General features: G+C 34.5%; 19 protein-coding genes across 33 annotated transcripts; 6 read left to right on the top strand and 13 right to left on the bottom strand.

Annotated features, from left to right (window-relative positions):
• Positions 1-5,201: 5,201 nt before the first annotated feature.
• On the bottom strand, positions 5,202-11,989 carry LOC18050693 (calcium permeable stress-gated cation channel 1). The gene is given in 12 exon segments (XM_006449724.2): positions 5,202-5,803; positions 5,920-6,083; positions 6,086-6,152; positions 6,829-7,153; positions 7,345-7,590; positions 7,680-8,020; positions 8,869-8,949; positions 9,029-9,148; positions 9,539-9,640; positions 10,278-10,413; positions 10,528-11,031; positions 11,499-11,989. Coding segments are annotated over 11 exon segments (2,313 nt in total). The 5' UTR covers positions 11,001-11,031; positions 11,499-11,989; the 3' UTR covers positions 5,202-5,545.
• Positions 11,990-15,792: 3,803 nt separating this feature from the next.
• Positions 15,793-19,952, bottom strand: LOC18050694 (chitin elicitor receptor kinase 1). Of its 2 annotated transcripts, none has more exons than XM_024192042.1 (12): positions 19,233-19,952; positions 18,954-18,987; positions 18,826-18,833; positions 18,560-18,706; positions 18,074-18,282; positions 17,811-17,900; positions 17,227-17,320; positions 16,989-17,140; positions 16,821-16,915; positions 16,566-16,701; positions 16,354-16,452; positions 15,793-16,236 (listed from the first exon to the last, which is right to left on the bottom strand). In XM_024192042.1, exons 1-12 carry the CDS (start codon positions 19,840-19,842, stop codon positions 16,072-16,074), a joined length of 1,839 nt encoding a protein of 612 aa, XP_024047810.1. In that variant the 5' UTR covers positions 19,843-19,952; the 3' UTR covers positions 15,793-16,071. The 2 variants fall into 2 exon arrangements, with proteins under 2 accessions (XP_024047810.1, XP_024047811.1); XM_024192043.1 differs by having other exon boundaries at positions 16,093-16,236; positions 16,846-16,915.
• A 168-nt stretch (positions 19,953-20,120) lies between these two features.
• On the bottom strand, positions 20,121-23,856 carry LOC18050695 (chitin elicitor receptor kinase 1). Its single transcript, XM_024190565.1, has 12 exons — positions 23,211-23,856; positions 22,986-23,019; positions 22,835-22,839; positions 22,537-22,704; positions 22,016-22,212; positions 21,776-21,865; positions 21,450-21,543; positions 21,200-21,351; positions 20,995-21,086; positions 20,782-20,920; positions 20,592-20,690; positions 20,121-20,502 (listed from the first exon to the last, which is right to left on the bottom strand). The coding sequence occupies exons 1-12, from the start codon at positions 23,839-23,841 to the stop codon at positions 20,338-20,340; spliced, it is 1,866 nt and encodes a 621-aa protein (XP_024046333.1). The 5' UTR covers positions 23,842-23,856; the 3' UTR covers positions 20,121-20,337.
• Positions 23,857-26,358: 2,502 nt separating this feature from the next.
• On the top strand, positions 26,359-27,912 carry LOC18050696 (chaperonin-like RBCX protein 1, chloroplastic). Of its 3 annotated transcripts, none has more exons than XM_024190564.1 (7): positions 26,359-26,468; positions 26,567-26,658; positions 26,748-26,842; positions 27,046-27,163; positions 27,271-27,287; positions 27,370-27,432; positions 27,516-27,798. In XM_024190564.1, the coding sequence occupies exons 2-7, from the start codon at positions 26,646-26,648 to the stop codon at positions 27,588-27,590; spliced, it is 381 nt and encodes a 126-aa protein (XP_024046332.1). In that variant the 5' UTR covers positions 26,359-26,468; positions 26,567-26,645; the 3' UTR covers positions 27,591-27,798. The 3 variants fall into 3 exon arrangements, 2 of the variants coding, with proteins under 2 accessions (XP_024046332.1, XP_006449790.1); XR_002907100.1 differs by lacking the exon at positions 26,359-26,468 and adding an exon at positions 27,839-27,912 and having other exon boundaries at positions 26,476-26,658; positions 27,516-27,704; XM_006449727.2 differs by lacking the exon at positions 26,359-26,468 and having other exon boundaries at positions 26,476-26,658.
• Positions 27,903-33,042, bottom strand: LOC18050697 (malonyl-CoA decarboxylase, mitochondrial). Of its 3 annotated transcripts, none has more exons than XM_024190562.1 (16): positions 32,732-33,042; positions 32,581-32,639; positions 32,403-32,493; positions 32,197-32,308; positions 31,925-32,114; positions 31,460-31,604; positions 31,277-31,367; positions 30,912-30,970; positions 30,736-30,813; positions 30,375-30,458; positions 29,795-29,976; positions 29,493-29,621; positions 29,235-29,307; positions 28,832-28,917; positions 28,429-28,495; positions 27,903-28,288 (listed from the first exon to the last, which is right to left on the bottom strand). In XM_024190562.1, the coding sequence occupies exons 1-16, from the start codon at positions 32,813-32,815 to the stop codon at positions 28,247-28,249; spliced, it is 1,572 nt and encodes a 523-aa protein (XP_024046330.1). In that variant the 5' UTR covers positions 32,816-33,042; the 3' UTR covers positions 27,903-28,246. The 3 variants fall into 3 exon arrangements, with proteins under 3 accessions (XP_024046330.1, XP_006449791.2, XP_024046331.1); XM_006449728.2 differs by having other exon boundaries at positions 28,402-28,495; positions 32,732-33,040; XM_024190563.1 differs by lacking the exon at positions 29,493-29,621 and having other exon boundaries at positions 28,402-28,495; positions 32,732-33,041.
• Positions 33,043-37,951: 4,909 nt separating this feature from the next.
• LOC18050698 (protein STRUBBELIG-RECEPTOR FAMILY 8) lies at positions 37,952-43,683 on the top strand. Of its 2 annotated transcripts, XM_006449731.2 has the most exons (16): positions 37,952-38,413; positions 38,842-38,974; positions 39,094-39,165; positions 39,282-39,347; positions 39,439-39,510; positions 39,606-39,677; positions 39,980-40,051; positions 40,145-40,210; positions 40,288-40,353; positions 40,478-40,779; positions 41,162-41,415; positions 41,956-42,227; positions 42,361-42,496; positions 42,604-42,743; positions 42,864-43,020; positions 43,174-43,683. In XM_006449731.2, the coding sequence occupies exons 1-16, from the start codon at positions 38,284-38,286 to the stop codon at positions 43,324-43,326; spliced, it is 2,163 nt and encodes a 720-aa protein (XP_006449794.1). In that variant the 5' UTR covers positions 37,952-38,283; the 3' UTR covers positions 43,327-43,683. The 2 variants fall into 2 exon arrangements, with proteins under 2 accessions (XP_006449794.1, XP_024047092.1); XM_024191324.1 differs by lacking the exon at positions 39,980-40,051.
• A 2,777-nt stretch (positions 43,684-46,460) lies between these two features.
• Positions 46,461-50,681, top strand: LOC18050699 (O-fucosyltransferase 15). Of its 6 annotated transcripts, XM_024190622.1 has the most exons (11): positions 46,461-47,035; positions 47,315-47,404; positions 47,508-47,607; positions 47,743-47,804; positions 47,976-48,064; positions 48,617-48,737; positions 48,834-48,977; positions 49,131-49,465; positions 49,609-49,849; positions 50,043-50,331; positions 50,598-50,681. In XM_024190622.1, the coding sequence occupies exons 1-11, from the start codon at positions 46,712-46,714 to the stop codon at positions 50,600-50,602; spliced, it is 1,800 nt and encodes a 599-aa protein (XP_024046390.1). In that variant the 5' UTR covers positions 46,461-46,711; the 3' UTR covers positions 50,603-50,681. The 6 variants fall into 6 exon arrangements, with proteins under 6 accessions (XP_024046390.1, XP_006449798.1, XP_024046389.1 ...); XM_006449735.2 differs by lacking the exon at positions 50,598-50,681 and having other exon boundaries at positions 50,043-50,404; XM_024190621.1 differs by lacking the exon at positions 50,598-50,681 and having other exon boundaries at positions 48,626-48,737; positions 50,043-50,404.
• Positions 50,480-54,476, bottom strand: LOC18050701 (subtilisin-like protease SBT2.4). Its single transcript, XM_006449732.2, has 9 exons — positions 54,299-54,476; positions 54,043-54,187; positions 53,226-53,617; positions 52,946-53,041; positions 52,691-52,760; positions 51,834-52,460; positions 51,452-51,719; positions 51,065-51,337; positions 50,480-50,966 (listed from the first exon to the last, which is right to left on the bottom strand). Exons 1-9 carry the CDS (start codon positions 54,472-54,474, stop codon positions 50,554-50,556), a joined length of 2,460 nt encoding a protein of 819 aa, XP_006449795.1. The 5' UTR covers positions 54,475-54,476; the 3' UTR covers positions 50,480-50,553.
• A 531-nt stretch (positions 54,477-55,007) lies between these two features.
• Positions 55,008-58,601, bottom strand: LOC18050700 (chromatin remodeling protein EBS). The gene is made up of 5 exons (XM_006449742.2): positions 58,184-58,601; positions 57,449-57,791; positions 57,293-57,361; positions 56,686-56,824; positions 55,008-55,335 (listed from the first exon to the last, which is right to left on the bottom strand). Exons 1-5 carry the CDS (start codon positions 58,278-58,280, stop codon positions 55,309-55,311), a joined length of 675 nt encoding a protein of 224 aa, XP_006449805.1. The 5' UTR covers positions 58,281-58,601; the 3' UTR covers positions 55,008-55,308.
• Positions 58,602-59,450: 849 nt separating this feature from the next.
• Positions 59,451-63,743, bottom strand: LOC18050944 (50S ribosomal protein L4). The gene is made up of 8 exons (XM_024191767.1): positions 63,466-63,743; positions 63,331-63,374; positions 62,927-63,053; positions 62,623-62,771; positions 62,273-62,380; positions 62,039-62,158; positions 60,605-60,778; positions 59,451-59,811 (listed from the first exon to the last, which is right to left on the bottom strand). Exons 1-8 carry the CDS (start codon positions 63,572-63,574, stop codon positions 59,710-59,712), a joined length of 933 nt encoding a protein of 310 aa, XP_024047535.1. The 5' UTR covers positions 63,575-63,743; the 3' UTR covers positions 59,451-59,709.
• A 4,290-nt stretch (positions 63,744-68,033) lies between these two features.
• Positions 68,034-73,133, bottom strand: LOC18050945 (homeobox protein SHOOT MERISTEMLESS). Of its 2 annotated transcripts, none has more exons than XM_006449746.2 (4): positions 71,931-73,133; positions 71,365-71,608; positions 68,889-69,133; positions 68,034-68,425 (listed from the first exon to the last, which is right to left on the bottom strand). In XM_006449746.2, exons 1-4 carry the CDS (start codon positions 72,381-72,383, stop codon positions 68,213-68,215), a joined length of 1,155 nt encoding a protein of 384 aa, XP_006449809.1. In that variant the 5' UTR covers positions 72,384-73,133; the 3' UTR covers positions 68,034-68,212. The 2 variants fall into 2 exon arrangements, with proteins under 2 accessions (XP_006449809.1, XP_006449808.1); XM_006449745.2 differs by having other exon boundaries at positions 68,067-68,422; positions 71,931-73,132.
• A 9,479-nt stretch (positions 73,134-82,612) lies between these two features.
• Positions 82,613-85,046, bottom strand: LOC18050946 (plant UBX domain-containing protein 4). The gene is made up of 4 exons (XM_006449747.2): positions 84,729-85,046; positions 83,628-83,919; positions 83,288-83,383; positions 82,613-83,153 (listed from the first exon to the last, which is right to left on the bottom strand). The coding sequence occupies exons 1-4, from the start codon at positions 84,875-84,877 to the stop codon at positions 82,776-82,778; spliced, it is 915 nt and encodes a 304-aa protein (XP_006449810.1). The 5' UTR covers positions 84,878-85,046; the 3' UTR covers positions 82,613-82,775.
• Positions 85,047-87,787: 2,741 nt separating this feature from the next.
• On the top strand, positions 87,788-92,770 carry LOC18050947 (nuclear valosin-containing protein-like). Its single transcript, XM_006449748.2, has 14 exons — positions 87,788-87,968; positions 88,394-88,548; positions 88,656-88,823; positions 89,160-89,290; positions 89,409-89,553; positions 89,689-89,960; positions 90,367-90,491; positions 90,735-90,778; positions 91,071-91,202; positions 91,334-91,411; positions 91,681-91,763; positions 91,857-91,979; positions 92,105-92,165; positions 92,244-92,770. Exons 1-14 carry the CDS (start codon positions 87,878-87,880, stop codon positions 92,412-92,414), a joined length of 1,779 nt encoding a protein of 592 aa, XP_006449811.1. The 5' UTR covers positions 87,788-87,877; the 3' UTR covers positions 92,415-92,770.
• A 221-nt stretch (positions 92,771-92,991) lies between these two features.
• Positions 92,992-93,950, bottom strand: LOC18050948 (uncharacterized protein At4g22160). Its single transcript, XM_006449751.2, has 2 exons — positions 93,282-93,950; positions 92,992-93,179 (listed from the first exon to the last, which is right to left on the bottom strand). Exons 1-2 carry the CDS (start codon positions 93,704-93,706, stop codon positions 93,131-93,133), a joined length of 474 nt encoding a protein of 157 aa, XP_006449814.1. The 5' UTR covers positions 93,707-93,950; the 3' UTR covers positions 92,992-93,130.
• Positions 93,951-95,533: 1,583 nt separating this feature from the next.
• On the bottom strand, positions 95,534-97,096 carry LOC18050949. The gene has a single exon (XM_006449752.2). The coding sequence runs from the start codon at positions 96,791-96,793 to the stop codon at positions 95,744-95,746; it is 1,050 nt and encodes a 349-aa protein (XP_006449815.1). The 5' UTR covers positions 96,794-97,096; the 3' UTR covers positions 95,534-95,743.
• Positions 97,097-107,230: 10,134 nt separating this feature from the next.
• LOC18050950 (pyrophosphate--fructose 6-phosphate 1-phosphotransferase subunit beta) lies at positions 107,231-112,937 on the bottom strand. Its single transcript, XM_006449753.2, has 16 exons — positions 112,276-112,937; positions 112,027-112,188; positions 111,818-111,939; positions 111,580-111,633; positions 111,361-111,467; positions 111,153-111,258; positions 110,801-110,864; positions 110,136-110,224; positions 109,609-109,740; positions 109,307-109,477; positions 109,094-109,209; positions 108,793-108,904; positions 108,600-108,684; positions 108,463-108,507; positions 108,244-108,312; positions 107,231-107,441 (listed from the first exon to the last, which is right to left on the bottom strand). Exons 1-16 carry the CDS (start codon positions 112,463-112,465, stop codon positions 107,365-107,367), a joined length of 1,701 nt encoding a protein of 566 aa, XP_006449816.1. The 5' UTR covers positions 112,466-112,937; the 3' UTR covers positions 107,231-107,364.
• Positions 112,938-116,285: 3,348 nt separating this feature from the next.
• Positions 116,286-116,774, top strand: LOC18050951 (probable transcription repressor OFP9). The gene has a single exon (XM_006449754.1). It carries the CDS (start codon positions 116,286-116,288, stop codon positions 116,772-116,774), a length of 489 nt encoding a protein of 162 aa, XP_006449817.1.
• A 1,872-nt stretch (positions 116,775-118,646) lies between these two features.
• LOC18050952 (plastid-lipid-associated protein, chloroplastic) lies at positions 118,647-122,121 on the bottom strand. Of its 3 annotated transcripts, none has more exons than XM_024191313.1 (4): positions 121,532-122,121; positions 120,068-120,263; positions 119,433-119,774; positions 118,647-118,846 (listed from the first exon to the last, which is right to left on the bottom strand). In XM_024191313.1, the coding sequence occupies exons 1-3, from the start codon at positions 121,990-121,992 to the stop codon at positions 119,460-119,462; spliced, it is 972 nt and encodes a 323-aa protein (XP_024047081.1). In that variant the 5' UTR covers positions 121,993-122,121; the 3' UTR covers positions 118,647-118,846; positions 119,433-119,459. The 3 variants fall into 3 exon arrangements, with proteins under 3 accessions (XP_024047081.1, XP_024047080.1, XP_006449818.1); XM_024191312.1 differs by lacking the exon at positions 118,647-118,846 and adding an exon at positions 118,873-119,159; XM_006449755.2 differs by lacking the exon at positions 118,647-118,846 and having other exon boundaries at positions 119,214-119,774.
• Positions 122,122-124,400: 2,279 nt separating this feature from the next.
• Positions 124,401-125,194, top strand: LOC18050953. The gene has a single exon (XM_006449756.2). The coding sequence runs from the start codon at positions 124,401-124,403 to the stop codon at positions 125,097-125,099; it is 699 nt and encodes a 232-aa protein (XP_006449819.1). The 3' UTR covers positions 125,100-125,194.
• The last annotated feature ends 13,768 nt before the right edge of the window (positions 125,195-138,962 follow it).

Raw genomic sequence — 138,962 nt, forward strand, 5'->3', positions numbered from 1 at the left:
TATTTATAAAGTGCTCACGCCACCATTGAAAAAGTTAATTTTAAATCTAAATTCGATTTTATTTGTAACAATTTTGTATTAGACTATTAATTTGTTCATGATAGTTTGTAAAAGAAGTTTGTATCTCTTGCATGTTGTATTACTTACTAATTTAATGTATGTGACTTTTGTAATGGATATTAATGTAAGATATATTTCGAACTTTACTTTTATTTAAATTTTTTATTTTAATATGATTAACTCAAAATCGAAAACAAAAAAAATATATTAGTTATTCGGGGATCGGGGACTCTCGGGAATCCCCTGTTATTATTCAGGGAGAGGATGATAATTCTCTCAAATAATTCTGACGGGAACGGGAAGGGGACAACGACATACGTAAAATATCAAGAATAAATACAAAAAGATTGGTCCCCTCCCCTCTCCATTGTCATCCCTGTATAAAATTGACAATAATTGACTTTGTGCCCTTATCCTTTTCTTTCTATTCTTGACTTGTTAGTCAATGTGCAGAAATTTATAAAAATAGCCCCAAATTTTTTGAGTTTTTGAAAATTGACCTTCCTAACTTTTTTTTTCTTAGTTATTCAAATACAAAGTTTTTTTTTGGATTAAAACATTACACACATTTTAGGGTAAAAGCCTATTTAATTTTTATATTTTAAGATTGGTGTCTATTCAGTCATTGTATTTTTTAAAATACCTTGAAACATTCCTGCCGTTAAAGTATTGATATCCTACCGTTACTTTTTATTTCTTTTGGCTTACTTTTACAATATTACCTTTTCATAATAATTTTTTTGGATATTAATAAAAATAAAATAATTAAATTACTAATTTAACCCTAAAAAATTATATTAATTTTTTTGCAAGCACCATTTGCACACTTGATAGTTTGCATACAATTTTTGACAATTAAAAATTAATATAATTTTTTTTTATTTTTTAGGATTAAATTGGTAATTTAATTATTTTCTTTTATTAATGTCCAAATAAAAAAATTATTATAAAAGGGTAATATTGTAAAAGTAATCTAAAAGAAATAAAAAATAACGGTAGGGGTATCAATACTTTAACGGTATAAATGTTTCAAGGTATTTTTAAAAATGTGATGACTAAATGGATAATAATCTTAAAATACAATGACTAAATGAGCTTTTACCCCACATTTTAAATACATAATTGTGCGACAAGCATCTATTTTTTGTACTTATGTGCAACAGACTAAGGGTGGGCATTGATTCTAATTGACCTAAATTAAACAAAATCTGAAATATATTTTAATTTTTAATTTAATTTGAAATTTAGGATCGGATTATGTTAAAACACTTTAAGATAGAACACATTTTTATAACGATACGATTAAAATTATATTTTAAAAAAATCGTTATTGGATTCAATCGAAATTGGATTGAATTTTACAATTCGATTGGATTAAAATTTATTTCGAGAAAAACCAAAATGAAAATCCGATCAGATTGTTTAAAATTAAAAAAAAAATGAAATCCATGAATTTCTAAATCTAATTCAATAAATATCGATCTCCTTCACCTCTCATTTTTTAATTTTTACAAATGCCTCTCTCTTTCGCTCAAAGTCTCAATGTTAAAATTGAAAAAAAAAATCTCAAAAAATTAAAATAACTCAAACACACACAAAGCAATCGCCACCTAATCTTCCTCCTCCTCCCCTTCACTGTTCTACTCACAAACAAACACATTCTGTAGCCGGCCAACTGCTGTTATCTTCTTCTTCTTCACACAAACACACGCACTGCAACCATTGCCGTCTATCGTCCCTGGCTCGCCGCTGCATGTCAACCAATCGCGACTGCCTCGTTCGTAGAAGGTCAGCTTCTAGTTCCAGTTCAAGGTGTCTCTATTTCATTCAGTTTTGTGGTTCTGTTGTATTACTTTGTTTGGTTGATGGGAAAATGCAGAAAAAAATAAAAATAGAAGTTCTTGCTAACCCTAATTTGTAATCCTAATCAAACCGAACCGAACCAAACCAAATTAAATTCGATTTGATTCAGTTTGGGTTTTAATTTCAAATCTGATTGGGTTGAATTTTTCAACCTAAACGGATTGTAACCAAAACCAAAACCCGGATAACCCGAACTAAAACCCAATTTACCCATCCCTACAATCTACATATCGCATTGCGCCTTTGACCATCGCACATATTTAGGTTTCATCTCCAATACCGTTTTAACTAAAATTTTTATTGTCTTCAATTATTATTTTTATCTATTAATTCAAACTTATTACTTTAAGAATCCACAATATTTTATGAATGCAATAATAACATTCACTATAAAGCCCACAACAATTTCAAAACTAAGATTAAAACATTAAAAAACTCATATTGTGTAAAAACATACGCAAACCTTAACTTCTTACTCTCTGATTGATGATTATATTTTCAGTCATGTATTATTACATTCGTTTGATGAATTTAGTAATTTGTTGATAATGATGTGGTTTAGTAATTGGGTGAGGTGGTGAAGCTTGATGATTTTTTGAGAGCAGTGTTGGTTTGGTAATTTATTAAAAGTGATGTGAGCTATTCGATAAAAAAAAACTTATATATGGCTAAGTTATAATAATAAAATAAAAAATAAAAATAAGGACTCCTTTAATTTTGGTACTATTTTTGTAAATTTTCGTCAACGTAGAGTCTTTGCTCCTACGCTCACTGCCCCTGGTTTTCTTGTTCATTATTTTTTTTTGTGCACCAAATTATTAAGAATAATAATATTTTTAATTGTGGACTGACATACATAATATCTTTATACATTCACTTGTGTTATTATTAAATAATTTTATTTCTTATCATTAATCCACCTCGCAAATGATAACACATCATAAATCTAAAATGTAAGTTACGCAAGAGGGGAGTGAATTGAGATTTTATAATTTATGCTAAACAATCTTTGCAACAATTCAATCTAATGCCCTAACGGAATTAAAAACAATAAATTCAATATAGTACAATAATAAAAGAGTAAGAGAAGATAAAACAAACACAAGGATTTTTACGTGGTTCGGCAATTCCTGCCTATGTTCACGCCTCCAAGCCAACCAAGTTCGAGAATTTCACTATCCAAACCTCTCAAGGCTTCAAGTTCTTACAATTGACTTTCAATGTGTCAATGAACCTTTATAATCAAGAGATTATCTCCCCAATCTCTTTACCTCAAGTGTTTTTCACACTTATACACTCACAGTTTGATAAGAAATGAAAATTACAATAAAAACTCTCTTTAAGAGTGAATATGCAAATAATAGCACAAAAACGATTCAATAAATGATGATTTTGCGATGTGGAAGCTCAATATATGTTATATGATCTTGTTTATGTTTGCATTAGTCCTTAAAATGAAGTTAGAGTTGAATTTTATAGTTAAAGCCTGAAAACTAGTCATTATAGATAAATTCCCGAAACCAAGCGGTTAGCAGCTTGATTTCTCCAGCTAGCCGCTCATAACATTGATATTATTGTTAAATTTGAATTGCTACAGTAATACTGTTCACTAAAATAATACTTTGACCTAAAATTTTTTTATAATTATATTATGACCCAAAACGTCATAAAACTTTATAAATATGTCTAATTTCAGAATTTTTAAATAATGATTGTCATTCTAAAACTTTATGAAATTATGATATGGTTCTAAATATATTATTATTTTTCAAATAAGTCCTCTTTCAAAATTTAATATAATACCCATATTTTTTAAAATTTTCAAAATCTTTCACTTTAGTCCAAAATTTGAAAAGTTCTCAAGCCGCTAGCCTCATGCGGTTAGGCGCTCACTCTAGGTTCAATTTTGGATTTCAAATGTTTGGATTATATTTGGATCCTCAAACTTTTATAAATTATGATATGACCCAAAACATTTTAAATATTTTCAAAAAAGTCCAACTCCGGAATTCAAAATAATGCTTATTAAATTCAAAGATTGCAAAACTTTTCATTTAAGTGCAAATTACTCAAATCCACAAAATACTCTATCTTATAAATATAAAACTTTTTAGCTTATGAAAAATAATTATTTAAATTAATCTTTTGAGCTTCTCAAATGCTAAATCATGCATCAATTAAATCATACTGACTTTACAAGAATTTATCACAATAATTTATCCGTTGAGGTCTAAACTTTATTCTTGATTTCGCCGTTATCCATTGAATGTCTTGAACTTGATTTCACTTGCATAAATATTAGCCTTTAAAATCTAGTGAAAATATGAAATACAATATTTATTAAATTTACTGAAGGCACATATTTGTTATCATCAAAATTACATTATGTATAGCCATTTAGGCTAACAAAATCGTATCATTTGAGACGTCGATTATGTATTCTTAACTATATATGTGTTGTATTACTCAATTATTAATCATGATCTATCTTAGGGCAAGTTTGTAATACTGTTAGTTTTTAAAATAATTGTCGTTGGCTATACTATATAAATACTCAGTTGTGAAGAAAATCAATTAAATGTTTGGTAATTTTTATTATTTTTAAAAGTGCTATGACTTACGAGTTTTAAGAGTAGTCAAATTTATTTGGTTAATAATAACCCTTTGGTAAAAACTTACTATTAACAGTTGTAAAAAAATAAATGATTGAAGTGGACATAATGTTAAATAAAATTTATTTACACATTTATAAACACGTATGTAAAATATTTTAATTGTTTATGCATAAAAATTATATTTAAAATAAATATTTTATATTAATCATTTTATTTTATTATAATAATCTATTTAAAATTAATGATTTTTTTGTCTAATTAATAAAGATAATTTCAGATTTTTATAATATATTTAAAGATATATATATAGTGATTCTTATAATCAAACCCTTTCTTTTTTTTTTTGTAAAAATTTGTTGTAGTATAAAATTATTGTCAAAAACAATTTTAAAAAATTAACAAATACCAAAATTAACTTTTAATTTTTTAAAATCACTTTTAAACCTCCCAAAAATAATTTCAAAATGACCCGTAATCGTTCGTGATTAATGCAATATAACTGTGTATTTGTATTAACAATCACCAAAGCAAATTAATTTCAACATTTACGGGCAAGGTTATTCTATACAGATTTTCAAGTTATCCGCACTATAAAACTGGGGATTACACTATAATTATAATAATTTAGACTCTATTTGGAATAAAATGCTTAAAAAGAAAAAAAGAAAAAACAGCAATTGAATAACTTACAAAGATATATGAAATTGGAAAGGATTCTTTGAGCGCAGTGTTAAGCATGCATGCCCTTTCATATACAAACAAATCAAAATAATTGCCCAGCTCACAACATTAACACAATCTACTTTTCTAACATTTTCCCCGTCTGCTGCAAAATCCAGAAGTTGCTTCTTGGTTGAAGTTATGTAGACCGAGTTCAACTGGCGCTCGGCCTCTCTGTCTATACAACAATATAAACTGCAATCTTCTCGCTCAAATAATTTACAGCCACCACCCTTCATTAACACTATGTGCAGAGACTGAGATGCGAGTACAAGTCTTATACCTAGTCAAGGCTCTGGATCTTCCTGAACAACCTCAGGCAAGGACGGTGAGGATGCACCACTCATTTTGCTGGGCACTGGTGTGTTTCTTCGTGATTGGCGTTTCGTGAGGACTAACACATTTTCATTTTCCTCCTTTTCGAAAAGCGCATCATCATCATCTTCACCTTTAAAGACGGGATGAATATATGCATTTCGAAGATAACCTTTCAAGTTAAGGTTTGGTTCCCTAGCACGCTCCAAGGTGTCTTTCATCATTGCTTCCTGAAAATCATAACAGAAGAAAACCAAGTCAGGAACAGTTGTCTAGGTAATCTTGGTCAGTCATCAACAGAAACAAATGTGGAGAGAAATTTTCAAGATGTCAAGCACTAACAAACCTGTAATGGGTATTTAACAAATGCAGATTCATAGCGGTCTTTTGAGAAATAATGGAACCAAATTGTCAGCACAGGAAGAGCAATGAGAAATGGTGTTGACAGAGCAGCTTTCTTTGTACTCAACAACCCCATAAGAAGCAACTGTGATATAATCAATGAGCTATAATACGTCTATGGACATCCGGCCAAAATGCTGCTGCACTCTCATACCGTTGGTTGTAAACGTTTATAATCTACATTTTTAATACAATAAATAAAATAAAAAAGATTAACATACACAACCAAATATCAGGAAGAAAAAGCACACAGTTAAGAGAAAAACATACAGTTGAGTCAACAAAAAGAAATCTTTCTAAAAATAATGCTTTACTCATACAGTTGGTTGTAAACGTTTATAATCTCCATTTTTAATACAATAAATAATATAAAAAAGATTAACATACACAACCAAATATCAGGAAGAAAAAGCACACAGTTAAGAGAAAAACATACAGTTGAGTCAACAAAAAGAAATCTTTCTAAAAATAATGCTTTACTCATACCGTTGGTTGTAAACGTTTATAATCTCCATTTTTAATACAATAAATAAAATAAAAAAGATTAACATACACAACCAAATATCAGGAAGAAAAAGCACACAGTTAAGAGAAAAACATACAGTTGAGTCAACAAAAAGAAATCTTTCTAAAAATAATGCTTTACTGCCTGCAAGAAAATTCTAAAATCATGACATTGGCATGTCCCAACAGTATTTGCAATAAAGATTGAAACTTTTGGCCTTCATCTACTAGGTTGAACCGAACTAAAATATTGGGTTTTCCTAATTTGATTGGCAAGGCCCTTCCTACATGCACATTTTAAATTATCAATTAGATTGAACATTGTATAATCAAAGAATTGACTCTTTACCTGATGACGGAAAACAACGTAAGCCAGCGCAAAGAAAACTATTATGAAAGGAAGCAAGAGGGGTGTCACTGTGGCATACACAAGGCCTAGAAGAAAGTAAAACTGTATTCGAGGTTCTCCAATGTTAAAACCAAGACTTCCTGGATCCATTGCTTCCTCTCTGTCCTTTTCAGTCTTCACCAAGAAGAAATTCTTAAGGTGGAAGATTATGAGTGGTTTCAACATCAAAATCTCTGCAGCTATACCAGCCCATCCATCGACCATTATATAAGTTATGAAGAAAGTTGCTTTCTTTGGTATAGCTATACCAATTGTCTTGGGAATACTGTCATAAGAGAGAGAAAAGTTAAATGTCAAGAAAACTAAAGATAACAAAATTGGATGAGGAATACAAAATCCAATCACATCTCAGAAAGAAGTAATGCCACCCTTACTGGACAAAGGGCCTATAAGTTTGCTGAAAATAATTAAACAATGCTGAAATGAGAAGCTGATGATCAGTCAGGTACAACATACTCATTTGCCGACTGCTTAAGAAAGGAATTCAGCTGTTCAAATGCAGATCCAGCGATTATGCTCCCAAGGAACACGTTCACGAAATTGAAAAGATAATATCTAGTAGCTGCTCTCCGTTCAAGAGAAGATAGAGATATAAAGCCTTCAAATTTAGACATGATCATCAATATCGTTGGAAGAAAGATGAGAAATAGCTTCAAAGCAATTCCAGGTAGAAAACCTTGGATGACCGACTTGATAAATTTGCTGAGTTACAAGTAAAATTTAAATCAGTAAGCTATGGTTATGCAATTTGGATGCCAACTGAAGAGGGTTTGAGGATAACAGAAACTTACGCTTCGATTACAGGTCTCAGAAATGGTACTGCTTTCTCGATTCCCTCAATGCTTGCAAAAGATTGTACAATTGCAATAGGAATCATGAAAAAGAAGGTAAGAAAAAAGAAAGCAACACCCATGATTAGCCTCCGAACTGAAAGTGAAACATATGGGATTGCTAGGTTTTGCCAATAAACATCACGCGGCTCAGAAGCCCACTCAGTCAACCACAAAGTAGGATTTCTGGTTTGTTGAGTTTGTGCACAAACAGCAGCACCCCATCTAGAATTGAAGGAAACAAATGCCGCTGGCATGATTGCCTTAGGATCACTGACAACCCTTTCTCGCTCTTCAGCTATCTGAACACCATCAAATTGATGCATTTCTTCTTAGAAATAACTTATAATGGCAAAATAATATACATATAAATAGAATTGTGTTAAAAAAAAAAAAAAAAGAGAGGGAAATATATGGCTTATTTAAGTAAAGCAAAGCATACAAATTTTCAAATCACTTTATCAACTCCCTTACATAACATGCATGAAGCCTTCAAATATCAGTCACAATGAACGTCCCAGACAATGTCTTTAGTATTAAATAAACATTTTCCCCTTCTAATTATTACAAATGAGAAATATAGTTATACACCAAACTAAATTCATATATCCATCACTATTCTTAGACTACAGAAAGACTATCCTACAGTTAAAAAACTACAAGAAATGTCAGAGTTTAACCCAAAACATTCCCGACACCACAGAAAGGGAGAAAAACGATATATCTATTCACTCAAATGTTTACCAGCAAACAGTTTTATAGATGATGGAGAACGAGCCAAGCAGCGAGAAACACAATGCTATACGGCTCAGCCAGTTATTCAAATGACACAAAAAAATATGTTCAGCAGTTTAACCAAAATTTTCAGGATCGTCAATCCTTCCAATTAGTTGTGTAAGTGCTATATTTAAAGGCAAATATACTTTCTTTTAAAGTACAATACAATTAAACATTGAAACAGCTTAAAATGATGTGTTACAGACAAAAGTTACAAATGCTAAAGAGAATACAATTTATATGTTTCCAAACAAGCTACCATGACTAGGCTTGAGAATAATGCCGCTACGCCAGTCACATCAAAGCTGTTTACAAATTAAGAAAACATCACCTACAAAAGCAATATAGAAAACAATGCAGCAAGGATACTCACTTCTTTTGACAATTTTTCAATTTCAGATATGTGATAATCAATACCGTCCACTTTTTCTCCCCAAAGCCCAAGAAAACCAGTCTGGCAAAGAAAAATTACAAAGTTATTAATGACAATCACAAAATTAAAAGATTACAAAATGACATATCAAGTTCATTACCTTCATCATCGGCCTCTTAGAATTATTTCTAGAGTGTTTAAGTTGGTAGTAGTCAAGCCAATTCTGCAATTTTTTCTTCTTCTTCACCAATTTTGCAAGTTTGTTTGCATTGACAACCACCTGCAAAAAGTTTTTTCAACAAACTCAATATTGAACAACAATAATGGAATGATTCCCTAAAATATATATCACTTGTAAAACATGTGCCTTACTATATCAAACAATCAAAATGCAGAATATCTTTCAAATATGTGGTCGAGGTAGCTGGACCATGTTAAATTTTAAGTAATTGCACAACAGATTTGGATCAAATACTTCTCACACTAGGAGGAAGCGCAATGAACTACATCCCATTTTGTAGCCATAAACTCAATATGGACCTCTAATGTCAACAATAAATTCTTTTACGTTAATGAATTTCTTGAAATAATCAGATTCCATGACATTAAAAACCAACCCTCTCCAACCAAGGAATATTAATATAAAGAGTCAGATTTAACAGAAATCAACCTGATGCGTTAGATAGTGATTAGGGTGGTTCACCAAAAAGAAATGCTCCACAAGCTCACTAACAGATTCATCTGGATCTGGAGGAACATTCCTAACAAGGACCTGTAGAACAATAAGATTCCATCATACAACATTGGTATTGAAGTATGATATATAAAAAGCATCTTAAATAAAATGCAAGTACGGTCCAATTCTTTTACCACAGACAACATAGATGTTATTAATTATTATGGTATGCCACAAGACTTTCAGTTTTGGCTACAAAGACATAGAATCATATTCCCTGATGCAGATGGTTTGCAGATTGACACATGCTTTCTAGCACAATAAAGAAAACTTGTACGGTAGAAAGTCCGTTACTAACATTTTCAAGTTTATGTCATCATGTTACCAATGTAACTAGTTCCAAGTGTATACTAGTAAGTAAAGTCATATAATCAAATTGCCTGATGCAGATGGTATGTGTGTTGACAGATTCTTTCTAGAACAACAAAGAAAACTTGAAGGACAGAAAGACCAACACTTCCATTTTCTCAAATTTTCTTTATCATGTTACCAACTTAACTAGTTCCAAATTGGCAACAAGTAAGAATTATCCACCAGTATAAAACTTGAGCCTCACTTTGAACAATTATTTAAAAGCCTCATTTTTCATTAACAAATACATAATAAAATTCTCAAAGATATTTGGAAAAAGAATTACAAATCAAACTAATTTAAAGCAAAGAAAAGAACTTACTGTAAATTGATCTGGGCGACGTTTTTCTGAAGCAACAAATTGCAACCGCAAATTAGCAACTTTCTCATACTCCTTTAGCAACACATAACATGTCCAAAAGGTAAAGGCATAAGCCATCACAACATGAGTCCAAAACCTGCAGTCCAGGAACAAAATGTCATGGCAAAGGCCTGGGTTCATTGTCATTTAAAGACAATAAGTCAAGAGCCAAAAAATAAAAAAAAATAAAAAAGTGACTAAGGTCTCATACCTTTGTGATTTAAGTGGGACATTTGAAATCGAGAGCTTATCAATGTCACTCGCAGTTACATTCGATATCTTGATGGCTACATCTAATGTGTCATTTGTCCAGTTAACGGGTACCAAAACAGACCATGCAACCAATGCTATAGGAACAAAAATCTTAAGTCCTATCAAGTAAATGCGCAAGTAGACAGCAGAATCCAATCCTGCATGCTCAATAAGCTCTGGTTCCGGCATTTTCAATGCCTCAGGCATCCAATTCAAGAACCTTATATATGATCTAAAGTCCAAATTGACAAACTTCCGCACAAAAGCTCCTCCATGAGTAGGACTATCTCTTAAACCCTTAAGGTACCATTTCGGAAAGTATACCCTATCATTGAATGGTTGAAGTCTTAATATTGCAAATGCTATTAAGAAAACAAAGGCACCGAGAATATTAAGAGCTGCTGAAACCCCGATGTCCGCAAGCGTCGCCATTTATAAATCTCCGACAACAATTGCTTTCTCCCTAAAAAATTGATCAAGAAGAAAAATATCCTTTAAGAGAAAGAAGGAAAATCTTAACCAAATGAAAATTACAAGTAGTATTCAAAATCAAACTGAAAAAAAAAATTACTAAAAATAAAAACTTCAACTATATTAACCAATACAATCTTAATCAAATTAAGAACAAGACAGATTTATCTTTAGGGCGCAAAACTTAAACTTAAATCGGCCGAAATATTAGTGAAAGTAGAAAGTTTTGAATAAAAACAGCACAAATCCTCTACCAGAGACTTGTGTTACACTATAACTAAAGCAATTTCCAAATTTTTTTTGTTTCCTAAAATACCACTTAATATTCTCAAAACTAGTCTTTTGCTTACTAAGCTTCAATCATACGAACAATAATAAATAGAAAAAAATAACAATAATAAAGGAGGACAAACCAAAAATAAAACCAGCCGCTGCTCCAAGAAAAAGAAAAGTTCATACCTTCTATGCGAAATTGTGTATCTATCTTCAAAGCGAATCACCAATCCTCAAAAACAGAAACAAGTAGAGTACCGATTCATTAGCGCGAGAGGAAGAAAAGCAAACGCAAAACCTATAAGATTTATTGGATCTGAAGTTGAATTATTAAGGAGTGTTTGGATTGCTTAGAAACTCAATCCAAGCTAAGAACATTCTTGAACCTGCTTCCGAGGGTAAGTAAAATGTACAAGGCAAGCTTCCACAAAACTCAAGTGATGAAAATAAGTGAACAAATCAAACACAAGCCTCAACAAACCAGAATTTCTAGTCGTTGTGTCAAATAAATTTGGAAAGTGAATTTACAGAGCGAAATAAGAGAGAAGATTTTCTGGTGGATATCATTAAAATTATCAAGAGAAAGCAGAGGCTACTCACTACTGTCGTGTCTGGGGTCATTCGGTTTCGGATTTTATTTAATAAGCCTTGATTTTTACGTTTCATTTTTCGCTTCGGGGCTCGGGCATTTATAATTATACACACACATACATCCGCGCATTCCACAGGCAAAAATCATAAGTAAAGATATTATTTGCCTAATCTCACACAGAAGTCCCTGCTGTTACTCGTTATGTTCTATTTCTATGAATAACCAGTTTTTTTTAATAAACGTTCTTTTAACGCCGTGAAATAAAAATTTATTTCATATCCTAACCTATTACCTATCCCATATTGGTGAATTAAGGATGTTATTTATCTTTCTTTTTTTTTTTTATACAAAAGTGCCAAATTTGTCTTACGGATTACAATAAAAAGTACAAAGATTTCTATGTTTTTCTTAAGATTATGATGAAATGTACAAATACTTCTATGTTTTTCTTTTATTTTCATATAATTCTTCAAATTCTTTAATTTTTTTTCACACAAATCTCTTACTTATAATTTTGTTATTTAAACTAATGAAGCCCCAAAAGGTTTTGATCAAATAAGAAAAAGGGCTAAACTGTTTACGTCTTCTTGTTGATACTTATTTATTTTTCCATATATATTCATTATATATATGGATAGATCTCGCCATTATTTGATTAGATTTTTAAATTATATTTCTTAATGAATATTTGGATTATGTTGTAATTGAAAATACTTGATAAACCTCTAGACCATATTTGGATGCTAGAATTATAGGTAAGATTGGACTACTTTTTTGGGACAAAACAAATAAATCCAATTGTGGCACATGTTTGGCTGTCAACAATAACTAATTAATCCAAATCCTAGTTCAAAAGTAGTGGGACTATAAATCCTCATTTCAATTTGGGTGCAGGTAGATAAGATTCTTCTTATCACTGTTTTTCTTTTTATTTAAATCATTATTCACATAAATTAAATTAAAAAATTAATTTCATAATTTACTTAAACTATAATTTTGTATTACATTAAATATCAAAATTTTAATTGGAAATTTATTTACAACAGTATTTCAAGAATTGCAATATAATTTACAATAATTATACTATTTAAGCGGTTATTTATCTTCATTAAATTAAAATTATTTATTTATAATAATATCTATTATTAAATTCAATGATTAATAATATAATTTAAAATAATTATACTATTTTAATGGTTATTTATCTTTATTAAGTTACGTTTAACATAGTCATGTTCTATATTATACCAATTACTAAAAAAATAAATAAAACTATACGTAATCTAATCTAATCCGTTTTAATTCAATTTAATCTAATACTAAATGTTATTCCAGTAAAATCATACCTTTCAAACTAGGTTAAAATTATATAAATTTAGACTTTTGATAAACCTTCAAGTGTAATATAATTTATAAAAGAAAGAAAAGTAATGGCTGTATGCTGCAATAGAAGGATGTCAAATGAAGGTAATCACTGTATTAGAAAATTAGAAAATTGGTATTTTTTGTAATATCTATAAAAATAAGGGATCTAGATGTTATTACGCTTTAACATGCCGTGTCGTTTTCGTGGCTGAACACAACGAATTGAAAGGTTCGTCAATTTGGTTCCTTTTGGTGTAAATTAAGCGACGAGCCATTTAGATAATAGTAGCCTGCCTGCTGTGTCGGCAAGCGTCCACGTGGGAATCCGGACTCGCAACGGCTACTTTTCTTGGGTTTTCTGGATTTGGCCGTTAGAGATAAACTTCTATCATACGCAAAGTAAGAGAGCGTGTACTACACGAGCAGATTTTATTGCATGATGTGAGGGTGTGGAAGGTCGTCATTGATGGAAAAAGTGAGGATTTGACGCACCGCGTGGATACAGCGTTGGCTGCGCGGATGAATTGGGATATGACAGCACGGACCCAGTTGGACCGGACCGGCCCTGATTTTTTTATTTTAGATATAATTGATGGACTAAATTGGACTATAAGCTAGCATTGGTACGGTTGATGTAACAGAGGCTTCACAAATGGATTATGCCTATAATTGATACTCAATAAATAATTATTAGTAAAATATTGTCATTATTGTCATTTGCTAAAATCTACTGTCATTCTGACCATTCATTCATCGGCTAGTGTGTAACTTTTCCTTATTCATAAAAGTAATTTTTTTTTATCCCTAATTATTTGACAAGCAATAATTGAATTATAAAAAAATAAAATATATTTTAAATTAATATAAGTTACGGATGTAATTAACTATCAAATCCACAACTCAAAATCCGAAACAAATAGTATTTAAGCAACTTTTTTTTTTAAAAGGACTGCGCAACATGTTTCAATGTTTTATCATCTATTTGTGCAATAACTTGGTGTTTTATGCTAAAACGATGTGCTCCGTGACAAATTGAATGTGTTAGCCATTTTATTATTATTATTATTTTTTTTTTTTGAAGAATGGACCCTTGAATTTCAATTGCTTGAGTAGTTGGCAATATAAATTACCATGCACCTTTAGATTTCTTTGCTTCTCATCTATGGTCCAAATTGCGCGTGTATTGATCGACTCTTTAAGTACCACATTTAATCAAAGCCAGATATGAAAGCATGGGCAAATATTGGATTTTAATGGTTTCACACGATGATGTGCTCATGCCAAGAGTCGATTGGCTCGCCTTCACAAGTTTGTTCTTCTCCACCGGCCACCAACATATTAAAAGAAGATGATCATGTATTAATTCAAAGATTAGACAGAATCCATTACCAAAATCTTATCTTCTCAATTCCAATATCCAACTTCTAGTTCAAAGAACTGACTCTTAGAATTTAATTGGATAAATGGCAACTTTTTGTTGACTTTGTGAAGATTTTTAGGGCCTGTGGCAATTATGACCATTTCCATTTTTGATCCTATTGCATAAGTAGGTAGTGGCGTTTTTGTCCGCGAATGCGTTTAAATGCTGAAGTCTCTTGACATATTCACAAAAGTGCAATTAGACCCCCAATTAAATATTCAGTCACAATCAAAATAAAATGATATATTAAACTAGTAATCACATGCTGCCCCCGAGTCCCCGACTGGACCTGTTTCGAATTTGTTATACTAGGAGATAACCCATCTTCAACATGCTATGAAAATTTCATTTTTCATGACAAAAATGTTTTAAAAAAACAAGAGTGGTGGACTGGTGGTTATGGTTTTAGATATACGATATTGAGTTAATATAGGAAAAGGTTGCTATGGATAACTATTTGGGAAAAAAATGTTATTTGTGGATTGGCATAAATTATTATAATTGTTTTTTATATTTTACCGAATTAATAGGTGACTAATGTAAAATATTAAAGAGTAATTTTGACAAGCTTATTTATTAAGTTATCAAATATTATGTTAATAAGTTTGATTTCGTCATACCTTATATATAGTAGTATATTATAGACAAGTATAATCCTTAATTGAGTTATTTTAGCTTATAATGAGATAAGTAATTTTGTATTAACACATGAGAGGCCCCTACACTCAGCCACAATATTTAAGTGACTTCAACCCATTAGAAGTTCACTGTTTACAGATTTGTGGCATGAGTATAGTGCACTTCTCTCTCTTTTCTCTCCCACGTGTAAGTGTGCAATGAATTTGAGTAAAAGCTAAATCTTGAGCTGAGGTGAAGGAAGCAAGATTCAGAAGTTAGATCAAGGCAATAGCAACTCCGTAGAAGCTCCATAACAAGCTTACAAGTTTAGATTTATGACTAATCTTAAAATTTTACCTAATGCATGTGTTTACTTAAAAATATAAAATTAAGGACATAAAGTTCGTATTTATTTTAGCAAAAAGCTCTGTAGAAACAGCTTATTCAGTGCTACACTATTTTAGCAACAAAACATTGCAGACTGTTCCTTTTTTATTTTTTATTTCTTCCCGTGGCTGGCCAGCATAATGTATGAGTATGGCCTCCAGCATTATCATGATGTAACATGAAATTTGTTCTTGTTCACCTACCGTTCTAGTTTCTTCTATAATTACCCACCTAACATCGATTAAATCAACTTATTATCTATGGGAGGATATATATATATATAATGTCATACAAATTGGAGGCATGCAACCACGCTCTTTTTTTGCTTATAGTAGCAGTTGTGAAGGCATCAGTTGTACACACTGCAGCTGAAAATGCTACCTTCCCGACATTAGATTGACCAGAGTGGGGTTTTCATACAATGAGCCAATATCCCAATCCTCGGTTGAAGATGAAAGTGTTGTTAGAGCAACCACAACTTTTCTCATGCTTGGCCTTAGTTGAGGATCTTCTTCTGTACAGGCTCTGGCAAGCTGAGCCATCTGTAACCAAAACAGCAATTAATGCAGCTTATGAGTGATCAAGAGCGATATTAATCCTCTAAGTCCATATTCCATAGATGCGTATATTTTGTTATGAAAATGTTAATATGTTGTTACCTTGATGACCGAGTCCAGTGGGCAATTATCACCAAGCCTAGGATCAACAAGTTTGTGAAGATTTTCTCTTGGAGCCGGCTGTCTGAGAACTTCTTCAAACTGGAACAAAGCAGCATGTGCAACCTAATTAGTTATAGATGAAATAATTTCAGGAATGCATGTGTGTATCATATACAGTGAAGGGCAAAAAAAAAAAAAAAAAAAAAAACAACCAAAGCAACAAGTCCTTTAGACTGAGTGATTGTTTCATTTGTTGTAACAATAGCTTGCTTGGCGGATATAAGTTCGTAGAGGACAACTCCAAATGCAAATACATCTGTCTTGGGGGAAACATTACCAGAAACAGCCCTGCACACAGGAAGTGCTCATGAGCAAGGTTTTTGTATAGGTTTAAGTAAAATAAGAAAACAACTTTTGAAAAAAAATAAAAAAAAATATTGCCAAGGAAAATGGAAAAAGGATCTTACTCTGGCGGCAAGTACCCAAATGTACCTCGAAGACCACTAGTGTAGAATGAAGCATTTCCAAATTCAGTCAGTTTAGTTAACCCAAAATCTGCAACCTGTAAAAGTATTAGTCAATAAAATAGAAGAACTTAAGAGATCAGTATATTCACAGCATGAACTCTTTTCTACCTTTGCGCGGAAGTTTTTGTCTATTAAAATGTTTGCTGATTTAATATCACGATGGATGTAAACAGGAACTGTATGCTCATGGATATACTCGAGTCCTCTTGCTGAATCTAAGGCAATTTGCAAACGAGTTGACCATGCTAAGGGGTCCCTTCCTGAAAACAGAACACAATATACAAACATAAGGTTTAATTGATAGAAGTGCATGTAGGATGCCTAATGAATCAGCTTTAATTCTCACCAGATCCACGCAAATGTTGGCTCAGATTGCCGTTCTCAATGAACTCATATACCACACACAGTGAACCTTCAAAACAGTATCCTATTAAGCGAACCTGCATTATGCATATTACATATGAGAACTATAAACTCAGCGATTAGCGAGCAGCATATGCATTATAAGGATCATCTCTGCAATCATAAACTTGAAAGTTATACAACCAGAGTAAAGCAGATGGAAAGAATCCCAACCAAATTGTTATAACGGTGTCATAAGTTCCAAGCCATTTTCCACCTAGCAAGTTTATTTATTACAAAAAAAAAAAAAAGCCATCCGGAGAAGCTTTAGGCAAAGAGGTCAAGAAACAACTGTTGTTAGCTCTTGACAACTGAAGATGTTCAGTTTATACAGTGATTGAGGGATCTAAATTTCTGTAGGCAAGTATTTTGTAACTTGACCGATTGAGAGCATTTCTCCATGAAACAGCCATACATTGATAAACTTACTAATGAGTTTATATCTCTGAGAGCAATTGCACCAATAATTCTGTCATATCAGGAAAGCAAGTTTTCAACTAGAAGTCTACAGTAAGGAAAGTATGATACCAGGTTCAAGTGGTGAACATGTGTTAAAACCTTCAGTTCAGCACGAAATTCTTTTGATGCTTGCATATCCATCTTCTTGATTGCAGCTTTCTGAATGGCAGTGGAGGCAAAGAGAGAGTCAAGTCATCATCAAGACTCGTTTTGGTGGCAAAAACATCGAAACTAAGAATACGGCTACTTTAAAATAACCCTGGTATATCGGGAGTTGAGACCAATATTGTATCAGATACGAACTAAATTCAAATTGACCTCAAACTACAAACCTCATCCCTTAGTTCTGCATAGTACACAGCTCCAAAGCCACCTTGTCCTATCTTATTAGCCATGCTGAAATCATTGGTAGCCCTGGCAAGCTCCTCATATGAGAATTCCACTGATTTGTCTACACTAATAGTTGCAAGCCCAGGAGAAGCAACTAGAGCAACTGATTCTGAAGTTCTACTTTTTCCCGAAGTACTTACCGGACCTAAAGCTACAAGATGAGCCAAAATTAATCATTGGGGTGAGGAATTACATATTTCAAATTAGCAATTTAGAAATTCCCGTAGATTGCTGTCAACCAAACATACCCTTAGTTGTTAACAACTCTTCATGTTGGCATTAAAGACAGCATAACATTAATTGCAGATGTAACCAAAAAATCATTTGTGTCCTATAACACCGAATTAATTAACAGAACCAATGAATCAGCAATAGACGCCTCTACCTTGACAAATAATTGCATCTATTCATCAAACCAAAAGAATTACCACGGTGATTTTCTGTTGCTTCAGGGAGAAATGAGTCCTTCCCCTTCTTTTTCTTTTTACAAAACCCAGTATATAGGAAAAATGCCAGAAATAGAACCCCAGCAACTGGTCCTACTACCACGCCAGCAAGAACTGCTCTCGACATTCCTGCTTATAATAATGTGAACTAATGATATCATCTATATCAAATTGACATTTCATCTTTTCACTTCATATACAGAAAATTCAGATAAGAAGCAGTGAGGCATACTCAAAGAAGTCCGTACCATCTCTGCTGCAAAAACAGAAGATGTATCATACATATTGAAACGAGCATTTTTTAAAGATTTTTTCTCTTTTATTAAAATTTTACTATTCAACATGGTTTGAGAGCATAACAAAGTGCAGATCTTACCTCAACTGTAACGGCGGATACTTTCCACTTTGATCTGCAAATTTGAATGGTAAAAATACAATGAGAATGACCGGTTCAAACGCATAAGGGTCTAATTAATTCAACAAACCATCTGCTCTAAATTCCAATTCAAGAATCTCCGGGAAACGTAATTTAATGCTTAAACACATCAAAGAATGCAATTTGCAAACAGATGATCGTCAAACAAAAGATGGCTACAAACTAATCAAGAATAAATGGGTAGCTAAAACTTTACATTAAATGAATAAAATTAATTACCTTTCTCAGGGATGAAAACCAAGCCACTGCTAAAATCCGAACCCCTGTTGTAACTTTGCAATAACTGTGGACTAAGGCCGGACATGTTAGCAACGGTACTCAAATTCTCACCAAGCTCAATCGGATACGTCAAAAACAGCCCATAATCCTTTGAAACTTTCTTATCTCCACAAGAACAATTCACAACAACATTTATGGTTGTATTAACATCAGGTATATTATTGTCAGGAAATATATTATTAGCTCGCAGCCAATCAACCGTGGTAAGGTTGGCATAGTATGTCTCGGCAACCTTTGCGTATGTATCATGAGATATTATCTTGTAAGAGAAATTGTTAGCAAGAAACTGACCATTAATGCAATTGCATTTGAAGGGAACTTTGATTCTTGAACCAACTGAAAGTATATCTTTGTCAGGGACTTGAGGATTGAAGCTGAGAATATTATCTATGGAAGTATCAAACATTTCTGATATGAATGTCATATTTGTTCCATTCCACACGTTGTATGAAGCAAAGGAATCACAACTTTTGCTGCACTTTGATTCTGCTCTATTTATCCACAAGAAAATAGGCACCAAAACTGCAAATTTTAGTTGAAAATTTCTCATTTTTCTTCTTATTTTAGCAGATTGCAAGGGAGCCAGAAACCCAAGAATGTTTAGGCATTAGCAATCGACGAGGGGGGTTTTGGAGACGAGTCATAGAAGACTTGAGAGTCTGAGAGACGTGTTAATGGGGCTTACTCATTTGACACGGGAGTCTTTGTGAGATGAATAGTCTTAAAGAGGACCAAAAGAATTAACGGTCATAAAAAGAATTAGCGGTCGTAAACGCCGTTGGATAATATTATTACAAATGTAATGCAGTGCACGTAAAAATCTTATTCTGTCTTTATGTAAGGTCTCGATATAATTCTTTATCATATTAACTAGGAATCACGGATTTTAAAAGAATTGTCAGATAGATTTGAACTAACAACATGCAAAGAAAGATCAACTATCCTATAACAGTTCTTCGTGAGGTACAAGTATATCTACATTTGAGAGACGAATCCGGTGCTAAATAACTATTAAAGGACTTCATCTCCATGGGAGAGCAATGTGCTACCTGCCTGACATTAGACTGTCTAGACCTTGATTTTCATAGAATGAGCCAATATCCCAATCCTCAGTTGAAGATGACAGTGTCATAAGAGCAACAACAATTGCCCTCATGCTTGGCCTTAGTTGAGGATTTTCTTGGGTACAAGCTCTGGCAAGCCGAGCCATCTGTGATAAAAAAAAATGAATTGCAGCTAGTTAGTACTGTGATTATTAGTCCATATGTACTTACATCCTGGGATCAGATTACACACTACCTTTCTGACTGAGTCGATTGGGTAATCGTCACCAAGCCTTGGATCAACAAGTCTCTGAAGATCTTCTCTCGGATCAGGCTGACGAAGAACTTCTTCAAACTGCAAGAAACCAACATGCACAACTTAGTTCTAATTGAAATAATTTGGCCGATACATGTAATGGTGATCAATGAAGGGCAAGAACAACAACCAAAGCGACAAGGCCTGTAGATTCGGTGATAGTTTCATTTGTCTTTACAACAGCTTCCATAGCGGATATAAGTTCATAGAGGACAACTCCAAAAGCATACACATCTATCTTTGGGGAAACCTCTCCGTATTGTGCATACCTGCATCGCAGATGTTACATCAAGTCTAACCATTTTTTTTGAATCAAAATTAGCCAAAAAGAACGAGGCCTTACTCTGGAGGCATGTAACCAAATGTACCAACGAGACGTGTGTGTACAGAAGCACTTCCAACTTCGGTCAGCTTGGCCAACCCAAAATCAGCAACCTGTCAACACAAATAACTTAGTTCGAGTACATATATATAACGTAATAAGATTGAGAGATGGACGAGACATAGAGAGCAAGAGATAGAGAGAGAAAGAAAGGCATATTTTTTACCTTAGCACGGAAGTTCTTGTCTATTAAGATGTTCGCTGGTTTAATGTCGCGATGAATGTAAACAGGAACAGTATGTTCATGGATATATTCAAGTCCTCTAGCCGAATCCAAGGCGATTTGCATCCTAGCTGACCATGTCAGTGTATCCTTTCCTGCAAGCAGGAACACAATATACAACCATCAGATATAATTGCCACCAAATTGTATTCAACATAGGATGTCTATAGAGCATATGAATCATCTTGCTCACCCGATCCACGCAAATGCTGATTTAGGTTGCCATTCTCAATGTACTCATAGACCAAAAACAAGGAACCCTCGACACAGTATCCTATCAAGCGGACCTGCATAATATATTTAGCGTACGAGTACGAGTACACATAAATTAACACAGTTAGATTGAGGGTTAAGATATCAGCTCAAAGGATCATCTTAACAAGTTGACAATACAAGTTACTTCTACAGTCAGAGAATATATGACCGACCATATTGTCTCATCATAAATTGTCAGAGAGGTCTTTCGACAACGTCACAGTTTTTATGTATAATAAAAGTCTCAATAGAAAAGGAAGATACCAGGTTCAAGTGATGAACATGTGTTAAAACCTTCAGCTCGGCAAGAAATTCTTTTGATGCTTGCATATCCATCTTCTTGATTGCGGCTTTCTGAATAGTCCATTAGGGGAACGGGGAGTCAGCCAAATTCATACACAAGGGTTGACTTTTGGAGTTAGAAATTACAAAAGTTAGATAATTACTAATAGATATTAGAATGATTATCACACCCAAGTACGCAGTAATCAATCAAATACAAACCTCGCCTCTTAGTTCAGCATAGAAAACAGCTCCAAAGCCACCTTGCCCAATCTTGTTAGCCATGCTGAAGTCGTTAGTGGCCTTGGCAAGCTCTTCATATGAGAATTCCACTGATTTGTCCACAGTAATCCCCGTGACCCTAGGAGCAGCAACAAGGGCCGCTGATTCTGAATTTTTCACCAAGGCTATCGCAGGACCTAAATCCACAACAAAGGCAACAATTAATCAATAGACTAAGGAATTACATATCTAGTAACTACTACTCATTAATTCTTCCTCATTGCATGAAAGAACTCTGCCCACAAAATAAGCAAATGCATTTACTTCTTTGGGATAAATTATAAGCGTAGCCATATACTTTGATGTACTTCAGGGAAAATACTCATTACATGGGATAAAATTCTGCTTAGAAATTATAGAGAACAAAAAGAGAAGCATATTGTAAAACACATTTTCCTCTCAACTTATTTACGTTTCTTATGACTGTATCTTAGACAGAAAAGCAGGATAATTCATCCGACCTAAAGAATTACCGTGCTGAATATAGTGATCCTCTGATGCTTCTGGGAGAAATGATGCCTCCACCACCTTTTTTCTTCTATAAACCCCAGCATATACACAGAATGCCAAAAATAGAGCACCGGCAACTCCTCCTATAGATATGCCAGCGATAGCTCTGCTTGATATCCCTGCTTAAAATGCCAAAACAGTGTAAGCTCATGACAGCACCTATTCTGTGGAGATTTTTCATAAGACCTCATTCATACTCAGAAATTTTGAAACAAGAAGCAATAGTCAATAGTGTCAAAACCCTATCACCTGTGCTGCAAAATACAAAGCACATCAGAAGCATATGACCATTAGACATCTCGAAACAAATATTTCAATAACAAAAAGGAGGAAAAAGAAAAAAAAATGCATACCAATTAACATGGTTAATTTGAGAGATTTCAATGGTAACATGTCTTACCTTGTCTTTAATGGCGGATAGTTTCCACTTTGGTCTGCAAAATGAAAAACATAGAGAGATTGATCACAAGCAATTTAAAGCACAAGCCTGAGAGTAAACAATTGCCTTCGTACTTATACAGTGCAGAAACTTAACCACGAATGTCAAACTAACATCAACAAAATAAATTGCATTATGCACATAATTAACTGGGAAGCCTAAAGTCACTAAAGGCATCAAAGTTACCTTTAACAGGAACAAAAGCCAAACCACTCCCACTGATAGAATCCAAAGTGGGATTGTAACTCTGCAACAACTCTGAAGAAAGCTCAAACTCATTGGCAATGCTACTCAAATTCTCACCAGGCCTAAGTGGGTAAGTCAGAAACAACCCATAATCCTTTGAAACACTCTTACTTCCACAAGAACAATTCACTATAACATTCACACTTGAACTAACATCTGGCGTATGATTCTCATCATAAGCATTAGAACTCTTCAGCCAATCAAGAGTTGTAAGGTTGGCATATATTAGCTCAGCGATCCTCTTGTAAGTGTTACCGGACTTTACTTTGTAAGAAAAACTATGACCAAGAAATTTGTTTTGAATGCAGTTGCAACTAAAGGGTACGTTAATTCTTGTACCAGCTAGGATTATGTCTTTGTTAGTTATTTGTGGGTTGAAGCTTAGAATGTCCTTGATGGTAGTATCAAACACTTTTGAAATGAATGTTAAGTTTGCTCCTTTCCATAAATAATACGAAGCTAAAGCGAGATCACAACCTTTGCTACACTCTGCTCCTGCTTCCACTCTTCTACGCGCACAAAAGAAAGCAAGCACCAAAAGCAGCGCCAGTTTCAGTTCAAAAACTCTCATTCTTTCAAATTTGCACTCGAAGAATATCCGTTTAGCTGTTAAATTTCTGGGGACCGCGGAGGGTCTTGAAGCAATAAATGTCGGAGAGTGATAGACGTGTTCATGAGGTTAACTAAGTCATAAAATACAAAGATTAGTGGAGTCGACGTTGAGTCAACGGCTGAAGCAAACATTCTTAATTTAATAATTTCCGAAGCTTCGTCGAGGTTCTCATGACGACTAGCGATACTGACTCAACCGCAGACCAGGTCCTAACTCCCAAATTTCCGGATGTATCATTGTGGACCAAGGAAGAAAGGCCCATAATTGAATCCACAAATATTTGAGGCCGAATTTCCTTTTTGGACTAATACTAATTACACCCCTAACAATTCCGAAAAACATCACGTAATGTTTTTTAGCGGAATTAAAGGCTGTGATAAAGGTGTGTAGAAGTGGAACCCACGTGTGACAACAGCGGTGTCAAACAAGAAACAACAACGTCCTTTGCCAAGGACACATGAAGACGGGGGGGGGTCAATTTGAAAGAGATCATTTTCATGTGCAAGCGTAAATTACAAATAAGAGCGTGTGTTACGGTTGGGAAGGGAATAAGAATTTAAAGACGATATGCTTGAACAACTATCAAGCAACAAATTAATGCTACAAAAGTGACAAATATTCTTGAATCTGTTATCGTACCTTATTTGTTTTATCTCCCAACTTCAGTATAATCATATTTTACTTGTGAAAATCGTTCTGTTTACATTTTTATTCCCATCAATTTTGTTCATATTAGCTAGAGGAATATGCCACTCCTAATTGGATTGATGAAAATTTTCAAGTCATCTAATTATTGGACCGTCCAATCTAAGTCATCTAAACCCTTTTTGCTTCTTGGTCGATGCATTATATCATCTTAATTAGTCAGACTGCTGGTGATCAAAGAACTAAACTAAGCTAGCTCAAAATGTCAAAACGTCTTAAAAAATTAACACTGACCTCTTGCCGGCACAAAAACAAGACCAGTCCCAGCAGAGAAATTGGTTCCGGGATTATACCTCTGCAGCGGCTGAGGTGCAACACCGGCCTCGGCCGCGACGGAGGACAAATTCTGAGCAGGCCGCAGAGGGTAGGTGGTGAACAAGCCATAATCTCTGGAGATGTGTCTATCGCCACAGGAGCAATTAACAGTGACGTTGATGAAAGCATAGTCGGGAATTCTGGTGGGTTCATAAATGTTAACTCGACGCACCCAGTCCTCAGTAGTAAGATTAGCAAAAGCGAAACTAGCAACTTTTTCATAGGTGTCACCGAACTGAGTCTCGTAAGTGAAAGTGTGGCCCAAGAAATCACCGTTTAAGCAGTCGCATGAAAACGGGATGCTGATTCTTGTATCGCTAAGGATGGTGTTTTGGTTTGGAATGTTTGGGTTGTAAAGAAGAATCTGAGCTATCTCTTCGCCGAATATGTTGCTAATATACGTAAGGTTTGAGCCTTCCCATACGTAATATGAAGCTAGGGCAAGTTGACAGCCCGTGTTACACTTGCCTTGGGCTTGGAGAAGCTGCAGATGAAAGGTTAACAAAAACAAAATTATTAGGGTTATTTGTGTTTTCTTTGGTAATATGATGATCATCACGACCATTTTATTTTGTGCTGGATCGGCCGAATGGAGAGAGGTGAGAAAAGGGAACTTATTGGGATCGTATCGATCATCCTTTACGAATAATTAATGTCCATTTGAGGAGGGTGAAAAGAACATAATACTATATATATTAATTAAGAGTAATTGTTGGTATATGGTGTTTGGCATCTTAGGCCCTTTTTTTTTCTTTTAAAATGTTGAGGGAGACAACCATAGTTACCTTTGTCGTCATTCTATGTCTTTGACCCGCTCAAGTTTTGAAGCCTTTTCACCATTTGCATCATATGAGAAGGCATGTAAATATCATCAAGTATTCGTCGTCAAAGAGTAAACAAATGAAGTCTTCGCCGTCAAACTCTAGCCGAGTCTTCGTCATCGTGTGGGTTGGGCCACACGGGTTCCCGGCATCACCTGGCCGGCTGAGTGTGCCAGTTTCTTTTGGTGAAAATTTTAGAAAATACTCCCAAGTCCAAGACTGATAAATTAAATTAGAGTCGGTTATTACGTTTGGCCTGATTTTCTCTTTTTTTGTGAAGGATTATTATTTTAATTTTATGCTATTTAAATTAAATTAATTTGTCGAATTCTAGACGAAACTTAATTAAAAAGCTTTCTGATAATTTATTACTTTTAATGAGGTTTGATGATCTTTTGAAATTATGAATTTTCATTGATTTTAGTATTTGATAGTTTGTGGTACGTATAAATTTTTACGTGAAATTTTGTGATGTGATTAATTATTGTTATTTCAGTAGACACGTGTGCGCTCGCCTCGATCAGTTGATAAAGAAAGAGAATTAAATTTTGACATCGGATTTTTCTTGTAATAGAAACAGTGCAGGGGGTTCCACGCAAGTTGCAAAATTGTTAACAAAACTTGTAGTCACGAAGATATTTTCGGGTGGGAACTGGAGATATTTTTCAATTTTTGGGCTCTAAGTCTCGAGTTGGTATCATCGTCACCACCCCTTTATTAGTTTCCAAACAAACATACTCTGCTGTAATAATCTTTCAGCTCAGTTTCATTCATTTAATATTTTTATCAATGGATACTTCCTCTATCCTCCCACTTCCTCAGCTCTCTTTTCTCTCTCTCAGACTGAACAGAAACAAAGCCTCTTGGCCGTGCAATCTCCAAAGGAGCTCTCGCTCCACTGGTACTATACATTGCCAAAAAATGTATGTCCCTGGTGGGTAGTGGGTAACTCGCTCTTTCTGTACTTATCTGAGAGGGTTTGCGGATAATTGTTATGTTATTACTTAGTTTGCATGTGTGCAGGATTTGGAGAGGCATCACCAGAAGCCAAGGGAGCCAAACACCTCCACAATTTCTTCACTTACATTGCTGTTGGGATCGTCACCGCCCAGCTTCAGGTTCCTATAGCTAAGCTCCTTCCTTTCCCTACCAGATTGTTCTTACAATACATACACTTCCTCTGTCATATGTTAACTTCTCTGGGTAAATGGTAACTGCTCGAGTTTAATTTGCAATTACATGTCACACACATCACACACGATTAATTTGCATGCATTGATTATTTATTATTTCATTATTTAACATTTATTTGCTAGAACAGAGCTATAACCCAGAGGCGTATAAGGAGTTAATGGAATTCTTGGAAAGACACCCCTTGAACGATGGGGACAAGTTCTGCTCCGATTTGATGCGAGAATCTTCAAGGCATAAGGGTTTAGGTAACGAATTATTAAACTCTGAAACCATGATTTAATTTTGAAGATATCTGATTCTATTATACGACTGACATTTGGGTTATACGTATTCATGTTGTCTTGATTTGAAGCTCTGCGAATCTTAGAGGTTAGTAAATTTTACTTGGGCTGGTATCTTACCGGTTAATGTTTATTAGTTAACAAATACTCTGTATGATTCTGTATTGTAGGTGCGATCTGCATATTGTAAACGTGATTTTGAGTGGGATAACTTGAAGCGATTGGCAATTAAGGTCAATATTTCCTTTTCTTGTTGAGTAATTTCCCTCATTCTAATGATTGCTTATCATGCTTATTTATTTTATTTTTGTGGCAGACGGTCGATGAATCCAACACAAGACTTATGCGAGATTATGTCTTGGAAACGAGTCATGTAGAAAAGGAGAAGTAATCTGTTTTTGCTACAGCATTACCTTAGTGTCCGAGGGTGAGCTCCCTTGTTCTGAAACGTAATTCTACATTATACAGAGCAACAAACAGTAGTCCGTTATGCTATACACGACATGTAAGTCTTGTCATTGTGTACTTTTGTATATAAAGTCTCTATGCCTATAATTCTGCCATTGTTGGCATTTTCAAACAATCAAGAGTTCTATGGTTGAATACCTCCGTCGTCACAGCCTTCTGCTTCAACTACAGGCTTTGCAACCACAGAAGCAAATCACGCTGAGTATGAAATTCTGATAACCACATACAACCTTGATGAAGAAAATAAAGGGGAATCAAAATTTATCATATTGTTTCATTTTCCAGTGTATGATTGTACAATATAGCCAACCGATTACCATGTAACGAGCTTGGTGTATCTGTTATAGGCATTTCTTTATTAGAAAATCTCATATTACTAAGACAAAAATATACATAAGAGGAGCATCGCCCCAAATTTCCTCCATCAAATCTTGGACCCATAACAAAGCGTATACTTAATCAAATGAGATTGTTTCCAGCCACCCCCAGGACTGCTTCACATGCTTCAGTCATCAGACACACACACACAGCCCCACACACACAGCCCCACACACACGCACACACCCCCCTCCCTCACATTTATCCTCTTTTATCTGTTGCTGGCTGATGTTCGTACAGAGGCTGGAAACAACCACAATGACAACATCAGAGATGCATTTGCAAGAAAAGAAAGAAAGAAAGAAATAAAATTCCATAAGTCAAGACTTTAGTTTCCTTTTTTCGCAACAAAGTACCTCAACATAGTGACAAACGTCACAAACCTCATCAGATGCATGGATCTGCCCAGTGCTGAAATATGACTGAGCATATTCTTCAATATTTTCCAGCCTGAAGTTCATCATTCAATAGATATCACGTTAAGATTCGAAATTTCTAGCAAACTGAGAACATCCATGCACTTCCAATATGAACAGATGTCATCCAGACATGCACCATCTGCCTCCCCACTCCCCCACCCCCAACAAGGTTTAGAAGGATCACAAGAATTTCTAAGAGTCCCAAGAAATTTTAGGAATTGATTTCACAGAGGTCTTTCGGGTGAAAGCATTAGACCAGTGGTCTAATTCTATTCCAAAGCAACATCTGTGGTCCTTTAGCTTTCCCTGATCATCAGTACACTTTGTTATACCCAAAAAATAGAGTTGGTTTTAAGTGGAATATTACCTGTATGCATAGTTCACCATGATACCTGCGCTTTGATGAAGGCCGTTTTCTGATCGGTCTGCCATCCAATTTATTCTTTCAATCATCTGTTGCACAGAAGAATGATAAACGAAAAGGTTAAAATTATCATAATGTGGATTTTTTCAACTTTGAAACATGCTATCTACCGGTGCCAATCTATTTGCTTTATAAAACTAACGCCAACTTCTTAATGAAAAAATTTATTTGGTTTGGCAAAATATGAAAATAACATATCACGAGGAATATATATAATATCTCACACCTGTGGGAATCAAATCTCTTACAAGACATCAACCCATTTTATTATATGGTATATCCCAAAAACATGACTGCTAAAAAAGATGTGCTTAAGATCTCAACAAATAAAGTTGGCATGACATACAGCTCCATTTTGCAAGTGAAAATTTGCAACAGAATCTAGAGCCTTTCCTCTCTTTTTCTCTTGTAGAAGGTACCTAAATCCAAAAAAAACCAACATCTGTAAAATTTAGTACACTTGAGATCAATTTGACTATTCCTGGTCAAATTTTTGCTGTATTAACAAACTATGAATTTTTTTATCATATTTATAAGTTTTGTGGCCATTATAATTGATTCATGAATTTTACTGAGAAACTACCATTATTGGTATAAAACATACCTAGCGCATAATCGTAACAGAGGGGTTTTTAAAATTGAAAGCAGTGGGGCAGAATTGCTCCACTCATGGTTTTTTGATGTAAGTAAGTTCAACATTCTTTCCATGCCATTTTTACCAGCAACAAACTCCCTGCAACCAGAAACATTATAATGGATGCAAATGCAATCTTATGCCAAAAGTATACAACAGGTAGAAAAATAAAGATGAAAAATAGACCCTGTGAAGCTCACCAGAATTGCCACAGCTTTGTATGCACCATCTAATTTAAACGCATGATAAAGTATTAACTGTACAAGGCTTACTCTGATAAATCCATTAGAGCTTTTTCCTCCTCCGGTTCAAGTATGTTCTCTCGGAAAGCAGAACCAGATCTATCTGCTGATGATTGTGAGATGTCATTTACTTCAGCAAGTTTTGATTGCGATGCCAACTTTGATAAAAGCCACTGGATAAATCCTGGTATTGGGCTAATTGTTGCAAAAGTCTTTATAGAAAAATAAGAAGAAAATGCCAGTCAGAACCAGCAGAAGTAAGGCTTAGATTGATGTATGATAAATGATGCATATGTGAGAGAGCAGCAGCCTACAATACTTGGATAACAAATCTAGTGCCTCTAAATTTCACTAGAACTTGAAGTGCATTCAACTTTTATTTACGGAAAACTAAGAAACTTGTCAAGAAGTTTCTATGTCATGTGAGCCTTGCTCTCTATTGGAACATGACAAAAAAATAACTTCACAGCACAAGGTTCCTCCCCCCTCCCGCCCCGGAATAGGCCAATTAATGCACTACACGATATATGAAGGAATGAATTCCAGAGCTCAAGAGGTATTTTGTTTAAAGTGGGAAGCAGCCTCTTCAAGATCATATATAACAACTTACAGAAATATGTGGCATATCTCTTTTCACCAAGGTGATTACACGTTTAATTAAAAACTTTCCTAGATTGATCCCTGCCAAACCACGCTGCAAAAATTCAGAAGTACGCAGTTAGAATTTCCAAAGTTTGTATCCCAAAATATTAAAAATGGATTTCTGGGTATTATTACCACACAACATATAAAAGAATGCAGAGAGGAACAAGTAACACAATTATGTCAACTAATAAATTAAAACTGAACTAATCTTTAGAATCCAATGGTGCAATTTACAATCGTAAGATCAAGAAGATCTAGATTTGAGAAACACTTTATATTTGATAAGTGATTGTGTCCATCTTAAATGAGAACAGATCTAATTTTACCTGAGTTGAAGATATAGAATAAAATAATGCACATGTTGCCTCACATTCAGGTATGGGAGGATCATCCCATAAAACTTCCTGCCATAAATTACAAAAATGTTAAACAATATATTTTCACCATATACATATATATATATAATGATGATTTAGATTGATGCATGAAAGAAACAATGAACTTGTATTGTCTGAGCCACATTCTTCAACAGCGCAACTTCAATAAAAATAAGGGGTTCACCTGGAAATTCAACCAAAGATAATCAGATGTCTCCACTAAGCAAAAAGATTTACAAGCTCACAAGTTGAAATGCAGACCATTAATAACAACATACATCAATTCCATTGTGGATATACCAATTTGCTATCCAAAATATGCTTTCTAACTATTTAGTATGATAGTTAAAAAAAAAACTGGATTTACTACTAATGAAATAAGCATCATCTATCTCTGATTCTATACTGCTAAGCACTGACCAAATTGATCCAAAGATATTTACAAAAGTTAAATACTATCTCCATGCAAACAATGGAGAGAATAACTAACCAGGAATTGCTGCATGTAAATACCCAAAACAACGACGACCAACTCCCAGCCTTCTCTTTAGATCTAGAAGATTGCTGATTGGATGGACAGCCTACCCAACAAGACTACTATTAGAATATACAAACAAAATTATTATCCAAAACTAAAGTCTACGAACATAGACGGACGGGAAGAGGAAAATACTTCATAAGCCACAATTTTCTCCAGCAAAGAAGCAGGGTCATCCCATGTAATCTGGTGAAGTTCTAATGCAGCAGGACTCAGCCATGTACCAAGTTTCTCCTTTAGATAGGAGTCCAGAGCTCGCAAAGATGCAATATTCTCCTCTCTGAAATGTTACAAGAGAAGCACTTCATGAAACTTTTAACTTCTTCTGAAGATTTTCCAGTAGATGAATTAAGGTACATAATTTGAAAAAATAAAAAGTAATATAAAATAAAAATTAGAAATTTTTTATAAAAACTAAAAATGCAACAATTTTTGAAATCCAAGAGAGCAGCAACCACACTTAAGCCAAAGTCATAAGACTCATAACCATTTTTTACATTTATTTCCTATAGCATTATTTAAGACCCCATAAAATTACAAGAAACCAACTTCCTCAATAACACAAAAAAATTATTTATGCAATAAAGACGATAACCTTACGCGAGAATAGACAAAATATCAGCTCGAAGACTGGTTAAAACCTTCAATCCTCCAGGATGCATATTGAGTCGCTCAAAGAGACCTTCATACATTGGCTTAAGTGCATGTCTCAAGTTTCGCTCAATCCGGTAAAATGAACCTAGCACACCATCCTCTTCATGACCAGCTGACTGCGCCTCCTCGCCCAGCACTAGAAACTTCTAAAAGACTCAATCAATTTCACAAAAAAGCTCAAATATATACATAATATATTTCCCAAAGGAAAGACTCACCTCCAAGATATTGCTTTATCAATTCACAAACTTGAGTTCGATTAAGATCATACTCTTTGGCTAGTACAAGTAATAATCTCCTGCGATTCTCATAACAAAGGCTAAAATATCCCTGCATCACAGATTCACTGTAAATGCTAACAAAAACATATATAATATAGACACCTTAAAAATTAATGAATTATTAAATACAATTTGAATTTCACCTCAGAGAAATCGTTAAGCACAGTATCTATAACTTCAGTTTTATTCATTGATATTGCCGAGTGCATTGAATCGCGCACGTGCTCAAAATCTCTGGAAGATAATGATAAATTAATTTAAAAGACAGAGAGAGAGACTTTCGAAACTAACATAAAACATAAACTGTAAATATCATCAGACTTCTGCGGTTTGTTTGCATTATCAGAAGAAGGCTGCATGGCCCGTGCCCCAGATCGATTCTGCGTAATCAAAGTTTTAATTAATTAAAATAAACAATGATTAATTTGAAAATTAAAAGAAAAAAGGAGAAATTCGGAGTAAAAGCAGTTACAGGAAGAGGAGAGAAAGCAAGTTTGGTAGAATTGTTAGGTCTCATTCTGGCTCGCAGCAGGACCGCTAAGCTTCTCTTGTTCATATTAGTTATACATAGGAACGTTAAATATGCTTCAAAATGAAGTGAAGAAACTGGCAAGTGGCTCTCCAGTTGTCTCTGTCTGCTGACGACGCATCGTTTTCCAGCTTTTTCTCGCGCGGAAGTGTTGAGTAACTGAATTGAACCGCCAGGAAAGCCAAGGAAGGTGTCTGGTTCTGAATTCGATCCTCGTCACGATATTGTTACGCTTCCTTGGTCACCGAAAATGAATCGATCTTCTCGGTCCATCTCAGCCCAATAGGCCCAAGACGAGAGATTTGGCAGATAAAAGAACAATTTTTTTTTTTTTATTTTAAAGAAACGAATACAAAATTTTAAATAGCAACACAATATTCCTAAAAGCTGAGCTTTTAGCGGCCCCCTGAATTCCACTGTAACACGTTCCTTTTGAGTTTTGTCTTCTGAAATACCCCTAGTTTAATATATATAAAATATAAATTAAAATTAACAAACTTTCCGTCAAATTTCACCCTAAAAATACATTTAAATTCTAAAATCTTAAATTATTTTTCTCATAGTTTATATCCCTATAACTCTAAATTTGTTTACTTTTTTTTTAAAAATAAATTATTTTTTAAATTAAATTTAAAAGTATAAATATAAGTTGTGAAGTGGGGTTGGTCTAAAAAGTTTATCAAAAGAGATATCTATATAAGTATTTACTTGAAAATTAAAAAAAAAAAAAAAGAAGAAGAGAGGGTTTCATGAGTAATTTTGAGGGGTGTCAAAAGTCTTGCTTAATTCTACTTGAGGCTTTTTAGAAATGTCCGATTGATGCGCATAATACAATAATAACATACGTCTTTGGGCTGCACGGTTTCTGTTCAGCTTCGGTTCAAATTCTTTGGTTTTACTTCTCTAACTCCTTTTCCATGTTATATCTTCAACATCACAGGACAATTTCTTCGATGGAAATGTTGTTGTTCTTTTTCAATTATTGCAATTCCCATAAACATTTATGCGATTTCTACTGTTTTGATTGCTCTTAAATGTGTATTTTTGGTGGTATAGATGATGACATTTCATTAATTTATTAACTTTTCAGTCCTTAATATTTCTTGCTTCAATACTTATTTTATTTTACAAATCCGTTATGAGAAATTTTATAATATATCAAAAGTATTACATCCATTTAATACATGTATATGTACATTAATTAAATACAACTATTAATTATATAATAATTTCTAAAATAAACACAGATTTCACACAAGTCCGTTTCAATGATCACAAATACTTCATTATACATTTTCTTTTTTCTTTTTCCCCCTCTTCAGTCAACTTTTAGGTATTGAGAAGCAAGTTGCTGAGTCGACAGAAATAATTGGCTTAGTGCATATATTACTTTTAATTCAAGAAAATGACAAAGACAATGTGGGTGTATGACAACTAGACGATTCCTTGCCTCCTTCACTCTCTTAGTAAAAAATTTGAACATCGAAATTCGTTGTTTCCTCGTTCGCCATCCTTGCTGATTCAACACTCCACTTCTCAGTACTCGTCGTGCTTTAGATACTTCCACCCTGAACTTAGAACCAGCACCAGCACCAACACTTGCCACTTTATCTCCTAATTTGGCCAACCTCGAAACCTTGATTCCCTCGATCTAAATCAGATGCTCAAATTAATTGCTAAACCTTTCCAAATAAAATTTTTGAAACTTTGTTAGCCCAATTTGGTAATACTATATCTTTTAAAATAATTATTATTAACTATGTTATAGAAATAATTAACCGGAAAAGAATCAACTAAATGCTTAGTAAAATTTATTTTTAAAAGTAATGTGAGTTTTAAAAACAATTATATATATTTAGTAAATCTAGTTGTTAAACTATTGTAAAAATAAAACTGATTGAATTGGATCTAATATTAAATAAATTTTATTTGACACGTTTATAAACATGAATAGAAATATTTTTTTTATTATGTGTATATAATAATTGATAATCAAAATAAATATTTTACATTGTTTATTTTAGTTTTTGTTTTGTTATCTCAAGTATAATTGGTAATAATAATAATAATAATAATCTCTTTAAAGTTAATGATCTTATTTACTAATTGAAAAGGATAATTTTAGATTTTTATAATAGATAGGAGGATATATATGAAATTATATTACATATAAAAATGATTCTCAAAATTAAATTTTGAAAAGTTATTATTTTCTTATTTTTCAAAATCTGAAGTAAGGTAATGTAACAATAGTAATCAAAATCTGAAGTAAGGTAAGTAATTATCTTTCAAAATCAAAAGTAATCTCTCTTAAATGAACTCTTAGTATAATGTAACAATTTTTTTTTCATTTATTTATGAAGAGAGAACGTCGAAGGTCTCCATGTACATTATTTTAAATTGCCTCTCATTTTCAACATCTTTGACCATCGCAACTTTGGTCCATGTCAACCCATTTACTACTGCTGATACACACAACTGAGCCATGATTCTCCAATTGATTAAACTGCAAATAATATCTAAAACATCCTTCAGCTAGTGAGTCACAATCAAGAAAATCCATTGAAAGCACAAAGCTTCATATAATTATATTAGTCAGAATTCAAGAACACCGTTATTCAAATAAAATAAAAAAAGAACACCGTTATTATTTAGTTTAATTGCGGCCTTAATTTTGAGCAAGAAGATCAAAACACAGTTGCCTCTTGCCTGTCACCACAGGCTGTGGAACTGTGAGTTTAATGCTGATTAAAAAGCATGGTTAACGGACAGATAAGTAGGCCAACGCCATAGATTGGTGACCAAATAATTAACAGAACTGGTCAAATGATGAGACATGAGAGCTGCAACCACCGTACGATTGGGTCCCATCTTTCTTAGTTTCTCGGTTCCCTGATTTATCTTGCTCACCGATCATCATCCCCAATCAGCAGCCTCCTGTTTCAATTCTGTGAATTCATGTCCGTTGTTCGTCAATGGCTACAATATCCCCTTTCCTTTTTAAGATGCACATAGAGAGGAATGATTTTGTAAATCATCATCGAAAATCTAGTATCTACGTACTACTTGCAACGAAAATTCCAATAATTATAAGTTACAATTGGAACCGATACCAATAATATGCTTACTTTGATAATTATAACACGTAATTGAAATTGATTTAAATGTTTTTTTTAATTCTTGTGAATGTGAACGATTAGATGTATGGACGCCAGTAGGCAGTGGCCCGTGGTCAATGATTTTGTTCATTGTATTTTTTATATGGGTTGAAGGAATCTAAGACAGATCACGGGCATAACGATAGCTTTTCCGTCCATGGAAAGGGAGAGGTCATCATCGGTCATCTTAATTTATTTATATACTAATAATATAATGTAACTTTCTTAAATTTGTTGAGCTGAAAAGATACCACTTTATTTAGGGAGACCGCGAGTTTCACTCATATTAAAATAGTGAATAAGTCATTTTATAGTACTGTTTTTATTTTTAAATAAACTTTTATTTATATTTATTATTCGTTAAATAAATCATATACACAGAAATTAAAATAAAATAATTTAAATATTAAAGATAAAAAAATATAAGTTCCAGTGTGAATAAAAAAAGTAATAAAAGTATATTTTTATTATACTTTTTATATTTTTAATTTTTTATAATAAATATATATTTTGTATTCTTAAGATAAAATGCCAAACAAATAACTCATTTATCCTAATTTTTCTTTAAATTTTTTATGTCAAAAAAATTATTGATTGTCATAAAAATAATAATAGGAAGATAAGTAGTTTACATTTATTTACGAGATATTAACAATTTTTCCTTTATTTATTTCCAAAGGTTATTCCTCTTTTTGGGGACATAAATTACATATTATATATATATATTAGGTGTGTGGTATTAAATTCATTAACATATAATGTCATTTTCGGCCGACGAACCGACATGGCAGCGTAAGTCATTTTGACGTTGTGAGAATACACGACCTTTTCTGGTAATATATCTTTTTTGGGGCCATGTGTTTTATAATAACCAAAATAATTTTCTACAAGTACTTTGTAATAAAGCATTTTGTTTTCACTTCCAAAAGTCAAGTTTCAAAGTTGAAGTCCCCACACAGTTCGCAAGTGGACATTTTAGTCATTTTCACAAATTCCATAAATGCTAGTCCCAATCTGTCTGCCAGAGCCCAGAGCTCAGTTTCAGCCTCCGGGCCTCAGATACGGCGCCCCTTTTGATTTCTCCTCGCACCAGCACAAAAGGCGGAGGATCAATGATATCAGCGCAATAATAACCCACTTGGGAGGGTATCTGTGACTTTTCACCAAAATCCGTTGTTGTCAAATGTCAATACTCGCGTAATCGTTTTGTTACACCAAGCAGGTTTCGATCCGCTGCGATAGTTTCGGATGCTGGTAATCGCACTCCTAGTCCTGGTCAAACTCACCTCAGTTAGCCAATCAGAAAATTTAGGCTCACCATGCAACTTCAAAATCAGAAAAATTATTTTACACATTTTAAAACAAGTTATTGATCCTATTGTTGATTTATTATTTGCAATACTAAAATTATTTTGATTTAAAAAATAAATTTTATAATTATAGTGCAAAATACGCTACATAATTCTTTCGTAATATAACATATATACACATTTTAAAATATGAATTTAAGAATAAATAAAATTATTTAATTATTATAATATAATAAAATATAACTAACCAATGTGATATAATTTTATATTCATATTATAGAATACACATACTTTTACACTCTATAAAATCTCATATATTTTTTTTTCATACAAAATTCAACATAATCGTGTACTAACATTTTTTATTAAACAACTCGAATATTTTACATCTATGAAATTATAAGATAAGTTTATTTTGGTTGAAAAGAAATTGAAATCTCTTAATTTACGTTACTATTTATTTTTTAAAAATATCTTATCATCAAACGTACAAGACTACAAGTATTATTAAAAATAAAATGTATGTACGAGAAAAAATTCATAATATAGAGTAGCGACGTGGAGAAAGTGTTAACGAAGTGTAAGAAAAGGAAATGCAATCGAATGTAGGAGATCGCGATAAAGTAAGAAAAAGACCGGGCTGAGTACTGAAAAGTGTCAATTTATACCAACTCCGGGCCAATCTTTCCATTCTACGGTTTGTTTTCTTCCGTCGAAATGTTTTTATTATTTATTTTATAGGATAAAACCTCAATCTCCTGTTTTCGCCGACAACAAAGCAAATGAGCAAGAATCAAACACTCTCTCTTCATTACTACTCTCAAGCTTCGAATCTTTCCTCTTTTTTCTTTAACACCAACGGCCAACAGCAATGCCTCTCAACAACTTCTACTTGCCCCCTATCCCTAACCTCAGCTTCTTCTTCTCTTTCGAATCCACGTTACTCTACCATGTACTTCGCCACGCCTGATCCTCACCTCTCTCAACACTGAACTGAACTCCTCAAACGACCAGAACCATAACCACAATGGCTGTTCAATACACCGCCGTTTTTCCCCTCCCCTTTTCCGCATCTCGTTTGCTCGCTGCCTTCGTGTTGATCCTGTCGATCTTCTTAACTCTGTCTCTTGTTCAATGCACTACTGATTCTTCTGACGGTATTTGATTTTTTTTTTTACTTTTTCTTAAATTATTTGATCGGATTTTTCTTTTAGTCTTTGTTTGCTTCTTTTTTTTTTTGTTTTTGTTTTTGTGTTTCATTGATCGCTTTAGTTATGTGATGGTGATCGGTATGAGCTAAAGCCAAAAAATGAGCTTTGACTTTGGTTAAGTTTTATTTGTCATTTAGATTTCTGTTTAAAGTTTAATCCTTTTATGTTCTGTTTAGTTCCGGCTAAATGTAGGAAACTAAGGTTTAATGAAGTTTGAGCCTTTTTTTCTGTTTAATGTTTTATTTGTTTTTGTGTGTGTGTTTTTTTTCCTTCAGAAAAAAAATCAACTTGGGGTCTTAAAGAATGACGAAAACATATTGAATAACAGTTTTTCTTATAAAATAAATGGTTAGTTTTATTTATTTATTTTGCAGTTCTAGCACTTCAAGTATTGTACACTTCGCTAAACAGTCCTTCAGTGCTAACTAATTGGAAAGGCAATGGAGGTGATCCGTGTGGAGAGTCGTGGAAAGGGGTAGCTTGTGAGGGATCAGCTGTCGTTTCCATGTATGTATGAATAAATTTTAACCAAAAAAAAACGCTGCCTTCTAATTTTTTGAAGTTTCTATTGTGATTTAATAAGCTTTTGATGTGCTAATGATTCTTATTTGTTATTTTTGTAACAGTGACGTTTCTGGGTTAGGACTCAATGGAACAATGGGATACCTGCTTTCAGATCTTCTGTCATTGAGAAAATTGTGAGCTTTTCTTTTTCCTTCCCTTCATTGGCTGTATGGAATGATATTGGTTTTGCTTGCTATTGATTAATAACTTAATAAGTTGCTAATTTTATTTGAGTATTCACTTTTTGTAGTGATTTGAGTGGCAACGGCATTCATGACACGATCCCATATCAATTACCACCAAATCTTACCAGCCTGTAATGTTTCTAATGGTTACTGATATATTTTTATTTTTTGAATTTGTTTTGGACTTGTTTGATGCCCTGATTCTTCTGCATCGTTATGCAGAAATCTTGCAAGCAACAACTTTAGTGGGAATCTTCCTTATTCTATTGCTAGCATGGTCTCACTCTCTTATTTGTAAGTGGGTTTTCTTGAATGATATGAAATTGGTTGGCATTCAGTTGCAGTTTTGAATGTTTCTTATTGCCTAATTGAACAATCCCATGGTTTAGGAATGTTAGCCGTAATTGGCTTACCCAGTCAATCGGAGACATTTTTGGTACTCTTGCTTGCCTCGCAACCTTGTAAGACATCTAACTTCAATACAAATCTGTCGTCATTATTTTTTCAGCCTTGATTTCGATAGCATATTAGGCTATGGCTGTCAAAATAAATCATTGAAGATTGGTTCGATATGCTGTTTGTACATGGAGCATTGTACTTCATGCTCAAAAATGCACGCTTTGACTTATTTCACTTGTAAACACCCACTAAGATAATCTGCAATTTTTTTTCTTTTAATAAATTGCACCTGTTGGTTATTTCTTGCATTTAACGCTTTTCCTAAATGCATTGCACACTTTTTTGGTCTTGCTTCATGATGCAGGGACCTCTCTTTCAACAATTTTTCTGGAGATCTTCCGAATTCATTTATTTCATTGTCCAATATTTCTTCGCTGTGAGTAAAGTTTTCCTTTCTTTCAAGGGGAAAAGTGGCTGCAATATTTTTGAATTTCTACATGAGTGCTAATGATCTCTGAATTTGCGGCAGCTATCTGCAGAACAATCAATTGACTGGTTCTCTTAATGTCTTTTCGGGATTGCCTTTGACTACTCTGTAAGTTATTATTTTACAGTTGAAGTTGGTACTGTATTATCTTTCCATCTTTTCTTATCTCACCCCCCGTCCAACAGAAATGTGGCAAACAATCATTTAAGTGGTTGGATACCTCGGGAACTCATTTCAATCCGGACATTTATGTAAGCTTTTGCTAATTATGTTTCTTTTGCGCTGATTATTTCCTCTCTCTTAGTCTTTCTCTTACATTTAGGAAATATTTACGCTGTAGCATCATGATTAACTTAGTTGTTGAAAATAAATTAGATATGACGGAAATTCTTTCGACAATGGTCCTGCTCCACCACCTCCGCCATCTACTGCACCTCCTTCTGGAAGATCTCACAATAATCGAAGTCATCGACAAGGCTCACATTCACCTTCAGGCAGCCAGTCATCCAGTTCAGACAAGGAATTGTCAGCTGGAGCTATTGTCGGCATAGTTCTGGGTGCTGTGTTTTTGGTTGCGCTGGCGCTACTTGCCCTTTATTTTTGCATTTGGAAGAATAGAACAAAAGTAAGTGGTGCAAGGAGTTCTGCGGGAAGTCTCCCTGTCAGCACAAATAACAGTAGGTTTTCTTTTCCCTATTTTTTGTTTCCCTCTCCTGAAATATTGCCTTCCTTTTTCTAGTTTGATTCTTTGGCTATATATACTTTTTTACAATATCTAGTTATGTATGGTTCAAATATCTATAATTTCTTTATTGGAGTTGTATACAATAATTTGTAAGAGTTTCCTGAGCATGACAAATTTCTTCTTGTATGATTTAAATCGGTGATGTATATTTGTGCAATTTAGTTAGCTGCACTACCTAAATTAATTGCTCTGTAAAATTTATAATTTCTGCTTCATGTGGTTGCTTTGAACTGCAGTTGTTAAGAAATTGGAGCTTGCAGCTCTTTTGCCACAATCCTGACTGTTTGGCTTTGGAATCTACTTTCTTTTTGCAGTGAATACCGAGATGCATGAGCAGCGGGTAAAAAGTGTAGCCGCTGTCACTGATCTGACACCTCCACCTGCAGAAAAGTTGGTGATTGAGAGGGTGGCAAAAAGTGGATCCTTAAAGAAAATAAAGTCACCTATAACTGCTACTTCATATACCGTTGCTTCTCTCCAAACAGCTACAAATAGCTTTAGTCAAGAATTTCTTATTGGTGAAGGTTCACTCGGTCGTGTTTACAGAGCAGAGTTTGCTAATGGGAAGGTAATATATTGCTTGCGAAATTAATTATTTTCCCACGGACCATAATAATTAGACAGGGGTGCAAAAGTTTTTGTTTGTGATTGCAATCTCCACTCAGGAGTTGCTTCTGCAGTGGAAATCGGGTGGTTTCCTTCAACATACACCTCTCGCCTATTATTAGTTTCTGGTGATATTTCATGTGTTTATGATATCTATTTAACAGTTTAGTTAGCATCTGTCATTACCATCAATATACTGTGTGTGAAATTAATTATTTTCCCATGTACCATAATGATTAGACGGGTGCAAAAGTTTTTGTTAGTGATTGAGATCTCCACTCAGGAGTTGCTTCTGCAGTGGGAATCGGGTGGTTTCCTTCAACATATACCTCTCGCCTATTATTAATTTCTGGTGATATATCATGTGATTACAATATCTATTTAACAGTTTAGTTTAGCTTCTGGCAGTACCATCACATCATGTCTTTTGATGATTTCTTACTGTCATGTTCCATATATATTACGGTATTGATCTAGTCATTTTGTGTTTGGCTTGAACTAGATCATGGCAGTTAAGAAGATCGACAATGCAGCATTGTCATTACAGGAGGAAGATAACTTTCTGGAAGCTGTTTCTAATATGTCACGCTTAAGGCACCCAAACATTGTTACACTGGCTGGATATTGTGCAGAGCATGGCCAGCGTCTTCTGGTTTATGAATATGTTGGAAATGGTAGCCTCCATGATATGCTGCACTTTGCTGATGATAGCAGCAAGAACCTGACTTGGAATGCACGTGTTCGAGTGGCACTAGGCACTGCCCGGGCTTTAGAGTATGTTACATGTGTATGACATTTTAAGTCTCTCTCTCTCTCTCTCCCTCTCCCTCTCTCGTTCTGCTACACTAAAGGATCTATGGTTGGTTTGAGGTGCATTTCCTTACTAAACAACAGCTTTGTCTATCAGGTACTTGCATGAAGTGTGCTTGCCTTCTGTTGTACATAGAAATTTCAAGTCGGCAAACATTTTACTTGATGATGAGCTCAATCCCCACTTGTCAGATTGTGGTTTGGCTGCTCTAACACCAAACACTGAGAGACAGGTGATAACTGGAACAAGCTAACAATTTCATATTTTGGGGACTTGCTTTTCCTTTATCTTTTTGCCATAGTTTAGTTTGACAAGCTCCGTTCTCTTCACATTTGACAGGTTTCAACACAGATGGTTGGTGCATTTGGTTACAGTGCTCCTGAATTTGCCTTGTCCGGAATATACACAGTAAAAAGCGATGTGTACAGTTTTGGAGTAGTTATGTTAGAGCTTTTGACTGGTCGGAAGCCACTGGACAGGTAAACAATGTACTATTTTATTTTGTATTTTCGCCCTTTGAATTGTTATAATGCTGTTTGCATTTCTGGAAGTTGGTTTACATGTGTGGTGTTGCGATTCTTGTTTTCCCTGTTGTTTAGTTCAAGGCCAAGATCAGAGCAGTCACTTGTGAGATGGGCTACTCCGCAGCTACATGATATAGATGCGTTGGCCAAAATGGTTGATCCTGCCTTGAACGGCATGTATCCTGCAAAGTCTCTGTCACGTTTTGCCGACATTATTGCTCTCTGTGTTCAGGTGAACCCTTTATTGAGCTTAGCTTTTAAGGCATCAAGCTTTTGGAATAAAATATGTCTTATAGTTGTAACGGAGGAGATATGTAAAACTAAAAAAGAAGAGACTTTTATGCTATTAAGGAATGTTCATCTAAATTTTGTTTATTCTTTGTAGCCGGAACCCGAGTTTCGACCTCCCATGTCTGAAGTTGTGCAAGCACTGGTACGGTTAGTACAAAGGGCAAGTGTAGTGAAAAGGCGGTCCAGCGATGAATCAGGATTTTCCTATAGGACCCCAGATCACGAGGCTATTGACACGCCATTTTAACTGTAGCTACCGTGTTGAAGTTGAAAGCAAACTTTGCAACTTTGAACACACAATGGCAGTGTGTGGAGAGATTTGAAGAACCCAGATTAAGCGGAAAAGATGCTAAAAGGTTTCAGAGGCAGATCGAAAAGATATGTAATTATGCCCCATACATTCAACTACAATTTTCGACTTACAATGCAAATTAAGGTATATAATTATATTTAGCTGGAAAGGCTGCTCGATGTTGTAATTTAAATTTTTCTTCGGATATCTCGATGTAACATTCAAGATGTTTGCGGCATAATAATAAATTTCCATGACTTCCTAATATGTGAAATACGGCAACTTCTTTTGCCTTTCGGCTTGGGGCGAATTCCCCACACTGAATTTTCATTTGCATGCTTTTCTCGAGAAGGCCAAACTTGCAGAACTTGCCCGTTTTTCAGACATTGCCAGCTAACCGGCATGTGTGCACTGTTTGGATTCGGATATTAAAGGTGGACAGCTAGGCAACAACTCCATGAAGACAAAACACGTGTGAAAGTGAGAGAGCCCGGTATGGGACAGATTGTAAAACAAAATGTGAACATTAAGACGTCGGTGACCTGTTCCGCGTGCGCCTATTATTTTTTTTTAATTTATATAAAAAAAATTTGTTCGTTAACTGGGTAAAGAAAGCTGAAATTAGACTGAAAGGAAAATTCTATAATTTTATTGTGGAATTATAAAGCAACAGGCGGTGAGAAATTTTTGATGTTTTTGTTGATTGATGATTTATACTTAGTACCATTTGATATACGATTTATGGTTACTCTTATGTTGAAATATTAATATAAAATTAGATTAAAACATATTGGAAACGTGTGTAAATGTGAGGTCGATTGATCACCTACTCTCTCTCTCTCTCTTTTTTCATAATATAGCAAATAACAAGTATTTTCAAACTGAAGGGATGATAGAGAAATTGATTGTGGGATTTAAATTGAAAGGACTTAAGCGAAATGGGATCTGAAACTATCAACCCATCATTGTGAATTTGTGATGGTGAATATGGAACAATTTTCACAAAGGAAGGGGGTCAATTCAAACAGGAACAGAAGCCCTTTGCAGCGCGGAGTCGAGTTGACTATTCACTCTCCTCAAAACAGCGCTTATCCCATTAAATTTATATAAAAATTGTAAAAGTTTCTTATATATATAACTCCATGAGTTTCAAAAATAACACTAATTCCTTCAATAAATCCCTTAACGTGCTCCTCCTGATCAAGCACAGACACTCTCTCTTCATCTATAATGGGGAAGGATAAGTTGACATGATTTAGATTGAATATATGTGGAAGGTTTTGTATAAACTAAAAGCAAGCATAGAAATCTCCAGGATGAAAAATGCAATGGCAGTTGAGAGCACATAAGACAAAAAAAAAAAAAAAAAAAAAAAAAAACAGGGATACCAACATCTTTTCCTCGTATAATAAGCTTGAGCACATGGCTGAAAGGTGAAAAGTCCGTAAGTGAGATTAAATCTTGAAAGGGAAATTTTAAAACAAAGAGCCAAAAAGAAATAAGTAAAGCACATTGAGAAGCATGTTTCTTAATCCTAGCTAGCGGAAAATACTGATCGAAAGACTAGTGCGATTTAAGACTTGGCGAAAGTTTAAAGTTGTCAATATATATATCTATCTTATGTTATATGTGTGAGTGTAGGGAGTCCTTCGGTGAAAAAGAAAAAAGAGAGAGAGAGAGAAGGTTATCTCTGTTTAATTTGTGGGGTTTATTAAATGTATTTTTGTCTTTTCATATAATTTTATTGAAAATCAAAGTCGTAAAATATCTGGAAGGGTTTTATTACGTATTTGAAGGGGTGTCAGTAATTTTTTTTTTTAATTTTCAATTTTAAATTACAGCAGTTGTCCGTTGATTACATTGGTGCAAGTCGTGAAAATTTACGGCTATTCTGTAAAATTATAAAATTGGTCCTCACTTGATCAACCATATTTGTGTGTGTGTGTATGTGTAATATATCCAAAATATGTAACTAACAATTTTTTTAGAATAAATATCTTACTTGAGTTGGTTGGTACTTCTTATGGTAGAGAATGTGAGTCTATAAACAAATTTTGCGATTGGCTTGTATTTTGTACTATTTTAAATTTATGCATATTGTTATATAATACTTAAAAAAAAAACAACTACTGTTAAATTTGAAATTTATATCAAGATCGTTAAATTGAACCACTAAACTACTCGAACCACATTTTGACGATGAGATGTTTATTTTTTAAAATTTCAAAAATAAAAAGCATATTTTCTATTATTTTTTCCATATATAAAATAAATAAATTTTGTATTTATGTATTTTCTTTTCTAGATTATGTTATGTATATATAAAATTTTAGAAAGGGAATATTATCATTTGATCTACCTAAACATTTTTGACATATTTAATCAATATCAAGGTTTGTTAAAAACTATATTTAATGTTCACATTGTTATCACTTTACCCTAGAAACATTAATGCAATTAAAAATTTACTGATGCCATAAATGGCATTTAAGAAATTTCATGTTGGAGCCAAAATAATAACACAACTTTTGAATGGTGAAGTGTTAAATTTGGAGTATCTGGCTTGCCATTGTAGTGTCTAAAATAGCTTAAGGTTATTGATGTTTAATGATATTATTAAAACTGAAGTTTTTGACTTGCATTACTTGAAATTTGATATTTGAATGTACAACAATATGTTTATAAAATTTTAAAAAAAATATTTAAAAAAAAATATACCGCTACTTTTTTGGGTTTTTTTTTGGAGTAATTTCTTTCTTTTCAAATGAAAAAATTGTCTTTTATAATAAGTATTTAGTTATTTTTAATATGTTAATGGTAAAGTGATAACAACTTAAACATTAAGTGGTAAAATATAGTTTTAAAAAATCTTGATCCCGAATTAATATGTCAAAAAATTTCTAATGGATAAATGATAAATTTTTTTTTATAATTTATTTCCTTTGAAAGATAAAATCATCTTTTATACTCTAATGGTAAAATCAACTTTTTAACCTTTTTGGAATAATATAAACATTAAGTAATAAAATATAATTTTTACTATATATCTTACTACCCACTTGATATCTCAGAAAAAATTAGACGGACAAACGATAATATCCATTTTAGAAATAATCTTTTTTGAATCAACAAGCAAAGACGAACAGTAACATTCAGCTCAAATCCCACTCAACTCAGCTTCTTTGTTCACTTAGCCAAAAACCGCCAATTCAGCAACCGAAATTTACTCAAACATCGGAACCTTGTCGGAACTTCCATTTCCCTCAAATTCGAACGCCAAAAAATTAAAAATAAAAATTTATCTCCGATCGAATCTCAAATTCAAAACGTAAACTAATAAATGTCTTCAAATCATCTGCTTATTGAATCCGACAAAGAGCATGAGACGTTGGATCGGTCAAGCGCCAGCAATTTCTTCTCGGGTTCACTTTGCACGCCCAGTAGCCGTCAGAGCTCGCCGCGGATGGAGCCGAGCCGTTTCTTAAAGAAAATGAAGAGGAAAGGGGAGAAGGCTTGGTATAAAAGAAAGAGAGTGAAGAGCTTAGTGGGTGTGATTGGTTTGATTTGTTTCTTTTTCGTTGTTAATTGGTTTATGCTTGTAAGTTTGCAATATCATGGTCGAAAAACCAATGATTTTGTTAATTCTTCTTCGGTTTCAGTAAAGGTATGCCCCATTGTGTTGGATTAGTTATACTAAATGTTTCAAAGTTAGTTGCTTTTCTTTGAATAGTTCAATATGTTGTAGTGAGGGATCGAAATTGATTCATTTAGCATTTTGTTTATAGTTGTTATGCTTCTGCTTCATTATGAGAGCACAACTGCTCGGGTGTTTTATGCACTCCCAATTTTTTAATAAAAAATAAAGAATCCGGATGGGTGTAGTCTTAGTGGATGAAATAGGAGCCAGTTGTTTATATTCGTTTTATGGTTATGATGTCTGCAGAAAGAATTGAAAAAGTTTGGCAAAGGGAAGAGGTCACAGTATGGTGTTTATGGGAGGATGCTGGCTTTGGCTGCTCATGCGTTGGCAGAGGTGCTTCATATCAATTGTCATCTCTTAAGAGTTTTGCTTTTATTCACTGAACTGCTTAATTAGTTTCTATTGTTTGATGATAGATATGCTGACTGGCATGTAGGGACAGAATAAACGTGAGCCAAAAGATTTGTGGCGAGAGCCCGTGGTTCCTGCTTCAGCTTGGATGCCTTGTGCCGATCAACGTAACTGGGAACCTAGTGGTGAGACTCCATTACGTGTGTGCACACATTTGGACTTGTAGTTATGTGAAAATGTGATTTATGTATATTGGAAGAAAGTATAGATGGATTAGTCGCTGCTGCTGAATTTTGCTCGACAATTTCTGTTATTAACAGGGGGAAATAATGGATATATTTTGGTCACCGCAAATGGTGGAATGAACCAGCAGCGAGTAGCTGTAAGTACTGCTTGTGATGCAAATTTCATCATCTGTTATATCTCTTTTATGTCATAAAAACATTATTTTTTTTCTCTTTTCTCTCATACACAAGTTTTACTTCTGAAGTGGTGACACTTTTTGTTCATGTCATATTCAGTTTGCCTAAAACCATGTTCTTACTGTAAGCAGATTTGCAATGCTGTTGTCCTAGCACGGTTGCTTAATGCAACTCTTGTTGTACCCAAATTTATGTACAGTAGTGTTTGGAGAGATGTGAGGTAACATATCCCTTGCTTTCCTTCCTTTACTTGGTTCTTTAATTAGCACTTCATTGTTTGCAATTTTCTTCCTTCTGGCTAATTTTTTTATTGAAATTGGAGTGGCTGCATCTAATTTCTGGATCAACACATAAGTAGGTTTCTTACATTAATCATTTCAGCTTTATAATTTGCTTCATTTCCTCTTAACCTTAAGCCCTTCCTTACTTCAAATGATTAACATTTTTCTGAGACTTGGTTTGTGGTGATCTGCTTTTTTTGGGCTGGTATTAAGGGCATCCTGTAGAAGTGGCATCTTTAATCATTAATGTGTGGACATTTCAGTTGTCCCTTTGTTGTGAGCTTTCTATTGTAATTTCACTTTAATTAGTCTTGTGCCCTAAATAAACTGATTTTATTTCAGGCAACACATTTGTATCTGCATTTTAAATCACATTTAGCAACTTTGAATTTTTTAGTGGCATTTTGGATGCCTAGCTGATTTCAAATTCTAAGTATTTGTTCTAGATGGAAAGTAAGGAAGTAACAATATTAAATTTCATAATTTCATAGCCAATTCAGCGATATCTATCAGGAGGAGCATTTTATTAACTACCTTACTCCGGATATTCGGATGGTGAAGGAACTTCCGAACAGGCTGCAGTCGTTAGATTTGGAGGCAATTGGTAGTGTTGTGAGTTTCTTACTCAAAACTCATACAATCCTCATTGATGCAATAGTAGCATGAGTAATGTGCTTATTATATAGTGTTGTTCAAATGCTGTTTCAGGTGACAGATGTAGACATCCCAAAAGAGTCCAAGCCAAGTTTTTATTTGAAAAACATTCTTCCTATTCTACTTCGAAATGGAGTTGTCCATCTTCTTGGATTTGGGAATCGTCTGGCCTTCGACCCAATACCTTTCCAGTTGCAGGTAAATTTGTACCCTTTGTTATTCTAGTCAAAATACAAGTTTTATAAGTTGTAAGTATTATTATTAGTTTTTCATCAAAACTTGGTCTTCTGTAGTGTTATTATTCCCTTATTCTTTCTTAGTTTGATCTATCTAATTGGAGACATCATCTAGAGACTTCGATGTAGATGTAACTTCCACGCGCTTCAATTTGCTCCTAAAATACAAGAAACCGGTGCTTTGCTTCTTCGGAGGTTGCTTAAGCATGAAGGTCATTCTGGCCCATTGGATCATTATCTTGTTGGTCCATATGCAGATTCCATCATGAAAGAAAAACGGGGTCAGTCTGCGAAAGCATCTAGATATTTAGCTATACATCTGAGGTTTGAAATTGACATGGTAGCTCATTCTCTATGCGAATTTGGTGGAGGAGAAGAAGAGAGACAAGAATTGGAAAAATATCGTGAAATTCATTTCCCTGCATTGGCACATCTAAAGAAGACAACAAAGTATGCATATTCTTACTTTTACTGTGTTGCTATTTTAGTTTTTATTAAGGTCCATCTGAAGACATATTGTTTTGTTCCTTGTGTTTTTGGAATGAGTGACTACTGTGATTTGCTATGTAAGGAAATTATTCAACTGGTTGCAGGTTACCTTCTCCTGCTGAGATCAGGTCTGAGGGCCTCTGTCCATTGACACCTGAAGAAGCAGTGCTGATGCTTGCTGCTCTTGGTTTCAATCGTAAGACACATGTATTTGTGGCGGGGGCACAGATATATGGAGGGACACGAAGATTGGGTGCTTTGAACAGCTTATATCCTTATCTAGTTACTAAAGAGAACTTGCTTTCAGCAACGGAACTCGAACCATTCAAGAACTTTTCATCTCAGGTAAGATGCCAGGAACCAATTATGTTTATTATTCTAGGTTAATGATTGTTATCCGAGAAAATTAGGACACTCTTAAGGTCAAACCAGCTCCTATGCATTGACAAATTATTTCATGAATCTCGAGATCTTTTCAATATTGATTACTTAGTACTTTGTTCTTGAGTTATTTATGATAAGCTTATGTCTTATACAGCTAGCAGCACTAGATTTTATTGGCTGCACTGCTGCCAATGCATTTGCCATGACAGACTCAGGGAGTCAGTTGTCATCATTGGTATCTGGTTATCGAATATACTATGGTGGAGGAAAGATGCCAACAATACGGCCAAACAAAAGACGACTTGCTGCAATCTTCGTGAAGAATTCTACTATAGAGTGGAAAGTCTTTGAACAGCGAGTTCGGAAGGCAGTTCGACAAACTAAACACATCCAGTCTAGGCCAAAAGGAAGAAGCGTTTACCGGTATCCAAGATGTAAAGAGTGTATGTGTCCTACAGATTAATCAGCTTGCCTAAACGGGCATATTTTTTGCCAATTCCAGCATGTATTTTTATTCATTAATTTTGCTTTTGCTTTCCGTTATTTTTTGATTCAATATCTAGGACAGTACCCATGTCCTAATACAGGTATAGAAAAGATGCAAAGCTTGTTGCTTTTTGAAGCTCTCCTATCATTTTACCAAAACTAATTGTATTGACTTTAATTTAGAATATCGAAACTGGTTTAACTGATAATGGTATTCTTACAGTATGATTCAAACTTCCTGTTAAAACAATCTCACCGAAGCTGAAGTCGCCAATTGCTTGGGTCACATTGAATTGTATGGCCAAATCTTGAGTTCCCTGTGGGGCTATAGTGAACCAAGGTGGATACAAGCTAACTGTTGTCCCGTTTGGATGTACAACTGAGGTTAAGTATGTCTCTGTTTTGTTCCCAACATTCTTCAAACTCCGCTGCAGAATTAGGGATTTTGCCACTGCTGAAACTGTAACTGAAGGGAGGTTCAGGTTCGCTGGGTGGCTAAGTGAATGATTGCACCATATTCCAGTAGCCGCCTTGATTGAAACAGGGTCAGTGTCAGCCAAAGAGCACAAGAAACTGATGTAGTCTTCGAATTCTGTTTCAAAATCATGTAATATCTGCTCATGAGTTACTGAAGCAAACCCAGACAACTATCCCAACTAGTATAAGGAATGCTGCAAGAGGGTTGATTACCTACTGATAAAACAAGGCCTGGATCAAGAGCACGAGTTGCACTGACAAGGCCCGAGCCGAAATCAAAATGAGTGGAGTTGTATGTGCTAGTTATTTCAAATCCTTCTGCCATAATAAGTTGTCCATAGTTATCATACTTGGTGGCAGTGGAGGAGATGGCGGATGCAATCATTGTCGGTGTCCACGAAGGATTATGCTGCTTGATCAGAGCTGCAATTCCCGCAATATGTGGTGTTGCCATGCTTGTACCAGACAACAGTGCAAAATTGCATCCTAACATTAATATAAGCAATCAATTTTGATCAATTTCTGTTTGTAATTTGAAACCTTGGCATCATAAAACAGTTAATGTTATCTCAATTTGTTAATGCTGCTTAATTACCTAACCTGTTAGCATAGGATCTAAGGCGCTAACGGGGCTCCAGGCCGCCCAAATTTGGTGCCCTGGTGCGGTCACATCAGGCTTTAGTACGTCAGTAGGATTCCTGCTAAGGTCTGTAAAATCTGGCCCTCTTGAAGAGAATCTGCTAACAATGGGTGCCCGGCCCTCAAATGAGGCAACTCTACCCTCTCCTATGCCGGCTTGCGCATTGAATTTAATTGCAACTCCCCTCTCATCCCTGTGGGTTTGCTGCTCATAGTACTGCAGAATAATCTGTAAATAAAATATTAATTCTCTAAAATGGTAATCCGGCTGGCATGGGTTGGAAAGCAACAACTAATTAGTGCTTGTAAGAACATTAATATATAGCTTATATAGTATACTTACCTCTGAAGTTGAGACTTTTGGGATCAAAATGCCAGGAACAGCGAAGGGAATTGGCTCCGCTACAAAATCACCATAATGTGAGTTTGCGATTAGAATAAAACCCATGAATCCAAGAGTTATTGCGGTGTTGATGACAGCAGTGAGTGTTGAAGTCTGGTTATAGAAGCCATCCGAGAAAGTGCAAATGACGACGCTGCCTTGCGCAAGACTGGGCTCAAATGCTTCCGGATACTGGCACTCTTCAATGTACTGTGGAGTCCTTGGAAATGTCCCATTTACCCTCAATATTACATCCCTGGCCAATACTAGCTTTGAAAGAAATAGCGGTCTTCCACAAGTTGGCCCTGACAATCCTACACCACCAAGTTTTAGTCCATTCCCGAGGAGGAGGGAACCGGGATAAATTCGGTCAGTAGTGCAAGCAGCAGCAGCTACGGCCCAAGGGCTGTAAGACACTACAGTCGATGGAGCTGGCCCCTGATTTCCAGCAGCTTGCACCACGAAAACTCCAGCTCGTCTTGCAAAGAGCATCAAGACATCGAAAATACCTAACATGGTGATCGTATCTCTTGGTGGCTCATCTGGTCCAATGGACAGTGTTAAGATATCCACTCCATCCATTGTTGCCTGGTTGTTCCCATATTCGTATATATAGACCAAAAATTATAATTAAAAATGCATTCATTTAGATTTTATCATAATAATAGAGACCTGATGAATGCATGGATGAAATTAAAGAAGCAATTTTGTAATTTGCAGTTGCCCGCGGCCACTGGACATGCATGCATATAGGCATAAATTTAACTAGGCTCCCCAAGAAAAAAAAAAAAGATGCAGCCAATTAGCTGTGTCCGTACTTGATCAATAGCCGCAATCACATCTGCAAGAGTTCCCACTGTTGGATACATTGCCTTATAAACAGCAATTCTGACAGCAAAAAAGCGGGGGTTAAAGTTATAGGCACAATCAATTAAGTAGTAGCCATGCAGCATGAATGTGCTTGGTTTGCTGCCTAATAGCTAGGCATGTATATATAAACATATATAGGCATTCATTAATATCGAATTATTTTTAACATTCAAATAAGTTAGAAAAAACATAGAAAGGCTTACCGTGCACATGGCGCCATCCCACTGGCTAGCCCATAAAAGAAGCCATCGACGACCACCGGAACACCAGCGTTTCCAGCAGCAGTTGATGCTACATGGCTAACGTGTACACACACATGTTCATCTCTCAATATCAGTGTATGCAACAAGTGAAAATATCAGTGTATACTTGTGCTTTTAATCTAATTTATATAGCATGTAAGAGGGATGTATCTTACATGCATGTAAGATAATATAAATTAGATTAAAAGCACAAGTAAATAAACATGAATGAATACCTTACCTGCCATGTCCAACAGCATCAAACGGTGAAAGAAAGTCGACAGAAGTGTTAAGAGTAGCAACAGCTTGAGCCCCAGCAGAGAAAAACCTAGCTGAAACAATTTTTCCGTTGCAAGAGCTCAGAGGAAATCGAGGACCAGTCTCACAGTCGCCGGAAAAATGAGAAATATTCGGCTCAAACGGATTGTAATTAGCGAAGCTTGGATGTGAAGGGTTGATGCCTGTGTCAACAAAACCAATCACTATCCCTTCACCTGCATTCTTGTCTCCTCCTCTTTGCGTCCACACTCCCTGTGGTAATCCAAGAAATTGAGGAGTGTAGCTTGTCATCAATTTGGCTCTTCTATCTCTCTCTACCAACTTCACTTGGGGAGCATTTTCAAGTTTCTTGGCCTGAAATTTCATAATTAGATATATATTGCTGTTATATATTTTTGCCAATTATTTTTTGAATATATATACACGGAGAGGTATATATAATAATTTGTTATTGAGGATATCTCATTTTAACGAAGCAAGAATGTTATTAATAAATAAAAAAATATAAAGTTTAATAAATTAACATACAAAAAAAATATAATCTCTAAAAAATTGAAATTTATATTTTTTATTTATTAATTTATTGATATATGTATTTTTATATTTGTTAGAAACATCTTCAATTTAATCAAAAAAGGATACCCTCACGAGAGAATAATTATTATATATACATACACACACATTATATTACAGAAGTAGACAATAAAGCAAGCTAGCATGCAAGCATTGCCATTAATTGGTGTTTTAATTAGAAAGTGTATTTTAAATAAATTAAGAACCTGAGTAGGTGTAAGGTGGACTGCAAACCCATTAACAGTGTATTTAAAGCTGTATAGTTTGTTGTAGCTTCCGATTTCTAAAGTACTTTGTAGAATCCGGTCATGAGAATCCATCAGCCGCTTTGCCTGACCCTTGTAAGCATCACTATTCAGCAATGAAATTGAGTAGTGAACAATGAATATTGCAAATGAAATTAAGCAGTGATCAACCAATTAACCTATTGAATCATATGACACACAGCTAAAGAAATGTTACCTGTTCAGATCGAATCTTCTTTTATCATCACTGCCATGAAATGCAAGTGGTTCCCCTTCTATTAAGACCAAATATATATCTCGCTCTTCCGCAAAGCAACCAATAAAACTGATGGCTAAGACGAGAAGAGCTGCGCAGCTTGATGAATTAGCTGATATATTAGCCTTATTTGCCATGTTTACAGAGGAATTATGCGAGGGGCTTGAATTTGCAAGGTCTGTTTAATTACAAATATTGAAGTTGATTAAGGACCATTCACACACACACACACACACATACGACCATGCGTCATTAAGAAAACATGTGGTGCTTGCCCTCACAGTTAATGTGAATAAAGCTGGTATCATGAGTTGTTTAGGGAAAAATTAGCCTCTGCTCAAGTTGACCGTTACATTTCTTTAATTCTCTTACGCATGGAATGACAATCAGTAACAGTGCATGTTTTCCTTGCCAACTCACGAGTAACAGCCACAACCCCGTAAAAATTTGTTATGCAAGTTCCTTGTAAAAATCTCTATCACATAATCCCATTTGGTAATACTTAATCATTCTTCTTGCATGGTATAGCACCCCCAATCCAGTCTATTTAATATATCCTTCAATATAGGCTTGGAGCAGCAAACGGCACTTAAGACTGCACGCACGGATCATGGTCGCTGTGTGAGAGCATCATAAAAGAACCATATAGTCGAAAACAAATAACTTGGAAAAAAGGCTACGAGCCAGCCAATTCACAGAAAACACTGGAAACTCAAATTTCTGGGTTTAAAAGTTGAATGTCAGCGAGCTACAATTGAATCCTCCCAGGACAGACCGGAAAAGAGAGAACGAACACCTAAACCTAGAATAGGTACATATTGTCTCAAAATAAACACATTACTAACAGAACCCAGTCTGACCAGAGCACAACATAGCGTTCCACACTATACAACTTACACAAAAGCATTCTACAAGCTAAAACTGGAAGATGAGTAGCCTCACTGTTGCACCAGAATTCCCTCAAAATATACTCATCTTTTTCGCCGCTTGGGCTCCACCTGAGGAGAAATATCATAAGGTTTCATTAACCAATAATGTATATATGTAAGACAAGAAAATATCAGAGAGCTTGACATTTCGACTCTCCCTTCTATGTAAAGATACATTATGCCATTTGAATCACTTATCATCTTCATGGCATAATCAAATGAATACTTACCGACTCATGGAGACATAAAAAGGACATTGTTATCACAGATAAATTAGCGAATTGAACTTTTTACAAAGTGAACATGTGCCAACATTCAAACAACTCATTGCCGACGTCATTACCATCAAACTCAAGCACATACACACAGTCTCAGATACTTACACCAAAAGACAGGTAATTAAGTACTACATGCCAGATGTTCCATTATATCTACCAATGTAAAAGCTTACATCCAAATCATTTTAAAATGTTTCAACATCAAAAACAGGAAATAACCAGACATCAGAAGAAACAAAATTAAAGATCAAATAATGTCACCATTGCGGTACAGATAGAATTAAGGCTTTAGTTATGTTACATGATCATGTAAGATACATGATAATGTAACATAACAATCTCCTAGAATGCTTATAACTCATTAAGCTTCAATGAATCACCAAAGAAAAATCTACTCCCATCATCAACAAATGTAATAAGATATCACTGATTTAGTACATCATGGAAAAGTCAACTGCAGAGATAATGGGTAAATATTCAAATGAGAACCATACTTATCACGAAAGACGACCAGCTCCGAAAATGTCCGTCTCTTTCTCCATCTAACATTTACGGTTACACAGGAAACCACTAGTGTTATGGACTACTTAATTTATGGTAACCATCTCCCACTCTATAAACCCCTTGGTGTGAGTAGGATTTGATCCTGGATCTTTAAATTCTTTCCATGTATAGGCAGAGACAACTGTTACACTAATTTTCATCTTAAAACACATCACCAAACAGCTAATAATCACAGCATTTCAGACCCCAGTGAAGAATTTAATAACCATGGTAAACAATACTTTAGACTGGCATCAATTGTTGACACCCTAAATTGCTAACAATTCCATCTACTTGTATTACATTTCTTAAGACCTTTCCTTGATTCCAAATATCCGTAAATACAAAGTGAGCACTTCCTTTATAAGAGAGACCAGAATTTCTTTTAATTTGGTAAATGTGTTAAATTGAATAACAATAAAATCACTCTATATCTAGAGAACCAGCCTCCATTTTTTAAAATTTCTAGAAGTCACCATCCGTTATTTTCCTCAACTTTCAATTTGACACTCAAATAACTGCCCATGAAATAAACTTTGCAAAAAGGATAACTACCCAACTAAGGAAAACAAAGACAACTGCCAGCAACCAGTCTCACCTTGACATCAGCTGCAGGTGAAGAAGAAAATCCGTTCTGGGTTCTTTTGATGTCATCATCAGACGAACATTCAGTACAAACAAAATGTTCGAGCTTTTTTGCTTCTTCAATGGTCATGCCCACACAAGCAGGATGATACCTACAATGGCATACAAACAGTTTTGAGTTATAGACTATATAAGTAAATTGACAGAGACAGACCAGTACAGAGTACAATTTGACGCATTTGTTGGCTGGTTGTTATACAGTAAAAAGTCCACCGTTCATCATCACCCGCAATAATAATAATAGTAATTAATAAATAAATAAATATCACCACATATCTAAATGGTCAGAAAAAATTTACATATTTTAACCTAAACCAAGAGATGGATTTACAAATCAGAATCATGACAAAATAACAAAAGTCCATCTCGCAATCAGAGCATAGAGAACCAATAAAAAATCGAGAAAGCAAAAGCTCAAGCTTCTTTTTCTAATCCGATCTTAGCACTTCTCAGTAAACCAATATTTTAAGTTCTACATTTTCTATGAATTATAAAACAAACTGACACCAAATAACTGTTACCAAAATAATTTTTCACAAACAAGTTGAATATAAAATTACCAGTCCTTGCACCCCTCACACTGTACCATGAGATCATCCGGGTTATAAGGCATCTCACATTTGCAGTACCTTCAAAACAAAATAATAAAACTCCTCAATGACCGCAACTGAAATACGACATCCCACTCAAAAACAATAGTAAAGAAACAAACTCACACAGCAACTCGGTCTGGCGTAAACCCCCCACTAGCAGCCTTATACTCAAATCTACAATAGTAATCTTCAGCACCAACATTCTCTAATTTTGTGTAGTTCTTGAAAGAGTGCACAATACACTTCCCCTCAATTGTGTGAGCACTCTGCACATCATAGTGGTCCGATAAAAAGAGCTCCTTTGCACCATGGAATTGCCTCCTTCCTCCAAGTGATTCCTCTGGGCGATAATACCACCTTACACGTACCTTAACATTGTTTCGAGCATCGGATTCAATCTTCTCAATTCGAGCCACATATGGGGGCTTACCAGTGTCAGATGGTCGCATCAGCACACAATCCCCAACTGAAAAACCCACAAAAACTCATTCATTAATATCTCTGAACATATATACATACACACACGTGACAAGGACCAAAATGCAAAAACACCTCAAATTCACTGGACCATTGAAAAAAATGCCTTTGTTAACGTAAACATGGACATAAGTTTTAACATAGAAAGAACACAGCCCCCGACTGCAAAACCATCAGACATTATCTCCTACACCATTGAAGCAAAATTTCTTAACCTCCATATTACATGCAAACGCACCAACGAGAAATACCCATTTGCAAAACTACCCCAAAATCAAATCTTTTCCAACAAAATCACATTTTTAAACAATAGACATAGAAATAACAAGCAATAATACAAATGCTCAAATAAGTTTAAAAGACAGATTCAAGAATATGTACCTCTAACAATCTTGTTGGTGCCTCTGATTGTATAAGATTCAAGGTCTCTTTTGCCAGTTTTGGTCTTGGTTGGGATTCCTGGTCTAGTTTTTGCCATCAAAGCTAGGTTTTTTTTTTTCTTTTTTCTAAGCTAAACTAACAGCAAAAAGACTTATTTTTTTGGGGGGGAGGCGGGAGGAGATTTTCGAAGATGGGAAATTTTGAATTTACTCAAACGGTGGAAATGCAGGGTGTTAATGGTTAAAACACTAGAATTTGGGAACGAACAGAAACCCTAAATCCTTCTCATTGAGAAAGAGGGAGAAAGCGGGGAGGAGAGTGTCACTCACTATAGAGAGCTGAATTACAGTGTCAGTACTTTATATGTCAGGTTCATTTATTATTTATTTAGCTAATTGCATTATTCATCTCAAATCTATCTGTTTTGTACTTTTCATAGCATTTCTATTTAATATTTGGGCAAACCGATTTTGGGTTTTAGATTTCCACCTTAAAGTTGTCGTTTCCTTTGTCCAATCACATAGTGCCATCTACAACGCTGGATTTTGCCTTACCTCCATATCCGCTTAATGTGGAGTTTTCTTAATTCACATAATCACACTTAAAAATTTCTCTAATTTACCTGTGAAATAAGTTGGGATATCCATTTACCATACTAATATGTCATGTAACACGGAACTGATACAGAAGTACGGCTTTGTGATATGATACAAAATTGACTTTTCCGAGTTTATTATAGTATTTTTTTTATAAAAAAAATTATTATTCATGATATTTATAATCATAATATAAAATTTTTTTAATTCACACAATCACATTTGAAAATTTCTCTAATTGACCTATGAAATAAGTTGGGATATCCATTTACCATACTAACGTGTCATGTAACACAGAACTGATATGACAATACAACTTTGTGATATGATACAAAACTGACTTTTACGAGTTTATCATGATAATTTCTGTTTGATTCTTTTTAGAAAAATTATTGCTCATAATATTTACAACCATAAGAATTACTGAAATCAATTTACATAAACTCTAATATAATATAAATTAAACCGTGAAAAAGAGACTGACTTCACTGAAGCCTAGTGGTTTATTTATCATGGCAATTAAAAGACCTGAAGGTAATAGTTTAGTCATCAATTTTGAGCTGACATGCTGAAAAAGTTAATCATGTTTCAAGTACTTGGGAGGCTAAGCATGTGAAGAAGCATTCTCAAAGCCAACGAACCTTTACACTACAGCAGCACATAGACAGATATGCAGACAAGTAAAGATTTCTCCATTTGCCATATACAACTTATGGTGTCGTGATTGGGCTTCGCCAAAATTCAACTACAAATTCCTAGCTGAAAGCACAAAGCTGATACTAAGAAAAGGGAATCCTGGCATCCATTTGCATATTTTAACACGGAAAAGTACAAATTATTCGGGTTCTTTTTTCCATTTGAAGATAAATTTAAGATTCCTATTCTCGCATTGAAGACTAAAGGAATACAGCCAAAAATATTGATAGTGCTTCAACGATTGATTGGCGTGTGCATTCGGTCAACAATCTTGTTAACAGCATCTCGAGACATCACCAATGTGTCGTGCTGCAGGATGCTGTAGACATTCAAACCCTGCAAAAGCATAATATGGAAAAGCTTAATGTATGGGACAAAAGAAACAGTGTCATAATAACCAATTGATACTCAAAGTACAACACACCATGAGATTTTGGATTCAAGTAGACTTAGGAGCTATCAAAATGAACCCTATGAATTACTGTCAGAAACTTCAAACACTGATGCTTTACTATTTTTTTGGGTATAATTCAAATCTTTTTGAAGTCAAAATTAGGGGTGGGCAAAATCGGGTTCGGGTCGGGTTCGGGTCAACCCGATCGGGTTTCGGGTTGTTCGGGTTAGACAAGGAACAATCCGAACATAACCCGAATTAATGACCCGACCCGAACCGACCCGAACTATATTCGGGTCGGGTCGGGTCGGGTCATTAATTCGGGTTATGTTCGGGTTGGATTTAAAATGGGTAGAATTGAGTTCGGGTCAATTTGGGTTAGTTCGGGTCAATTCGGGTCAGTTTGGGTCAATTCGGGTCAATTCGGGTCGGTTGAAATAGAGTTAGTTCGGGTCAGTTCGGGTCGGTTGAAATTAGGTCAATTCGGGTCAGTACGTTTTTTTTTTTTTTTTAAGAACCCGATCGGGTATTCGGATCGGGTCGGGTTTGACCCGAACCGATCACAACCCGATCGGGTTTGTAAATTTCAAACCGATCGGATTTCGATCCCGACCCGATCCAACCCGAACCCGAAATTTATCGGGTCGGGTCGGGTCGGGTCGGGTAAAATGCCCACCCCTAGTCAAAATCTAAAAAGTAGTAATAAATAAGAAATCTTTGTGTTGTGGATCTTACAACTGAAGGTAGTACATTGACATAATGTAGATTTTGAGCAGCCAGCTTCAGCTTTTCATGTATGCAGCCACCATCACACAGCAAAACTTTCTTCGTATTTTCCATTTGATTGTAATAGTTCACAATGAACTTGGTTTTATGTGAGGGGACCTCCAAATCCTCAAAAACCAAGAGCTGTTCATTTATGCAATTTTTCGGAGTTAGATTTCATGAATCACATCAAGTAGAAAGCAATATATGAAGAGAATATCAAGAGCTGCAGGAAGAAATAAGTATTGGCAGAACACCCAAAGGCAAATAAGAACAAAGAAAAGTGATTCTAGAAAACTGCATAAAATATAACGATGGAAAAGGAATTTTTATCAACCACCATACTATACATAAAACCCAACAATGATGATGATTAAAATAGTCTAAAAACAATCTACCGTTTAATTAAAAGAAAAGGAAAAGAAAAAAAACAATTTTACAGATTACCAACAGAACAGAAAAACATGATGTGATGCATGTGTATAAGATGAGAACTTAAGAAGCTCCAATATGATATTTTTACCATTTAACTGAGAGATAAAAAATGGTGACCAGAGAGAATAAAGTTCCCCACAACCAACCCACTTGTCATGAGAACATAGTATTAAAGTAAAGAAGGAATAAGCAACTTTCTGGAGTACAAACAATTAAACTGACAGGATCAGTAAGAGTTTTATTGTCAGTTAAAGAGGTAAAGAGATTGACCCTGAAAAAGTAAGGGCCTTCCAAGAAATTCCACCTCCAGGAACCGAGAAAAAGACTCGGGGATTTCTCAGTTGCATGCAATACATTAGCCACTATATGACAATTGTACTGAAAGGAGAATTAAGTAACTGCCATAGAGCAAATAAACAAAACTCAATTTTGCAGGATGCCAGCATCCTCACAGAACAAATGAAATGATGGAGTGCAGATGGAAAAAGATAAGAAAAAGATTCACTACTGAAACAGCATCTATTTCACTCTTCAGTCTAAAAGAGATATCAATCTATAAATGCAACGCACACAACAATCCTACTAAGATGGGTTTTAAAGCTGGCTCATATAATCTCAGAAACAACTCTAACTATCCATGAACTCTCAAGGACAAATATAACTTCATACTGGCTAGTGACTCATATATTTATCAGTAAAAAACTACCGTAGAAATCTAATATACATAGATTGATTCCCCATTCTTAAAGAAAACTATCTAAAAGAAATCAAATCTGCGCTGATTATTACTTTACTACATATTCCCAAAATACATTCTCTTGATTATATTTAACTCACAATGTGCACAATACTACCAACCACTATGCTTGATTATATTGAACTCACAATGTGCACGTGTGTGTCTGTGTTTTTGAGAGAGAGAGAGAAAGAAGGACGGAGGGACAGAGAGAGGGAGACAGAGAGACTTACCTTTCCTTCGGCTGCTCGAGCAGATAGAGCAATCTTCAACCCAAGCCGCCGCACCTTCTTGTTCAACTTTATAGCATGGCTTCTGGGCTTTGGACCGTGCATTGTAGCACCACCCCTGAACTGGTCACCCATCCAAAAATATCATCAATGTCCACAGGTAACATCCCAATGATATATTAGCAATGAAAATTCAAAATTAACTAAATAGATTGATAATGCATTACAATGCATTACCTGGGGACCACGCAATGTCCCATGCCTAGCTCGACCAGTACCCTTCTGTCGCCAAGGCTTTTTTCCAGTTCCACTAACCTCACTAATAGTTTTTGTTGAATGTGTTCCCTGTTGACCAGTCAATCAACTAGATAAACTGCCCATGACTTATATTTTCATATGAAGTGATGGGGAAAACCAAAAATGAAAAGTTGTTGGAAAACAAAACAAATAAAATCTGATGAGCTAACTTGCTTATTCTTAATACATAATCTTGAGTTTAGATGATATTGGACAACATTTTTAATTTTCAAACTATCCCGCCCATTGACAGGTGGTTCAGGTATCTCAACATAATGATTAAGCTGTACCTGCTGACGTTTTGCAAGCTGCCATCTTACAACACGATGGATAATGTCCTTCCTAATAGGTACATCAAAAACATCGCCAGCCAAGACCATGAAGCCCTTGTCTTCATTAAAGAAATTTGTTACAGGAATCACCAGATCTTGATGAAGTCCTACATCATGATACAACCCACAAATTAGACGCTTATGCAGAATACATTTAATTTATTTTAGTCATTCAAAGTTTATAACACCATTAACTAAAAATCAAAAGAAAAAAAGAAAATCTGTAAGCAATGACTAAAAAAAAAATACCGCTTCTCCATACCTATAGTAATGTCTGGTGTTAGCACAGTCTTCTTCGACAATAAATCAGAAGGAAAAGCACCTTCACTCGAGTCAGGTGTTAGAATGGTAGTCGAAAACTTTCGAGAAGCAAGGAAAGACAAACCGCTCTGCATTGAATAACAGCACAAAGGGTTTAAATAAGAAAATTACCATCAAAAGACTTGAAAATAAAGAAAAGTTGAAAGACACGCAGCTGGATAAACAAACACGATTCATAATACAATAAAACAATCACATAGAGACTCAACAAAAAGCATTAAAACTGACACGAATACTAACAGCTCTAAAACTCAGTAGCGATGCATAAACATATTTGAAAAAAAAATTATAATCGAAATTAACAAAATGAGAGGAAGTAATGACAGTGGAAAAGCAAAAGCTTACCTTTAATGGAAAGAGGTTATCCCCAGAACAAGCCACATAAAGATCTGTTAAAAGTGTGCTAAATAGAATGTATTAAAAATAAAAATAAAAATAAAGAAACCAAACAGAAAAAGAAAAATAAAACAAATCATTTACCAGGAGGTGAGCGAATTGATCGGCTCGTTAAACTCGGAGACTCATAACGACCAAAGGCAGAAAAAGACCCAAAACGACGTAAAAGCCTTCTAGAGACAGTCAGCGCCATATAAAACTTTGAAGTCTTTAAAGTTCTGAACTGAATGACTGACACCAGGCCGTCGGATGAAGACGGAGAATTGACTGCCACTGATATTCCCGCCGGAAAGATGGGTTTCAGAACAGTGGCAGCGTCAGCGAGGGCGATGAAAGAGGAAAAAAGAATAATAAAAATGAACGATGAATAATCAACCCTGCATCCCCAATCAGGCGAGAGGGCGATGCGATCTTTTTCGGGCTTTTCGGGGTTTTAGGGATTCGGCCCAACCAACGTTGTTGCAAAATGGGCCGATCTGCCCAACGAAGGTCCTCCTTAGCTACTACAACAGTCTCATAGGATCAGGAGCAATCCGAAATGATTGACTGACTGTAAGCACAAAGCATTTCATTGAAGCTCAATTGTCAAGCAATAACGTAACCATTAGGTCGTTTTGATCCGACCCAATGTTCTACTTCCGGGCCCAGACTGGGCTTAGTAAAGAATGTGAAACTAAAGCCCATGCCAACACAGACTCAACCTTTTCCTACTTTGATTACACATGATTCATTGTAATGTAAGTTGACGAAACAGTCGAAAACCTCGCTGTCTGCCCTGCGAGAGAATCATACGTAACATATAACTAATGCTACATATACGTATTTGAGATTCACAACTTTTTTTTTTTTTTTGAGAAGGAAATAAACGATTTCATTAAATCAAAGATGATAACACAGATTCGACTTCTACTGGAATTGGTTCCAGCCATACAACAGTTTCATTGTTCCTTAGAGCTAACTTAGCTAAGGAATAAGCATGAGTATTACATGATCTAGGAGTGTGATAGCAGCTGATATTCTGAAAATCCTTGCTAAGACTTTGAATTTCTAAAATCACCCACATAATCTCTGTCCTACTGCCCTCTTTGTTGTTAATTAACTTCACCACTTCTTGACAATCTGACTCCACCATTATGCATTGAAAAGCTGCACTTTTTGCCACCACTAACCCCCATTCAACAGCTTTAGCTTCTGCAGTCTTTACATCCCCTATAAATAGAGTGGATTTCACAGCAGCCACTTTAACTTTATTGCATGAGTCTCTAATAACAACCCCCAGGCCGGCCTTTTGCCTGTCAAAATTAACAGCAGCATCAACATTAACTTTGAATGTATTATCAGAAGGAGGGCTCCATACTTGCTGATTCTTGGAAGAATATTTTGCCTCTGGATCCAACTTCAGCTGTTTCACTCTTCTATAGGCCTCCACCACAGCCTCAGCTCTTGAAATAGTTAGTAATAGTTCCATTTTTTTCCTTCAAACAGAAACTTATTCCTGCCATACCAGATAGTCCAGCAGATAGCTACCATAACTTCAATGTCTGACTTTGTTAATTTCTTAACCATTTCAACCATAATTTCCAACATGTCTTGGTTAACAGCATCAGGGAAACATGTTTCAAAGGGGGCATACCTCCAGACCTTTTTGGCAGCTTTATATAGTAACAGAGTATGAGCTGTAGTTTCCTTACCTTGCTTGCAAATTTGACATGTAGGCTCCAGCAGTATCTCTCTTCTCCATAAATTATCAGCAGTAGGCAAAAGGTTGTGAGATGCTCGCCACATGAAGATTTTCATTTTTTCCGGCAATTGAAGGGTCCATAAAAAATTCCAGTGGTGCAGACCCTCGGATGAACAGCTCGGCTTATCCGGATTCTTAATCTTAAGCGCCAATTGGAATCCACTTTTTACAGAATAATGCCCTTTTTTTATCAAAGTGCCAGATCACCTCGTCCATTCTTGGTCTTCTCGGCAGCGGAATTCGTAGAATTTCAGCTGCATCCTCATCCATAAACCACTGTCTCACCTTCCTTTGATCCCAATTATTTTCCTGACTAATGAGGTCTGCTACTGAAGCATCTGTTGCCACATTTTGAATTAATATTGGCTTAAACGTTTCTGGCCTTGGAATCCAATTGTCTCTACATATTTGTATCTTTTCTCCATTGCCAATCCTCCATCTGATTCCTTTTTGCAGCACTTGTCTTCCCTACAGAATAGACCGCCATATGTACGAAGGATTAGATCCTGCTCTAGCTTGTAAAAAATCAGTCTCCTTGTAATATCTAGCCTTCAGCACTCTGGTGACCAATAATTCTGGGTATTGCAGCAATCTCCACCCTTGTTTGGCCACCAAAGCCCGGTTGAAGCTAGACATTTCCCTGAATCCGAGGCCTCCTCTACTCTTAGCATGACTCATCTTTCCCCATCTTGCTCAGTGAATTCCGCGCTTGTCCTCCTTTGATCTCCACCAAAACTTGGCCATTGCCTTCTAAATATCATCACACAACCCTAGGGGTAACTTAAAGACGCTCATTGCATGGGCTGGTATCGCTTGAGCCACAGCTTTGATAAGAACTTCTTTCCCTCCACTTGAGAACAAACGATGCTGCCAGCTTGCAATCTTACTCACCACTTTCAGTTTCACCTCATTGAAGAAGCTGGTCTTCTTTCTTCCAACCATAGATGGAAGGCCCAAATATTTTCCATGCCTAGAAACCACATTAAGTTGGAAAATGTTTTTTATTGCTTCAGCTCTGTCCTCTGGAATGCTACCACTAAACACTAAGGATGACTTCTCAAAGTTAAAGAGTTGTCTTGAAGCAGCTGCGTAGCAATCAAAAATGGCTTTTGGGTTCTTACAGCTGTCAACTGAAGCTTTGGTGAACACAAGGCTGTCATCCGCAAAAAGTAAATGTGAGATAGTGAGCTCTTTTCCGAATTTCAGCCCTTGAATGAGGTGATTACGCTATGCCTGCAGCAACAAGTTGGAGAAAGCCTCTGCACACAAAATGAAGAGATATGGAGACAACAGACAGCCTTGCCTAAGGCCTCGTTGAGGGTGAATCATCCCTTTTGGATTTCCATTAATAATTACAGAGAAAGATGGTGTAGTAACACAATTCATGACCAGCTCTACCCATCTATTTGGAAATCCTAGTTTAATCATTGTGTGCTTCAAAAAATCCCACTCCATCCTATCATATGCTTTGCTAATGTCTAACTTTAAAGCCACTGGCCCATTTCTTTTCCCCTTGCTGTGTCTAATTTTATGGAGGCATTCATAACCAATAATGATATTGTCAGTAATAAGCCTATTGGGTATGAATGCACTCTGATTGGGTGAGATAATCTGAGCAAGGATAGGCTTCATTCTATTAGCTATAGTTTTAGCAATAAGTCTGTAGATTACATTACAAAGACTAATTGGTCTGAATTCTGTAACTTTCCTAGGCTTGTGGACTTTTGGAATCAGAGCAATGTAAGTGTGGTTTAACTGAGATAATGTACCTTGCTCATTCAGCACATGCAAGCACGTTTCAATCACTCCTTCTCCCACTGTTAGCCAGTGTTTCTGAAAGAAGACAGCAGAGAGTCCATCTGGTCCAGGGGCCTTTGTTGGGCACATTTGGCTCAGCGCATTTGATACCTCCTCGGCTGTGAAAGGCTGCTCCAGCATGCTCTTCATATCTTGGGTCACTTTCGGCATCAGGCCCGCCAAAGCACTATCTATTTGGTCTTGGCTTGTTCTTGAGGAGGTGAAGATCTCTTGAAAATACTCACAAAATTCAGCTTCCACTTCAGCGATATCCTCTGTCCATTTTCCTTGTCCGTCTTCGATTCCTCAAATCTTGTTCTTCCTTTTTCAAGCCGAAGCTTTAGCATGAAAGAATTTCGTATTTTTATCTCCTTCTTTTAACCAATCACCCCTCGATCGTTGCTTCCAATACATTTCTTCATCGATCAGCAAATTATGGATTCTTTTTTCTAATCTTCTATACTCATCACCCCCATCATAATGCTCAAAATTGTGTTTAACCCTTTCTAGCTGCTTCCTTAATCTATTTGAGATTCACAACTTGTGCTCGGGTTATACAATGGAAAATTTTAGTCATCATTTGATAACTTGAGTAAAGTCACTGTGTGCATATGGGCAAAAAGACTTTCTTCGCAATATTTAGAAACAAATTCGCCTCACTCTTCTATTTTAGACCCAGATATCTGATTCCAATATATAGGCAAGTTTTCTTAACCATCATAACATATTATAAAACCTTCATGTCACAATATAGGGCAAAACTATGGTGCAACTGTAGTACCGTACCATAGTTACAATCAACTATTGAATTTAATCTACAAATATCACTATAGTTAGATTTAATGGCTAGACGCAGCTGTGGTATAGTATCACAGTAGCACCATAGCAGAACCCCACAATATGGTGTTAATTGTTGTAGTCAATGGAGTCGATACTTCTTCCCTTCCAGTGCAGTTAACACACCGTTCCAAATACTTACGTGTGCCGTGCACTGATCTGACTAATTAGGAGTCATTCATATGCCGGAAAGACACAGGACCAGGGCCTTCTAACAAGCAAATTAACTCATGCAGAAGCACGACCAACATTCCAGCACGAAGTTACAAACAAATTATACTGAAGTCTAAATTTATATTAGATAGCCTCCACATGCATACGGTACAACCACAGCATGCATAATTATGATATATAAGATACATAGCTCATCATCATTATAATATTGGGTTTGTATAAAATAATACAGTAATGCAATATAAGATCTGCATATTTCATTCATTTCAGCTACATAGTTCTTCAGAGCAGCGGTGCAGGTGAGAGATCCATTGGAAAGGGATTACCCATAACAGTACTGTCTATGTAATATTGAGGTTGGGTAGCATCCATCACCATAAACTGCATATCTTCTGAAGGCTTCCAGTGCCTCTTCCTTTGATTAATAAACCAGTTGTTTATTTGCTTTGAATCCAGACCTGTTGATTCTGCAAGGGCCAGCTTCTGTGACTCCTGCTGACATACATCATGTTTCAATATCATATAAAAAGATTTAGCAGCATCTACAAGTTAACCATAAATGATGTTACAAGTGCAAATGATATGTAGCCAAACAAAAGAACATTCTCAACCATTGTTGGACACAAGGTAGCATTAGAACGATCTTTCATTTGGTTGAAGAAAAATTACCATTTCATACAATGACTAATTCGCGGCCACAAGTGACCACCCCAATCAATCAAGTGCTATTTTTCCTCCCCATTGAGAAGATAAAATATACAGAAATACAAATGAAATGAGGGGAAAAAGATCTCTGATGTGACATGCAACAAAATGGCTGATCAGAGAACTAGCTAGCATTTTCACTCCATAGTTCCAAGGGAAAAAACAAGCCCTTCCATAGTCTATGTAAATGAAGATTTGGCATATGTATGATCAAAGATAGTTATGAGCATATTAATTACTAGCATATAAATACCGATGGATAAGGCCATTTGTAGTGTTTGCTCCACCAATCCAACAACTGTTGCCTGGCTTCTTTAGGCAGCTTCCCTTTCTTTCTCTTCTTCATGAACTCCTGCTTGAGACTACTTAAACATCCACTATACCTGCGCAGAAGCTGACCTTTCAGCTCCTGGTCTTCAGCTTGGGGATCTATGAAGTCAATATTCACATCGAAATCCTCTTCAGACGAACCATTCCTATCAATAGCCTCGCTAGAAGCTGATGGCATCCAGGATGAACTAGTTAGCTTCTCGCACGAAACAGTATATTATGCATATGTGTGTGTGTGAGTGTGTGTGTGTGTGTGTGTGTGTGTATTATTAGGCACACCAATAAAACATATTACTTTACAAGATTCAACCACAAAGGGAAAACATAGCCACAAAGCTACAAGCTTGCGGTATGTTCGAATTAAACTGTTAGGCAAATTCATTAACAGAAAATCTCTGAAAAACCAAGATTCATTACATAGAACAGTATTTGAAACGGTTTTATTTCTTCCACAAATTCTGAGCAACAATACCTAGCAACATTTGTACTTCATGCAGGTACATATATGTATATATTGTAAAAGTGTATTTGCAACGGTTTTATTTCTTATACAAATGATTCTGAGCAACAATACCTAGTAAGATTTGTACTACTACTTAAAACGTGATTATCAATACACACACACACACACACACACACACACACACACACACACATATATATAATATTAGTAAGAATGTCAATGCATCATAGCAAATCAACCATAAACTATATGGAATCTTCTATGATTTCTGATTTCGAAAGTTAATAACACAATTCTTTTTCCAGGGAAAACATTCCTCATGACAATATAAGGAACATACAGCAAACTCTGAATAAAGTCATCAACATTGTAGTGGACAGTGCAAAGGGGGTGTGGGGTACAATTGGGATTGATTCAAGATTTTATTAGGGTTTTTCCCATACCAAGGGCAGTTGTCTCCAAGAAAAGAGATTTCATAACATCACATATACTAGTGGCAGACACTTTTCCAGTTTGTATACTTCCGACTCAGGCATAACGTAAAATTGTTTAGAAAGGGCCCAAATTCTCCATCAATGACAAACCCTAAAAGGATGCCTTTGAGCTTATTTTCAAAAACCAGCTTACAATAAGAGGGAGCCCAAGTACTTATAAGCCAACATGCTAAGCCTTATGTTAGTGATGAGCAATAGGGATCCTAACAATATACACCGCCTTAATTCCCCTTAGTCCACTTTTTATCTCTGTATCATGTAGACCTGAATAAGGCGGGGTTGGGGGGGGACTTGCAGAACACAAGTTCATCTGCACAGGCACAATGGTAATGACATTCATTTTAAGCTAACAAAAATCTTTTACACATAATAAATCAAGATATCTTTAATAAATCCGTCTTTTTTCCTTATCACATCAAAAGGGAATTACATTAATAAAGAAATGATTGTACATAGGGTGTAAGAATAATAAATGAAACAGAACCATCTTGCTTATGGCACTGGTTGTAGAAGAAGCAATTGCATGCTTGCTCATTCCAAGAAAATACAATATCTATTTGGAATTAACTGCTATAAATTGGTTCTCTCGTGACTTTATAAACATCCCATGCACTTCATAAAACAAAAGGATCAGTAGGTCATAACAATAGGTTAGTGCCAGGCCTGAAAAATGAAATGAATAATATTGATTGATTCAAACAGTGATGTGAATCAAGCCCACGAGAGACTAATTAAAATGCACCCACAAAGTCAAACTCTTACAACAATTTGATTTGGAGTTGCCTAAGTCTCGTCTTTAATTTAAAACCTTATAATGATCCATGTATCTAACAGCCCTTGGAAAATGATTTTCTTCTGAAGCATCACCGGCTTCGAGAGAGAGAAAAAATAAATGGACAACAAAAGCCATATTTTAGTATCATAGTTAAACATTCAACAGGGACAATAATGACAAATATTTTCTTGCAACACGAATAAAAAGTTGAAAGTACTGTCAATATATACCAATTCACAAAGAAGAAAATTACAGGAAACCAATGAGAGGGTAGCCCTTGAAACTCACAAACAAAAAGAGAATCATAGCAGGAATATATAACACAATACACAATCTTCATAAGTGGATAGTTAGATACATTATCATCTGCATGAATACCCTAGTTTCTAAAACAGTTTAATACCTATAAACAATAGCCAAAAAAAATGAAAGAGGACAAAAGAAGAAGCAAGCCCTAAAGATGAGGAGACTGAAAATAAGGTAAAAAAATTTAAAAGAAAATATATATGCAAGCTCGTCGGTGTTAGTTAATTTAAAAATTCAAAACCTCCATGATTTTGGAGGCACATGGACACATGCCCAGTAAATTTAATTAACCATCCAACATAAAATATGTATAATTAATTAATGGTCTAGCGGTGAAAGTACGAAGAGATGATGCTATCACCAGAATTTGGAGAGGAAATAGAGAGGGACTTAAATTGAGACTCGATCTTTTGTAGGAAAGACATGGCTTCCTTGAAGGGTTTAGAGAGCTCTTGTTCATATTTGGTCAGCATCTCACAGTAAGCTTCCATGAACTGATCAAGAGCTGGATCTTGACCGATACAGCTCGAGCCGCCGGAACCCATCGAGGCCGCAGATGCGCAAACTTCTTCTAGTCTTGCCACCACTTCAGGTGGTGCCCCAACCTGCAGTAGGCCTCGTCAGAAATTCTGCTACAAGGAAAACGTTAAAAACCAAGACTATGACTTATGTCTCCATCAAAGAATCAAAGGGTTTTGAGTCTTTTGACCCCTCTTAATCTATCAACAGAAATAGTAATCACATACAAAGTGTAACCACAAATGAGAGAATAAAAATAAAAATAGGAGTTTAAAGGTCAGGGAAATGAAACGTTTTGCACTTGTTTCAGAATTTTAGAAAGAACAAATATAAAGCAAACATGAAATGAAATATTAGAAGTCATCGTTTCTAAGCACTGGCTTGTGCTATTGAATTTCTTTCTTGCACCTTCTGACAATTGGCATAGGCAGCCAAGAGACGGTGATAGTGAGGATGAGCCATTATCTTAGCTTTGACAGAAGAAGAAGCGCCGCTGCCATAGTTGGTCTCCATGAAATAACACCGAGCTGAGGAGTTGTTAATAGTATTGATGGCGGTGGCGGTGGCGGTGGTGTTATCTTCGAGAATCAGAGACGAGCCACTACTGCTATTGCGGTTTTGATTTGGAACAATATTGTTGATAGTAGTAGTAGCAGCAGCAGCAAGGGGAAGAAATAGGGTATTTGAGTCTGCATCAAGATGATGTTGATGATGCTCATCATGATGATGATCATGACGATGATGTTGATGAGTGAAAGAAGACATGAGAGGCATCATCATCATAGGACAATATAGTCCATTACTGTTGTCTCCAAAAGCCATCATATTCATACAAGAGGTGCTATTAGAACCACCGTCCATTATCTCTCTCTCTCACTCGCTCGCACTCGCTCACTATCTTATCCCTTTATGAAGTTGTTCACTTCGCTTTGGCTTGGCTTTGGCTTTCCTATATAGAGCAATAACATTAACCATATAATTTTGTCTTTCTTTCTCTTTCATACGCAATCTTTTTTAGCTGATCATCATCACAAGATCGTTGTTTGTATTTGTAATTGTGTTATGTCTCTCCAATTCTCTCCCGAGATTTATGCTTCAACAATCAGCCTTTTTACAGAAATCCTAAACAGTGGTAGCGTAGCAGTACTAGTCAGTTTTGCTATCCTTGTGAGTTCTACTCCCCTGGCTTCTCTGTCAAAGCCTGGCTCAGGTTGCCTTTGGAAAATGGGTGCTTTGTTTATCTTTCTGGTGAATTAATTAACAACATGTAACAGCATTAACTCTTTCTTCAAAGAATAAAGCTTCTTCTCTCTCTTGCTGAAAGCTAAACAGGGAGCGCACGCGGAGTGTACAGCAAAAGCAAGACTGGGGATCATTAGTAGAAGAGACGGTGTTTGATGGGTGTCGTGTAAGATGTTGTGAACTTGCGATACTGATTATTGATATATTTTATCTTTTTATTCCAGCCAAAGCTTTACCTTCCCGATGAAAACTCTCAACCTCTTTTCTTGCACTGGTACTGATGCACTGCCATTACTGGCAAAAAGATTGAACAAAGTTTTTTAGAGAGAGAGAGAGAAGTTAAGAACTCTAGCTATGAATGATCAAATCGAGGCAGCCCAATAGGTTCTTTTGGCCACGGAATCACCCAAGCTAAACTGTATAAGTAAACCTCTGTTTTACTCTTACTGGAGCTTGACAGCAATCGGTTACCCATTTAAAATCTCACTTACTTATCCCTGGTATAAATTTACATCCTTACTCATATTATAAAAATTTCCCTAGTGATGAGTTAAGAGACTCTCTTTCTATTTAAGTCTAAGATTTATTCTACAAATTTCTTTTTATATGCTAATGAGATGAGGATTAAGACCCAAATCTCATATACTTAAATTATCAATCACATTTGGGCAAATTTTATTTTTTATAATATTTATGCTTATAAGTTTAGGGTTAAGGTTTAAGGCTCAAACCTAACATACCGAGTTGTCTATCGATTTAGAGTAACGTCGCTAACTCTAATTAATGGTCATGTGCCGAAGAGGTATAGTTTAGTCATTCTATAAAGGAATATGGTGGGGATTTCGGATTGCGGACAGGAGCAACGTAATTTGTTATTTTATCATCCTTTTACTCTATCCTAGAGATTGATAAAAATCACATCACCATCATGCATGATCCATTCGTTGGATAATTAAGAGATCCCAGTTGTGGCAGTGACAAAACTAGTTATCTATTTTCAACAGTATTTCCCTCCCTCTCTCTTAAAATTTCTCATAATTAGTCTGAGTAAAGCAACTACTCCCTAAAATATTTTCCAAAGTAGGAGTGTGATTACAGACTCAGCCAAAATTGATAAAAAGCTGATAAAGCAAGTGGGACATACCGAATGTCTCTTCGTTCACTCTCTCTCTAGTCTCTACGTATGTTGTGTAGTTGTTAGGTCTCTTTGTAATAATTCTCTCTCATGATGAAGGGGTCGGCTATGGCTTAGCCGCATTCTCCTGTGACCTGTGTGGATCATACACCTCCCTCCACTGTCCAATCCACATGAACAGATTGTCTCTTTTTATTTGTCTCCCTATGTGCCTAATTCTCAAGCAACAATTTATGTCATATTTAGCATTTTTTTATCACTATTACACCTCCTCCAAGCAAAGAAATACAGAGAGGGGGCCAGGCTGGTGTGTCTGTTTTCAGTATAAAGGCCGGTGGGTTTCCAAACTAGTTGCTTCATGGAGCATGTATATGATATAGTACTGTGGTTGCTGTAGCTGACTTTTGTTTTCACTATTATTATTAGTGTTAGTATTTTCTTCTGTGTTGATATATGTGTTTGTAACCTTACGTGTTGTCTAATGCATAAGACGTAACTATGCTCTCGTATTAATTGATTTGAGCCTCCTATGATCTCCTACAGGGGAAAAAAAAAAGAGAAGAAATTTCTCCTACGATTTGATTACTTATCCTCTGCATTGCTCGAAACTGAGCAATGAGCTTGTGGGAAATCCAAATATAAATGAGCTATTTTTTAATTATTTTTGTTAAATAGTGGTGTGGATAAAACTCATCAACTTTCATCATTTGGCACTTATTTCTTATAGAATTTGAATACTAGTATAATCTAAAAAAAGCTGCTTGAAAAACCATTTGACCAAAAGTCCTTACAAAATATGTGCTTCTGTAATTTGTTAAGAGTCTTGTCATATATGTATTCAGAAATAATTTATACGATGAATCACAAAAATCTAATGGATAAAGCACAGAAGTGGATTAAGAATACTTCTCCCATTTATAAGGTTCACCAATAATAAGCTAGTGCTCCCTATAATATTGAGGCACACTAATTCGAGAAATTATTGAATGTATTTTGAGATAGTTTAGTAGTATTGTAGTTTTTAAAATAATTGTTTTTAGATGTGCTATATAAAGAGAAATAGGTAAATATTTAGTAAAATTTATTTTTAAATGTGCCGTAAGTTTTAAAAGCAGTCATTTATATTTGGTAAATTTTACTGTTAAAATGTTATAAGAAAGTAAATGATTGAACTAGACATAATGCTAAATAAGATTTATATACACATTTATAAGCATGTTTATAAAATACTTTTTATTGTGTATATATAATAATTGATAACTAAAATAAATATTTCATATTATTAATTTATTTTTTATTTCGTTATCTCAATATAATTGTTGATCATAGTAATAATTTTTTAACTTAATTATTTTATTTCCTAATTAGTTAGGATAATTTTAAATTTTCATAATACATGTAAGGATATATATGTATTAAGTATAAAACTAATATTCAAAATTAAATTTTAAAAAATGAGTCCTTACTATTAAAAATAAAATGTAGCATAAGGTGATTTTATAAAAAATAATTTCTAAAGAAAATTACCAAACAAAATAATTAATTTTTAACTTTTAAAAATTACTTTTAAACTTTTTTAAAATAATCCCAAACGGCCTTAGAGTTTTTTAATAAACACAACCTATAATATATGTGTATATTGTTAAAAAAAAAAAAACTTTCTCACTTCTATCTAGTATTCTATATAAATTTATGCATTCTTCCCTCTCAATTCGTAAGTACAATGTTTGAGCATTCACGCGACGAATGTTTTTTCCAAATAGACGTAGATTATTAAAGCTCTCCATTAACTTCATAATGGCTGGCGCCATGCGATGCCATAATTGTATAAATCTCTTGGAAATGCCTTACTATCTTATAATTGGATTAATTTATTCTCTCGGCAAGTCTCCCTGTTTGACTCTGATATAATTGCAAAGACAACGATTAAATTAATTTGGGTGGGGTTTACAGAAAACTTATTTCAGTATTTTGTTTGTATTCCTTTGAGTCTTGGCGAAAGGAAGGGTCAAGATCAGCCCTAGGGTTGGGGTTTGGAAGAGAGAGCGAGAGAGAGAGAGAGAGAGAGAGAGAGAGTACGCGAATCCGTCAAAACAGCGTAAGAATAAAAGGCAAAGGAGAAAACGTACAGAACCGACGTCACTCCACAGTTCACAGTTTACAGTTTACACTGCTGTGGTAGTGTGGTGGGAGGAGAGAGGGGATCATGGAGGGGCAGTAAGGCTAGGCCCTTTCTAGCTTTACAGATACTCACTTTACGTCATTTCCACCAACAGTGCCATGATAGATCAGACATAAAGAAGAGCGAACAAAAAAAAGAAAGAAAGGAACTGGTGCTAGCTTGCAGCAGCTGATTGCCAGCTTCCTGCTATACTACATGTGGTTCAATAAATGAAACTTGGAAATTACTTTGCATCTTGCTCTTCAGCCTCATCCACCTTCTGCAATCGATGACAAGGGTTTGTGTTTTGCCAGCTTCCTGCTATACATGCATGTAGGTTAACTTTCTAGTTACTCCACTATTTTGACAGCTATTCTGCTGATGATGGAGTACGTGCGGAAACCTGATTTTACTTTTTTTAATTACACATTTAGACCCTGCTCATATGGTTTCCGAGTAAAAAGATCTAATCAAGTTTTAATATATATTTTTTTAATGAAAATATATAGCTAATGATGGTTGATTTGACAAAAAAATATGTAAAGACCTTCTCGACATTTAGTTAAGAAGATTGGCACCTACATGCTTGATTCCCTTTTGTTATTTATTTTATCTCGCATCCGAATCATCCCAACTCATATGCTTGATAATTAAAAATAAAGCGGCCGGAATTCGGCATCAATTTGCTTTAAACATATTGAGTGGAGGAAGATGTATATAATTATATATATATATATATAATGTCTTCCCCACTTGCAACAAAAGTAATCCTTTTCTTTCTACTTTATTTTCTAAATTTTCCCCAATTTTCGAAAAATTACCAAGACGAACTTTAGATGCCATTGGATCACGAACCATGCCGAAAAAAAGTTGAAAATTTGAGCAATTCCAAGCCTAATATTATATATCCTTTGAAAAAAAAATCATAATATTTTATGATGTGCGCAATTATATTTAATTCTTTTGGCTTTTTGTCTCCAAAAAGTAATCCTTGATGCTGCTTTCCCATTTGTCTTCTTTTTATTTTTCTCCCTTTTATTGTTTAAACTTTGCGCTCGATTGCAAGGAGTGATAATTGCAAACTCGTAGTCGTGGACATTAAATTAAAAAAGAATGCAGTTTAGAATTGCTAATGAAGTGTAAACATTCTTTATTTGAGATATTAATGGCATCTAACTTTGAAAAGCTAAAAACTAAAAGCTAAATGTTAAATGAACTGTCCTTAGGTCAATTTAGGATTACTTTTTTTTTTTGGGTTCGAAAATAATTTTAAAAACTTAAAAATTAATTTTAGTATTTTAATAATTTTTTTAAAATTAGTTTTGGCAAAACCATTTTAATAGTAGGAAATGAATAATTTTTTTAAATCTTTTAAGAATTAATTTTATACTAATAGAATTTCATATATATATATAATATTATTAGGAAATAAAATAATTAACTTTAAAGAAATTGTTATTATTACCAATTATATTGAAATAACAAAATAAAATAAACTATTTATTTTAGTTATCAAGTTTGTATATACACAATAGAAAATATTTTTTATATATGTTTATAAATATGTAAATAGATTTTATTTAATATTATGTCAAGTTCAATTATTTATATTGTTATAATAGTTTAACAATAAAAAAATAGTTTAACAGTAAAATTTACCAAATACATACATATGCTTGATTAAATATTTTACTGATTATATTTTACAATTGATTACTTTTAAAGAATAATTAATAATTATTATTTTAAAATATACAACTTTACCAACTGACTTCAAAGATGTGCTGCGTGCTATCAGGGTTTTTATCCTATAAAATTACCATAATTAGCAAAATTCGAGCGTTTTAAAAAGCTTGCATATCTCATAAATGTCATGATCACGGCCAACATAGGTCCACATACAACAAGATGATTATTATGATCAAATGATGTAGTCAACTTCTAAGTTAGATTAGGGATTTGAAAAATCGGTCCTACTTTTGCTTTCAAATTGGATCGCCATCACCAAACGTAAGACCCCACCATCTCCAGTAAAGCAATCAGAAGAAATTTTCTCTTGAATTCATTTCTGTAGAAGAAATTGGCTGGCATTGGCATCACATTAGCTCGAAATGGCTGTCACATAATTTGATGTTTCATTATGTCCTTTGTATCAAGAATTTGCGACAAATTAAAGAAAGGTTTTGTTGCTTTTCATCGAGCATTTACAGCTTCCTTTTTTCTTTTTCTTTTTCTTTTTTTTTTTTTCCTCATTTTATCATGTCCTGTCAAATAAAGGATTCGAAGCGTCTTCTATGTTAAATTCAAACTTAACAAAATAAGTTCTACCCGGGGAGGAATTTCCATTCTTCCATTCCTAAAGGTTTTTTTTTTCTTTTCTTTTCTTAAAAAAATAATAACTTCCTATTTAATATTCATGGACTTGGATAATAATGTGTGGAGATTCCGACAACCTTGTGGCTGTGTTTTCCGCGAAATTCTCTCAAATGAAACACTTTGGAGAGGTAGCATTTATTGTGTGTTATTTTTTATTTTTTTTCATTTTGCGAGTATTTAACTTTTTATGTGGTTTTCCTGTTTTTCTTTTTCTTTTTTTTCTTTTTTTGTTAAATGAAGTGATTTAGTTTTGAATATAAGATCTCCATTCAAATCTTAAATCGCATAAGCACTTTATGGTGTCTTCACTATTGAATAGAAAATCTCACATTTCCTACAAATAGTTTGTGAGCTAATAAACTCGAGGACACTAACTCTAAATTTTTAATATGAGCTAGGCTCTAACTTTTATGTGATATCAATGTCCAACTCATTCAAAAGCGGACTAATATTACATTAGCAAAATAACACTGTGACATAACCAAGTTAAAAAAAAAGAGAGCCTACATATGACAAGCGTATAGGGAAAAAAACTTATATTAATTAAGAATAGTTTTTAGAATAATAAGTTTGAAACCTTATTTTTTAATGTAGAAAATCTATATTGCTTGCAAATAGTTTTTGGGCTAATAAGCTTATTTTTTAATATGAGTTAGACTCTAACTTTTATATGATATCAAAGTCGAATTTATTTATAAGTGGATCTATACTACATTAGCATGTGACATAACCAAGTAAAAAAAGGGCTGTACACATGACAAGTGTGTAGATAAAATAAAAATAAAAATCTTATATTAATTGAGAATAGTTCTTAGATTAATAAATTTAAAGCAACCATCAATTTTTGAGTATGAGTTACGCTCATAAATTTCTATATTTAAGTTTACTCAGAACCTAATAGCTACCATTTCTTAACTATTTGAATGAAATTTTTACCTACAATAGTTGATGGGGCTATTCTTGAAGTGCCGGGAATACCGAGCCATACTAAAAAATCATTATTCCTTTATGCATGAATATTAGATCTCAGTGGTACAGTACCATACGCGTAATTTATTCTCATATGCAGCTTTTTATTTGTATACGTATGCCTAATCCAGCTTGCTTTGTCATTTTGGTCAAAATTGACCGTTGACTAATGAAGCTTCTCTTTTAAAAAGAAAATGATAAATGTATGATTTTTGTTAATGAAGCATGTATCATGGTGAGCACAGAAACCAAACCACATGCATATGGCGAAGTGAAAACGTAGAGTACATGGGGGCAGTTTATACAAAATAGTGGATGCCTTGGCCGACAATATGCATGCTGCTTTTTGTAGTGCCATCTAATCATCCATGCCCATGCGATGCAAGTGCCACCATCAATTGAGATGACTAAGCTCGATTCCTTCGTTCCCCTGATGGCAAACACAATCTATACACAAGATCATAAAATCAATGGAAACTTAGATGGCTTTGATCCGAAAGATTTATTGATATTCAATAATTACATAACAAGTCCAACTAAAAAAAAAAAATTAAAAATTAAAAAGTAATGCATATCACAATAATATTCATCTCTCTGAACTGTTGACAGTCATCAATATCATGAAACAATATTTCAAAATAACTCCCAGGCGTTCATAAACCAACTTCTCACTTGTATATGAAATAAGGAGGATCTGTAGGCTGTGGCATACCAAAGCCAGTGCTTATTGTGAAGTGTTTTGCTGTTGAGTATGCCTCAAATTTTACTCCTTGTAGTTTCTGACTTTATTTAAGCATTGAATACAGGGTTATAAGAAGTCAGTTATCACATAATTAGAAGATTCAAATAAATATTCCGATCACCAGGAAATAGAAACATGGTTTATTTCTTCATTTATCTTTGATCTGCCAAATTGAAATGTGTAATCATGCTAATTGAAATGTCTTTTAAAAATTGATATTTTGATACGGGCGATGAAATAAGAAATTAAAATTATATTTTAAAAATAGGTTAAAGTAGTAAAATCAAATTTTAAGATGATCTAAAGTATATTTCTCCCATATGATCCAGGATATTTTGATAGTTTCACGAGTAACATTTAATGATAAAATAAGATATATATTTTGGGTGAATTTTTTTTTTCCCCTCAATAAGAAAATAATCATTTCATTCATTGATATGAGAAAAAAGACACGTTACATCGGCTGGGAAGTCATCCAACCATATGATTGATTCACAACTTCTCAAAGCTCTTTTAGTAAAAGAAAAAGAGTAAGCAGAGTCATTACAAGAACTTAGAACACGTTAAGAAAGTCTCTTTCGCCTTTTTGAATCTATGAAATAGACTAAAAGATCTCTATTCTGCTGCTAATTCTGCTGTTGGCTAGACCGACCACTTCATAGCAATCTGTTTCAATAATGAACGCTGTTAACCTTGCCTCTTCTTTTACCGCTAACCCCCGTTTGATAGCTTCACTTCTACCAGGGCTATTTGATTCTACTAATTACCCCTTACACCCGGCAATTAAATTTAAAATTCCAAGTTTTACTTTCTACTACCTTAAATAACAGCCATATGATTTTTACCTTTTAAATAATTCAGTATTAATTTCTTTCAACATCCACGAAAATCTAGTAGCTCATCATTTTAATTTTTCTGGAATCAAACATTCATGATCCTGACAATCTCACAATCGCAAAGGACGGGAACAGTGGATACCAACAGGGTGTTAATCAAGCTTAACATTGAGAGATTAAATTTTTTATTTCACAGTAAATAAACACTAAAATGTCGAATCACAGCTGTCAAATTAGGCCTTCGTTATAGGGATGGCAAAAATCCCCACGGGGACGGGTACCCTCGGGGATTTTCCCCATTCGGGGAGGGTACGGGGATAATTTTATACCCAATTTTTTATTCGGGGAGGGGACGGGGAAAATTTTTTACCCAATTTTTTATTCGGGGAGGGGACGGGGATGAGGTGGAATCCCCATCCCCTACCCATTTCCCCATTTTAATTTTTAATTTTATTTTTATTTTTAAAATTACTAATAAATAAATAACAAAATTATAAATATTGTTAAAAATAATAAATATCAAAATAGTTGTATGTTGGGAAAGTGGTCACCCTTTGCCGGGAATTAGTTGAAGAGTATTAATTGAAGTTTTCACCAACTGTTTATTGCTTTGATTATACTGGTAGTAGTTCTTCTACTAGATCTACAGGAGATTCTTATAAGAAAGCAACCAAATGGATGATAGGTTTTGATGATTATGTAAACAATGGAGATTGTGCAGTTGTTGCAGATGAATTAGATTCATATTTGGATGAGAAAGTTATACCTCGGATGGAAGATTTTAATATTTTGAATTGGTGGAAGACAAATGCTAATAGGTATCCTACATTAGCTCAAATTGCTAGAGATATTTTGGCAATTCCAATTACAACAGTTGCTTCTGAATCAGCTTTTAACACTAGTGGTAGAGTTGTGAGCCCATACCATAACAGACTTCATCCAAGCACATTGGAGGCCTTAATGTGCTGTCAAAGTTGGTTACGAGCTTACAATAGCGGTATGAGTTTATTTTAATATGATTAATTTAAAATCGAAAATAAAAAAATGTATTAGACTATTAGTTATTCGGGGACCGGGGACCCTCGGGGATCCCCTGTTATTATTCGGGGAGGGGATGGGGATTCTCTCAAGCAATTCTGACGGGGACGGGGAGGGGACGGGGACATATGTAAAATATCGGGGATGGGTATGGGGAGATTGGTCCCCTCCCCTCCCCTCCCCATTGCCATCCCTACTTCGTTAGGTGTTCCACCAGTTTACTACATTGGTTAGCCTAGGAGGGAAAGGCAACTTCAGTTTTAATCGGCTCGCTCTATCCATGGGTTCAAGTGTCAATCAAGATTGATGACGAGGAGGTTCGATTCTACTGAATGCTTAAAACGATTCCAAATAGAGAGTGCAAAAGACTGAATAAAACATATGGGAAATAGTTTTAATTCACAAGCATAATCACCTGCAGATTGCACGCACGTGAATCACGAATGAATGATCATAAATAGATGTCCTGCTGTGAAAATCATATCGACAAATGTGGGTTCAAAACATATGGGAAAAGATGCAAAGAAAAATCACTGTAAACATTTTGAAGACAGATCATGGTACTAAAAACAAAAACATAGAGACTGCTAATCACTCGAATCAACCCATCCATTACCAAGGTGTCGTCTACAAAAACCTCATCTCTCTCTACATACAAGTAAATGGGGACACTCTTTTTCTTTTTTTAAAGTGCAATAAAACATTTTCAGTTAATAATAGGCAACTGAGAGCGTTTGAAGAGCAGAGTGCTTGCTCAGAATTTCTGGATAACCACCGAATTGGCAAGGCCCGCCTGCTCTATGGTCTGAGTTCGATCAGCGAGAACTTTTGGAGGAAATCCCATCATCTGCAGCTGATAGTTCCTAGCAGTCCCAGGCCTAGATGCATCAATGAAGGAATGAATGTTGCTGATTGTGTGGTGAAGATTGAAGTGTGCTATCAAGCGGGTTCCGTCCGCCAACCTGATCTGAACTGATGTCGACGGAAGGTTTTCATCAACAACCAGACCCTCAGAAGAGGAGGAAGCAGTGTTGACCGGGGTGGAATCAACAGTTGGTTCAGAAGCTGCAGTACTGCTGCTACCCAGTGTTCTTCCAACACCCTGAAATGGAACATGGTGCTTCTCTGGTTCCTGCAAAAATATAAACATTAAGAATGATGGTTTACCAGTTTCCAACAAGATCCATATTACATTGAAACCAATTTGCAGGGCCACGGCCCACTGCAAACATAAGGCTAGTACAAAACAAAGAAAATTAGACTTACAGGGCATTTCACATCCCTCCTTATCAGATTGACATGAACTGAGGACCTTTTATCAGCAGGCTCTAGCTCTTTTGGACACTCAGACTTTTTGATGCTCTGCAAATGGATGCAACCACCTCATAAGCACAATATCACCACTAAAACACAATTAATACTTTGAAAAGTAAACACAAAAGAATCCGACATGTCCTTCAGAAGAAATGTTGAAACTGGGCACAAGTTTTGACTATCTGCAGAAGGATAGAAACCACATATTGACAAGTCCAGCAAGACAATACAATCTCTGTCCTTGTTTGTAATTTTATGTCTGCATATAGCAGTGAGACATTAATGTCATTACCTCTAAGAAAGATGCATTTTCAGGATCATCCAACCTCCTCAAGGGACCATCATTAACAGTGAAACCATTGGTCCAGAAAACAATGTTATGAACAATGGGCTCAGGCTGCTGAGGTGCAGACGGTACAGTTTCCCCCGACAGTAATCTAGCAGTTCCAGTAAAGCTTCTTGAGCTTGAAGATGGACTGAGATGCTCAAGCGGCCCTTCTACAGCTCCCAGTTCCTTAGCCTGATTGAAAATCGCATCCACATCATTAGGATCGCCCTTAGAAGGATCTTGGACAAGCATACCACTGCAAAATTAAAAATATAAGACACTCACATAATTTTAAAAAAAAAAACCTACAATATACAAAAGTGCATGTTTAAACTCAGAAACAAAATAAATGTAAAAAACCACTACCCAAATTAGAGCCACGAACATATATGTACCAGAACATACAGACTTGGCCAATCACGCTAAGAACTAATTCCTTGCGAATACTCGAAACCAGGACTATCAAGGGCTGGCATGTAGAGCAACAGTAAAAGCCTTAGGTTGCAAACAATGTCTAAATCAGCCGTTCATCAATCATATGTAGGAATTATTCAAGTATATAGCATCTTGTTGAAGTCCTATTAAACAAAATGAAACAGTCCAGAGCAATGAAGGCCCCCCTTGAACAGTAAAATTATTCAACAAAATAAGATTTAACCCCACTTATAACCCTAAATTAGCTCCAGCATATGACCTGGGGTTTCAGATTTGAATCTTGATAATTCCAAATTACCCGATTAATTTCCTCCAAGGACACTAATGTTTTAAATTTATTTAAAACATGTTAGGTTTGTCCAAAGCAAGCTATCACACGATCCTATTCCTAACCTAACACTGCTGGGTGCACACGAAATGATCTTATGTAATTCATAGAGTTAAAAGCAGTTGCATGAAAAACACCCTCTTTCCCTAACCAAACAAACTAAGAACAGTACAACACAAAAAAAGGACAAACAAGCATAGAAATTTAACATTATTAAATTAAATTTGACTAAAAAATGGCGAAAATTGGATAAACTATGATAGCTTCAGCGAAAACGAGAGGGAGATTTAGAAGAAATGGACCTCTTCTCGCCACCAGTGTAATACTCTTGAGGTGCATCATCGTCTGAGTCGGAGTCGGGTCCCGACCGCCGGTTCAGATCGGAGAGCGTGCGTATACCGCCGGCCCGACTGCTTGATGGTTTTGCTGGTTTTTTGTCACGTGACGCCATGGATTGGAAGTTTTTTCTGCTTCAAACTCGAAAAGGAGAGATGACAATCAGTTGAGTTTTTTTATGCGGGAATCGATTATATAAAGAAATGTTGGGTTACTCTCTCTACAGCGCGTCTCTTTCGGTTTTGAGCGAGTGCTAAAGATATTTTCTTTTTAGATAATTTTTTTAAAACTTTTATTAAGACAAATTTCGGAGTTTTATATCACGGGTAAACTCCTTTTTCATCCATGAACATTTGTTCTATGGCACCACGTTGTTAGAACTTGCAAAATTTACCGGACCTCATTTTTAGATAAGAATATAATATTAATAAATAAATATAAATTATCAAATTTAACATAATTATTAAAAAAATTGATTTAGTTGACACGATTTTTTTTCGTGTCGATTTAAGATTAAAGTTTTTTATTTATTTACTCGATTAATAACGCGATTATATTTTTTATTTTAATTTAATTTATAAATTCTTATCATCAAAACTCAAATATTAAACATGATTCTCTCTCCTTCTTCTTCTTTTATACACACAACACATGTATATATATGTTAGGTAAGTTGAACATATACATGGTATTTTATTTATAAAATTTTATACATGTTTAGAATTTTAATTGTGTAAATATATAAAATATTGGTAGCATGTATATTTTATAATATCGATAATAATATTATATATACATATACATATAGATAAGTGCAAATGTTTAATGTAAATCTTATTAAATATATAGATATTAATCGAGTTATTTGATTACTTATTTACTCATTGTGTCGAGTAGAGTTTTAATATTTTGACATAATTATTAATTGAATCTTGTTTAAGTCTGCTTAAATTTAACACAACATAAACATAATTTGGTGACTCGTTTTGCCTGCTCTACTCGTTATATCCTTACCTTGAACCCAACATCATTACCTTTGCACACAATTTGACAGTTATACGGTCGGGTAAAAATTCACATAACCCATAAAACAATTATACATGACACAAACTCACATAATAAAAATAATTATTAGATTGATCTTTGTCAAATCAGGTTGTTAATGGGCCAACTCATTAAAAATTCATATGCAAATGTAATTTTTTAAAATTTGAATTTTAGAACATTTTTATTATTCTTATATAATGAGATTGTACATTGGGATATGTTGAATGATTCAACTTAACTTATAGGGAGCTGCTACCTTACGTTGCATGTAAGGTACAGCCTCTCACAAACTCAGATGTGGGTCTCACTTGGGTCCACCAGCCTTGTGAGAGGCTGTACCTTACATGCAACGTAAGGTAGCAAAAGCCTAACTTATAATAGTAAGTTAAAGAATAATCCCCTTATCTAAAGATGAACTGAATAAGTGTTCACCAATTTTGTGGATTAAGTACATCGTATGATATTTTTATTTGTATCTCAACTATATGTATCACTCATTTACTAAATAATAAATTTCATAACTAATATAGTTATTATTATATCATTCAAATGATGACTATAATTAAAGCTAACAAAACAGTTTGTTAAGTTGTGTTTGTGTCGTGTCAACTTCGTATCATATTGAATTTATACTAATCCAAATATGATCCATTTAATAAACACATGTTGTTTTGGTTTGAAAGTTAAATTGATTTATTAAAAAAATTATTACATATTAATTTTTTATTAAAATTATTATTTAAAAATTATGTTTATTATATACTCTTAATTTTTATTTTATAATTATATTTTTATGACCATAATTTAAAAATTATCATATATTAAACATGGCGTTAGGTGTTCATTTGTAAAATTAACTGGAAGTTACCGAACAATTGATTTATAATCAGTAATTAAAAATACAGTCTAAAATAAAGTTGTAGAACCAGTGAACCACCGACTCAATTTGGCACGCAAATTTGCTCCAACTCCAACTAGGGATGGCAATGGGGAGGGGAGGGGAGGGGACCAATCTCCCCATACCCATCCCCGATATTTTACATATGTCCCCGTCCCCTCCCCGTCCCCGTCAGAATTGCTTGAGAGAATCCCCATCCCCTCCCCGAATAATAACAGGGGATCCCCGAGGGTCCCCAGTCCCCGAATAACTAATAGTCTAATACATTTTTTTTATTTTCGATTTTAAATTAATCATATTAAAATAAACTCATACCGCTATTGTAAGCTCGTAACCAACTTTGACAGCACATTAAGGCCTCTAATGTGCTTGGATGAAGTCTGTTATGGTATGGGCTCACAACTCTACCACTAGTGTTAAAAGCTGATTCAGAAGCAACTGTTGTAATTGGAATTGCCAAAATATCTCTAGCAATTCGAGCTAATGTAGGATACCTATTAGCATTTGTCTTCCACCAACTCAAAATATTAAAATCTTCCATCCGAGGTATAACTTTCTCATCCAAATATGAATCTAATTCATCTGCAACAACTGCACAATCTCCATTGTTTACATAATCATCAAAACCTATCATCCATTTGGTTGCTTTCTTATAAGAATCCCCTGTAGATCTAGTAGAAGAACTACTACCAGTATAATCAAAGCAATAAACAGTTGGTGAAAACTTCAATTAATACTCTTCAACTAATTCCCGGCAAAGGGTGACCACTTTCCCAACATACAACTATTTTGATATTTATTATTTTTAACAATATTTATAATTTTGTTATTTATTTATTAGTAATTTTAAAAATAAAAATAAAATTAAAAATTAAAATGGGGAAATGGGTAGGGGATGGGGATTCCACCTCATCCCCATCCCCTCCCCGAATAAAAAATTGGGTAAAAAATTTTCCCCGTCCCCTCCCCGAAAAAAAAATTGGGTATAAAATTATCCCCGTACCCTCCCCGAATGGGGAAAATCCCTGAGAGTACCCGTCCCCGTGGGGATTTTTGCCATCCCTAACTCCAACCCAAAAACAACTCGGGCCAGGATTGTACAGACACAAATACTGAAATTTACAAAAATTTAACTCTCAGATATTGAGAGAGAAAAAAAAAAAATCTCTGATGGCGTCTTTGCGGAGGCTGGCGAAGACAGCTTCGGCGTGGCGTGTCCTAACTGCTTCGCCACGTGGGCAGCCTCGCCGTCTCCCCCATCGTAAGTGAGCTTATCGCATTTGTTACTAGTTGCGAGCTATAATTTTCTTTATAATATTTTTATATTTATTTGTTTGAATTGTTGCAATTACTTTGAAGTTTGAATGTTTGTTTTGAATTTGCTTTCGATCTAATATACGAACAGTTTCTTTTGGTTTGCTAACCTTTTTTTCTTTTAAATGAATAATTTTGTTTAGCTCACTTGCAGAATTTCTTTTTTTGCGTTTCAGAGTTTCTAGTTCATCACAAACGCTTTCAAACAGAAATGTTTATTAATTTATATTGCTTGACTAAAATAAACAAAACTGCTTTGGCATCAAATGCCAGTTGTAGTGATTATAAGAAAAACGGTTTGTAATTGCAAAAGTGATGCATGCGCACACCATATTGTAGAGAAGGTTCTAGTTATATTAGTGATTCATGCAGGATCTTTGGAGCAGCAAATTCGTTTCAGTGCATCAGAAATTCAGCGGCCAAAACTGTTGGATGATACACCAGGACCTAGTTCTATTCATCCAGCTATCTTAGCTGGGCTCTTTGGTGTTGGGGCACTCAATATTGCCTATGCTGATGGTGATCAGGTTCGCATACCTCCTAAGATCATTACGTGGATAATTTTTCGGTGTACATTGCATTGAAATTTCATTTTGTTGAGTTCATTTACTTTTGAAAATTTGCTTTTCTGCAGGGTGCTGGCACTGCTGAACCTTCATTGCCATCGGAATCTTCTTCAAGTTATGAGAACTTGGAGGAAATTGCAAAGAAAGAACGGCATCGAATTGAAGAGTTGCTTAAAAGGAAAGGAATGCACTATGGTTCTTGTCCCACGTTTACTGTTGCTGTCAAGGGCCAGAAGGTTAGTGCCCATGTTTTTCTTGGCTTCACACCCTCATTCTTCTCAGTTCTCATTATTGAAGACAATGTTTTTATTCTCTGCTAGAAGTTATTAATCAGTGTATATCTTAGTATGCGAAAGGTACCTAATTTTTTTGTGTTCCAATGGATTACGCACTGTATGGACATTCTTAAATTCTCAGTGTGGAAATCCTATGAAGCTCATTGCCTTTATTGGCATGCTGCCATCTATTTCCTTGATGTTTCTGTCTATTATTGTTGTGTCTGCTTCAGTCTGTGGTGTAATTGGATTATGATACTGCAAATGTAACTCTAAGTGAGGTGTTTTGATCTGAAGGTCACCATTAAGTTTCAAGTACCTCCTGCATGTGAAATTCCACAATTGATTGCAAACCTTGTCTCGCATCTTGGACTGAAGGTTGAAGAGCATGGTGGTGGTTCGGATATGGGATTGCGCGCTTGGGACAGGTTAATGGAAAACATTATTTATTCTGTCTTAAGTTGTTGTTTATCATCCTTGGTTTTGTAGCGCACAAATTTGTGTATGCCTAATGTTGGATTTCTTTGTTTGTTTGTGCTAATTCAGTGCAGTTGCTTGGCAATTGACACTGAAGTCTCCTGAAAAACAGAATGAAAGTGGAGGGGATCGAGCCCAATCCGGAGACATGAACGCACGTGAAGGAGATCTATGCATCCTCATATTTCGTTCACTCATTACCTCAGATAAACCAGTTAGATTTCTAGACTTATAGTATTTCATATATCATTGTCATTTGAAGTACTTTATATGTCTTCTTGTTTATTGTAAGCAAGGGCAATTTACAAGCAGACAATTTTTATTTACATATGGGTGAACTTATATTCAGGAAATTGAGTTCATAAAGAAAGGGAGCTTAACTTCTGAAGAGCTTGATGCTTTGGTGTCTGTTTTACAATTAGCCAGTAGAAGGTTTGGTCAAAATAGAACTTTGGAAAGAAAACCAAAGGAAGGTATTACACAAAAGCCACGGGCAGACAAAACAGTAGCCGCTCTTGAGTCCATGGGAGTCAGAATATATGGACTTGATGAACCCCAATTGAACACCTCAAAAAGCGAGATTTCGTGGGAAAATATTGCTGGTTATGATCAGCAGAAGAGGTATATAGAGCTCTAGTGCCCAGTTTATCTCTTTTTGCTTCTTTTACTATCAAATGTCAGTCAATCCATTTGCTACCTCAGAAAGCAAACTTGATGAAGAATTTTAATAAATCAGTGTTTGAGGATTTGTGTATGGATTGGCAAACGGCTTGAAGATGTCAATAATTTTTGTTCTTTTTTCCCAAATTATTATCAATTTAAATTCAACAGTAGTTTTGCACAAGAATGATCGTAAATTTTACCGTTCATGAGTGTTTAGTTGGGTTTACAGGGAAGTTGTTTATATTGACTAAAAGTTTACTGGTGAATTTTGTAGTAATTTGATTCTTTTAATAAGCTTCTCAGCATTTTAAATGTTTCAGACTTTGGCAATATGATGGATGGCTTTTAACTGCTTGTTTTGCAGAGAAATAGAAGACACTATATTGTTGTCTCTTCAAAGCCCTGAAGTATATGATGATATTGCTCGTGGAACTCGGTGTAAGTTTGAGTCGAATAGACCTAGGGCTGTGCTCTTTGAAGGTCCACCAGGTTTGCCTTTTAATACCTAATAAGTTCCTCAAGTGTATCGCTTAAAGTTTGTATTGATTAACTATAAAAATTTGTTTCTACAAAGTATTGTATCAAGAGTACTTTCCTCTCATATGCTGTCAATATTCTTACTTCGTCTAATCACTTTTATACTGGTTGGGTCTTTTTAGTTTGATATTCAGCTTCTAGTTTGGTTAGTTGATAGCCTGTGGGGATTTACTTGTAGTGCATGTTAAATTTCAGGTACAGGGAAGACATCATGTGCTCGTGTTATTGCTAATCAAGCGGTGAGCACGCTAGGCATTTATTGGGAACTGGATATTTACTTTAGCCTGCATATCATATTTTTAACTCAAATTTTATGATTATGTGCAAAAAACCATTTTTTTTCTTCACCACATTTTGACTGACCCAAATATAATTGAAGATTTTGCATACAGAAGAAGTTAAGGGTCACATGATAATATCAATTGTGGAGAATATGAACATTATTCATGCAATCATGGTCAATAAAGTGAATCACATCGTATTACTTTCTGCTTGAATCTGTCTTGATTTTATGGTGCCATGCCTTGGCAGGGTGTTCCATTGATGTATGTGCCACTGGAGGTTGTCATGTCAAAATACTACGGTGAAAGTGAGCGGCTATTGGGGAAAGTGTTTTCTCTTGCCAATGAGCTTCCAAACGGAGCTATTATTTTCCTGGATGAGGTAACTGATGCAAATATGCTCACCTTCGTTTTGTCCAAGCAATTTATTCTCTGCTTCATAACTAATATTCCAAAATGGAGCTCCCAGATGATAACCTTCTTCCTGTTTTGCATTCTTCGTCTCCATTTCAGGTTGATTCTTTTGCTGTTGCTCGTGATAGTGAAATGCATGAAGCTACCCGAAGAATTTTGTCCGTGTTGTTGAGACAGGTAAAGCTAGGATTTCACTTGGTTTTATGCCCCCAGATAATGAGCTTTCTGCATTGCCTGTCTTGATGTATTTTATCCTGTTGGTTGTACTTTTACATATTTTCAGTTTCTCTGCCTGCCATAGCATTGCTGAAGTAAATCTTTGATTTGTCGCTAGACTAAGAATGCTTATGTATTTGTTTATTGTACTGATTGCGTGTGGATGTATCGGCAATGACATAGTTTGTGTCGGTGACACTGCTTTGGGTGATATTCTTTCATTTCTGCAGATTGATGGATTCGAACAGGATAAAAAGGTTGTGGTGATTGCTGCAACAAATAGAAAGCAAGACCTTGATCCTGCTTTAATAAGGTAGTATTCTCACACATTTTCCTGCAGAAAGGCAGTTGTACCAAAGGGTTCAGATGGGAGTTTTCTTACTGATGCTTTTTTGTACTTTCTCAGTCGGTTTGATTCAATGATTACCTTTGGCCTACCAGATCATGAGAATCGTCAGGAAATAGCAGCTCAGTATGCAAAGCACCTAACAAAAGCTGAACTGGCCGAATTAGCCACTGCTACAGAGGAGTATGTAGTCTATATATATCTATGGCATATAATAAAACCTTTAACACCAACCCATTATCGCCCTGACTTTCTATCATAAGATTGGCATCTTATTGCTGTCTCTCATTGGCACTTGCTGAATGCAGAATGTCGGGAAGAGATATTAGGGATGTGTGTCAACAAGCAGAGCGATCATGGGCATCAAAGGTAACTTTCGTCTCTGGTGGTATTTTAATAGTCGTTGTGGTATTTACTTATATGAAACAACATTCATGGCTTCGGTAGATAATTCGAGGGCAAATCACTAAGGATGGAGAACAGGCTTGTCTTCCACCTCTACAAGAATACATCGAGAGTGCTACAAACAGGCGGAGGTCTCTGCTTGATGCAGCAGAACAAAGCCACCAGAATATCAACAACCACCGCACAAAGAAACAGCCGTTGGATTTATGTTGAGGACAGCAAAAGTATATTAGATAGGGAATTAGAGTAAGCGGTCCTTGTGCATTTCCCCATTATGAAGAGGGAGATCTCAAAATGCATTTAGATTTGCCTATTAACATCCGATAAGAAAATAGGGGATCTATAAGAAAATTAACAATTATAAAGAGTTCTATCTTTAAAAAAAAATTAAAAAAAAAAATCGTAGAAGAATTGTAGAAGCTTGATTATTCTCAATGTATTGCGCCCTTGTTCGCTGATAAAACCTAAAATGAGAGATTTCACGAGGCACGGCTTTTATTTTGTGAGAATCCGTAAGGGGTTTTTTGGCCTTTTTCATAAATATAAATAAAGTAAAGTGGTAATATTCATATTGAAATGGGAATAAAATTTGTGTTGATTTTTGATATAAAACACAAGATTTGAGCCTGGTTTAATAGTACATCCCAACAGGGGACGGCCGTACTTGTTCAATTTATCTCTCCCGACTTGGTTGCCGTGAGGTGGGCCGTGGAAAGTTTTAGAATACGCAGGAGGGAAAAGTATTTCCACCTGCGTATTAGTAACATTTTATTTATAAAATTCAAGTAGTGGAAATTAAAACTTATTTGAATTATTCGCATGAGGATTATTACTTAAATACCCATACAATAATAAGAGTACAAACATTTGAAAAGAATATCCTTATATGATAGGATTACACAAATGAGCGCCGCTGTGAAGTGTGAACTTCAAAGGATAAAGTTGCATTGGAGCATGCTAAGCAGCAAAGCTCCTTCCCTGCATCAGACGTAAGACAAAATCACCTAACTCAGTGAACCAATTGAAACCAAGAATCGACTGATTCAGGAGTTAACCACATAGAAAGATCAGGAATTTTACCTCTGAGAAACTCGTGATTCGTCTTCTTCAGCGCGCTTTCTCTTTCGACTCGAATTCATCCCCTCAACAAACGACGCGATCTGCAATTGAGTCTGCATCATCATCCGAGTCATCTCAGCCTCTGATTCCATTCTCCTTTTCTCCGCCTCGCACCTCAGTGCCTCCCTCGATTTGATCATCTCCAGCTCGGCGAGTTCCTTTCTCAGCAGCGACTCGCAAAGGGTTCGGAAACTCGCTGACGTATCAGCTAAGCGCTCAGAGTGACTCGAGCCACCAACCGAGTCGCAGCTATCCGGGTCAGAGCGCTTTTCAAATTCTTCATCACGTTTGCTGGATAAACCTCGGCCATGATCGGTGTACCTCTGACGGTTCTCTTCTTTGGTTGCGCTCCGATTTGATCCGGCTCGGACCTCCGGCTCCACCATTTGCTTCGTCAAAAGATAATTGTGCTGCTTTACCAGAGCAACCCTTTCTTTCTTTCTTTTGTGCGCGCCACTGCTGGTAATATTGCCACGTCATCACTTTGAGCATCAAACATTTTCCTTTCTTATATCTATAAGACTTTTTCGACAGGCAGATGCTCCAATTTTTTTTGTTCCCCGCTTTTCTAGGTGGCCACTTACCTCGGGATATAGTATAAAAATATAAATACGGTCGTTCTTTTTAACTTAAAAATGTGGACTAAAAAGATGATTTAAATTTTCATTTATTAGATTTACTCAATCTAGGCGATATATGGAAAGAAAATTAAGTTACTTTTTTAATTAATTTAAAATGTTTGAGTGAAGGAAACTTCTCATGTACATATACCCTATTTCACACACTTTAGACCCACCAATCTATACACAGACACAAATTACTAATTTCTGTTTTCACATTTAATGTTAGGAAAAATGTGATCTCTTTAATCTCATGCTTTCACTAGAAGAACAAAATTAATTCCTTACTCGATTATCGACATATGTTCTTTTGTTTTATTAGAATCCTCAATTTTTAATAGATAATAATGTAACTAATATAGAATGGAGTTTGAGTATAAAGTATTTATTGATCATTTGGATAAGATTAGGACTAATACCAATTAATAAGTAATTTTGTGTTACCAACAAGCGTGTAGATCAACTAGTATGGGGTTGTTCTAACTTAATCAAAGTTTTCGATTCGATGCTTGGGAATGCAGCTGTGTTAAATATTTTATTGGGAGAGTTTTGCCATCTTAGTGGTCCTACTCGGCTCAAATTTGAATTAGTCATGGCTCAATGTGATTTTCGTATACCAAATGGTTTAATACACAAAAAAAATAATTTCGTGTTGAATTTAAATCTCATATTATTATTAAGCTTTAAATGTGTTTATCTTTTAGTAACTTTATTGATGTGCTTTTATAACCGTCTACTTTTAGTGTAATGCATGTTAATTAAAAAACAATTGGTAATTAATATATTAAACATATAATTTTAATTATAAAATTACTTGAAAAGATATAAAATTTGAAGAAAAAATAATTTACAGTGAGATACATATGAGTTTAATGATATTTAATAGGATAAAAAATACCGTGAAATAGCTGATTTTTTTTAAAGAAAAGAAAAATAGTAGTAATTATAATTGTTTTCTCTCTTTGATAAAAAAAAAGTTATAAAATATTAATAAAAGAGAAAAAAATCCTTTCAACCATATTAAAGAGTGCGAAATATATTTTATATAAAAAAAATTAGTTGAAATATCTTTTAAAATATTTAATGCTAAAAAAAAATCTTCAAATCAAAAAGAGGATTTTGTGATGCTCAACCTCGTCGGTTTCTCCTCTAAATTTTTTTGATATATTTTGAAAAATTAATCAACTCACAAATTGTCAGCAATTATTTGGGCCCACAAGTACAATGACACAACTCAACCCACAAAACTCAAGAAACGGGTGGAAGAGGCAAAATTCCTCGAACAATTGAATTGCAAATGGAGCGTGCAACGTTAAGACTCGATGTGGATGAGAGCCAATAAAAGATGTGATGTATCACGTACTGTGTGTAGGTGTCCGCGCATTTGGACCATTATGTTATTTCAAATAAATTACAATCACGAGTCCTTCCGTAGGCATGCCAAGAAAGAAAGCCCATTGAATTCAAGGGTCAAAAGAGCACAGCAAAGCAACCTCCTTAATCCTTAGAGATCCACCATTTAAGAGAGAAAAAGACAGAGAGAAAATTCAAAAAGTTTGAACAAACTTTCAAAACAAATTTTAATACCTTTCTATAAAATAATACCAAAGGGTACAGACTTTTCCTTTTTGCCGGTTAATATTAGTGTAATTACATGTCATTGAAGATAAAACTAACCCTATGTTTACACAAAACATTTAGATTATACAAATAGAACAATAAATTAACACGAAACAGGAGTAAAAATCAAACTCCTTCAACACAGGTCTCACTAATCACACATTAATAATGATAAGAATAAGCTTAATAAACCTTCTTGGTGAAGAGGCTGCGCAAATTGAAGAGATTACTACTACCACTATTTGCAACATTCTTGTTGCCAACGTTTCCACTGCTGCTGCTGCTCTTGTTACTGCTTACACCAACACCACCAATTGCACTATTTTCGTCGCTCCTACAACTCAAATGATGCCTGTAACCAATACACTTGGGCACATTCACGTTCAAGTTCAAAACCCTACCTTTGTTACTATTATTATTACTACTCCCATTATTACCCAACAATTTACTTCTTGCATCTTTTTTGTTGCCCACTTTTTCACCGCTCCGGACCCCAGGCTCGGAGGAGCTCTTCGCTAAACCCGAACCGGAACCACCACCCGCACCACGCTTGACTTGCCAAATAGGGCCGCTCCGACCCAAATGAACCCCGGCCCGACCCGGACTGCTAGGCCACTTCCTTGACTTTGACTCACCAGCCGAGTTACTCCTCGAACAAGGTGCACTACTCACCTTCCGCGTTGCAGGAGCTCCGGATACCATCCTGGGTCGGGCGCCACTATTTCCGGCGGATCTGCTCCTTGAAAAAGGCCAGATATTGATATTCAACTCAGCTGAGCTCGCCCCGCCTTGACATTTCTTCTCCCTCCTCTTCTCTTTGTCTTCCACGTTCTTTGTATTGATAACATTCTTCTTGTCACTTCTTTTGAAAATGTCCTTCCAACGCTTGGATGAGGTCAGCCCATTAGTCAACTCGGCCGTTACATGTCTCAACTCTGGCCCAGCTTCAGCTTCAGCTTCTTCTTCTTCTTCACCGGGTTCTTTGTCTAAGGGCCCAGGATCTGGATGCGCGTTGGGGTCAGACGATTTGTTTGGAAGAAGGTGAAGAGGGAGGAGGACTCCATCAACGAAGAGTTCATCAGCTGAGAGGAGATTTGGTTGAGGAAAACTCGGGTTTCGGACCATCCAAAACTCAAACTCGGGCGAGTTTGTATCCCTGCCGTTTCTTCTTCTACCACTGTTGCATGGAGAAAGACCTCTAATTTCATGGGTATTACTATTCGGACTATCCATTTTTTCTCTCTTTTTCTTCTTTTTAACCAGAAAACATATATTTTCCTTGAGAATAAGAAAGAAAGAAAGAAAGAAAGAAAGAAAGAAAGAAAGAGAGAGTTGCTTAAAAATTAAAAGTCTTCCGATGAGGGGATGAGCGAAGTGGGAAGTTTCTTTGATTTTGCGAAGAGAAAGAAATGCGAAATGAGAGAATAGAGAGAGAGATAAGAGTTTCTCGGACAGAGAGGTGAGTGCTGGGACTCTGACCGATCCTATGGTAAACAGTTGTTGTAATAATAAGTAAAGAATTAAATTGCTCCTCCTTAAAATATATTTATGTAACTATGTATGTATCTATATATAAATAATAATTGATTGAGGGAAAAGATTTAAAATAATTTTAAGTTTTGACTGACGGTGGTGGGGGGGGGGGGGGGGGGAGGGGAGAGGGGGAGAGAGAGAGAGTCAGAGAGGTTCATCTCATCTCATAAAGCATAAGGGATAACGCATGCAAGAACCAAAGTAAAAAGTTAGCATGGGAACTCGTTACTGGTTTACTAACAAGAATCATTTTTAGTGTGCATGTTAGTTATCTGTTCAAACGCATTGCACGTGTAAATTAGGGAAAAATGAAAAAAAAAAAACCCAATTATTCAAAATTTACATGAATACAAAGATCTCTTTTCAATTTATACGTATAGGGACTATCAGATTCTAATCCCTTGACATCTACGCGATTGTGAAATCATTTTTGTCAAAAAGGGTAACGAAAGAATCGCAAATGACTCTAATTATATAATAGGAGTTCTGTGTTCGTTCCAGAAATATTTATATGTATTCCAGCAAAATTTAGAGATACTGATGTTCTATTGGAAACAAGTAGTTAAATAACTATAAATATATGGCTTTAGTTACCTTACATTATTATGTAAGGTACATAATTTTTTCACAACCGTTTGATGAAAATCTAACGGTTGTAGAAATAATATGATTTTATTACCTTATATTTCCACAATCATTAGATTTTCATTAAACAGTTGTAAAAAAATTATGTAACTTACATAATAATATAAGGTAACAAGCTCCCAAATATATATATATAAACCCAAGAGGATGAAAGTAATGAGAGAGATGTTCAGTCTTTCAGATTCGACCCATTAGACCCGTATAGATACTACCATATTAGCCCTAGGTCTGAGTTCCTGCATAGCCATGAGTTGCCACACTCGCCATGTTAGAGCTATATATATATACTATTATTCTTAACTTTCTTTACATTTAAAAATACTAAAAGTAATGCTAGCCATCTGATCCTTGGACATTGGAACTTGATGACTACATCACTGCTCAAGAGGAGTGGTAATTGCTTGATTTTACATAGATGGCTAAGGTACAGACGCTTACCTAACAGTAGGGGTGGGCAAAACCGGGTTTAGGTCAACCCGATCAAACTTTAAATTGTTCGGATTAGATAAAATTCATTTGAATACAACCCGAACTTACAATCAAACTCGATCCGATCCGATTTATATTCAGATTGGATCGGGTCAGATTGTAAGCTGGGGTTGAATTCGGGTAGGATCAATTTGGGTTAGCCAGTTTTCTTGATTTTATTACTAACATTTAAAAACACATAATTACAACAATTAAATACTAAATATTAATTGTCAAATTTGCTATTTATTAACCATATATACCATCAACAAAAAAAAGCTTCAACAAAAAAAAACCCTATGTTTCAAAGGGGAGAAACTCGAGTCGGTTAACTCGGGTTGAAGGCTTGGGGTAGCAGAATACAGATCGGTGGGGAGAACCTCGGGGCGATTTGAAGGCATGGAGCAGCAGAATATAGATCGATGGCACCTGGTAGCAAATCGATGGCACTTGGAAGCAGATCGGTGGCCATGGCGCGTAGCAGCAGACTGACGGATGCGCAGCAGTAGATCGGAAGATGCGCAACAAATCAGTGTAGAGACGCACAACAGATTAGACGCCTCTTGAGGGTGAGGTCGTGACTTGTGCGGCGGCCTCCATTGGCGAGTTGGCATTGGCCCAATGCCGTAGGCTATGACTGTGTATGTGTTTTTTGTAAAAAAAATTGAGGATTGAGGAGGGTTGAGTCTTGTGAGCATTTGTGTATGTAACTGTGAAAGGCGAATTTTTGATTTCTGTGTGTGTGGCGAGTGTGCTTTAGGTTTAGTTTTTTTTTTTTTAAATATAGCAACCTGATTAGGGTTTCAGATTGGCCCGATTGAGTTTCATCGTTTTCATCCGATCGGGTTTCCTTTAAAACCCGATTTGACCCGAATCCAAAAATTCTCAGGTTAGGTCGGGTCAGATCGGGTAATTTGCCCATCCCTACCTAACAGTTGCACCTTAGCCAGCTTCACAAGGAATAAGACCCTCTCCTAATTTGAACTATATTGAATTTTTAAAAATTTTCTATCATGTGTCTTTTAGTAGTGGTGTGTGAATAAAATTTAATTTCTTTTTTTTATTAACAACTAATAGTTATTTGCTCATAACATGATCGTATCAGAGAGAATTCTAATCTGCTTCACAAAGGGTGCATTTAGTAAGCAATTTCTCACTCATGCGCATGTGTGTCCTTGCACCATTGGGTGTGTACGTAACGGACAATGTACCGTAGCAAGGTCCCGAAGTGGGGCTGACTCAGACATTAATGAAATGGGGACAATTTCAATATAATTTTGTGGTGGCATGTGGGGTTACGTGACAACTCCTAAATCATATTACATCTTCATGTGGGCGTTGACATTTTCCCCCATTTTCTTCTTTGTTGTGTTATTACTGAGAATTTAAATTATATTCACTCCACGTGACATGTGTTAGCAAAAGATTTTTCAGGAACCAATCTAAAATTTTCAAGACTGCCTTAAAAATATATCTAAATTTTGAATTCTTGCAAATATCTCTCTCTTTCTCTCTATAGCTTACATAATGATTGAAGCGAATTTGAATGGTTAATAATTAACAGGAATGCTCGAGAAAATAAAGCAGAATTCAAATTCGCTAACCTAATTTCTTACAAAGATGAAAAATTCTCACGTTGATTAAGGAACTACATGTTATAGAAGCAGCTTTATGGACTTCCAAACATTTTGACCTTTAATTTCAAACTTTTGAATCATTTAACAAATCACAATTATATATTTTTTTAAAAAAAACAACAACAACAAATCACAATCATCATGGGTTGTTTATTAACTAATAACCTACTGAGCAAACCATCATTTTCTTCCTCTTAAATATCTTTTTAATTTGCCTTCAGTCCAATGACAGAGTGACTTCAATTATACAATAAAAATTTTGGAGTTTAGGCTCCCTGTGTTTGATTACTAATGTACGTTTTTATGGAATCTCTATCATTATCAATGCTAAATGACAATGATTTTGCAGAACTTAAATATTTATTCTTATCCCAAGCACTAATGAAAATAATTGAAACATCATTGTCGTTATAGAAAACCAAAGTGCTGATATATTACAATTCAAACTTTATTTATATATTCATAATTAGAAATTTACGATAATTATCTCAAGTTCAATATTATTATGCCACAGATTAAATTTTTAATCTTATTAATTTAGAAGGATAAATCTACTCTACCCATCAATTTATGTGAGAGGTGTATACTAATTCTCCTATTTAATTATATAACAATTGGGAGAAAAAAAAACCAACGCGAGGTTGGTTGTAGGGATGGCAAAATTTTCCACGGGTTTGGGACCCCATGGAGCCCCACTTCAATTGGAAAAAATTTTGAATAATTTTTGGGGAATGGGCTGGAGTAGGGGGAAAATAATTCCTAAATTCTTAATGGGGTGGGGTTTGGTTTTGTACTCCCCACCCCAATCCCCATTATAAATAAATATCTTTTTAATTCTTATTTAATGTTTTTTATTTTATCAATTATAATGTCAATTAATAGTTTTTTTTAATTTTTATGCAATATAAATAAGATATGAATGAAAGAAAATCCTATAATATTTTTCAACTCTGAAACATTGTTATATTTTCTTTTCTCTTTTAAGGTGCTACGCTCTTTAAATATTTTTTACTTTTAATATCATTTTAAGATATTGTTTCAAACTTTTAGATATTTTTTAAAAATAATTTAAATACTTTATAATATGATGATGATTTTATTTTAAATCTCTAATTTTTAACTTACTAAAATAATATATTTATACATATTATAAAATAAATAAATGAGGAATGAGGTGGGGATGAGGAAATCATTACCCACATGGAGATTCTTCATCCCCACCCGACTAAATTTATTAGAGAATAAGGTGGAGAATGAAGGCAAAAAATTTTAACGGAGTGAGGAATGAGGTAGGCCTCCCTACCCCCACTCCATCCCATTGTCATCCCTAACAGGTTGCCACTTGCTAGTGAAATAATAAAAAAGAAAAAACACTTTAAAAATGATTTTGTATCTTTCTAAATTCCGTTAACGGGGGCAAATTAAAAGCTGGCATTAGAAACATCCGAATGGGTCATTGATTTGGAACCGGATTTGGGTGCAATGCAATTACTACTTTACTAGATAACTCCGTGAAAGACGATAAAACGGACACCTCGGCGATGACGGGTATTAATCAGCCCCACGTCAGCCTGTCAATTATGTCAAATCGTCTTCCACATGTCTGTCAGATGAAAAATAACAACCAAGTCCCTATTTTTCTACATTTTCTCAAATAAGAATATTAGCTGAGACGGATGAAGCAGCTGTGTACCGTTCAAACATTTTGGGCACCGCAAATCTTCAGTGTAAGTACGTACGTAAAGGGTGCTTCAGTTGCTTCGATGGACGTTAGTACCCAAACGATACGATTAGAAAGCGTATGCAATTACATGAGAAATCGTAAAAGTCAGGGACTTTGGTGTTATTAATTGTACAGATTTAATGAGACCCCGGAAAGAATTTAAAGATGAATCTGACAAAAGTTGAAAGAATATTAGTATTTTATTAAAAAAAAAGAAATGGGAAATCTGGCTGTTGAGATCATGCATCATTTATCAACCAAAGAAATAAAATCAAGATTTTTGAGGTTAAGAAGATGACAAATTAAGTGGAGCCGAAGCGAGGTTTGATGATGAGCAAGTGGCTGGCTGGCCGTGGAGATTTGTAATAGTAATGGGGAAAGGCTAAGTGGGGACTGGGAAGTGGGAATCCGACACGGTGAGAAAGAGAGAGAAGAGAAAATGGTTGATTGAATTATGAGGATTGGGATTTTCGCTTGTTTGTAGGCAAAATGATGAGCCATGTGCGAGCCAAAAACAAGCATTATGTCATTAATGTAACGGACCCCCCACTCTATCCTTCTGTCCTTACAGCTGCTAATGCTATGTGTAATATGTTTAGCCCTGTGGAATGTGGATAATGCTCATGATCCAGTGCAGCTCAGGACCACGTTAGTTCCGTCACCAGCTTCACATCATCTCACTTCCCTTGATTAATTGATTAATATCCCATGTGATAGCATCAGCATCATTATTTGTTAATTTTTGTGTGAGGAATTATTAGACTAGATATAGAAATTCTCTTGTGCAGAATTATTGGGCAGCAGTAGCAGTTTCCAGGACGTGACAAATGCGAAGGTCCAAATAAGACTAGGAATGTGATACATCGATGAAGTTGTGTACTTTTCACAAAATAGGAAAAATGAATGCTCGTAAATAAAAACAAAGGAAAGATATAAAAGCTACTTTCCCTCCCTTTTTGGCACAACAGATGCTTACAATGATGTAATAAAAATTTGAACTAGCTGTGTTTATCTCCAATACAAACACAAAAATCCATCATACAACAAAAAGGTATCAAAAGGTTGCTTTAATGGTGCTGCTACCTTATTTCATCTTCACAAAAATGACAGTTTAGTGCAATAAATTGTCCACCACTGAGCACTGAGTGAGCTAGCTAGATATTTTATTTATATTATTTCTAAAGCACAATTGTTAGATTTGAAAAGGCCAGTTTCTGAACTGCACTTCATATCTCTTGGCTCTGCTTTGCTTCGTGCAGATAGCTTTATTTGATGACACAACTTCGGCAGAAAAGGAATTGAAAAAGGATCTTGTTTACATGATTCTTCTACCATCTTGTGATAAAAATTCAGAGACCGTAGAAATATAAAATAACAAAATTTTACTATTTCTATAGCGGTTGAATTTTTATTAAATGATCGTAAAAAAATTAAAGTTATATTGAAAAAAATTATAAATTGCAAAAATAAGGATTTTAGACACCCATCGTACGCATTGTGTCTATTTTTATTTTAATAAAATGAAGATGTCGTTAATAATAAAATTATATATTTTAATATATTAAAAAAATTTAATTTATAAAAAAACATATTTATTTATATTTTAATGGTCCCATTATCTTAGAAAATGTTCTCAGGCGAGAAGGTGCGCATGGTCATATTTAATATTTGCTTTGGATATATTGTTTGGTCGCACAATATTCCCGAAGGTTATTGCGTTTCATCTTCTTGTAGGTACGACATGCATGTGCAATATGCATGCCATGCGAATGAAAACAAACCCAAGTTGATTAATCATCACAAACATCAAACATCAATGGCGATATCTTCACAATTCAATATACACAAATTAGCGAGGGGGACAAGACACAAGCCAGGATTAAAAGTTTATATAAATTTTTTATTATTATGACTTTTTCAGAAGTGATGTCCAGCAACTATGTGACCACATATAGAAATTGATGTTATTGGAAAAAAAGGAATCATTTGATAACAAAACTCTCGAATCACTCGAAGTTTGGCTGGGGCCTGGGGGGGATTTTTTTTTTTTTTTTTTTAATTTTTTTCCCCTTTGTGGGTAAGTTAGATGAGAGGGATTAGATGAGTAGAGAAACCTTATTCCTCGAAGCCAGAGAAAAACAAAATAGGAACACGCTTCATTAGTTATTATTATTTATTGTTTACATGATTTTTCTTTTTCATTTCATGGGTTTCAAAATTGGCTTCTTTTGACATTCCATTTTTTTATTACTTGTTAGTGTCTGCTCATATTGCTTCTCAAAGCACAGATCATTCAAGCTATTTAATTAAGTAAAGACAATTCTTAATTAACAACGTTCATATTGTATGGTACCATAATTCTTATACAATTAGCCTAGCCTCAATAAGTCGCAAGCACTAGTGATGTATTTGGCATACCACATTATATGAGATTGTATTAGTTAATGCAATGTCATTTCATGTTTGGTAAATCTTCATGTTCAATTTATGGTGTATTATAATATAATAATATAATGAGGGATTAGGTTTATTTAATGCGGCGCTGTTGATATTCTTTTTTTTATTTCTTTAATTAAAATAATAAAAACAAAATAAAATATTTAATATTTAATAAAATTAAAAACTCAAGAATGTTGCCGTCAGTGCTGATGAACTATTGGCGACAGTTCAATGACGACCGACCATCTATAGTCGCTGCATAACATTATGTTTTGTACTAAAATTTGATATCATTAAAATCCTTATTGTCGGGGCTACGTAATAGTACAATTATTACTAGCAAAAAGCTTCCATTCGCATTAAATTTTTGATCAAAATTTTGAAAGCTGAAATTTTGATTATGAATGAAAATTTCTCTACCCAGGATAGTTGCACCATTGCGTAGCTTTGATAATAATGATTCTATTGGCATTGAAATATAGTTCAAATGACACTAAACCACCACGGTCGGCGGCAGCCAGCGGTGAAATTTTTTTATTTTAATTATAAAAGTTTAAATTATTAATTAAATATTAATAAAATAAAATGAATATTAGACTATTAATTTAAAATAAATATCAAAATACAAAATATTATTTTATGTAAGACAATGCATACTACATCAAACATAATATTACATTACAACTTAATATAACATAACATAATACAGATAATGTAATACAACATAGTGTGCCAACCATACTTTTAGTAAATAAGTTGCACACTTTTAGGAAATAAGTTATAATAGTTCGAACATGGACTTAGGTCCTATGGGTGTGGACGTTTCTTGATTCTATAGTTCACTTGACTTTGATGGATGATGGATGGATGGTGCTTGTGAGCTTTGTTATTGTTTAAAAAGTTCTATTTCTGCCACTTCGGCCTTGGTCGGACTTGTGAGGGCAGCGGTTCAAGCCCCCACAAAAGCATTTGTGGGGGCTAACGTGCTTATTTGTTTAATATTTCAAAAATTTCCTCTCCCTCGTGCAATACGAGTGGAGTATGGACATCCCTCTTCTGTAAGGGATTATTTATCTGGGCATGTACTTCACAGAATTCAATGTAATAATATAAGTCCCAATCATGTATTTCTGATTGTAAATATCAGTGTAATATATCTGCTATAATAACAGTTGTAAATATTTGTGTAATGCAGTAATACGATGATTAATCAGTATTCAAAAAAAAAAAGTTCTATTTCTTTGTCATCATAATTTCTAGCAATTCCATTGTAGTTTGTTTCATAATCAATGTCTCTACGACTCTTAAGTCGTAAACTTCTTTAAGGGGTTGTTGGGATGTGATGGGTACCTACTTTATTTATTTTAATTCGGATTTTCAAAATGGCAAATAAATTTGCAATTATTCTCTTGGGTTCACATGCAAAATGAACTTTGAATCCATAAGAAGCCAGTTTCCTCAATTATTACTTGAAAAGACTTTGGTCCATAATTTAATGGGTTTTTTCTATCTTAAGGGTTTGTTTTGTTTAATGCTTTTAACACTCTCGAATGTCTCTAAGACAAAAATTGCTTACCAACCACTAGAAAGAGAACTAGAAAATAGAAAATTGATTATTTGGGGTAAAAGCTGCGGTGTTGTGAATTAATTATTGAAACTAATTATAATTTTCCCAAGTAGGGGAAAGAATTTTCGAGAGGCGGGCGAAGAGATTAATCAGTGCTAACTGTAACCATTGCCATGATTCATGAACAGTAGATTACATCCTTATAATCCTAATTTACTAATTTAGGCATCACACATTGAACGAGCCCTTATGACTACTAGTTGGTCATTTCACTTGGCGAAGGTATTGTTTGTAACCCTTGAGTGACAAACAAGTGCCAAATCCATAGCATAAGATGTCATTGATAGATTTTTTTTTTTTTTTTTTGGGTTGTGGGGGGGAGTAATTAATTGACAACAAAACAACTGATTACAAGTTTTAGCTAATGTCGGCACTACAACTTTTGGACGTTCTTTTTTCAAGACCAACGAATCATGGTGCTGAGAGCTAATTTTGCTAAACAAGGTGCTGCTACATTGTACTGACGAGGATCCTTCTTCCATCAAAAGTCAAATTTCCAAGTTCCTCAATAATCCAACTAATTTCCCCATTGGTAACGACCTCTCTACTAATCATTTTGATTACACTGAAGGAGTCGGACTCAATGATCAAGGGCTGCAGACCAGCGCTCTTTGCCATTACAGTGCCTTCTAAAATTGCCATTGCTTCTGTAATCTCCACATCTTCTAGGCAGTGTTTTCCACCGATGCTTGTAGCCATTACTTCACTTTTGTCATTTCTGGTTAACGCCCCTAAATCAGCCCATCCTCGTACAAAATGAACCATCCAGCTGTGGGAGGGGGACCAGGCAAGATTTGAAGCAGCAGAACTCCTGTCAATCCGATTTTGAGGGACTGCTGAAGCAGATCTGAAACTGTTAAGCTAGATTTCAGCCTAAATGTATATGTCTCGAGGGTTGGAAATCTTCCTGCCAAAATAAAACTTATGCCTGGAAAGCCAAATGTACCGGACAACCACTGCAGAGAGCTTTTGCAATATGTGATGGAATAAACTATTAAAATATGTACGAGGCAAATCAATAATTAATTGTATTATAGGATACAGTTTCCTTGCATACGTACAGCTGATTCGAAGAGCTATGAAGATAAGAAAATGTGGAAGCTATCAGGAAAAATTGACACTGCTTGAGTTGTATACTTGTATCCTACCTAATTAATATTATATTCTATTGAAATCATAATTCAATTAATTGTTTTTTTTTTCATTGCTTTTGTTGGTGTTGTATTTACAAAAGTAGCCGTATTGTATTTGTGACCATGTTGCTACTAGTACTCAATATCTAGTCCCCAAAAGTGAGATCTTGAATTTTTTTTTTTTTTTTTTGGTTATTTATCCATTGTGTTGCTTTCAATGTTTTGTCCTTTAATACTGTAATTCACGTTTTTAAAATGTGATAATTTTTGGTTTAGAAGTTGGATACAAAAATTCATTAGGCTTGGAATGAAAGAAAAGCATAAGATTCTCTTCCCCTAAAAAAAAAAAAAGAGAGACCATTAGGATTTAGGAACCTTTGATAAAAATATATGGTGTAAATAACTGCAACAGATGAGTAAATAATAATAATAAAATATTATCCTCATAAATCCAAACTACCGCCATTCGACACAGAACTATCTCATTGATATCTGAAAAAGTGTCCAAATATTAGCATCAAATTAAAAGAGACAGAAAATTGGTATCTTATAACATTTGAACTTCAATCTTCAATTTAAGCACAAATTTAAAAACATGCTCATACTTGAGCACCGAGTTCGAGGAGTAGTGTGTGATTAACATCACCCGATGTTGGGCCAGTGAATTGAATAGGACCTGAGATGAAAATGGATCCGCGAGGCAAGTTAGAGATGCGGAAAGATGGCCAAAAACAAAGATGTGTATATGTAAGGATAAAAACACGTTTAGTCCCTGTATTTTAATATTAATATCTATTTAATTCTTATATTTTAAAAAATAACTCGAAACATCCCTGTCGTTAAAGTATTAATACACCTACCGTTACTTTTTATTTCTTTTGACTTACTTTTACAATATTACTCTTTTATAATAATTTCTTTGTTTGGACATTAACAAAAAATAATAATTAAATTACCAATTTAACCTTAAAAAATAAAAAATATTAATTTTTAATTGTCAAAAATTAAATTATTATTATTTATTTCTTTTGACTTACTTTTACAATATTACCCTTTTATAATAATTTTTTTATTTAGACATTAATAAAAATAATAATAATTAAATTATCAATTTAATCCTAAAAATAAAAAAAATTATATTAATTTTCAAAAATTGTATGCAAACTACAAAGTGTGCAAATGGTGCTTGTAAAAAAATTAATATAATTTTTTTTTCTATGGTGAAATTAGTGATTTAATTATTTTCTTTTTATTAATGTATAAACAAAAAAATTATTATAAAAGAATAATATTGTAAAAGTAAACTAAAAGAAATAAAAAATAACAGTAGAAGTATCAATACTTTAACGGCAAGAATGTTTCGAGACAATTTAAAAAATATAGGGACTAGACGAACACTAATCTTAAAATATAAGGACTAAATGAACTTTTACCCTATCTCTAATTCAGCAGAACAATCCATTAAAGGCAGAACTCACCAGGACTGATGTAACGATTATTGAGAGCCCACTCATCTTGCATGGATGCAAACTTCTTGAATGGTGCACCTGTGATTCATTTGAGATTGAAATGCTTGTCAAGATAATACGAATTGGCAGATCACCAAGTTTAAAATACACACACACACACATATTGGCGATGCAAGAAATGTTCAAGCACTTTAAGAAAATAACATGTCAAGTCTCAATGATTCTTACCATCAAGTTCCACCATCGCCTTCTTAATCACAGGCTTGAACTTGCCTGCAAAACAAATTCAACTTTAATGAGCAGAAGAAAAAAACATTTCACAAATAATAATTTAAACGATAATTTTAAGGGAACTATTATGATACCATGTCTCCTCTCTACATCCATTAATGCAGTCAGTGCAGTTCCACTAACAGTCCAATCTTCCACTGGAGCAGCCAAATTTCCTACCTGGAGATATTATGAGATGCACATACAGTATCAGTTAGCTCAGTAGTTCCCAATAGTTTCAAGGTTGAATATAAGGTTAAAAAACAAAAAGAGGGTTAAAACACAAACCGATGATATCAACCCAGTTTTCCCACTATGAAGCAGAGCACCCGCACCATAACCCAGTGCATAACAGTAGGTAGCATCAAAGTTAGTTGGCAAACCGCATCTTCCTTCATAACTGCAAATTGAAATGCATAGTAGTTTACTATTAATGCCAGGGATGGCATTTAAACAATGTTATAAGACAGTCAATAAGAATTGGCTGAAACCAATCATGAACATAATGTTCTCTTTCTATGGGTTAGGCTTATCAAGCCCAAACATAATGTTATACATTTGAATTAGAAAACTTGTTAGAGATAAACACCCGAAAAAGTGGGACTGCCCTTTGAATTGGCCTTTATTTACTCCTTCCTGTTTCCTATTCTCCAACTCTGTCTCAACCATTTGAATTAACATTTTCTCTGTTTCAATTTTGGCAACCTAATGAAGCAAAAAGATAGAAGGCAAACAGTGATGCTCAGCGTAACTTCAGAAAGTAGGGAACTCAAATAAAAGAACAGCAATATAGAATATAAACCTGAACATTTCCATGTGGATCTCTTTCAAGCATCAATTGATCTTGAATTGCTTGCGGTAAGAACTCAAAAAGCTGTAGAGATTGTTTTGTTAGCTTCTTTTTCCATTGTCCACCTTCATCAACAACTTCATGGGCCAGAATTTCATTCAGTTCTGCAATAAGCTGCTGCACCTGCAGATACAATAAAAAAGAAATTCATGAAAAAATTACACTGAATTTGTGAGCAGGTACATTTGCCTTCTGGAAAACAATTGTAAATGAGAGAAGGAAAGGAAGATGATGAAATAAATTAAGATCAATACCTCAGGAATGAAATCAATTAGACCTTCTGGAATAAGGATGACGCCATAGTTGTAACCAAGTTCAGCACGTTTACAGATTATATCTACAATGTAGTCTGTGACATTTTTTAGTGTTTGCTTCTTGGCAGCAACCTGCAAATATACATATGCCAGTCAAAGTTATATTTATACAGAGGTTTTCCTCTTGTCTGCTAGATTACAGAGAACAAAAATGGAGATTGAAACAACAGAAGCTCTTTTATGTGATGGATCGCTTGTCGCTTTGAACTATGAACTCTTTCTGGGTTTCGACCAACTATGCTTTTCGCCAATAATTACATAACCTCCAGTATTCATGAAAAGTGTCACGAGAGTGTAAGTGTTCTTTGCTTAGGACAGGAACCCACAAGAGACAGAGAGAGTACAATTTTACCTATTTCTTTTAACTTCATTTTTACCAGATCTTGTTGGTAGGTTTGCACTAGATTAAGTTCATTTGTGAGTGGCATGCAACTTTTGAAAAGTAATGCACAATACGATGGAATTACCTCTTCACCGATAATGGTAATGTTAGGGTGAGTTTGCAAAGCACACTCTAGAGTAATATGAGAAGCTGCACGCCCCATAAGCCGTACAACTGCAGACACAGATTCATAAAGTATTACTTGCAACTTTTCTTGAAAAAGCACAACATGTACCTGAGAAGGGGAAGGAAAAAAGAGAACACTAGATCTAATTTACTACAAGCAATATTAAGTTATATAACTTCGCAATTAAAATATAAAATCAAAATAAGCCTGTGGTGAAATGGTTCTGTTACTGGCTATATTGCGCATAGGTGGGGCTTTAAAAAACTGAAAAATGGCACAAAATACTCCAATAGTTGAATTTTAAGTTAGAAACAGGAGTCATGCACGAAAAGATAATAATTAACACATTTATAGAACCACTAACAACCAAAAAAGGAATTGAAGCAAACAGCTCTCAACAGAATGGAAAAAGTTCAACTTAGTCGTTGTAAATTCACATATGCCATGATATCTAAAAAATTGCTTGGTGCTGAATGATCTTTTTCTCTTGATCCCATTTTGACGTATTTTTAAAAACAAGAATATTCTCAGTACAAGATGATGAAAATTGATTACATGTTATCAGACATTCAAAGAACACAACAATGGATCTCAATAATGGAAATCAAGTCATAAATACTTACAGTGGTAATATTTTCCAGTTGACCGTGCATCTATCATGACATTTCCAATCATTTCTGCATATATCTGCAGCGAACAAAAAAATTGTTAAAATTATCTGAACTTAAGTTAACACAATCATCTCTGCACATTTCATTTAGCTGCATTCACATAATTGATATGATTAACATTCTTTAAGTTACCCATAATGGCAACCTTTGCCTAGAAACAGAGATAATAATTACGAACATCTGTCCCAACACAGAGAAAAAAGTGCATCCTAGAAATTTTGTATATTTGATAATGCCAAAAATTAAATTACTAATGAAATGAAATTGAAGTGGAAAAAAAAAGTACATGTGAGGCTATACTCACCTTGCATGCAGTATCAAATCCAAAGCTTGCAGGGACCTCTTTGCACTTCAAGTCACCATCAATGGTTTTTGGGCATCCCATAACAAGAGTTTTCAAGTTTTTACTCCTGATTCAATAGAAAATTAATCAAAACCACATTGAAGTGGTAAATATGAACAGATAGCTACAAACTAAAATTTCATTTCAGAATCTGAATTATTCCACAAACCTGAAGTGTTCAGCAAGGAGGCAAGCATTTGTATTTGAATCATCACCACCAATAACGACAAGGCCGTCCAAATCAAGCTTCACTGCTGTTTCTGTAGCTTGTTTAAACTGAAATTCATGGCCATTTAAACTCAGCCAAACATTACTAATAAACACTTAATACAAAATAACTACTAAAGGCTCATTACAAAATAATAAATCATCAAATGAACTGTTCCACCTGCTCTGGGGTTTCGATCTTGTCTCTCCCACTACAGATCATATCAAAGCCACCCTAGTAAAATGACAAAAAGATAGAAACAAAAGGGGTTAGATGCTTACTTCATTTCTTTAACATGCACATTTTACATTTACTTGTCAAGCCAAAATTTAATATGCAAATGGTCTAAATTCTACAAAGATTAATTAATATGTACTATTTATTACTCAAAACATTGACATTATACTCAAAGTTATACCTGGTTTCTATAGGGATAAATATAATCGGAAGTTAGTTCAACGTATTTGCACTTCATGATTCCAGCTGGACCTCCTCTGAATCCATACAGTACACTCCCTTTCGCGCGATCCTGCAAGTAATCTGCCACCAAAACATAAGCAAATCACGTTTAAAAGGCCAATTTTCACACAAATCACGCTTATATTACATTTTCAGATTTATACTCACCATAGATTCCAGAGATCACATTGTGTCCACCTGGCGCCTGACCTCCAGACAAGACGACGCCGATTTTCAACTTCTCATCAGATCGCACCGCGTCAGCACCGTTCGGCACCAACAATGCGGACGGTTGCCCGAACAGATTTGGAAACAATTTCGCAATCTCATCTATATATGACAAAAAGAAAAGATCTTGAATCTGTAATGTTACGGACGAAAATTGTTTTATTGATGAAGTGGTAGTACGAAACTGACCTGGATTGCCGGCGGCGGAGCTAGCGGGGCCATCGACGATTTTGAAAGGGTTTTTGAGAACAGAAGGGAGAGGGAGTGCGTGATCGATTCGACTCGTTTGGAGTTCGCTATAAACTGAAGCCACGCGTCCCTTAACGGTACCGGACGTGACGGGACTGAGGTCGGCGTTTGCCACCAAGGACGGAGACATTGTTTCTAATCTATCGAGTTTATTACCAAACTGTGTCTAGTAGGGAGTGTTACTGTGACGGTGAGCATAGAAGATAGAACGCATCTAATTTGTCCTGGAGACTCCGGGATAAATATCGTTGAAAAGGGCAGGAAAGTCTTTTCGTTATTTCAGGCTAGGCTTGGGACTTGGGAGTCTCCGCCCCAATGTGATTGCCACGTGTTGGGTTGGTGGAGGTTTTGATTCTTTGATCAGAAACTTTTGGGCGGGAGGGAAATCGGATTTGACCGTAGTTGATGATTGGGTAAGAATGGATTGACGATGGACGGTGTAGCACTAAATCATTACTCTATACCTAATTTTGGTAAGGCCGGTGAGCGCGTAATGTTCAAGCGCCAAAGCATATTCCGAAGTTTTTACTGTGCAGATGCCAACCTATCTTACCTCGACAATTATTGGTTGGATTCTGGGATCATTCATCACATCTCTTGCAAAATCTCGGCCCGAAGTGTTGGATAAAAAAGTTAAAGAGTTGAACCTCCAAAATCCTCTTTTTAATTATATTCTGTTAAATGTGAGAAATACCCCTTTTTCAAATAAATCCCTAGTCAAACATTCTCTCTCTAAAATTCAAAAATACTAACAGCCAAAAAATAGAAATAATCATTATAAAAAAAGAAAAAATATTGTAATATTTTTTAAGCTTTTGTAAATCAATTATATAGATAAGACTAAAAACAAAGGAAAGAGAGAGAAATAATGTGATTTAATTGATTTTGGAATCATAAACGAGGTAGAACTAAGGTTTATTGGTTTATTCTTGAGCTAGCGCAAATGATTCAACCTGAGTATAGATTTTATGTTCGTTAATTATATGTGAGTTTAATCAATGGAGGAAGATATTTTAAGTATTACAAGAGGAATTAATTTTCGAGTTTTAGTAATACATTCAAATTTCATTAAAATAAAAAAATAAAAAAGAGAGAAAAAAATAAGTAGGATTAATTTTATTTCTATTTATTTTTAAATATAATTGTAATATACCAAATTACCAATAGTTTACGACAAACTTGGTGGGTTGCCATTGCCAACAATCCTACTTAGGAAGTTCTTGCATCTTTCAAATGCCCATTTTTAATGGCCCATGGATTAGATAGCGAAGTCCAACTTGGATTTGTTTTGGATCCGCCCAAAATCCTCGAAGCTAATGTCGTACTCTCCTCCCAAAATAAAAGGAACTAGTCAAAATTCTCTCTCACGGGTCTGAGGTACGAATGACCATTTCCTATACGCTGAAGGCACCTCTAGAGCTGGAAAAAAGAGCCACTAAGTTTTGTTCACATCGTGTCAGTTTTATTTCATATCAAATTTTGACTGATTCAAATATTATTTATTTAATAATTATATTAAAATATTAAGACCCCAATTCAACTCGAAAAAATAATAAATTATTTAATAATCTGTTTAATATATATATATATATATATATATATATATTTTAATAAGATTTAGATCAAACATTTACACTATACAGACACACACACATGCTACTAATATTTTACATATTTACACTATAGAAATTCTAAATATATATAAAGAATTTTATAAATGAAACACACACACACATATTTATATAAGAAAATCATAGTCAACGTTTTGAGCTGTGATGAAAAGAACCTACAAATTGATTTAAAATAGATAATATAATCATATCATTAATCAGGTAATAAACTTTAACTTTAACCGACATGAAAAAAAAAAACGTGTTAACTCAAATTTAACCCATTTAATTTGACAATCGATATTCATTTATGCGTGTCATGTTCATGTTGAATAATTGAATCGTGTCAAATTTTGTCAATTCTAGGCATCTCATCTCCCCTTTCAATATGTTGAAAATATGGGTTAATATTATTTCTATGAATTCTAAAACTAGTTGAAATAGTAATGTCACTTAACAAACGTTGTCTAATAATAAGCCGAGATGAATATAAAGTATGAAGAATAGAACTCCACCATTGGTGATGCCTCTAACAACCCCTTTTTTTTTATAATTTTCATGACCGGCTCAATTTTGTTCATCTCAAGAAAATTGTTCTAAGTTGAATCAGCCCTTAATATTCATAAAATCACCTATAAAATCAAGCTTTCATAAAAATTTGTGGCTAAATCAAACTCAAACCAAAACAATCGTCTTAAAGGCTTTGTTTGTCTCTTTTATCTAGGGACACTTTATAGTCATTTTCCTAATTCAATATAAATTAATCACTCACTTTCTTGATTTAATTTGAATTAGTCATCCATGTGTCTCATAATTTAATTCAATTTAAATAATACAAATCACATCTATATAGACTATATTTGGCTTATTCAACTCCATTTTGTAATTGAATCAAACACATGACTAATTTCAAATCAAATACAAAAATAATTACTCTCACTTTCCTCCAATTTGGGACATTAATATTTTGAAATATTCATATAAACCAACAGAATGTATGCAATGTGAGCATGTTTTATCTATATTTGGGTATACGCTAAGATATAATCTAAAACAGAAAATGCTACTTTCTCTGGGAGAATTTCTGTAATTATAAATAACTCGAGCTGAAGTTTGGTCACTTGAGCTTGCTTGGGAGAATTTCCAGGAAAACCAATCCTGTTAGAAAAAAAAGCATTTTTGTTTTCGTAAAAAAAATTGGACCGAAATACTCAAATGAACCTCAACATTCGAATTGCAGTGTAATAACTAAAGATAGGTTAGATTGTCAGGACTCAGGACAGATAGTTGACGAAATATTAGCATCCTAACATTCGATCCTAACTAACATCAGAAATAATGCAACCATACGTTCCAACATTAATTAATTGGCGTAGCAATTTTTAGAAGTACAAAGAGAAGTTCAAGTCTACTCAGCACTTTAATTATTCCTATAGGGAGATCTTATTACCCGTAAATGTCGAGCTTTAATTATTTACAAATAAATCATCATTACGGCATGTGCAATTGTGTTAGTTCAACAACTTTCTACTTGATGGTAATGCATTGTACTGAGTTAATTAATCAAAAGAATGAAAATCACGTGTTTTTCATACTTAAAAAAGATCTTTGAGATCAGAAGTAATCCATGTAACTCACAAATGATTTATCACATGCCGGACACCTATTTCTTTAATGACCTTTTTAATTTTCTTTTCTGCTTTTGTGTCTCCAAAATTGCGTAGAGCAATTCGTAAAAGACATTCTGTCCAGCTATATGAACCTTTTACGGGATGTTCTCAAAACTTGATAGCAGAAGTACCAGACAGCATTAGTGCTTGCATTTGGCTCAAAATCAAGCTAAAAAAATTAATCAGAATTTGTTTCATCCACTGCATCTAAGCCTGTAGAAGAAGCTCCTGGTAATTGGATATCAAGTTAAGCGTTAGTGGCAAACACAAGACATACATTTTATAGAACTGCCCGTATGGCAATAACCCCCTCTGTTATTTTATTATTGTTTAATGATCATATGGCCCTTCATTCAGTTTTCTTGGAGTTTTAGTTAGGTATATCATTTAAAAGGATGGATGACACCTAACACTACTCTATAAAGAAAGCTATCTATTAAAGGTGTGCTTCACATCATAATAACTAGCTCAATTAACAACACAAATGTTCCCCATTTGCCTTCCTATCTTCATCCTCCAGCCACACCCAACCTCTTTAAGTAATGTGCTTGTTTTCTAAACCCCAAGACATAATCATATTTAACGATACCCCACTTGCCAATTGTGCATAAATGATTATTTTGGCACAAATTTTCCTTCAAAGCTCAAGGTTTATTCACGTCTGAGGGTCATGAAAGCTTCCTCCAGCGAACATTACAAGAAGCAAAAGCTTCAACAAAGAGGATGCAAGGCCTTGTGTTGCAGTTGCAGGCTTAGTGTCTCTTCTTCCGAAGAAGCTGAGAGCTCGAATTCCGATCAGTTTGCATCAGTCTCAAGCCTTGCACACGCCATGGTTCAAGAGAGACTAGATCAAATGATTAGAGAAAGGCAAGAGGCAAGACATAGAGAGAGAAGAAAGCAAAGACTTGGCGATCATGATCATCAGGGGACAAAATTTATTATAATGGTAGCCATGGAAAAGTGCTCATATGATCCAAGAGAAGATTTTAGAGAATCCATGATTGAGATGATTATGGCTAATCGGATTGAAGAAACCAAAGATCTTCGAAGCCTGTTGAATTATTATTTGTCAATGAATTCTGAAGAGTATCATGGGATTATTCTTGAGGTTTTTTATGAGGTTTGTGCTTGCTTGTTTTCATATTGCAAATGCCATTGATCATGAAAATTGATTCACACTGTTAGAATTATAGTCTTATCCGACAAGAATGGCCACGATGAATATTGTACGGTTTACAATTTTCTTTACGTGGAAACAGTTCACTATTTTAAAACATTTGCTGAATGGAATATTTTATAACGGCTATTTAATTAATGGACTCTCCATAAAAAATATATATATATCGAGGATTTTTTTTTTTTCAGTGGATGCAGGTTTGAATTTAATCTTTTTTTGGGAGCTAGAGGTTTTTTTTTTTTTTTCTTAATTTACAGGTTGAATTTAAACTCGAAATATTTTCCTATTATAATATAATACAAATTAGTCCTCAAAGCTCCCTTGTTGGACTCGAGCCCGAAGATGTGATGAACAACTCTACCAAAGAGTTGGTTTTATGAAGTATTGTATAAATCAATCACATTTGCTATCAATTCAATCAAAGTACATAAAAAACTAAACAAATAAAGGAGATTTGATATTCATGCATGTTTTTTAAAGACTGTGTGTGTTTTTATATAGTGATTCTCTAATAAGGAATATATATATATATATATTTTAATGTGATCACCCTTACTTTTTTTTTTTTAATAGACGAGCTTTCAAACTGTGTAGTTTAAGACAATTAATATTTACTATTATTAAACCGCACAACTTTATGTTCATTAAAAAATAAACATATTAAACTTCACGACTTAAGAGCGTATCCACATTAAAAAAAATGAGAGTCTGTACTTGGTTCGAAATTTAAATTTGGAACGAGTTTATAACATTAAAAATTTTAAATTTTACAATGTTGTAAAAAAATAAAAAAATACAATTTACAACCTTATAAAATTTTCTTAAATTAAGGACGATAAAATGCGGGGTTAGGGCAGACATTTTTCAAGGAATATATCAATCAATTCAGACTTTTTTTTAATTCTTTTCTAATTGTTATGTAAATATACAAATCTATTTATCTATATAAACCCTCTCATAAATTAACGAAAATGTGCAAAAACTTTATCTGTCCTTTACTATTTACCGGTCTCGGCCAAGCGTTGCAGCCAAGTATGACAACAGTTTGGTCTTCCCCAATTCCGAAGAGGAGCGTTGCAGCCAAGTATGACAACAGTGGGATTTTCCCTTCGTTCTTCAGACCCCTTAAGAATTCGAACCGATTCTCTGTCAACTTCAACATAGTTGGTAACGGCCAGTGACGTCCGGTCTGGCACAGGAAAATTTCATAACCGCGCCTTTATATTTTATAATATTTCTTAAAAGAACAGAATTTTTATTTTATTTTTAATTATGTCCCTGATTCTTAGGGTTGGCAATGAGACGGAATGAGATGAGATTTACCAATCCCAGTCTCATCCCGTATATGCAAATGGGATGAAAAAAGGTCATAATCTCGTCCCTATATTTTTTTTGAAACAAAAATATGTCTCAATCCCATCCCAAAAGAGATGAGATCCTACGGAATCCCATCCCAATTGGAAAAATTTCCATTCTTAATCGGTAATGAAACGAGATGGGACAAAATTTGTTAATCTCACTCCCGTCCCGCATATGTAATTGGGATAAGAAAATGTCTCAATCCCGTCCCTAAATTTTTTTATGGGATAAAAATATATCACAATCCCGTTCCAAATGGGATGAGATCCCGCAGGATCTCATCCCATCGGGAAAAATTGCCATCCCTCATAATTTTGTATCAATATTAGAATCTTGATTCTATTATGTTTTATTAGTCGAACCCTTAAATAGTAATTGACTGTAATACAGAAAAGAAGTAAAGAATAAAAGTCTAGCGATTAATATACACATAGAGTGTGAATGTACTAAGCATGATTATTAAAGATTAATATAATATAAAACTACGAAACCTTTGCTCACCTCTTGTCCGATATTGAAACGTTGCAGGAACACGTGCACTTAAGCCGCTTTCTGCTCAATATAAGCTAGCTACCAGTAAATCTTACCGAACTTTATATGCCAGTGTAACCTACTCTTTTCAGGAAAGATAATAACACGCCGCCTTAGGGCCCAACCATGTGTGGTAGAAAATCTTTCATGGGTAGATACTTCACCTAAACGGTGCATCCAACTAATAAAATTATTTGGTAAACTTGGAGGGTCTCACTTCTATAATGCCAGTTACATTGAGATTAAAAAAGAAAAAAAGAAAAGAAAGTGATTCTAGCTTAGCAAAATGACATGTTCTCAATTAGTGGAGCATACCACCTCAACATATTTTAAATATTTTTCAATGCATGGTATGGATGGCAAATTAATCTGCCCGTAGTCACCCTTGTTGGTCTTCATTGGTAACAGGTTTCGTAGTTATTAAAAAAAAAAAATCATGACAGATTCTGTACCAGTGCATTCACGTACCTAGGCAACCTACAAAAATTAATTAAATACATGAGCTAACGTGACCTGAAAGACTTGAACAAGTGAATTTCAAATAATTATATTTAATTGAACACACAAGTTCAACTACTAAGACAGATTAGGGGGCACAAAAAATTATTTAGTATTTACTCACTTCCTACTTTGTAATCTACTGCACTGGTATCTAGCTGCAGATCTAGTAACACCGATGTTATCATTCCATTACTTGTATATACTTAGAAAGCAGCAACACGTTCAAGTCTTTATTCAATATTACCATACCGTAGGAGTGACCATTTGGGTGTGCATTCATGGCATCAAGAGGGGGCTTCCTTCCTTGATGAAAACAAAGACGCTGCCAGCATCTGCCCTTGAAATCCGAAGATCTTCATCAAGGTATGTGGTTAGCAACCATGATTGAGCATTGCTGTTAGAGATAGAGAACTTCAAAGGTGGTTGGCTAGAAATGGTCTTTGCAACAGATGAAGCTGTGTCTTGGACTGAAGAGAGTATGCCTTTGAAGGGTGAGAGATCAATCTTTTGTCCCAAGAATTCAACATTTTCCGGTAACACTAGTGAATCAGTTACCTGAGGAGTCCCAATGACACCTTCCTCGAACTTGATCTGAACAAAGAAGGAAAAAAAGGTGATTTAGAGCCAAATCCAGAGCTACCCTCACCCATCCATTGGTTCACGTGACAGTGGAAGTCGGATACTGGCAAACGTGTTGGTATATAAAAATCCTCACAGGGGGCATTTAAACAGAACTTTAACCTTAAGCCATTTAGAAACACAGAAAGATAAAGGGTTTGAGCTTTCACGACTTGCACAAACATGACCAAGAAAAGGAATTTATACATTGTAAATCATATTTATGACCTTTAACGCATAATTGACAACACAATAGTGAATCGAACCTGCACACGCTTGGGGCTCCGCACTTCAAACTTGGCATTGGTACTAATGGAAGTTGTAGCCAATGGCCCAGCAAACTGGATGGAGTTCTGGACCGTGAAGTTCTCTGAGTCAATTGTCTGAGATATCTCCTCCACCCTCGCCAATGGCAATGTTCCCCTTGACAACAACGGAAACAAACCTGAAAAAGATGTGTACCTGCATTGCCCATGTTTTGTACAACAGCTGAGGTTTTAGTCTCCATTTTACACCAAGAAAATCACAACCTCTTTTGCTACTCACAAATTTTAATCTCAATCTTTTTGGCCAACAGACTTGATATGGTTTCCCAAAAAGTTACAGGAATAGCAAGCCTTAAAAGTCTAGAAAATGCATAATATCAATTTAAAAGCAAAGTCACAATATATAAATGTTGGATAATTGAGTTAATTACAAATTTGATATAAATTGGGTTGACAAAAACTTCTCAAATGTGATCAAACCAAGCCATGTTATAGCTCTGGCTGTTTCCCGTCACTCCAGAACACCCAAAGCCTGGAGGACAAACTGCCAAACCTTTATGGGACTTGTTTCATCAACATGTGCACAACATAATGGTTTTTATCTTGAATTATTGAACTTCCAAACCATGTCTACTAATAGCACCAAACAACTTAACGAAACATGAGATACCGTACATAAATTTTCCACAATCATCTGGGGCAGTCAGATGAATACTTAAAAGATACGCCAACTCAACTGCAATTTTCTGCTTCACTTAATAAGGTTTCTAGTAACTGATTCATAATTCATCCATCTTGCAGATGAAAGCCTATTGGTGATCGAACTAAAAATTGCCATTGTTGTATTCAAAATTTTTATCTAAATTTTACAAACGCAGCTTCAGATAAGAGTTGAACAAGCCTCTAGAAATCTTTAATAACAGAAATACTAACTTCCCAGTGATCAGAGATATACCTATTAAGACCTAAGAGCGCGACCAAATAAACTAGTAAAAAAATATCAATTTTTTTTTTTTAAAAGAAGAACTTCATCCATTGTTTGTTCAGAAACCATAGCAAATGGAATAAAACATTTTCAGTTATATTTTCATTGGAACAAGATCCTCCTGATCTGAGCACTACTAAGCTTTTAAGAATCTTTTGCCATATGAATTTTAGTGGTAGTGTATGGGTCAAATTTAACTTCTTTTATTTTTTTATTTATTAACAACCAAGATTGAGTTATTTGCTCAGAATATGATCAGATCAGCAGCGAATATCCATTTTCATTTCGGGGACTAATTATGTAAGCGTCAACTAAAATAATTTCCTAACTGATTAAATAAGCTTCGATTAACCAAAGGTCCAATTTTGCTGGTAATTACCAAAAAAAAACGCAAATACGAAACTTTCCAAAATCTATTCGTTTCCATAAAATTTTTCAGCAAACAAATAAAAAATAAAACATGAAACATGAAAACTTACACAAGAATCCATTTGGCATTTAGCAGAGTTAAGGCCTCGGTGGGAGCTGGGGTTGGATTCTTAGCCTCAAGCTGCGTAATAAGCTCAACGATCTCAGCCCTCGTCTCACTTGTGGCATTCAATCCACGATCGGTCCCATAAAACGAATCCACAAGCGCTTTCTTCAAATTATCAATCTCTGTAACTTCTTTTGGGCTCTCCTCCTCTGCCACCGCCAGAGCGCCACCGCCCTCCTTCTCCTTCTCCGGGCCCCACTCATCATCATCGGCAGCCCGAGTTAGAACCAGCGGCCTGGCCCGAGTGAATCCTTGGATAGAAAGAAATGATTTCTTGGCGAGACTCCGTGAAATTCGAACCGAGTTCAAAGGAAGAATTGAAGGCTTCGAGGTGAACTGATTGTGTGGTGGGTTTTGTGAAAGAGTCTTGCACGGGAACTGGTTGGTTTGAGATATTGAAGCCATTAGCTTTTCCAAAAACACACAGTTACAACACACAGTTTTCGCCAACAGAGGAACTAGAAAAACACAGAAACCAACTTCAATTCTAACAGATATTTGTCCGAAATGTAGTTGTGTTAATGTGCAGTTTGGAGACGACTTTGTCCTCGTATTTATTGTCGTTCTCTGTTATGATCCTGAGGGCAATATTGGTTGTTGAAATTTGCACTCAGACACGTGGACACTTGTTTTCTTGACACGTAGACGACAAGTGAGCTGACGAATTTGGACTTTGGAGCCATTAATTAATTAAAGAAATAAGACAAACAAGATCATTGTCCTCCTTGTGAATTTGAGGCAGGGAAATTTTGAAATTGGTAATTCAAGTTTATTGGTTTGCTGTATGATCTGCCGGGCGTACGATTGACCTCTGGAATCTTCCTTTTAGCCCCCATCTGTTTTGTTTTCATACTTGGTAAAAAATATCTTTGCACTCGTGTAGCCCGTGCTTTGGGTTTATTTCATTTATTTCAAAAATTATCAACTTAAATTAAACTCTAAAAAACTTAAATTGGGATTACTACATTTGAATCATGAAGTTTTTGCCTGTTGAGAAAATGACCCGATGTTATTATTGATGCCATTCTGTTTTCAAGCGTACGACAAGTCGTCCTTGCGATTAAAAGGCAAACGAATGCAGAAAAACACTGTGTTTTACTTCAAAAAGGCTTAGTCCTTAGCAAAGCATCTACGCGGCCCATGTTGTGCCACAAGTACGGGCCGCATGCAATGTTGATGGGCTGGCCCAAGTCTTACCACCCAACATCCATCTCTTGTGGTAAGACTGAGATCGAAATAGTGAGGCTCGAATATGTATTATTATATTATAGTTGGGATATTATCAAACAGTAAGAATGAGAAACGAAAGAAACAGCTTATGAGATCACAAACTATAGAAAAAACATGCAACGCTTCCAAACTCCAAAGATGATATCATCCCTGAGTATTCAAAGTTCAAAAAAAACAAACAAACAAAGCAGAGCGGTGAGCTTTTGGGGTAGCTATATTATTGTTTTAGTTAATGGAAACACAGTGTATTGTGGTGGCGTTCACATCAAAGTCCTTATAATTGATGGATTCTTTAAGCCAATCATTGATCCTAACTAATTAATAGGGATATTATAATGAGAAGCGCTGAAGAAATTTGACTAGAATGCCAACAATTTGAATTAAAATATATTTAATTATTCACGCAAATGATGATTGGGTTTGGGGTGATGGTACCACACCTAATTAGGCCACTAAAAAGACTAAGCCGGGCCCAATTGATGCATGTGATTGTGGTTAACAATCAAATAGTGTATAAAACTTTTTACTCATTATCCAATTCTAATGTTTGAAAATAGGAAATTCAAAAGGCTTAAATTATGTCACTTTATTTGAAAAATAATAATGAGTATCCCATTATATATACATATAACATATAACATCCAACATTGGATTGAATAATTAGTGGTGGGTGTCAGCTGGTAAAATTTTTCCAATCATGCTGTGCTGCTACCCTCCGCAAAGACTGCATTTATCAATAACAGTATGGTGATGCTTTCGTTTCATAAGAAAACAAGCTCAATAATTGCTCAAATGTAAGCAGATTTTTTATGAAATGAGAGATAGGGTTAACGATGGTTCTTTAGATTCCACTTGGAGTAACGGAAACTGGAAAGTGCCACTTGGCAACAAGACCTCGGCAAATACGCCGGCTTGAATGGCTTTTTGACCTCATTTTTGGCCGGCGACCATTTATGCTCAAGAAAGCTACCATATTTCAAACTCATGCTAACTAGTAACTACTAAAATATTGTCAAGTTCAGTAATAAACTAATAATATTCTTCCTTAATAAAGAAGCTTAAGTAACGATCTAGTTAGTGCTAAATAGTACTTAATCCAGAGCTCCCAACTCCAAGAAAAAAACGAGAAGAAGAAGAAACCCTGTAAAGCATTAACATTTGATTCGACATTATTTCCCCTCTCCTTCCGCTTATTGCTTCTTTTGTTCTCTTCTTCTCTTTCTATTTCGTCCTGGTTTGAGTCTTAGAGTTGGCCATGACCATGAGCTCACTATCTCAGTATTTATTCATTTATTGTCATCCTTTACAACTAAGCACTCTTTGTTTTCTTAGGATTCTCTATCCTTCACTTATTATCAATTAAAACCTAGAGGCGGAGCCTTAAGTTTTAATTTCAATTCTTTGAAGAAACTCACGAGACTTATATGGTCACACTAAAGTTACCAAACCCTTCAATTCAAAACAGTATGTCAAATGTTATCTTAAAAATCTTAAATTCTCAGGCTCTTTTTATATGATATAAACAATGCTTCTGTATGTTTTAGTATTTTGAGTTGTATTTTGGGTTCTGGGTAAGCGTAAAAATGAGTCAACTACGTGTAATATTGCAGGAATCGCTTGACAGAGAAAGAGAGACGATAACGATCCTGGCTCTGCTGAGGGAGAAAATGGATGGTGTTGATTCAATCAGGAGGGAGAGGGGGAGAGGGAGAAGTCTAAAGGAACGGCTAGGATTAAAAAGCATGGGTTGTTGTGGGGCCACCTGGGGTTTCAGACCTAACACGATTAACTTAAGCGACAGTGAAGGCGAAGAACAGCAGCAGCGACACCTCAACCAAGAACGATCAACCAGTTCGGCTCAGAACCAACCGGATAATGAAACGGTTCCGGTTTGCATGAGCCGGATTCCGTTAATTTCGAGTGGAATGAATCTAGCAGCGGCGCTGGCTGCAGAGAGACATTTGCGGTCAGCTGACGGTGCAAACCCGGCGGGCCCCACGGTTATTAATAATGACCATAATGTGGGTCCTACGGGAACAAAACGGGGAACGCCGTTGAGGGTTTCGCTGATGAGACTGTTGGCGGAAACGGAGGGCTGTGATGGGGAAGAGAAAGCGGGGAATGATTCGATGTGCTGCGTGTGCATGGGGAGGAAAAAAGGCGCAGCGTTCATCCCATGTGGGCACACATTTTGTAGGGTGTGTTCGAGGGAAATGTGGTTGAATCGAGGCTCTTGTCCACTCTGCAACCGTTCAATCCTCGAAATTCTCGATATTTTCTAATGATGGCCTTTGACCACTGATGATCATCATCATGACGCTGACGGTGATGGTGCCTCGACACTCACGTGGGATTGTACTGAATCACCGGTTGTCTTAGCTTTTAGCGGAGATAAAAGAGTAGTTGCAAGAAAGAATTTCACTTTTTTTTTTTTTTTTTAAATTAGAAAAAGTCATGATTCAAATGATAAATAAACATGCAAGGGACATTGTCCGTCAATACAATCGGTTCTTTGCATCTTAAAGCCTCCTTGGTTAAGAAACGGGCATCAGCTTTAGAAATTCTAAAAATGTATTGTATCCGATAATCCGAACACTTATAAAATCTTTTTTTGTCCATCTCATATTTCGAAAACTACCCCAAAAATTTCTGCCTTGCTATCCTTTTTGTTGTCAGTTAGTTCTGCAAACCTCTTGGTCTTGGCAATCTGTTTTAAAAATGACACACGATAAATCTGCGTCCTTTGTTACCTGCGTTCCCACTTAATAACTTCAGCTTCCCCAAATACCACATTATCGCGATATTTAGGAGTTTTTTTTTCGTAGTTGCTACCACAATCTTGTCACTAGAATCTCTTATAACAGCTCCTAGCCCTGCTCTCTGATTTTTCACGTCAATAGCAGCACCCACATTGGCCTTAAGCCATCCAAAAGATGGAGGTCTCTACTGATTGTTCTTGGCAGGTTTCTCAATCTATGCTCGACCTTTCAATTTGACTCTTTTGAAAGACTTTACTACTGCTTCTGCTTTGGCAAATGACAGTAGAGGATTTTCCTTCTTTCCTTCAAAGAAAGCAATTTCTTGTATTTCTGGCAACCCACCAATTGTCATATCTGCAAATATCGCAAATCATAATTCACACAAACTTTAATAAACTTAATTTATCTTAATCCTTAGTGGGTAATAAAAACTTGCATTTATATATTACTGTAGGAACGTATTCTTACAATATGGAATCTATATAATAATACTTATCTAAACTATTTGTAACACTTGATCAATAAAATTTGTGGCCACATTTCATTCGTTAAATTGTTTATTGAATGATAACATTTATCAATAATTTATTTACAAATATAGATATAATAAAAGAAATCATTAGTGTAAATAGTGACTTAGGGATAAATATATGATTACAAATACACAATATTTATCATGGGCTTAAGTTTAATTACGAAAATCGAATAGAGGGTCAATTAAATTGTTATTATTGGTCTAAGACCGAGCCTAATATTAATTAAATGGAGTCTTAATTAATTGGGATTTTATTTAGTTACATGGGTCACTAGCGTGTAGTCTTGGGCTGTCAATGGAATAGTTTAAGGTTAATAGTAGTTTTAGTGTGTCATGAGATGATTGAGCCTTAACTATTAAGTTAGAGTTAGAAAGTTCATGGGTTTACATTCCCTCAGTTAGCTTAATTCCTAATTGAACTATAACTCTAATAAATGTCTATATAAAGGAGAGAAAATTAAAACAAACATAATATGACTCTAATAAATGTTTATATAAAGGAGAAAAAAAATAAAACAAGCATAATATTTAGATGCATAGATTTTTCTCTATAAAACAAAAGAGGATGTTCTACGATTTTTCATCTCTTACACTGAAATTAGGGTTTACTGTAAGCCCACGCATGTGAGGGAGATGATTAAGGATGGCAAAGAAAACTACAGCCAATTTTACAAATTTTCTAATCCTATGCATGTTTACATAATCAAGAAAAAGACCATGGCTTCCACTGACTTTATTAAATATAAAAATTATTTTTCTAGGCCTGATTTTTCTGCAAAACCATCAAGTGTAAGGTTTAAAGCCTTGGATCTCTTCCTTTCAAAATAAGAGATTTTATTATCTTAACACTTATAAATAAGTTTTTACATGTACATTTAACCTAATACTAATCTAATTCTCCCTCCACTCATGTAATGTAAGCCTACGATTACTTCCTTGATATAAATTTTATGTAATCGCATTATTTACTATCACAAGTAAAAATTTCGTGAAAATACACATGCTTAGTGGGCTTTGTTCGTTAACATAATAATAAATTACTAGAAATTTGTTAATAAAACTATTTTGTTAGTAATTGAATAGGAGTTATTTTCAAAAGAAAAATGATGATAAGCTGGCGAGTGGCAATAATGTGAATAAATATTATTCTCGTTAGTATTGAAGTTCTGAATTTTTTTTTTACCTTGTCACATGGTTATATACACACACATACAATTTTAATGAAAAGCATATTCAATTTAAAAATTACAAATATCTTAAATAAGAAAACAACTATTTTGCATTTTAGTTATGCTTTGTTCTATTTTCAAAAGAAGATAACGAAATGAGTTCGGTTTCCTACATTTTAATTTGGATTTCGATTTAAAATTTGTTTTATATTGACATATAAATGCACATTTTGGGTTTTGGGCTTCGAGTCTCTTACACCTTATTTTAGTATTGAGGTATTATAGTATTTAAGTCACAACTGTTGTGTAAAAAAAAAAATTGTAATTACAAAATAAAATTGTAATAATATGTAGTAAATATAAGATTAAATCAACTTAATTTTTATATCACACCTGCTGATATTTATTAAATACTTTTGTAACGTAGGTTACTTGCACAAGCATAACCTTAATATCCAAGGGCCTTAATCTTTATAAAACTTTGCAGATTCACTAGTAACAAATGGGCTTAATAGTAAAAATGATGTGAGGACTGCAGGGGGGCTCGGTGCCACATTTGATTATGGATATGATGAGGTCCAAGGTTCAGCCATGATGCGATTGTCAAATTTTGAAATAATCAGCCTTCTACGGACAGCATGCAAGGAGATCTATCTGTTACGGAAATTGTAACACAAATTGGTAGTTCGGATATAATGTATTATCAAGACCCTCCTTCTTTTCGTTGGAGCTACAGAAAGGAAGGATTTAGTTCTTTTAAAATAATCTCCATTTTGGTAACAAACCAAACTTTTCTTTTTTCTTTTTAATATTGATATAACAATAGATTACAATGGGTATATAACTGATATTTATGTTAGGAAATTGGTGGGTGAAGCAGGACCGCAGCTAAAATGAAATTGGAAATAAAATAAAGAACAAGCACAATAGAGGACACCAGAAATTACGTGGTTCGGCTTTTAGCCTACATCCACGGGCGAAGACAGAAGGAAATATTTTACTAGTGAAAAGGAGTTACAAGTATTGTAGTATTTTAGCTCACCACCCAAAACCCCAATACACCCAAACTCTCAAATCACTAAAATAAGAGCTTATAAATGCAAGCTCTTAAACTCTCTCTCAACTCCCTAAATTGCTCTCTCAAGATTGGATGCATAAACTCTTCATCTGCACTTCTATTTATAGCAAACTAGTGGCCAAGAAAATCAAAGCCGTGTTCACCAAATTCTTCATCAAAACCGTGTGCATCAAATTCAATCTTCAAACTTGTTGCAAGCTGACCATTCTTGTCAAAGCTTCTAGATGCAGCCATGCCAAACACTTCTAGATGCAGTCATGCCAAACACTTCTAGATGCAGCCAACTTTGACAATTTATAATCAAACTATACTACTGTGACTCTTGTGTATTACATATATTCCAATAGATTATAACAAATGTACAACTAGCATTTACAATCAGATTATACTATTAGAACTCGTGTACATAGAGCTTCTGAAGATCTGCCTGGATTTTTAACATTTATTAATCGAGGTGTCTCCACTCAATTATGAAATAATTAATGAAGGACTACCTCTAAACTCCATGATCTTTTTATGAAAACTCAAACTTTTGCTCTCGCATAAAATAAATGGCTCTCCCATTAGGCCAAAAGCCCATTAATAATGACAAACCAAACTTAGAATCTCCATTTTAATGACAAACTAAACTATGTCCACTTTATAATTAATGAAATAATGAAACCTATATAAACAACTTGCCGTAATCAAATCATCAATCATAGCCACCTAAATTAGATTTGGTGTAGTAAATTCTCGATATCTAAGTCGACAGCCAATCAAATCTATTTTCAAATCAAACTCCCTTTTCACTTTCCACATACAATAGAAGAAGAGAAATGACTTACCACCTAACTCATGGGTAATTACCATATTTAGCCGTAGTAAGTAAAAGTTTATTTTTTTTTTATCACAATTATCAAATAAAGAAAACAAAAGAGAAGTGGATCCTTAATCTCCGAAAGTGCCTTAAACGCATAATCATTATAGAAGGTTACATCAGTTTTTGAAAGTTAATATATGAGTGAACTATGAATTGGCCAAATCTATTTATAAGTGTTAGAAGAAAATCAATCTCTACAAAATAAGAAATAGAGGGTGAGGTGATAATTGTATTTTGGAGGCTTTGTACGCCTCCTTTATAGAGAGAACCTCTATAATACTTTTCTTAATTTAATTTGAATTAGTCACCCACTTTTCTTATTTAATTTGAGTTAGTCATTCATATGACTCATAATTTAATTCAAATTAAATAATTCAAATCACATCTAAGTTTGACATATTTAACTCTAATTTTTAATTAGATCAAACAATTAATTTAAAATCAAACGTAAGAGCAATTACTTTCACTTTCCTCAAATGTGAGATACTAGTATTTTGAAGTACTAATAAATTAGACTCCAACAGAACTTACATAAAATACTTACCATAATAAAATCAGAACCTCCTAAATCAGATTTGGTGTAGTGGATTATGGATATCTAAGTGGAGAGCAAATTTACTTACCATAATAAAATCATCAATGAGAACCTCCTAAATCAGATTTGGTGTGGTGGATTCTGGATATCCAAGTGGAGAGCAAATTAAATATATTTTCAAATCATATTCTTTTCCACTTTCCACATACAGTATTAGAAGGAAAAAGACTTACCACCTAACTCATGGGTAATTCCCATATTTAGCGGTAGTAACTATGAGTTCATTTCTTTTTATCGTAATTATCAAATAAAGAAGATAAAAGAGAAGTAAATCCTTAATCGCCACAAGTGCCTTAAATGCTTAGTCATTACAGAAGGTTGCATCAATTAATGCTTTGAAAGTTTAAGTGAACTATGAATTGGCCAAATCTATTTATAAATATTCCAAGAAAATTAATATCTACAAAATATTAAAAAGTACTCGAACTCCTGATCTAAAAATTTGAAAGGGTAAATAATGAAAGAAAAAGTATACCACATTTAGGATCTTAATTAGTGCAAAATAATGCGCTGATAAAATATTGAGATATGATTGCATGAAACAAACACGCGCACGGGTGATTGTTCACACGAATGGGACAGCCAAGCCAAGCCAACAACGCTTTAAAAGTGGGTATCATGAACATGGATAAGCATGGACAATTTTGTTTATTTATTTTTTATTTTTTTTTTGGAAATCTTCAAGAACAAACAACAACTAAAAATTGAAGAGCATTATGAAGAATGTACAATAATTGCACTGCAGAACACAAAAGCATACGATTCTGGGTGAGTTGGGTGAGTTTGACATCGATGTTTTCCAAGTCCATGCAAGGAAAAGGAATGTCTCTTAAGAAGTTAAAAAAAAAAGAAAAAAGAAAAGAAAAGAAAAGGAAACAGAAGCCTCTTTTATACGACTTCATGACATGATCACATCGCAGCACTTAATTAGTGGAGGGGCTGAGGGAGGCTGGCTGTTGATTTTCATTTTGCAACTCTCACCAACTTTTACAAAGTTTCTTTTGGCTGTTTACTTGATTTAATTCGCTCGAATCTTTGTTGTGGCCTCAGCAATGTGACATAATTATAAACATACATATGCGTCGACTGTTGCTTATCTTGAAAAAAAATTTCATGCAATTTATCCTTCTTTTCCGGAATTGGTGAAGTTCACATCCCCCACGCTTCTGTCTTTGTGAGTTGAGAGCACTTAAAAAAAAGACATTTTTTTATGATCTTAATGGCACAACAAAGAAGGCATAATTTTAGAAATCAAAGGTGGGTCGGATAAAAACCCCAAGGCAGAAAGGGACAGTTTTGTCATGTCATTTCAATATCACTAATTACGCATATTTTCTCATTTGATTTACTATTATTATTGTCCTAGAAAGTTTTAGGTACGCACATTACAAATATACTTGAAGAAGAACTCGACAACTACACGGTTATTATGCGTTCAATTTCGGGTCAACTAATGTCACTTATAAACTTCTTGTTAAAAAAAAAAAAAAGTTTCATATATAAACTTTATAGTTAAAACACTCTTGTGATCTAAATTTATTAATTATGAATTTTGAGCATAATATCTTTTATCATTAAGTCAATTTCGTTTGATTAACAATTTTTTTTTTCTTTTTTTAACTTATAGTTTCCTCAAATCGAATCATTTAATGTCAGTCATTCTTTAAAAATTTCAACTCTTTTACCGACCACAGGGATTACGCATAATCCGTTGATTGACATCCTCATAATCCAACCAAAAAGTAAACACACATCAATATTTTTTGGAAAACACACACACACGCACGCCCCAACGTCAGCTCTAATTCAACTAAATGACCCCACAATTCTATTTTGTCTAAATCCAAATTTGTCTTCAACTAATCAGCAGTTACAGCTTACAATCTTCAATTTCTGATCGCATGTACGTTTCTAGGCCCCATCTCCTCGGATTAATATTCCATTCAGCCATTTAATCTTTATTCGTCAGCCAGACTATTTGAACAAATTAAGATTAAATTTGAAAGCCGTCAATTTAGGGCTCAAGATAAGATTTATCTTACATAAAAGATGTACGAAGGTCAATAATTTATTCGTTGAGTTGCCATGAATCTCTTTGGTTAATTTTTTAATGGGAAAATGACAGTAACCCCCTCTAAAGTTTGTGAAAAGAGAGATAAAATCCTTTTAACATTTCAAAAAAAAAAACAACATATAACCCTCATTTTTGTTAATAAATTTCATTTGTTTTAATAATAAATTTATTTTTAATTTACAATTACAATTATCTCTCTATAATAAGTAAATCTGTATATTAATCTATGACATGTCATCAATGACACGTATAATGAAATTAATAATTTTTTTATTAAAACTTAAAATAAAGATATAATTATTTTTTACTCAAATTATTTACTTTGAATTATGAATATATCCTTCTTAATGATAATATGATAAAAAATAATGAATAATAAATAAATTTAAATTTAAATTTATTTTCTTCGAGAACAAATTAAGCAAAATGAGATATTAAATATACTTATATATGGATGAAAGGTAGACTGGGCAAATAGGAAGTAAAAATTAGGGGCCCATTATCTTAAGTCAATATATTAATTTATTTATTATAAAGACATAATAGTAATTATAAATTAAAAAAAGAGTTTATTATAAAATAAATAAAACTTACTAACAAAAATAAAATTATGTGTTTTTTTTAAAACGCTTAGGAGTTCATCGTCGCCCTCCCTTTTTGAGTTCAAGGATTCATTATTTATTTTCCTTTTTGTGTTATATTGAATGAAAGGAAAAAGAAAGAAAGAATAATACATTTTCTTTCTATTGGTTATGTTGTCACGCAAACGGCTGTTTGAGAATTATCACACACACATGGCCGCCGGGAATTTCGGCACGCATGACGTGGCATTTTACCTTTAAGTTCTGGCCTCTCATTGCATGCCGTGTGGTGTATATATAAATTGCATATTTATTCGATAAGAAAGTTTGGATTGTTTGCTTTATATATATATATATATATATAACAAAATCACGTGGTTTAGACTTATGCATTATATGGAAAAGGCTTTTTTTTTTTTTTTTTTTTTCTCTTGGTTTAAAGAATCAAATATTTGTAAAGAAATATTAGAATTGAATCAAGAATTCAGCCTTTGCCCCTTAGACCCAAAAGTACAATAATTATATATTGATCCATATGTCAGGAGAACTAGAACCTCAAGGTCGATCCCTTGTACAAATATTTTAATTGAGTCGAAGAACTTGTATATATATTACTCTTCTTGTAACCTAATCTAGTTTATACATGACTATCCATGTGACAAGCTCTATAGGGCAAAAAAAAAAAAAGTATATTTATGAACTAGATTTATCCAGAAGTGGCGAAGGGATAGAGCCAAAACGGTAACTGTTGAGTTTTTTTGGTATGGGATGCACATCTCGTTTAATTATATATAAAAAGCTACAAAACATTGCATGTGCATTGTACGTACGTTGTGTGTGGCAAACGGGATTAAGTAATTAATGAGGTCTCTTTTGGTGATGATGTAAGAACTATTCATAATTCACGCCAGCATGCCCTCATCAAACGATATAATTTTGAAGGCTATTCGAATGGAAATATATTATTGGGATGGTCAAGTGGGAGATTTAATTACGAATGGCTGGTAACGAGAAGGGACCTTATAATTATTTGGGAAGTTTGAGCCCACAGAGATATGAGAAGGTAAGCAAATTAACGAAGTTTCAGAGAACCTGGAGCTTAATCCAGGAGCCAACGCATTTTGATCAGAAATTGTTTTCGATTGTGCATGTGCAATGTATGCTTTGGTATATGGGAATAAGTATACATCCTGAACACATTGCCTTTTTTTTTTCTTGTGAGGTTAGTTACCCTAAAAAAATAAAAGACAAAAAACAAAAGATTTTCTTATTAGTAGGGTACACTGATAGTTAAAAATAGTTTATATAAAAATTTTCAAGTGCGAATATTTGCACCTTTACGATGTGTAAATATAAATCATACAATATTGTTTAGTTCTATTTAAGGCATGACAATGAAGATGAGAATGAAACTCCATCCTCAATTCAGAACTCAAAACGGAGACGTATTCCTCTTTAAGTTTCTTAGTTTCCTAATAATTGGAATGGTTCACTCTTATTATCTAAAGTTTATGTGGACTGATAGAGAGCTGCACAAACTGTCAAAGAATGACCCCACGTTCCTATTGGAAGTAGCTATATTTTCAACTACGGAATTGGAATTTATGTCCTTTGTGTTCTTTTCAGCAAGTACTTATTCTTCACTGATAAATGTGACGTCCACTTTAAGTTCAAAGCTAAGAAAGAATATAAGGCCAGAGACTAGCTAGCACTGACAAAGTGAAAAAATTAATTACATGGCAAGAAGAAACATTGCATGTGACTTTGCGACGGCACAAGTGGTAGTTTATAAGAGGAGGATCCAATTCTCGTCAAGATAAAGAGCATATAATAGATGGATTAGAGTCTTTTGTTTCATGCCAAAATGCCCATGGTCTTGTATTGTACGCCTGAAAAAGGAAAATTAAAGATAAATAAGACATGGCCAAAATGCACCACATAAGTCGGTGGTCACTCAGATGATTCTCTTCATAATCCCGCTCGCAAATGAATGTCTTCACACTCCGAGAACAAAAATAAAATCATTGTACTAGTTTTAGAGAGAGAGAGAGAGGGAGGATAAAAAAAAGTTCGTTATTGTGAGACAAATTAGTGATCCACAAAAGCTTGTGTTGTTGATAAATAACAATTTTAGAAGGGCGGTTATAAATTAGATAAATTATGTATAAATTTAAAACACCTAATATTATCATATCACATAGCATATAATCTTATATGTTACAAGCACAATCCTTTGATAAATCTATATCTATTTGTTAAGGAAATATTAGCTCATTAATTTCATACTTAGGTTGCATTTATTGTAAGGCTGAACAATGAATACTATTGAATTTAGATACGGTCTAAGTGAATCTAAATGCAATTCTATGACTATATGAAAGCTAGTATTTTGACATTCGGGTCCTTTTAGTTTATTTTTAAATACATTTTAAAAAAATACCTATATTTAAATAACCTATATTTGTGTGATATAAATATTTTTAAGTTAAATAATTTGAAAAAAATGATAATAATTCAGGTTAAAGAATTTAGTAAAAATAAATAGAGTTTTTGAATTATATATATATATATATATATATATATATATATATATATATATATATATATATATATATATTTAAAGGTAGTTTTGAGAGGTAAAGTTAAATAATTCATTGAGCATTCAATACTAAATGTTACGTCAATTTTTTTTAATGTGATTCTATTAAGATATATTTGATAAATTTTCAGTGTTAAGCTACAAAACAAACACACTTAGGGCCAATTTGGGAATGATGTACCTTTTAAAATAATTGTTGTTATATGTGTTGTAGAAATATTAAGTTGCGAAGAGAATCAGTTAAGTATTTGGTAAATTTTATTTTCAAAAATACTGTGAGTTTTGAAAGCAATTATAGACGTTTGGTAAATTTTACCGTTAAACTGATGGGAGAAAATAAATAACTAAAATGTATATAATATATAAGATAAAATTTAGTTATACATATAAACACATGTACATATAATATTTTTAATTTGTGTATTATAATAATTTTTACTCAAAATAAAATTTATAGTATATTGATTTTATTTTATATTGAAATAATTGATAATTAGATTAATAATATAGTGAAACAAAATTAATAATAATTCAACCAACAAATTGATATTAATTAATTTATATTGATGAATTATAATAAATATTTATTTTGTTTCCAATTTGAATGAGAATAATTTTGGGTTTAGGTAATAATTTTAAAGATATTTATAGAATTGTATTAAAGGATAAATTTGATTCTCAAAATCAAAATCTAAAAGCTACACTTTATCTACTTTTCAAAATCAGCTGTAAGAGGGGTTAATTTTGACAAAAGTGATTTTGATTTTTTTTTACCAAACACTAAAATTAGTTTTTAGATTTTCAAAATGACTTTTAAGCCTCCTAAAAGCAATTCCAAACAGTCCCTTAAAACAACTTAATGACTAAAAGAGTAATGCTACATATCTCAAGTTTTTTAAATCTAAAAAACCTACCCCAAATGATGTGGTTTGGTGAGATGGTATAATTTATTCACTTGAATTTTCTAAAAATTTATCAACTACTCAATTAATGACATGTCATTTAAGAAGAAATTTGTGACAAAAAATTTAGGATGTTTATCATTATTCATGACTAAAATTAAATGGGTTACTTATTTTTCACTGAAGTGCTTTACGTTAGCAAGTAAAAGGTTTCGTTTAAATTAACGTTAGTAACTTGAAAAAAAAAATAAAGAAAAAGATTAGCCTTTTCTTTTATGACAATAAGATGTAACTTTCTTGTCAAATAATTTTGTAGCAAGATGAAATTATGCGTTACCTTTTTCTATCTTCCTTACCGTAAATTAGTGAACTTGTACCACTTTTAGTTGCAACACAATTATACTCTCCTACATATAGAAGGTCCATCTTTTTCTTTCTTTTTGCCATAATAGATCGAAGAAGCCAAAGTTTTAATGCAACACAATAATTTGAATGTTGTACTAACAACACCATTTTGTTACATGAAAAGAAAATAAGAAGGATTTCGACTATAATTTATTGGAGTCCAATTTTATTTTTATTTGGAATAAATGTAACATTCACAGCTAGAACTGAGCGGCTATGCTGATGAGAATTAGTGGCGAGAAAGAATTCCCTTATTATATTAAAATGAAAGAATAAATTAGAAGACAAAAAATTGGATAAAACCGTTCTCTCATCGGTATACCCAGTACTACTTCAACGTTTTGAACTTCACTTTTCTTCCCCATTTAAAATATTTTCTTTGTCCTCGGTGTAGTTTAAATAATTTTTTCGCTAGATGTAGCACTCATCACACTAGAATGAAGCCAAAAGCTATCTCCTCGGTGATGATGCCTTCTTTTAAGTGCGCGTGCACATGATGGTAGTGTCCTGTCCTGTCCCACATCGATTAAAAAGCATATTCGATCTTACAATTTCACTTGATCCACCGTCATGTATATCATGTTATCACCTTTCTTCCTCTTTCTCTATGATCTTTCGCAGCATGCCTTTGCAGCTTTGTTTGTCATTGCCATCATTAACTAAAAAGCATATTATGAAAGGCAGAGTCGCACGTAAAGCAAATTAGCTTGTTGATGATGATGATTCAAATATATCCTTGCTTTCATGGTGACTGTGGATGAAATTCGCCGTAAACGTTTTTCACCCTTATTTAGAAACCTAAGTTTGCATGCATAATCAATCAATCCTATTCTTCTCGGCATACAATTACTTGTTTTAATGTCATTTTCCCAAACAAAATCAATGTAACATTTTGCTTTGCTTCTTGATCGTGGTTTCTTGTAGCACTTGCATTGCCAACAACTATATATCTACATTCATGTACACTCTAACTCTTTGTGAAAATGATCATTTTATTAGTGTTAATGTCGCATCAAATCACAAAAAAGGTACTTTTTACAACATTTATACATAAATAATAACGATGGGGGTGTGTGTGTATATATCCAATCTGGATCAGGCACAAGGTGGCCGCCGCTCACCCTTTTAATTTGTGGCCACCAAAAAATGATTTGGCTTAGCCAATTCATGTTCATATTACAAAATATTAAGATTTGACCACTTTGGTTTGGTATGAGAGAGCACTAGATACTCTTCTCTAATATAAAGAACCCACTTAGTTAAATAATAATTATACCCATTAAACATACATAACAATAATCCCAAAACGCAAAAGAGAGGCAACTTCCTAGTTATGCGTAGATTTCCCTTTTTTCCTTTTTTTTTTGGTTAAAATAAAAAAAGTTATTTAGTTTTATATAATATGTAGTCGACATTGATGTGTATCTTCCCCCCCCCCCCCCCCCCCTCCCCCCCACAAAAAAAAAGGGCCAAATAAAAATGGTGCGTTTGCATGAGATAATAGTAAAGGTGACTGGCGGCCACTGTGGGGTTAGTCAGATTTCAAGAAACTAACTATAAAAGAAACAGCAAATTAGAAGTGAATAGGCGTGGCAGGTAGGGGTGTTCATAATCCAATCTGATCCGCTTAATCCGTCTGATTCGTATAAATCCGATATGTGGATCCGTGGATTGGATATGAATTAAAAATTAAAAAATCCGCAGTTGATGGATTGGATATGGATTTACTTCTGTAAATCCGTAAAAATCCATGAATCCGCAAAAACAAAAATGTATATATATATATTTATTTAGTTAAAAAATTATTATAAATTTAATTAAAGAATATTATAAATGTGACATTACATAGTTACATAAAACACTATAACATATCTTAGCCATTACCCAATAATAATATTAAGTAAAAAATAATTAAATAATCACATAAACAAATATAACTTGTAAAAATTGTAAAACAAAATAAAAGTAAAGTCACACGCACTAGCAAAAACAAAGTAACATAACGCCAAGTTACCAATAATTTACAAAGTCATCTAAAAGCAAAGTAACATAACGCCAAGTCACCAAAAAATTGCAAACAAAAAACCCTAAGCTTCCTCGCCGTCACATGCACTAACAACACCCAATATTGATTCAATACACTCTCGACACCGATTTGAAGGACGTTGTCCGCGTGATTCCAGCGAGAGCAAGCCATATTCTTTCCCAAGTCCATTGAGCCACTTCACAATCACTGGTTCCAGCCAAACAATTGCACTATCACAACCTTTAAGATCGCTACTCGTACTTCTCCTAGTTCCCATCGTTGGCGACTCCGTAATCACCACTTTTCGACAAGTGCAATAGCCTTGGTGAAGGATCAGATTGTGTTTGGTTTTAGAAACTTCGCCATTTCAATTAATTGTGGCTTTATTTGTACAATTAATTTCGGTATTATATTAATATATTATTATAACTTTATTTGAACAATTAATTTTAGTATGTTATATTTTGAAACTTTAAACATATTATTGTAGCTTTATTTGAATAATTAATTTCGATATGCTATATTTTGAAACATTGAATGTATTATTTTAGTTTTATTTA

This window comes from Citrus clementina, unplaced genomic scaffold, assembly GCF_000493195.1.
Source record: "Citrus clementina cultivar Clemenules unplaced genomic scaffold, Citrus_clementina_v1.0 scaffold_2, whole genome shotgun sequence".
NCBI classification, from domain to species: Eukaryota; Viridiplantae; Streptophyta; class Magnoliopsida; order Sapindales; family Rutaceae; genus Citrus; species Citrus x clementina.

Coding starts and splice junctions, on each gene's coding strand:
- LOC18050694 (XM_024192042.1), bottom strand. CDS start 19,842: ATGAGAAATTTTCAACTAAAATTTGCAGTTTTGGTGCCTATTTTCTTG. Junction 16,702..16,820: donor TTTGGGTACTTGCCGCCAGA/GTAAGATCCTTT, acceptor TCCTGTGTGCAG/GGCTGTTTCTGGTAATGTTT. Junction 16,237..16,353: donor CACTGGACTCGGTCATCAAG/GTAACAACATAT, acceptor TTTTGGTTACAG/ATGGCTCAGCTTGCCAGAGC.
- LOC18050695 (XM_024190565.1), bottom strand. CDS start 23,841: ATGAGAGTTTTTGAACTGAAACTGGCGCTGCTTTTGGTGCTTGCTTTC. Junction 23,020..23,210: donor GGCTTTTGTTCCTGTTAAAG/GTAACTTTGATG, acceptor TTCATTTTGCAG/ACCAAAGTGGAAACTATCCG. Junction 21,544..21,775: donor ATGTTCATCACTTGAACCTG/GTATCTTCCTTT, acceptor TATATTATGCAG/GTCCGCTTGATAGGATACTG.
- LOC18050696 (XM_006449727.2), top strand. CDS start 26,514: ATGGATACTTCCTCTATCCTCCCACTTCCTCAGCTCTCTTTTCTCTCT. Junction 26,843..27,045: donor TCGTCACCGCCCAGCTTCAG/GTTCCTATAGCT, acceptor TTGCTAGAACAG/AGCTATAACCCAGAGGCGTA. Junction 27,433..27,515: donor TGAAGCGATTGGCAATTAAG/GTCAATATTTCC, acceptor TTTTTGTGGCAG/ACGGTCGATGAATCCAACAC.
- LOC18050697 (XM_006449728.2), bottom strand. CDS start 32,815: ATGAACAAGAGAAGCTTAGCGGTCCTGCTGCGAGCCAGAATGAGACCT. Junction 32,640..32,731: donor TTGCTTTCTCTCCTCTTCCT/GTAACTGCTTTT, acceptor TTGATTACGCAG/AATCGATCTGGGGCACGGGC. Junction 29,977..30,374: donor GAGATATGCCACATATTTCT/GTAAGTTGTTAT, acceptor TTTTCTATAAAG/ACTTTTGCAACAATTAGCCC.
- LOC18050698 (XM_006449731.2), top strand. CDS start 38,284: ATGGCTGTTCAATACACCGCCGTTTTTCCCCTCCCCTTTTCCGCATCT. Junction 39,166..39,281: donor CTTCTGTCATTGAGAAAATT/GTGAGCTTTTCT, acceptor CACTTTTTGTAG/TGATTTGAGTGGCAACGGCA. Junction 41,416..41,955: donor CAGAGTTTGCTAATGGGAAG/GTAATATATTGC, acceptor GGCTTGAACTAG/ATCATGGCAGTTAAGAAGAT.
- LOC18050699 (XM_006449735.2), top strand. CDS start 46,712: ATGTCTTCAAATCATCTGCTTATTGAATCCGACAAAGAGCATGAGACG. Junction 47,805..47,975: donor TGAACCAGCAGCGAGTAGCT/GTAAGTACTGCT, acceptor TACTGTAAGCAG/ATTTGCAATGCTGTTGTCCT. Junction 48,065..48,616: donor AGTGTTTGGAGAGATGTGAG/GTAACATATCCC, acceptor ATAATTTCATAG/CCAATTCAGCGATATCTATC.
- LOC18050701 (XM_006449732.2), bottom strand. CDS start 54,474: ATGGCAAATAAGGCTAATATATCAGCTAATTCATCAAGCTGCGCAGCT. Junction 52,761..52,945: donor GGGATGGCGCCATGTGCACG/GTAAGCCTTTCT, acceptor TTTTGCTGTCAG/AATTGCTGTTTATAAGGCAA. Junction 51,338..51,451: donor CTTAGATCCTATGCTAACAG/GTTAGGTAATTA, acceptor TATTAATGTTAG/GATGCAATTTTGCACTGTTG.
- LOC18050700 (XM_006449742.2), bottom strand. CDS start 58,280: ATGGCAAAAACTAGACCAGGAATCCCAACCAAGACCAAAACTGGCAAA. Junction 57,362..57,448: donor ACGCCAGACCGAGTTGCTGT/GTGAGTTTGTTT, acceptor TTTGTTTTGAAG/GTACTGCAAATGTGAGATGC. Junction 56,825..57,292: donor TGTGAGGGGTGCAAGGACTG/GTAATTTTATAT, acceptor ATGCCATTGTAG/GTATCATCCTGCTTGTGTGG.
- LOC18050944 (XM_024191767.1), bottom strand. CDS start 63,574: ATGGCGCTGACTGTCTCTAGAAGGCTTTTACGTCGTTTTGGGTCTTTT. Junction 62,381..62,622: donor AGCTTGCAAAACGTCAGCAG/GTACAGCTTAAT, acceptor ACTGGTCAACAG/GGAACACATTCAACAAAAAC. Junction 60,779..62,038: donor CTCGAGCAGCCGAAGGAAAG/GTAAGTCTCTCT, acceptor ATAAATGAACAG/CTCTTGGTTTTTGAGGATTT.
- LOC18050945 (XM_006449746.2), bottom strand. CDS start 72,383: ATGGACGGTGGTTCTAATAGCACCTCTTGTATGAATATGATGGCTTTT. Junction 71,609..71,930: donor CCTATGCCAATTGTCAGAAG/GTGCAAGAAAGA, acceptor GGCCTACTGCAG/GTTGGGGCACCACCTGAAGT. Junction 69,134..71,364: donor TATTTCCTCTCCAAATTCTG/GTGATAGCATCA, acceptor GGATGCCATCAG/CTTCTAGCGAGGCTATTGAT.
- LOC18050946 (XM_006449747.2), bottom strand. CDS start 84,877: ATGGCGTCACGTGACAAAAAACCAGCAAAACCATCAAGCAGTCGGGCC. Junction 83,384..83,627: donor AAAATGCATCTTTCTTAGAG/GTAATGACATTA, acceptor ATCCATTTGCAG/AGCATCAAAAAGTCTGAGTG. Junction 83,154..83,287: donor GGAGGGATGTGAAATGCCCT/GTAAGTCTAATT, acceptor ATATTTTTGCAG/GAACCAGAGAAGCACCATGT.
- LOC18050947 (XM_006449748.2), top strand. CDS start 87,878: ATGGCGTCTTTGCGGAGGCTGGCGAAGACAGCTTCGGCGTGGCGTGTC. Junction 89,291..89,408: donor GGATTGCGCGCTTGGGACAG/GTTAATGGAAAA, acceptor GTGCTAATTCAG/TGCAGTTGCTTGGCAATTGA. Junction 91,412..91,680: donor TGTCCGTGTTGTTGAGACAG/GTAAAGCTAGGA, acceptor TCATTTCTGCAG/ATTGATGGATTCGAACAGGA.
- LOC18050948 (XM_006449751.2), bottom strand. CDS start 93,706: ATGGTGGAGCCGGAGGTCCGAGCCGGATCAAATCGGAGCGCAACCAAA. Junction 93,180..93,281: donor GAATCACGAGTTTCTCAGAG/GTAAAATTCCTG, acceptor CGTCTGATGCAG/GGAAGGAGCTTTGCTGCTTA.
- LOC18050949 (XM_006449752.2), bottom strand. CDS start 96,793: ATGGATAGTCCGAATAGTAATACCCATGAAATTAGAGGTCTTTCTCCA.
- LOC18050950 (XM_006449753.2), bottom strand. CDS start 112,465: ATGTCTCCGTCCTTGGTGGCAAACGCCGACCTCAGTCCCGTCACGTCC. Junction 111,634..111,817: donor TTTATCCCTATAGAAACCAG/GTATAACTTTGA, acceptor TCATTTTACTAG/GGTGGCTTTGATATGATCTG. Junction 108,508..108,599: donor GGATGTAGAGAGGAGACATG/GTATCATAATAG, acceptor TTTGTTTTGCAG/GCAAGTTCAAGCCTGTGATT.
- LOC18050951 (XM_006449754.1), top strand. CDS start 116,286: ATGAAAGCTTCCTCCAGCGAACATTACAAGAAGCAAAAGCTTCAACAA.
- LOC18050952 (XM_024191313.1), bottom strand. CDS start 121,992: ATGGCTTCAATATCTCAAACCAACCAGTTCCCGTGCAAGACTCTTTCA. Junction 120,264..121,531: donor AATGCCAAATGGATTCTTGT/GTAAGTTTTCAT, acceptor TGGGCAATGCAG/GTACACATCTTTTTCAGGTT. Junction 119,775..120,067: donor GGAGCCCCAAGCGTGTGCAG/GTTCGATTCACT, acceptor TTCTTTGTTCAG/ATCAAGTTCGAGGAAGGTGT.
- LOC18050953 (XM_006449756.2), top strand. CDS start 124,401: ATGAGTCAACTACGTGTAATATTGCAGGAATCGCTTGACAGAGAAAGA.